We start from the raw sequence: 144,179 nt of genomic DNA on the forward strand, positions 1-144,179 counted from the left end.
CTTCTCTGGGTTTCTCTTTTCATGGTTAAACTCAAATATGCAAAAAGTTCTTAAATATCAATAAGAATAAGCAGCCAATAGAAAAATAGTCAGAGAACCTCAAATGGAAGTCACACACACATGCTCCGCCGTAAATGACTAGTAGACAAATGAAAACCTAATCAACATTAAGCAGAAAGGACATGTTTTTTGCCTCTTGGAATGAGCAATGTGCTATTCTCAAAGGTATGGAAAGGTATTTTTTCAAATATTGTGACTGGGAGCAATATAGAGAAGGGGCATGAGGGCAATTTTTGCAGAAGAAGGAACAAAGAGGTTGGATTCCAAGCCTGCTGCCTACCTGCTCCAAGACACAGATGTCTGGGAGATGGTTAATCAATCACTCAGGGCATCTCTCAGAAGACAAGAGGTTCCTTTGTGACCATCTCTGTAGTTACTCCCACAGAGAGAAAACACAGGTTGTGCTTTACAGGAGTTAAAAACCAACCTGCCCCTATTCTTCTCGCATCTTACTGAACTTGAAGATAAACTTACCATTGTTCATCTATGCTCTCATCCTCCCCTTGCCAATAATTTTTCCATGGAAACAAACTAAAACACATATAAACCCTGGGGGTGGAGGATGGAGGGAGTCTCTCTTCCACTAGAGATTAGAGACCGCCGCTCTATCTGGGGGTGGGAGGGCTTCGTTTTCTTACTTACTCTCTGCTAAATAAACTTACTTTTACTTTAAACTCTATACCAGCTCATGCTTGAATTCTTTACTACGCGAAGCCAAGGACCTTCCTTTCCTGTAACATCTCTAGTAACCACGAAGGGATTAAAGGACATAACCTCAGTCTTCCTGCGGCCACGGCTCCCCTCTCCGGGGATGGCTGGGACCATTACCGAGCCTCGCAAGTTCAAGTGGCCCCCCTGGCAGCGGCTGTCCCCCTTCTAAGGATTAGGTTGAGGCAAGACCATGGACCAAGCAGGAGCCCCTCCAGTCTCAAAGGGCTCCTTCCTCTCCCTCTCCTTTCACTCTTTATTTATTTTTATTTTTTGGTATTCTTTCCTTCCCCCACCCCCTTTTTTCCCCTTCGAAACTTTCAATCGCCTTCAGATTTCTTACAGTTGGACCGGAGGGGACCTGCCGGAGGTGTCTCTCCTGCCTATAAAGAAAGCCTAACGGACCGAGCAGCAAACAGACTCATTGAAAATTCCGCACGGCTGACGGGTGACTCCCTCTCCTTCGGGATTTCAATCCCCACCCCCACCCCGCCCCCGAACATCCTCTGTCTCGCCCTCACACAGGCCAATCTCAGGACGCCGAGACTGCGCAGAAAATTTCGGAGGCTGAAAGGACAGTTGAGTCCCTCTAGAGACCCTCTCCGGGAGCGCGGGGGATTTAGGGTCCTGGTGGCACCTCGTCCTTGGAGCGTCGCCCCGCTGCGAGTGGCCAGGTTTTACAGTCTGGATTCTGTGGTTTGCTTTCTGTTGTATCCACTCCGTACTTTCTGGAAGACGTGCTGTTAACAGAGCCGCCCCTGCAGACTTTGTAGAGACTTGGGTCATTATTGTCCTTGTTCAGCTGCAATGAGGAGGCGCCCCTTATCACTTTCCCCCACTCAGGACTTTGCGGGTCCCGGAGTCCCGTGAGGTGCCTTCTCCGTCATTGCCTGGGAAGACACCAAAGGGACCTGCTCCTTAGAGAAATTTTGGTCCTTTATTATTATCGCTATATTGGTCGACTTTGCTCACATCCTACTCTCCACCTCTCTGTTCTACTTTTTTTTCTTCCACCAAGTTGTAAAAATTGTCCTCCTGGAAATAGATCAATCCCCTAGACGTAGATCAATACCCAGCCTAGATAAGGTTTCCCAGGCCTGGAAGTTCAGACAGTTCTCTCGGAGGCTCCTCACTCTCACCTGACCAGGGATACCTCTGTAGATTCGAGAAGTGTCACTTGATTTTTCTCTGTCACTGAACCGTGGGCTAGCACCATTTTAGTTGTCCTGTCCCTTTCTGAGCTCCCTTTCCACAGATTTCATCTGCCCATTTGAGAAGAGGCTCTTTGGGACCAGAGATGATTCAATAACTTTTTAAGTGCTAAGAATAGGAGTGTTCACCCTTCTCCGGGTCCACTTATAATTGGACACCAACTCTATGTTCAGGAACTTGGCAAAAGGAACTCTTACAAGATTTTTCTAACTCTCAGTAACTTTCAAAGTCTTTACAGATAGCAGAAATGGAAACACAGGCACTACTGCCTGAGGCTGAGGTAACTGAAGGTGGGGGGAAGCACTTTTAAAAACACAAGTGGCTAATCTCACAAGCCAGACCCCACCCCTTTTCCCCAGCCTCTTTAAAACTGCCAAGGGCAAATGAAAAATCTGAAGTCCTCTCAACAATTATTGGTAGTTCTGGTTATGTGTATGATCTCTGGTATCTGTGTTTGTGTTTTATATATGATATGGTGCTTTTGCCTCCAGATGATATTACCAGTTTATAATATTTAATTGGCTTAAACAAAATTAAGTACTTATATAAATTTTTTACAAATAATAAATAGTAAAAACTGACCCAAATACTTTCCAGGATCACATGATCTAAGAAAATATTTGATACTAAGGCTGGCTTAACTTTTGGTTAAATAGACATGTCTTTAAAGTTATTAACATTAAATATGGTATTTTTTTGTTTTACCTGGGTTTACCAAAAAAATAGCTGGGGTAATAACTGACTTTAAAATCTCATGGAGTTATTAAAATATAATTAACAAATATAACTAAAATAAAGGTTAATAAATTTTTTCAGTAATAATTATGGTATAATTGCTTAAATGTGGTTTCCCAAATTCTTTTGGTAACTTTAAACCTTCGAGTTTCACTAAGTTAAATGATAAAAATTATTAAATAGCTAGAGATTTCAAAATAACATAAAATACTGAAACATTATTAGATAAGTGTGAGTTCACCTAATTTGGCTTCTTAGTACAGAAAAGCTAAAAGATAAATTAAGATCTGTCTTATGCTTTATTAAAAATGTTTCTTAAAAAATTATAAATATATGGCCAACAAAAGTCTATGTTTCTATGTATTCATATGAATACAAATTTATATATTCATAAATTTGCCAGTAAAAATACTAATTGCTTACTTTTCAGTTGTCAGTAGAAATTAAGGTTCTAAGGGTTATGAATTCTAATTAATATGAAAGGAAATCATGTGTTTCAGTGAAGGAAGGTATAAGGTATGGAGATACATTTTTGAAGGAATTGAAAAAATGTAGTTTATCATCAAGTTGATTATTTCTGAATGAGTAAGAAGAGACGAACTAAGAAAGTTGTACGTTTGTGAGGAAAAAAATTACATATGGTTAAACTAAACAAGATTAAAGTAAATATAATTAAGTAAATAAACTTGAATTTCAAAAGTAAGCTAATGCAAAATTAGAATTGGCTTTTCTGTCTCATAAATAAGACAAAGTTTCTTAGACTAGTGGTCTGCTACTGACATTGTGAAAAAGTTTTCTGCCTAAAAAACAAAGATTATGTGTCATCAAAATATTTTTTTGTTGTTGAACTAAGGATATAAAAAGAAACCACAGTGAGACTGGTAGGAGGAACAGAGACGCGAAATGAGCTGTCCTCAAACCTCTGTATGGTGTTTGAGAATCAGGAGAGATATCTCAGCCACGGAGGCTCCTTCCAGAGGAGCCAGGGACCCCACCCCCAACCAGACTCCCCAGCCTGCAGTATTGGTACAAGGAAGAGGAGACCCCACAACATCTGGCTGTGATAAATAGTGGGGATTCCAACCATCCGGATGGGACGGAAGGCAGCAGGAAACCCAGACGTCCTCTTTAACGGCCCGCACACAGATACATTCACTTGCAGACACTCACCTTGGGCTCCAGCCGAAGGACAGTGACTCGGGGTGTGTCAGAGGCATATGGAGGTGGAGGGGTAGACTGAGGTGTGTGGCTTCAGTAGGAGGACTGGAGGACAGTCAGCATTTTCCCGGTGAGAGGTCCTTCTCCCATGCAGCTGGCAGGTTGGCGTCATCTTTCCTATAATAAGCCCAGCCCCAGAAGCCAAACCTGAATCTGATTGGCCTGGTGAGCTATGCTGCTCCACCCTGCTGACTCAGCTGGGACCCAACCTTCCCCAACTCTTGCACAGCTGGAGGCACTTTCTCTGCAAGCAGCCAGCCTCACCTGCATTGCACTATTTCCTGGAAAACTATCAGAGTCCACAGGCCCCAGGCCAGTAGCAACTGGCCTCCGTGTACTCTGAGACTTTTGCTGAGTAGCTCCAGGCTCAGCACTGGCACCAAAACATAATCTACGTTAACCTGGTGACCACAACTCTTCCCACTATAGTGACTACCTGAGACTCTGCCTCACCCAACTTGCATACCACACGAGGCTTTATCAGTCACTGAACTTTCAGGGAACCAGCAATTGACAGCATGCCTTGGGGTGTCCTGGTGTCTTTGCAGAGCTACCCCAGGCCTGGTACTGGTGGCAGCCATCCTCGGTTCACAGCATGGCCTCTCCTATATGCCTCCAGTTTTAGCACAGGCAGCAAACAACCATAGATCACTTTGTAGCTCCTACCATCTAGTCCCCGGCCAGTCACAGGCAGTAGGTGACCTGAGCCCTTCACAAGAGGCCCTAGAGCAAACATACTTGAAGGTTGGCTTCAGACCACAGCAGAACACCAACCAATTAGCTCTGCACATGACACACACAAAGGGTGGTCTCAACAGGCACAAGAGCCCCCTGGGGTGAATACCACTGAGGGGGGTAAGCCTCCCACACAGCAGCCTGTAAGCTGCGGATGTGGCCAAACCCCACAGCCAATCAATCTGAAGGCCAATCCTACCCACCGATGTGCCAAGAGCCATCAAGACTCAACTGTATCAGGAGGGCACACACAACCCACACAAGGGACACCCTGGAGCACCCGGAGCCGGTGGCCAGGGAAACTCTGTCATGGCTCCACAGGTCACCTACTACATAAGGCAACCAGCCAAGACTGGGAGACATAGCAGATCTACATAATACATAGAAACAAACACAGAGAGGCAGCCAAAATGGGGAGACAAAGAAATATGTCTCAAATGAAAAATAGGAGAAAAGCCCAGAAAAAGAACTAAACAAAATGGAGGGAAGCAACCTACCAGATACAGAGTTCAAAACAATGGTTATAAGGATGCTCTGAAGGGACATGGGGACTCCCCAGTCTCCAAGTCGATATTGGCAGAAAGGAAAAGTGACTGATGATGGGGCCTGAGGCCCCCATGGCTCCAAGTGACGAAATCTCCATCACCACCAAAGAGCCTCGAGTGATTTTGAAATGGCAGGTTAAATTCTTACTTGACACGGGAGCCACTTACTCTGTTCTAACCCGGTTTACTGGGCCTCTATCATCCAAACTTGTCTAATTACTGGGGTTGATGGCAAGCCTAAGACAAAGAGGTTCACGACCCCCATTATTTGTACTTTAAGAGATTATATATTCACCCACGGCTATTAAATTACAGGACATCTCTATCTAGTCCACCTCTTCAGAATTAAACCAACTTCTTACTATATACAAGAGATCGCAAATTCCAGGTATAGCAGTGAACCTAGTGGACCTCACATATGTCTTATGTAGCCCTAGAGTAGCCCTAGCCTACTCTTACGCTGACAAGACTTGTGGACTCAGATTCTTAAGGTTTCAAGGAATAACAGCCACTAATTATGTCACCGAGACATTATGCAAATGAGCTATAGGCTTATTACTAGCAGAAATATGGACAATTGGTCTCGCTGCCATTGGGGTGGATTTGTCTACCATGAAGCCACCCTTAAAAAATTTAACACAGGTCTTAGAAAACCTAGCGAAAAACACTGGAAAGGCTCTTAAGGAACCCAAGACCTCATTAGATTCCCTGGCTAATGTCGTTATGAACAACAGGCTAACCTTAAACTGTCTTCTAGCAGAACAAGGAAGGATCTATACAGTCATCAACGGGACTTGCTGAACATATATTAACACATCAGGGCAGGTCGAATTAAAGATCCAAAAGATTTACAACCAAGCCTCTTGGTTATACTGCTATAACCAAGGGATTTGGTCAGTGGTTAAAATTGCTCTCCCCAGCCTCACCTGGTTTTCAGCTTTTTCAGACCCCTAGTAGCTTTAGTTTTACTGTTAATATTTGGCCCCTGTCTTTTAATCTTTTTAACAAATTTGTATCTTTCAGGCTACAACAATTTCATATGAAGATAATGGTCTTGCAACACTTCCAACCTGTTCCAGTCGCAAACCAAAACCCACATCCTCAGCCACTGGGGCTCCTAGAACAAGCTTCCGAAGATTTTTATTCCTAGCAGACAGGGACGACTGCCCTTTCTCAGCCTCGATGAAGTTACAGAAGATGGATCTTCATCCATCAACAACCCCTTAAGAGTAAGGCAATAAAATCTCTGAGGGGGGAAATAACATAGGATGGGGGCGTGAGGGATGTTTTTACAGAAGAAGGAACGAGGAGGTTGGAGTTCAAGCCTGCTGCCCATGTGCTGCCAGACACAGAACTCAGGCCAATGTTAATCAGTCACACAGCAATCTCTCTGGAAGGCCAGAGATTCCATTGTGACCATCTCTGTAGTTATGCCCACGGAAAGAAAGCACAGGCTGTGCTTTTCAAGAGTTAAAACCAACCTGCTCCTATTCTTCTTGCGTCTTACTGAAGTTATAGATAAACTTACCATTGTTCTTCTATCCTCCTTCCTCCCTTTACCAGTAATTTTTCCATGGAAACAAACAAACAAAAACACATATAAACCCTGGGGGATGAGGGATGGAGGGAGTCTCTCTTCCACTAGCGATTAGAGACCGCCACTCTATCTATGGGGGGCCTTTGCTATCTTACCTACTCTCTGCTAAATAAATGTACTTTTACTTTAACCTCTACACCAGCTCCTATTTGAATTCTTTCCTACAGGAAGCCAAGGGCCCTCCTTCCCTGTAACAGGAGAGTAACCAACACAGACTTTCTGGAAAGCAGTTCAGCAACTGCCAGGAAAATGTTAAGTATAGTTATGCTTTCACACAGCGATTCTACTTACAGGCTCTTATCTGAAGGAGAAATGAACCACGCACTGAATGTATGCACCAGAGCACTCGCCTCTGTTACTTGTAATGTTAAAAATGTGGAAACCAAATGTCAATCACATAAGATTGAGTTATGCAAAATGATGGCACATACATTGTCTTCTGCGTGCAGCCGTTAAAAATGATGCAGACCTTAGACACCGTGCCTAAGTGGTTACTGAAGAAAAACACAATGTGGAACATTATATATAATATGATGCCATTTACATGAAAGTATATTCATATATCTGCAGATATGCTCATATGTAGAGAAGACCAGAAGAATGTTTACACACTGTTAACAGTAGTTGTCTCTGGGTTCTGGCATTGCAATTGACTCACTTGTCTTTGCACTTTCTGTATCATTGGGTTTGTTTGTTTGTCTGTGTTTATTTTTACAATAAGTATGTACCATTTTCATTAAAACAAAAGGTCTCTTTTTACAAAATGATGCTAGTTTCATCAAACACATATATCAAAAACAGAATAAAAAGATGCCTTTTCTGCTTTTGGAACTGATCATCGGAATCATCATGAACTATTCAAGCTCTGTCTCTAGTTTCCTTCTTATAAAAGGTCCATCTCATCACCCTGACCCTGTCACTCTGAACTGTATGATTGCCAGGTCTCGACAGGTGTTCAGTCAGCTCCTACCAAAGACATTGATGATGTTAGTGTTCAGTTAGCAGCACACAGTTCAGTTAGCAGGACACGAAACTCAGGCCACTCTGGCCCGTCTCGCTGAACGATGGATTTCTGCTAGCGTTCACCAGACTCTAGGACACACAGTGGTCATGTGGCTTTTTGGATGAGTGGCAGTTGCTTCACAAATTTACAAAGCTGTGACTCCCATAATGTGGACGACAAACAAGTCAATGCTGAGCCTCTGAAGCCTAGATGTCTGTTTGCATCTTTCTTCCCATGTGTGTGTACATCCTCTCAAAGTGGATGTGGTGGGATTATTCTCAGTCCTACTCCAAATGTGATCTGTGGATCAACGCCAATCCAGAGCTCACAAACCGGCAACACAATAAGCAGATATTTAAGAGAAAGCATTTAGAGACCTTTATATCAATTTGAAAGAGCAATTTTGAGCTGTTGAATCAAAAAAATAAAAGGATTAGGTCTTACATGTTCTATGCTTTTTTATGCTTAATTTCTCTGCTTAATTTCATTTTTCTAGTAATTGTTTTTATTGCATGTTATAAAAGACTCAGTCCATGATGGATTAGAAATTTTTAAATCTCTAATTTTTAAAAATGGCCCTTCACCTCACTTTGAGGAGAGTTGGCTTATATAACTAATATACTGCAGTACGGATGTTGTCAGTGTATTAAGTTTCCCATTGCTGCCATAACAAGTCACCATCAATTTAGCAGCTCAAAACAACACAAATTTATTATCTCACAGTTCTGTAGGTCAGAACTCCCAGTGAGCTCGTCTGGTTTCTCTGATCAGAGTCTCACAAAATCAAAATGAAGGTGTCAGCCAGCTTTGCTTTCATCAGGGGCTCTGGGAAGAATGTGCCGCAGTTGCGTTCCAATGCTAGCAATACCCAGTTCCTTGTGGCTGTACGATTGAGACCCATCTCCTTGCTGGCTGGCCGCTGAGGGCTGCCCTCAGCTAAAGGTTTCTCTCTGGTCTTTGCACATGGACTCCCACTTCTCAGAAGCAGTTAACAGTGCACCAGATTCTTCTCACACTCGGAATGTCTCACCTTCTCCTTCAGCTGTATCTCTCTTGCCTCTAGAGACTGTTCTCTGCTTTTAAGGGATCATGTGTTTTGACTGAGCCTTGTTACCCCCTGAATATTTATATCTCCCCCCCCCCCCCCAAATTCATATGCTGAAACCTAATGCCCAATGTGACAGTATTTGGAGGTGAGGCTCTTGGGAGGTGATAGATCATGAGCACAGTCCTCATGAATGAGATTAGTGCTCTTTATGAGACCAAGCGAGCGCCCTCCCCCTCCTACCATGTGAGGACACAGCGGAAAGGGGTCGCCTATGAACCAGGAAGTGGGCTCTCACTAGACGCTGAATCTGCCCGTGCCTTGATCTTAGACTTCCCAGCCTCTGTAACTGGGAGAAGTAAATTTCTGTTGTTTATAAGGCTGTGATGCTTTGTTATAGAAGCCTAAATGGACTAAGACAGGCCTAGAGGGACAACCCAGGATAACCTCCCTATGTTCGGGTGCACAGTTTTAAACACATCTGTAAAGTCCCTTTGCCATGTAATGTTACATATGCACAGGTTCCAGGGACGAGGGTGTGGACATCTGTGAAGGGGCCTTATTCTGCTGACCACAGACAGAGTACCGTGAAGTCCAAGAGTCCTCACATATTTGCTTCTTCATGTAGGGAACTAAAGGCTAAAGCCAAAGGAGTGAAGGCGATGATGGAACGACAATGGAGGGCAAATCAAACCATAAGCTGACTGACTGGATCCTGGGAAGGTGGGCCCTTCCCGTCTCATTTTTCCAGGATGGCTGCTTACTGAGTAAGACACACCATCAGTGAGGACATCAAGTGAAGCAAGGCAAGTGTGGGTGGCATGCATGGCAGGGCTTCCTCTCCACTAAACATGAAGGGCAGGCAATATACAGAAAAACAATGGACACACAAGATTTGAAGAAATGAAAAATAGAAAGAAGCTGTTTACTTGTGAAGAAACAAGTTGTCCATGGTCTTATCTCCTTCTGAGGCAAAGTCATGAATAACAAAGGTCCTTAAATATCTTCAGAGTGGAAGAAAAAGACATTGACAGAGCTAGCTTTGTGATAGGAGAACAAAGACTCCAAAGGATTCAATGCTGAGGTAGTGGGTCAAAGCCTGGCACTCAACGACCCATGGCTTTATTATCTCAAGCCACTTCTGTGTCATCATGTGCACTCTATCTCCCAGTTTTCTCCTCTTCAGGTTGTTACTTTGGACACCAACTTTTAAATCATTATTATTTTATCACTTCACTTTCACCTCTTTATTTTAAATCAAACTTTAAGCAAAAATTGATTTACCAACCTCTTGTATTTTGTCATTTTATATTGCAAACCTCTAGATCTTATTTGTTTTTGTTTTTTTAACAGCTACACGATAAATTACATAAATCTGAAAATTGATTTTTCCACAGGACTTTTCTTACCCCTTTATATTGCAACAGGACCAAAGAGCATGATTCGAATTACAGGCCTGCACGTCTGCCCCATGGCCTGCTAACATTTACATCCATAATTTTAAAGTTTCTTTAAATAGAATTATTTTGCCAGACAGAAACAACTCACCAAAATATTAACAGTGTCAATGTCCTGCTGGGATTGAGTATTGTTTTCTTTTTTGTTTTTTTGCTTGTTTTCTCCCTCAATGTGTAGATTTAAAAAATTCCATCTGTTACAAGTACCAGTATCTATCACGCTTACTATCCTAGCTTCTGCGACTGTAAAGTTGATATAATAGTCAAAATTAGTTCCAATCATCCCCCCTTTATCTGCAGGGGACATGTTCCAAGTCACACAGTGGCTGGCTGAAATGGTGGACAATATACCAAAACCTAGTATCAATGTTTTTTATACATACATACCTGTGGTAAAGTTTAATTTATAAATTAGGTACAATATACTGTAATAAGTTATGTAAATGTGGTCTCTCTCTCTCCAGTAATGCTTATATTTTTCAATCCAAACCTATTCCTGAATCTGTGTAACCATGCCTTACTTCAATAAATGGCTTGGTGTCTCATTTTGACCCCTGCTGAAGTTTTCATGTAGGTTCCATGTTTTTCAGCACAACACACTGCCATCAACTGGAACACATTTGCTGTTCATGTTCCACCCACAAATGTAATGCCTTTTCTATCTTAACCAGGCACTTATCACACACTGTGCCTGTAACTTTTGCAGTTTATGTGACACCAAAACTAGCACAAATTTTTCTTCAATTTCACTAAGATTCGTTCTTACCATAGATATTAGCAAACTCAGCATAAGTTTTTTTTCATTCCTTATTAAATACAGAACTTTTACCTTTTTACTTAAAAGAAGCATTTGACGGCTTCTCTGTGGCACATCCGAATTGCCAGCATCACTACTCTTGTGCTTTGGGGCCATCAAGTAAAATGAGTGTTACTTGAATACAAGCCCTGTGATGCTGTGACAGTCGATCTGATAACTGAAGTGGCTACTAAGTGACCAAAGGGCAGATAGCAATGGGCAAGTGACCAGCGTGGATACGCTAGACAAAGGGATAATTCATATCCTGGGTAGGACTAAATGGAACAAGAGATTTTATCACGCTACTCAGAATGGCTTGCAATGGAAAGTTTATGAATTATTTCTGGAATTTGCCATTTAATATTTCAGACCGTACTTGTCTGTGGGTAACTGAAACGGTGGAAAGTGAAACCTCAAATGGGGGTGGGGGCTACTGTATATTCTATGTGGAAACTGGAGTTTATATGAATCTACTGAACTATAACTTGGAGAACTCAAATGTTCATGCGCCTTCTTCACAGAAATCAGGTAGGGCTGTCTGGAAAAAGCATCAGGCCTGTATAAAAAATATTCATGGGTATATGTGTGCTTGAGGGATGAGGTGGGAGGGTGTATTAAGTAGCTGCCATCCAGTTGTTTGAACTCGCCATTCTTCACAAAACTGTGACCCTCCTCTGCCAAACCACTGTAATCATTCTAACCATTCAATCCTGTTTCATTTCCACTGGATACTTTTTAGTCCTCATGTTACTTCTCACATAATTGATCCTGTTAGTCCCTCCAACCTTGAAACATTCTCTCCTTGCCCAATAGTCACACGCCGCTGCTTAACATTTTGGTCACGGACAGACCACACATACAATGGTGTTCCCATGAGACGATAATGGAGCTGAAAAACTCCTATCGCTTATTGACATCAAAGCCATTCTATTGTCATAATACAACGCCATTACGCACTCTCGTATTTGTGGTGAAGCTGGTGTAAACAAACCTACTGCACTGCCAGTCATAGAAAAGTATAGCACATACAATTATGTACAGTACATACTTAATAATGACTGTCACTGGTTTATGTATTTACTATACTATACTTTTTATTATTTTAACTGTACTCTTTCTACTTATAAAGTTACTTGTGAAACAGTATGCCATGTTACGCCAGCAGCAGTTTCATATATCTTGTGTTTATTGCAGCTTTTGGTTGTATCATTTTCTCCTGAGCTTGACTTAGTTTTATGTTATTTTATAAATTTAGTGTAGCCTAAGTGTACAGTGTTTATAAAGTCTACAGTACTGTCCCCTAGACCTTCACATTCACTCACTGACTCACCCAGAGCAACGTCCAGTCGCGCAAGCTCCATGTATGATAAGTGCCTTATGCAGGTGCCCCATTTTTAAATCTTTTATATCATCCTTTTACCATACCTTTTCTGTGTTTAGATGCACAGTACTTACCATTGTGTTACTATTGCCTACAGTATCCAGTACAGTAACATGGTGCACAGGCGTGGAGCCTAGGAGCAATAGGCTGTATGATAAAGGCTAGGTGTGTGGTAGGCTGTGCCATGTAGCTTTGTGTGAGTGCGTGCAGTGATGTTTGCATTGTGACAGAATCGCCTAATGACACGTTTCTCAGAATGTACTCTATCATTAAGTGACCCATGACTCTATTATGCACGAACAGGTAACTAAAACACTAATATTACCAATAGTCTGTGTTATACCCTTTCTGAAATACCAAGCACTGTTTTTAATTCCTGACTAAACCCGAACTAATAAAAATGCCAATCTTTTCGGAGTCAATCATTTTCTGACATTCTTTGGAATGAATTTTTTTTTAATTAAAAGCTAAAGGCTTGGACTTTTAATTATAACTACCACAATTTTAAATGGTTTAATGGCTTTGATTTAATCTTTAACATAAGCAGGGAAGATAGGTAAGTAGGTAGGTAAGCAGGCAGGTAGACAGATGATCAACAGACAATGATATATGTATGGTTTAAATATGTATTTTATATGTTCTCTCTATATATAATAATTTCTCTGTCTGTCTCTCTCTCCCCCCACTAAATAATTCTACTGAGGATGAGAAAGGAGCTAAGGAAACTGACGTACACTACAATTGAGAAACTGGCCCACACTCACATAGCTAGTATGTGGTGGAGCCAAGATTCAAGCCAGACAGTCTCCTTGCACATTCTGTACTCACAACCACTGAGCTGTGCTGCCTCTCATCGTATACACATCTGCTCACACTTGAAGAACATCAAAATAAGTAGAAGTTCTCAAATTCATTAATGGTTACATAGTCTACTGCTTGGCTCATATTTCCTTCATGGTATTTCCACTGTTAATATCAACTGTTCTATGCAGTGAACAAAAGGTCAAGACACACACACACACACACACACACACACACACACACACAGACACACACACACGGACGATGTGTTCTCTTTGGAGAAGGTACAAGACGGCACACACCTAAACAGTAGAATTCAAGTGAAATATCTGTAGGCAGCCTTGTAATATACATTGTCATGCCCCAGTACATGGTCTATACATCAGTTCCTAGAGGTATTTGGTGCAATGATGAACACACCACCTTCTACTGTGTTTACTGAAAAAGAAAAAAAAAACATTAATCCAAATCGCATTGGGAGATTTTTATTAACTTAAGTTGACATTGTTCATTTTGTCTGCCAAGTCCTTAGGAAACATATTCCTTTATTGGATACAAACCTATATAGGTTCTTCTCAACAGCACAGGATCATGAGGACTTGCAATTATCAGTGTTTTGTAATGATTAAAACAATCTTCAAATAATTAACAAGTTACTTCACTGAAATACTTAAAAGAATATTCTGGGGAGTGTTTGAAAGCTCTGTTTATAAATAGTGATTGATATATTTAGTTAGGTAGTTGGTGTTGAAGATAAACACTTCTTATATAAAACATTGTTTTAATACATTGCTCTGCTAACGAGGCTAGTTATTAGATATATTTCTAACACTAAAAAGAATAAAGCTTTATCTTCATATTTGTCTTATTCATGGGACATATCAATGAAGAGTGTTGTATCCAACAATACTAAGCTGTCATATTGCAAGTGACATTCTGTAGAAGTGAAAAAGAAGGCTGCAACAAAAAACACTGGATAACTGCATTACACGTTCTTTATACAAACAATCCACTCTCAACAGTAGAATTAAATGCAGACCAAATGCTTTGAAAAGTTCTGATGCCTAGATGGTGATTACAATCTTCACACACTAAAGAGAAAATGAACAATAATAATACAGAACACAGTATTTTTTAACGATTATAGCGCATTTAACACCTTCAGCCATCCACTGGGTTCTCAGATCAAATTGGCAGCTGAAATTTCACATCCACCTGGGCTTGCTTGGCTAAGCTCACTATTTCTGAGAGCTTTACAACCTGAAAGGAAAAAGAAACCATCTTTGTCTCTATTTTCACAAAAACATAAATCAGAACTATTGGTCAATGTGAAATTAATGCACATTCAATCTTTTTCATTTAAAACATCAGGGCTATTCTGACATCATTATACATCTCTTCACACTCTTATAAGCATTTGCCACTCAAATCTGACACACTTCATAACCCACACTCCAATACCTTCAATAATATAAAATCTGAAGGTACTGAATATATGCATATATATATATATATATATATATATCATATATGTATAAGCCTCTCTTTTATTGCCTAAATTTTAACTATCGTAAAGACAGAAACAGTGAATATCTTAGCTGGATGTTACACAATGCAAACCACATCTAAATAAGTTTGTTTATTAAAGTATACAATCTTAACTTACAATACTGGGATAGGAGTTTGGGTCTAGCAGTTAGTATTCTACTTTCTATCAGTAAGTTAACAATCAACTTGAATTCCAATGTTCTCTCTATAATCTGTCTGAGAATATCCAGTTGGTACCATACAAAACATCATACAATTAAATGTGTCTAAAACCAAACAACAAATTCAGCTTCTCTTCTCCCTAGTAGAGTAGTTAAGAGAAGGTTTTAAAGTTAGGAACTTTGGGTTCAAATCCCACTCTGATACTTGTGGTCCTGAATAAGTTAATTTACCTAGTCTCTGTTTCTTCATCTACAAAAATAAGATTATATCATCAAACTCATATTAAATGAGATAATAGTTGAAAAGCTTAGCATTGCAAGCACAATAAATACTTAATAAATGGTAGCAGCTGCTAATATCATTGTATCATTAATACTGTCATGACTTCCATAATTTCCTAGTCAATACAAAAAACACTACAGTAACAACTTAAATCAACTGTTCACTTTTATCTTTCATGGTCTATTTGATCAAGGTCCTATTGATTCTTCTCCTTTCTTTCCATGTCCACCAAGCTTTCCCTAATTCAGGTTCTTATTGCAAACAATCATAATTGCAGAGAAAAATCATAACCTTCACCTCACCTCACATCTAATTATTGCCCTAGCCAGGCCACTACTATACCTCCCTTTTCCCTTCAACAATTTATTCCATATCTCAAAGTCAAAACAGGCTTTCTGGAATACTTCCTCCCTACCATTTCCTTGTTCAAAATCTTAATTTAAACTCAGGATTGAGTATAAGATCCTCTATCTCCGAATTTTATTTACTAATAGGTACTTTCCCAGAGTATGTCCCAAAGAAGGATGTAAAATTATTCTTATGAAATGATATCATATTAACTCAACAAATCTCAAAAGCCTATTGTTATTGATTAAACCATATAGCCCCAAAGAGTATTCAATGAAAATATCTATAAACGTAGGTGAGAAAGAATCCAAAGTTCTCATTTAGAAATATCTCTATACCTACTACGGAGTGTACTCCAAGATACAATGATAATTAAAAGAAATGAGGTAAAATATATGTGACAAGCATATAATGTGGGAAGGTGGACAGATGTGTGTGTGTATACACACATACATACATGTTATTTATACATGCATACATACATATATATTTGCTTGTTTTTTAAAAAAAGTGGAAGGATGAACCAATAACTTCTTAAAAAAAAAAAAGCTGGTTTCCTATGGGGAAGGAAGAAACAGGAATAGGTATAAAAGTTAGACTCTCTGAATATACTTTGTTTTATAGTTATGACTTTGGAGCCATGTATTTATATAATATAAAACAAAACATTTTTAAATAAAAAGCAATTCCTTGAAAAATTAAATGACATATCAAGCTGGGATAAAACATACAGAGAACAATTTTATGTGAATTTTAAAATCTAGTAAGTTATGATACTACATCACATGACAGAAAGAACTGCACATACAAATCTTAAACTGCTTTCAGTAATCATATTGTTGGTATTATTACTGTGTAACTGTCATGTCTGCTCTGAGGGACAAAGTAAATGAGTATTTATATATATGTTAATATAGCATGTGAGAAAGGAGAGAGATATGAAATAAGAAAAGACTTGTACTACTGCATTCGCATTGGAAATAGTAGTACGTAGTACGTACTCATGTATTTATCTCTTTAAAAAATACATACTTTCCTAGATTTGCCACTTAAAAAGCCTAGAAACAATGAACAACCCATCAGTCCTAAGCCCTTAGAGCTCAAATTGTGGTCTCTAAACATCATTTGGCTGATTCCAGTCCAGAGCCAGAAATGTAGAGATGAGCCTAGAACGGCTCATCATACCAGAAGATCTATCACAAGGCCTGTGAGAAGGACTCAGGAGTCAACAAGAAGAGGTTCCCACTGACCAAAAATGGGATTAATCTGAGCATCAATAAAATTTACTGAAATGGACCGAACCACATCAAATATGTTTAAATCCACTGAGTTCAAATTAGCACGCGCGTGCACACACACACACACACACACACCCCCTCTAAAAATAAAAAATAAGAAACAAGCCATTTTGCAGGACAAAATGGAATAAACTCATTATTTTGAAAACTCATCAATAAAAGCAAAGAATCAAGTAATTATCTTGCTTTCCCTATGCAAAATTTACTTCACAATAATAAATAGTTGACATAAGGGAGGTTGCACTTTTTATAAGTATTCCATATAATAAAGAATGACAGAATTAGAGTATCACCACTTTGTATAAACAAAATATTGGATCTAAGCTGTAACTGTCAATGACTGCCAGTATCACAAAAAGAGAAATAATCTGACATTATATACTTCCTTATGAAATTACTCAACACCAACTATAAAATATTCTTGCTCCCTGCTCCCAAATATCAAACACATATATGATCAAGCCAATCAACTGAACTACCAGTTTACAGGAAATACTGTGCCTGAGGACATCCAGGGATACAATCATTAACATCTAGACTATGGAAACACTGAAAAAGCGTAGCTTTTTCAACAAATAAACTCCAGAAAAAGTTAAAAAAAAAAAAAGTAACATACTAACCAATTGCAACGGATAGATTTATTTTGATCCTAATTCTAACAAAGAACCTAGACAAAATATACTTGAGAGAATCAGGGAAATTTCAAAACTGACTAGATTATTTTTTATAACATATAATTAAAATAATTATAGTACCACTATTGCACCTGAAACAAGTAACAATACTTCTTTTATATAATTGTCAATACCCTTATCTTTTATAGATACATGATGACAGGTATGAAATGAGATAATGTCTGGGGTTTGCTTCAAAATAATCATGGACAAGGAAGGAAGTGGGTAAGAATACAGATGAGACAAGACTGGGCATGAGCTGACAATTGTTTAAGATGGGTGATAAGGTAGATGGTGTTCAATACTCCTAGTATTGAGCAGAAACAGTCACTATTAGCAGTAACAGCTGGTTCATTTTAGAATCTAAGTGTTTATAAATCCTTCATACACTTTGCAAATTTGTCCTTAGATTAACAGCCTGTTTACCATTTTAGCAGCTTCATCCAAGTCATCACAAGCAAGAATTTTAAGTCCACTGTCCGTTATCAGAGCCTTAGCATCATCAACTCGTGTACCTGGAAATGAGTTATGCAAATACAAAGATGTTTTACATATCTACACAAAATCATTACAAATGTCTGTCACCATACACAAATGTGATATTTCCACATAAGAGTACTTCTATAATTTAATATAATACATGTTCTAAACCAAAGAAAATACTGTAAAAACTTAGGAGTTACCTGGGGAAATACTGTGCCTTACCCTATCAACGGTAATTCAGGCAAGTCAGAATTCAAGACAAAGCACAACAAATAAACAATGTATCATATCATACCAAGCAAAATTATGAACAATTTTGTTCCAATGTTAGCAATTTTTTTAAACCTAGGTTGTCAAAATTTCCTATTATATAATACTTTCATTTAAAAGATAAAGCTAAGTGAAAATTACATTTTAAAATAACTGAACTCCTTGGAATTATAAACTTTTAAGCAATTAGAGTTCATGGAACAACTGCAAGCCAGATGTTACACTCACCTTGTAACCGTACCACAATAGGTATTTTAATTTCCAAATCCTTGACTGCCATGACTATACCCTGTGCAATAACATCACACCGCATGATTCCTCCAAAAATGTTGACCAGAATAGCCAGTACCTGTGAATAAAATGTTTTTAGTAGATTAAAATTTTAAAGGAATCAGTGAGCATGTGTCCTTCCTTCCCAAGAAAATACTAGGATGTGTACCTCATGATAAAAATTAATTCCTCGGAAACATTTTCAGACCAAACAGTAATACCCTCTGTGGCTCGTCACTGACGTCTGTGCAGTCCACCACACACCGGTCTCATGTTCCCCTCCTTGGGGAATTCCAGTGCCTGGCTCATACTCTCTTCTCTCCTGCCCCATATGAAAAAGACCTCCAGTTTCCACTTACTTTTTCCTTTATTAAACATAGCCATTCACCAACATGACTATCCCAGGTCACGTTGTGAGACAATGTCACATGCAAGATCTCCATCCAACTCAGGGCTCATGAACTATCATCTCTTCTTCATTATCCCCACCAACACAATCAACTTTCACACAAACCAGGCCCTCAGACTCACTCAGCTTCTGTACGCCCACTCCTAGCTACACATTACATCCAACCTCAGGGTCTGTTTGGGGCAGCATTCCTTTATCATCACACCGATAATTTGAATTCTATCTTTTCTTCTATCCTTTACCAAAAAAACATATATTTTTTATTTTTGATAAAGAGGCTTAGTTCATTCCGCTATCCCAGAGCTTCTCAACCAGTGAAATACAAAGGAGTTATAGACACCAAGACATTGTTCCCCTCAACCTTCAGGGCAGTTAGGAAAGTTATGGGAATAGCTGGCACCTCTGGGCCAGTGGCCTGACTACCAGCAACCTTCTCCATCTTCCTCCTACGTCCCACTGAAATACCATTTTCTGTGAATGCCATGACATGAGAAAAGATTGAGACACACTGAACTATACTATGCATTCCTTATCTTTACCACTATTATTTCCAGAAATTATAATGGACTAGAATTCATAGGGGACTCCGGCACTCTCAGTCTCCCTCTCTCCCACCTCATTCTGGAGAGCTGCAATACGCACACGGCATCATCTAACATCCTAGCCTTAAAGTTACAGGATCTCTACCATATCACTGTTACCGCTAGTCCATTTCAACTAATTACTACCAAGGAAAAATCCTTGACTTGACCAGAAAGAGTGTCTCTAAAATACCAAATGTGTAAATCCCACTCTCTGCTCTACCTCCTCTCCTTTCACCTTTAACACCTTCTATCTCTAACTCCATCAAACTCAATCTTTCCCTCTTAAAAACCTCTAGTCCCTGACCCCTTTCCAATTTCCCAGTCTGTCAGCTCTCTATCAACCTGACTTTCCTCACCAGAGCCTGGAACTTCTGGCTGAGCAATTCAGTGATACTGTCGTGTGCACCCTCAATTCTCTCCAACCCAGTCTAGCTACTCTGCCGTCCCAATTCAAATCATGCATTCTTGGATGCTTCCAGCCTATTAGTGTATCCACTCCAACTTCAAGAAAAAGCAAGACAGTAAAAACAAACAGCAAAAACCACCTTTAAATACTAGCATAACCTGAAGAGCAGGTTATAATCATTCGTCAGCAATCCTTTCCTTAACAGTCTGCCTCATACCTTTCCTCTCTTCATGCGCCTCCTATCCCACTTCAACTTTTAGCTCATGATCTTCCTCTCTCCAGCAACACCTCCAGCCAGCTAGAACGAGCTCACCTTCTTGGTCTTCTGAACAAACAAGCAAGCGAACACACACTGCACGGCTCTCCTCAACCCTACCTCCATTGAGCCGCTAGCACTATGTCCTTCTGTGCCTCACAAAACACACCCCGAAGCGTACTCTCTCCTGACGTCTCCACTCCCTCAATTCCCAGTCACAACTCAGTCTGTCACAACCTGGCCTCCGCCTGGCCCCTAGAGTCCCCAATCCTCTCCTTCAGTACTTCTGCCTGATTGCTCCTGCAGCACCGACACTGCTGCCCATCCCCTTAATTCTCAAAACTCTTCACCCTGGCCTTGCCTTGTGCCACCGCTCTCTCCTGATCTGGAACTACCCCCATCAGTTTGTTCTCTCTTTCATTATTTTATCTCTCCTTCTTTATTCGCTCCTTCAACACTGTGAGGGGAGAGGGAGGTGAAGAGCCAGGTTCCATTCTTGATTTCCTCATCTCACTCATATGGGTCATCTCACCAACTCCTAACACGTCAACTTCTCTCAATATACTGAGGACTCTCAAATATACATCCAACCATTACAGAAGTATAATGTCTTTATAACTGTCAACAAGACAGTCACCACAATGCAAATTTAACACATTTATTCAGAAATACGTATTACTCTCCTTTGCCTCTGATGGCACAAAGGCACCACTACTCAATGATTCTCCCCACCCAAAAGTCCTAACCAACCACCGGCTGGTTAACCTAACTAACCCCTCTCCATGCCACCCCCACCCAAAAAAGAAGAAAAATGAATTTAATGATTCTATCGCAGACATGCCTCTAATTAGTTTTCTTTGCTTTATTCTTACTGACAGTCAGGCACCTCTTCATCTTTTTGAACAATCAGGTATAACAACCAAATTTATCTCTCGTCCCAGTGCCTCCCTACTCTCCATCTCACCTCTACTAGCAGGGTTACCTTCGTTCAAAAACATAAAAAGGTATAGATATACATTTTTGTGTATGTGCTGGAGTCGGGGGGTTAAATTCCAAACTCTTTACTATAGATACAGGGATCTTCACAATATGGGCTCCGTCTGTAGACATGAGCTCCTGTCCTCCGTCCCAAGAACTCTACGTTCTCACATGTAAGCATCTCACCATTCCTTGAACTTAATGGGCCCTCTCTGGACTCCATGCCTTTAAGTATTTTCTTCCCCTTGCCTGATTCATTCATTTCTCAAGACAGCTCATGGTAACATCTGTTCAGTGAAGGCCACCCTGATTCTCCCAGGGCCAGGCTGTCTTATGTTCATCCACAGCACTACATTCAGACTATAAACGCCGTGAGGGAAGGGACCAAGTATTTCCAAATCTAAGTGCAGTGTCCAGTACAAAGTGACATTATATGTAACAGCTGCATCAGTGCTATCCACACTGGCGCCCTGGGCTCCTGGCCTGTTTCCAACTCGAAGGCCCTTCAAGTCAGTCCCTAACACTGGGATTCATCATATGCTTTTCTGCATTCTTGGACCTAGGCCCTGAAAGCCATGCTTAAAAATACAACCAGAATTCTAGTTCACCTTAGTAGGTACTCAACAGTTAGATAATGACATAATGCTCTGCTTTTAGAGGTTATGCCAAAAGAAGCTATAGAAATATAGCTTCCAATAAAATGTTTACTTTTTCAAAAATAATAAGGGAAATAAAGCACATTTGTGTCTCATTTTAGTTTAATGCTCTTTATAAAATTCAATACGGTAAGTAAGTCTATAGGCTCAAAGAGAAAGAAGAATAAAATATTTTTAAAACAATTCTAAAGTCTAACAACAAATACAAATGTATACTGCCAGTATCACCAGTGATGAATAACTATTAATGAGCTGTGCACGCACTGAGCATTACGCCAGTCCCGGGAGAGGCAACAATAAGGAAGACACTATCCCACCGATGAGGAATTCTCAATCTAAATTCATAAGACTAGTTTCAGGGAGGCGACCACCTTAATCCATAAGCCTTACATAATTGGCCACAGAGTAGATATGCTCCTTAAAAAGTGTTTGTGATTGATAATATGTATGTCTTTGGGATAATGATGCTTCACATCCCTTATATTTTGATAATCACTTATAAAGTCATTACTTCTATATTATGGCATATCTACACATGACAGATTATATAAACATTAAAATCAGTGTTTTAGAAGAATACCTTAGTGAATACAAAAAGTACTCAAAGTATGTTAGCAAAAAAAAAAGACTCAAAATATGTACATTAAAAGCTACATATATAAATGGGCAAACTATATGGTATGTGAATTATATCTAGAAAGATATATATATATATATATATATATATACAGTGTGTGTGTGTGTGTGTGTGTGTGTGTGTGTGCGTGCATGTGAAATATATGAACATGAATAAGTCTTGAAGAAAACATAAATCAATAGGAATAAAAGTTATCTCTGGATAAAACTAAAGATGATTTTCTTCTTTTTAGCTTTACAAACTACACAGATTTCTGGGCTTTTGTGGTCAACTAATATCTTCATGAATTTTTCCATAAGAATGTGCTTCCATGCCAAATCACTACCATTTATAATATTACCTAACACCATCTAATATTTCATCATTTTGTTTTCTAAATCACAATGGAAAACTTTTTTCTGTAGTTAACTTTTATTGCATTGATTTCAGCAAATGTTTCCAAACTAATGAGGGCTTTTAATTGTAACACTCAACTAGTATAACAATCACATCTACTAATTAATCAAGTTACTTCTCATCATCCAAATTCTGCAACAGGAGACCTGCCCTTACCTTTTTATCTGAAGTGATCAGCTTAAATGCTTCTGTTACTTGATGAACTGTGGCACCACCACCAACATCAAGAAAGTTGGCTGGAGTCCCTCCATGAAGTTTTATTATATCCATTGTGGCCATAGCCAAACCAGCACCATTTACTATCAAGAGGGGAAAATGATTTGTATAAGCAAAAGACACAATGAAAACAAATTAAACTTAGCCAATGCAGCTCTAACATAAAACACATGGTACCTAGACAGCCTATATTCCCGTCTAGGCCAATGTAGTTGATATCTGCCTTAGCTGCATCTTTGTCCCTTTCATCTTCCTGGGTCCAGTCCTGTAGGTCAAAGATTTTCTTCTGGCGATAAGCTGAATTAGAATCAAAATTGATCTTTGCATCCATACACAGCACTTTGAAGATGAAAAAAAGAAAGAGACCTTAATTTCATGACAGATACAATAAACTATCCAACATTCAAACATTCTTTACTTTAGGAGAAAAACACATTTTGTTACTTTATTGACAATATTTCAATTTATGTTTACAATGGATTCAAACTGTTTCTGGAAAAACAGTATTTGGGAATTGAAACTGTCCACCCAAGTTACTGGTTCTACATCTATCCTAGGCAATAAAGAGAAAATAAAACCATCAAAAACATTTTTAATTGCCCAGAATTAACTGTCTATGATCCTGGCTAAACCCTTCACTTCCGCCCTCTATTCTATTCCCTCTCACCTACTCAAAGACATTGCTCCAGCAATTCTCTCTTTCCTGCATTATAAATCCCCTCCTTCTACTGGCTAAATCAAGGTTACTTGCAAAAATACTGTTCTTTCCTCCACCTTAATAAAAAGAAAGGAGAAAACTATTTTAGCCCCTACATCCCCCTATTCTTCTTTCTATACAGCAAAACTCATGGAAAGAGTTGTCTGTTTAAACTAGGGATCAGAAAACTGTGGCCCATGGGCCAGATTTGACCTGTGCCTATTTTTGTACGGCACAGGCCGTGAGCTAAGAATGGGTTTTACACTTTTAATAGGTTGTGAAGAATAAAGAATGGGAAAGGATTGCGGGGAGGGGGAGGGAGAGAGAAAGAAGAGGAGGGAGGGGAAAAAAGCAGCAGCAACTGAGACCATATGCAGCCCTCAAAGCCTAAAATACTTATCTGCCAACCCCTGTGCTTATTAAATTTTTCTCCTGCCTTCCTTTCTTAAATCCACTCTAATCAGGCTTTTACTTCTAGTACTCTAACAAAACAGCTCTTATGAAGGTCACCTCTCCAACTTTTGTCTTTCAGTTCTACCGATTCATTGCTCAATCTAACTACGACATTCTCCCTGCTGTTCCTAAACAGACAGAAGGCAGAAAAAAACAGCAATTTCAGCTGCTGCCCAACACAAGACACATGGTTTGGAGGTCAGGTAAGTTAACTACTAATAACAACAAAAACCAACATTCTTTCAAAGGAAGATAACAGAATTCAGAATCTCTATACCATATCTTCCCAAAATGTCCAGTATACAATTAAAAATTACTAGATCTGTAAAGAAACAGGAAAATATGACCACTAGGAGAGAGAAAAAAGAATCAAGAGTAACCAACCCAAGATGACCCAAATTTGGAATTATCAGTGGACTGTAAAACAGCTATTTTAAATATGTTTAAAGATCTAAAGGAAAATATGATCATAATGTAATACTCGATAGGTAATCTCAGCAGAAAATAAAAGTATAAAATGAGCCACACAGAAAAACTAGAAATAAAAAGTACAATATCTGAAATGAAAAATTCACTGGGTGGGCTTAACAACAGAACAGAGCCTGAAGATAGATAGGCTAAGTTAAGAACCTGAAGATAGATAAAAAGAAGTTACCCAATCTCAACAAGATTTAAAAAAACAAAACCTCAGTGACCTATTGGACAGTATCAAGTCATCTAACAGTATGTGAAATTGGAAGGAGAATGGGAGGAGAATGGGGCAGAAAAAAATACTTGAAGTGATAAAAAAAAAAAAAAAAAAAAAACAAACATGTCAAGCCAGATTTCTATATCCGGTGGAAATATATTTAAAAAGACAAAATAAAGACATTTTCAGACAAACAGAAGCAAAATTCATCACTAGCAGATCTACATCAAGAGAGGACGTTCTTCAGGCTCAGGGGACATAACATTTGGAAACTTGGATCTACAGCAGTGGCCTCAACCAGGGGCAGTTTGTCCCACAGGGGACATTTGGCAATGCCTGGAGGCATTTCTGGTTGTCACAACTAGCAGTTGCTACTATCATCTGAGTGTTATTGGGTAAACTGCCAAATATCCTACAATGCACAGAACAGCATGCCCCCATAAGAAAAATGATCTGGCCCCAACATGTCAACAGTGACAAGGTTAAGAAACCTTGATCTACAGAAAGGGAAAGAATACGAGAAATATATGAGCAAATAATGAGAACAAGGTCTCTAAATGATGGCTAAGAGAATTACAAATATGGAAAGGGGTAGAACTAGAATGAACTCTGTGGTACTGGAGTGAAATTAGAGGTACCTGTATAAATTCAGAGATTTTAAAAAATAGACATAGACATAAACATATGTGTATTTTTATGTACACACACACACACTTTATGTCTCTTTTTTTCTAGGCTCCGTGTATTGAAAAGGCTTGGAAGCAATGACACACCAGTAGCAACAAGCACAGGTAGCATGCATATCTTGGTTTCTAAATACCATTTTCCATTAAAGGAACCAGGGTTCCTTAGTACAAAAGCTGACTCCAGAGTAAAAGACAATCCTGGAACACCGTCTTGCACAAAAAGTAAAAAAGTGCTCAAAGAACACTTACTTGACACATTAAAAGGGACATATCAAAAGGACAAAGGGGAAAACTTATGATCATGCAAAACCTGTACACAGATGTTCATAGCAGCTTCATCAGTAATAGCAAAATACTGAAACAACCAATGTCCTTCAAAGGATAAATGGTTGAATGAATTCTGGTACATCAAAACAATGGAATACAACTCAGCAATAAAAATGAATAAACTATTGGTACATGCAAGAACTTGAATGGAATTCAAAAGCATTTTGCCTAGTAAAAAAGCCAATCTCAAAATACAACACACTGTATGATTCCATTTATATAACATTTTCTAAATGATAAAATGATGGAGAACAAACTAGTGGCTTCCAGGGCATAAGGACAGGGTAGGGAAGAATAGTGTGAAGGGTGTGCATGAAAAGAACTACAGGAGAAATTTCTTTTGTAGTGATGAAATAGTTCTGTATCCTGATTGAGGGGGCGGTTACACAAACCTATGTATGGGATTAAATTAAATAAATTTATACATACACATATCTATACATACACACAGGGACACAAATGATTTCAGGCTTTTTAAAAATGGTGAAAACTGAATAAGGTAGTTAATCTAGTTTACAGTAATCTCCTTCTTGGATATATACAGCGAAGTAAGATGTCACCATTGGGTGAAGCTAGGTGAAGAGAAAATGAGATTCTTCATGCTTTTTTTTTTTACAACTTCCTATGATCTATATTTATTTCAAAATTAGAAGTTTAAAAAAAAAAAAAAAGAGGCCAAGGAGCCACTTTGAAAGTGCCTCTACTGGCCAAATCTGGAATAATCTGAGCAACAAAACAATGGTAAAAAAATACGGATTATAACTCATGAAATAAAATAAGTATCCATGAGTCCATTCTGCTACAAACAAATAAATGAATAAATGAATGGGGAAGAAGGGAAAGCTCTTCTTTACAATACAATGCCAACTAGTAAATATAGACGGGATGATGGGGTTAGAAAATCATCAGTAGATGCCAAAACTAACGGGTAACAGAGTTTGATGAGGAACATAATCTCAAAATATTTTCCCACAAATTACCTAATAATTACAAAGGGAAAAATAGTGATTCTATAAGCAAGAAATCTGATGGACACTACCTTAACCAAGAGATCCACGTTAACCTGATCAGTATCAGAATAAACCAATATAATGTGCCTCCTGATAAAATGCACCATGAAGGAAAAACACCAGGAAGAAACATCAGACACAGAAACCCAAACTGAAGAACATTCTACAAAATAAATGACCCCTACTCTATGAAAACAAATATATGTGTGTGTGCCTAGGTCAAGAAACAAGGCAAAAGTGAGGCACTGTTTGAGGTCAAACAGAAATGATAACTAAATTCAATGTGTGACCCTGGACTAGAATCCTGGACTAGAAGAAGAGGGGAAAAGAATAAAGGACATTACCGGGATTCCTGTCTACACTTGAGTAAGTACTGTGGATTAGATGATTACATTTTATCAATGTCAACTATCCTGGTTTTGATCAATGTACTGTGGTTATATAAAAGAATGTTTTTAGAAACTGAACTATTTAGGGGTAAAAAAAAAAGTACAATGTCTCCAACTTACTCTCAAATGGTTCTAAAAATATGTTTTTACATATGCACACATATACAGAGAAAAAGAGGATGACACAGCAAATAAGGCAATACGCAAATGAGTGATGATTCTGAGTAAAGGATATATGGGAGTTCCTTGTACTATTTTATTTCTGTATCAAAAGTTGGGGGGACCCACACAATACCATATTCACAATAAGCAGTGATTCAGCCAGCAAAACATCACCCATCATATAAAACTACTGCTGTTGAATAGAAAAAAAATATTGGCAATTATTATCCTTTGCTCTTGCACTTTTCATGTTCCAAATTCTCGGATAGTTATATTTAAGTTATATCTTAACTAAGGAACAACTGACCACCTTTGATAATTCTTCCTCCCAAAGAGTACTACATACCTTGCAGTTTGTTCAGTTCTAAATATTTTCTCGTTTCCATTACGTTTTCTTCATTAACTCATAAATTACTTTCTCTAAATGTTAAAAAACATGACATGATAATTTTATTGCTTTCTGCTTAAACACTATTACTTATGTTATTAACTCTTGAATATTTGTTGAAACTTTTAAATTTGTGGCTCAGTAGTTCATTTTTTAATTGGTATCTGTAAAAAAAGTTTTTCTAAATGTATGGTACAGGGCTGTATATATATCCATGATGTTAAAAAAAAAAAAAAAGTGCTGTTAAAAGAAAAAAAAATGAGGAACATGTAAGCAAAGGCATTAGTCCTTACTAGGTCTCTGGGGTATAGGCTCTAAAAGATAAGACACATTCACTCAGCAGCTAGCTGAGGGTGATTCTCCAATGCAAACAGACTTGGGGTGAAATCCGTAGGACACAGATTTCTTAGGACTGAGTTCTATAACAGTCAGTAGAAACAGCCACTGAAATGCCTGCTAATAAGCAAGGGTGGATGTAGTATCAGTAAATAGAACCCACACCCAATTCATACTGGAGTGCCAAAATCGTGGTGCTCAAAGGGGTTAAATTTTTTAAGAGCTTACACATTGGTCAATTAGTCTCCCACTCCCCCTAGAAATCACAAATGCACTGTGCCAAAATCGTTTTCTCAGAGATTTCTCCCAATTGATTTTAAGTCCACAGGTAATACAATCAGGACAAAATGGCATCCTGGTGAGGTTAATATCAGTCCACTCTCCTTCACTCAGTTTCTGCCACGACTTTTGATAAAACTAAGGACAAGGTTCTGGGAACATAATTGCGCCTGGTTCCTAACAGTGGAATGGTTTGGTTTTGTTGTTGTTGTTGTTGTTGTTGTTTTTCCCTCCAAAAATTGGTAACTGAAGTATTATTAATGCTGTTATAAATTTGAATGTATTATTAACTTTGTGTACTCCTTTAAAAGTGAGGTACAAAAGAGACCTGAAATTCAAACAATATGCAACTTCTGAGACCATGAAGAAACTCTACCCATTCCTATGAGACAGTCCAAACTGCCATGGCTGAGATAATCCAAACTTTATCTACAAATCATAAGCTGTCTAGATAATATTGTCAAAATATTCAAGAAATTAAGAAAAACATTAATTTCTTTGCACTTCTAACTCAGAGAGATTTGACTTGGGACTTCAGTACTCTAGGCCTTTGAACTTTATCACATTTGGACTTTAAGTTCCAGGTGTGTCTTTATGCAGTTTACAATTAGAGTATTTTATGGTATCTTAATGTCATAATTTAATTATCCTGAAGAACCTTTAATATTCCAATAGACAACATGACTGAGAATAATCTTGATGTCAGAAACAGAAAGAATGAACTTTCAAAATTGAGCTGACACTAGTGTATTTTTTTGACCCATTTTAGAAACTTCTGGGGGCAAAAATCCAAACTACCTATAGGTGTTTCTGGACTATCCACAAAACAATAGTTGGGATCAAGATGGTAGCCTCGAAGTCAGAGCTACCCAAACAGAGAGCTAATCTCTCCTCCCTCAAGAGCTCCAAGTCCACTCTTGTTGCTCAATAGGTCAAGAAAACACTGAGGAACGTTAGGGAGATCAAATCATCACAACTAGCCACGTGTCTCTGGGCAAGCCACTTTATCTCTTGGTAACTCAGTTTTCTAACCTATAAAATAACAACAGCAGTATCTACCTCACTTAACATTATAAACATTAAATGGATTAAAGGGATTCATATTTGTAAAGTGCTTACAATAGTGCCTAGCAAACAGTATTTACTATGTTTTTGTTAAATAAAGGGGGGAAATATATACATTTGAAAGAAATTTACTACAGGAAACCAAAAGTATACTCAAAATGTCTCTTTTGAGTGGTCAAAATTCAGAACTATGTATTATCAAAGAAGAAACCGAAAATAAACCAAAACCTGGGAGACAAGCTGAAATACAGTTGAGATATTTTTAAAAGACTAAGAAAAATATATACGACAACAGAATTAAAGTCTACAAATGAAGAATAAAATCAATAAATAATCTGTATTCCAGCTATAAACAATAAGAATATATAATAGCAGAAAGGATCCCATTTAAAAATAGCCACCAAAAATATATTTCCACAAATAAATCTAAGAAGAAATATAATATCTACATAAGGAAAATAAGTCTTATTTAAAAAGATATAAATCAAGACTTGTAAAAGTGAAAAAATAATGTATTTCTAGTTGGAAAAACTGGCTACCAGCAAGATGTTAAGCTCTCCCCCAACAATTTATAAGATTAATGCAAACCCAGTAAAATTCCAGTATGATTTTTTCTAACAAAATGATTTTAAAGGTTGCCTAGCAATAGGAGTTAGTAATTTGACATCAAAGTACCAAAAGCAGAACCAAAGTTTTCAGGGAGTTTGTGAACCTCTAGACGGCATACATAATAGCACATGTGCACATGCTCACCCAGGAACACCAGACCTGTTTCCTTGGATGAGGGTACTCGATTTCGTGAAATTTTCACGGCATTCTTAAAATGCCCTTGGCCCACAAAGGGTTCAGTAATACAAATCTTAAGAAATAAATAGGTAAGAACTGCCTCTCTAAAAAAAAGTAGTTTTAAATGAGCATATGAGGGAAGAGTTGTCCATTATTAAAACTTAAAATTATTGATACAAAAACAATCAGATCCATAGAATTAGACATTTAAATAAGATAAGATGAGGTATCAAAAATCAGTAGAAAAGGATGTTTTATTTAATGATTTTAGGAAAACTGACTATTTGGAAAAAAGAAGTAAAGCTAAAGTAAAATCTTGATTAATCAAAGACTTAAAAGTAAAAAGCAAAATAATAAAGAATAGAACACATTGCAGATAGATATTTACTGATCTTATATAATGGCAGTAAAGGTCCCATTCAAAATTGCAACCAAACAAAGATTTATTCTACAAACGAATCTCAGAAGAAATATAATCTCCACATAAAGAAAATAATCTTATTTTTTTCTTAAGAGAAAAAAATATCTCTCAGCATAAAAGCAACTGAAGTCAAAATAAGACCTGAATACATGAAAAACTGAAAAGCTTCACTATGTATGTCCAAAAAAATCAAACCAAATTAAACAATAGACAAACTTGGAAAATATTTGTATCAAATGTCAGAAAAGAGATTAACATCTTTAATATACAAAGAGTCCATACACATGGAGAGACCGCAGGATATATTAGGTGAATAAGAAAAATGCCAAAGGTATATAGTATGCTATCTTTTCTATAAAGGGTAGTTAAGACCTATGTTTTTATTTGGTTTTATTTGCAAAAGAGACAGTAGAAAAAAAAAAACACAAACTAAAAGTCAGGAGAGAGGAACGAGAGTGAATATGAATATGGAGAAAGCAAAATGTCAAGATAAACGAGTGAGACTGGTGGAAACACATACTTTGTTATTTTGTTCTGATTTTTGAACCATGTAAATAAGTTTTCAGAAAATAAACGGAGACTTCATCAAATTAATAAGAAAAACTATCCATATTTCCCTTTGGGTACTGCATAATGGCCACCTGAAGATAACAGGTCCTAATAAACAGAACCTGTGAATGTTACCCTATATGGTAACATTTTCACAGATGTGATTAAAATAAGAATCTTGAAAGGAGATTATCCTAGATTATCTGAGGGTGCTCCAAATGACATCACAAATATCTTTACAAAAGAGAGGCAGAGGGAGACGACATACACAAGGAAGAGGAGGAGGCAATGTGACCACTGAGACAGAGATTGGAATGAAGTGGCCACAAATGAAGGAACGACACAAGTATGAAAAGGCAAGGAATGGATTCTTCCCTAGAGCCTCTGGAGGGAGTGGAACTGCTGACACCTTGAATTCATGTGATACTCGTTTTGGACTTCTGGCTTCCAAAACTGTGAGAGAATTATCTGTTGTTTTATGCCCTTTAGTTTGTAGTAATTTCTTACAGTAGCCATATGAAACACACAGGTACCAAAGGATATAAACAGAGAATTCTGTTTACTGAGGAAAACATGCCTGATAAATATGAAAAATTGTCAACATGACTAGTAATCAAAGGACTGAAAAATAAAATACCATTTCCTGATTATCAATTTAATATAGATTAAGCCCAATGTTAACAATCAATTCTGGTACAAGTAGGCAATGAAATGGACACTAAATGTTAGAATATCTTCTCTAGATGACTATCTGGCAAAATATATCTCAAAATGTTACTATTCTGACCCATTCATCAAAACGTATGTTAAAAAATACTATTACTTTTCGATTCAAAAATTCTACTTCTGAATATTTGATCAAAATGGAGGCGTGAGGTGAGCCTTTGTAAAGCTCCCCTGGAATTTACAACTAATCGAACAACAATAACTCCACAAAGGACTCCCTGCACAGCAGACAGGCAAGACCAAGAGGCCCACTACTGAATTCAACTAAAGGTGGGTGAATCGCAAGGGCGGGGTAGGAGGGAAGGGAGAAGTGCTGAGATGGAGCCGCAGGGGAGCAGGACGCAGACCTAGCTCAGTGCTCCGAGCTCACTGCATCCCGGAACTACCGCAGCTGCGGGAGAGGGAAGAGCTCGGACTGCTAGGGCTCCGCTTATGGCCCACAGGGCTGAGGGGGCAGCATATAACACGGCTGAGCCCAACACTCACAGCAGAGACCTCGGAGAAAAGACTGAGGGAAGAAGGCTGAAAATGGTGGTTTAAGCCCTCACTGCTGAGCAGAGAACTGAAGCCTTCGGCACTGAGACTAGCCCCCCCCCCCCCCGAGCTCGCCCCGCCCCCAACTGCCCAGTGCTAGAAACAGCAGTGTCAGATCAAAAGAACAGAATATTTGCTGTTCTGAGAACTGTGGACCGCAGACACAGATTTGCAGCCCAACTAGTTCCAACAAAGGGGAGGGAGCTGTGGAAGCAGGACCGGCTGTGGTGGTAGTCGCCGCCATTGCTTTGGGCCACCTCTCACAACTCACCCTGCCCCTGGCTCCACCTATCTGGGCAGATCCCTGCAGGAGTAAACAGAACTGCTGAAACATATGGGCTCTGAATCTGCTGCAGGAAGAGCTTTGGAACTTCAAAAGCTTTCCGCATATCCACACGGACACTGCGCCCTGTGACCCAGGCGAACTATTAACAGAGGAGAAGCCCATCTCCCAGGGAATCTCCCCATTGTGTGAGAAGCTGGAATAGTGCAGAGAAAACATAGCACTATCGTGTGAGAAAGGAAAAAAAGGCTGCAGTTGGAGAGAAAATCAAACATTCTACCAACAAGTACTGGAAAACAAAAGAAAGACCTCTTCCTATCAACCTGTTGCAGAAGCCACTCCTGTAGATGTCTAGGAAGAGAAATAATAAATCAGTAATTGCCATGAATAACCAAGGCAACAAGACAGCTCAGAAAGAAAGTGAAAAGTCTCCAGAAACGGAACTTAAAGATATGGAAATATGGGACTTAAATGACAGAGAATTCAAGATTGCAGTTCTGAAAAAACTCAACAAGATGCAAGAAAACACAGAAAGGCAGTTTAATGAACTCAGAAACACAATCAAAGAACAACATGAGCATTTTATGAAAGAGATTGAAATTTGAAAAAAGGACCAAATAGAATTTCTGGAGATTAAAAACTCAATAGAAGAAATTAAGAATGAAATAACCAGATTAGGTAGTAGAGTTGACCAGATGGAGGAAAGAATCAGTGACATCGAAGATAGAAATCTGGAAATTACACAGATGTAAGAAGAAAGGACTTGAGACTTAAAAGAAATGAAAGAACTCTAAAAGAACTTTCTAACTCCATCAGAAAGAGCAATATAAGAATAATGGGCATATCAGAAGGAGAAGAAAGAAAGAAGGGAACAGAGAATACATTCAAACAAATTGTTGATGAGAACTTCCCAAACTTGTGGACAGAACTGGATCCTCGAATCCAAGAAGCAAATAGAACACCTAATTACCTCAATCCCAAAAGGCCTTCTCCAAGGCACATTGTATTGAAGCTGTCTAAAATCAATGACAAAGAAAGAATCCTCAAGGCAGCCAGGGAAAAGAAGACAGTAACCTACAAAGGAAAGCCCATTAGATTATCATCAGATTTTTCAGCAGAAACTCTACAAGCCAGGAGGGAGTGGAACCAAATATTCAAACTATTGAAAGAGAGAAATCATGAGCCAAGAATAATATATTCCAGCAAAGATATCCTTTAGATATGAAGGAGGAATAAAGACCTTTCCAGACATACAGAAGCTGAGGGAATTTTCTAATACACGACCTGCACTACAAGAAATACTAAAGGAAGCTATTCGACCACCATCAACAGGGACAATTTGTGGCAACCAAAACATAAAAAGGGGGAGAGTAAAGACCTGAACAGGAATATGGGAATGGAGAAAGTAAGTGCGCTGAAGAAAAAGGAATACTCTAAATATCAAACTTTATTTTACATAAACTTAAGGGTAACCACTCAAAAAAAAATCCAGAACTGAAATATATACTGTAATAAAAGAAGAAACAGAAGGAAACATCATAGAATACCACCACACAGAAATAACAGACAACAACAAAAAGGCAAAGAAACAATGGAGACACAGCCTTACCAGAAAACTAAAGATAGAATGACAGGAAATCCTCACATATCAATAATCACCCTAAATGTAAATGGACTGAACTCACCAATAAAAAGGCACAGAGTAGCAGATTGGATCAAAAAACTAAACCCAACCATATGCTGTCTCCAAGAGACACATCTCAGCTACAAGGACAAGCATAGACTCAAAGTGAAAGGGTGGAAATTGACATTCCAAGCAAATGGTACCCAGAGAAAATCAGGTGTAGCCATAATGATATCAGATGAAACAGACTTCAGGGTGAAAAAGATAACAAGAGACAAAGATGGACATTTCATAATGGTAAAGGGGACTATAAAACAAGAAGACATAACAGTCATCAATATTTATGCCCACAATCAAGGAGCACCGAAATGTACCAAGTAACTACTAACAGAACTAAAGGGAGAAAGTGACCAAAACACAATTATACTAGGGGACTTAAATACATCATTGACAGCTTTGGATAGATCATCCAAACAGAAAATAAATAACGAAATAGCAGCCCTAAATGACACACTAGATGAAATGGACATAATTGACATATATAGAGCACTTCATCCTAAAGCATCAGACTATACATTCTTTTCTAGTGTACATGGAACATTCTCAAGGATAGACCATATATTGGGACATAAAATCAGCCTCAGCAAATTTAAGAAGACTGAAATCATACCAAGCATATTTTCTCATCACAAGGCTTTGAAATTGGATATCAACTGCAAAAAGAAAGCAGGAAAAAACACAAATACATGGAAACCAAACAACATACTTTTAAAGAATGGCTGGGTCAAAGAAGAAATTAGAGGAGAGATCAAAAGATACATAGAAACAAATGACAATGAAAACACATCCTACCAAAATTTTGGGATGCAGCGAAAGCAGTTTTAAGAGGGAAATTTATATCATTATAGGCCTAGCTCAAGAAACAAGAAAACTCCCAAATAAATAACCTCATATTACACCTTAAAGAACTAGAAAAAGAAGAACAAGTGAAACTCAAGGTCAGCCGAAGAAAGGAAATAACAAAAATCAGAGCAGAACTAAATGAAATAGAGAACAAAAGGACAATAGAAAAATTTAACGTGACAACGAGCTGGTTCTTTGAAAAGTTTAACAAAATTGACAAACCCTTGGCTAGACTCACTAAGATAAAAAGAGAGAAGACACTAATTAACAAAATCAGAAATGAAAAAGGGGAAGTTATCACGGACACCACAGAAATACAAAGGATCATCCAAGAATACTATGAAGGACTATATGCCACCAAATTCAATAACCTAGAAGAAATGGACAAGTTCTTAGAAACATATAGCCTTCCAAGGCTGAACCATGAAGAACTGGAAAATCTAAACAGACTGATCACCAGTAACAAAATTGAATCAGTCATCCAAAACATTCCCAAAAGCAAAAGTCCGGGACCAGATGGCTTCACTAGTGAATTCTACCAAACCTTCAAAGAGGATCTAATACAAATCCTGCTCAAACTCTTCCAAAAAATTGAAGAAGAGACAGTACTCCCTAACTCATTTTATGAGGCCAACATTACCCTGATACAAAAACCTGGTAAGGACAACACAAAAAAGAAAACAACAGACCAATATCTCTGATGAAAACAGATGCAAAAATCCTAAACAAAATTCTAGCAAATCGAATATAACAATGCATTAAAAAGATTATTTATCACAATCAAGTGGGGTTCATCCCCAGGGCACAAGGATGGTTCAACATCCGCAAATCCATCAATGTGATACATCACATAAACAAAATAAAGGACAAAAATCATATGATTATATCAATTGATGCAGAAAAAGCGTTTGACAAGATATAACATCCATTTATGATGAAAACACTTAATAAAATAGGTATAGAAGGAAAATACCTTAACATAATAAAGGCCCTCTATGACAAGCCCTCAGCTAATCTCATAATTAATGGTGAAAAACTGAAGCCCTTTGCTCTCGTTCAGGAACATGACAGGGCTGTCCCCTATTACCTCTGCTTTTCAACATAGTGTTGGAAGTCCTTGCCAGAGCAATCAGGCAAGAGAAAGAAATAAAAGGCATCCAAATTGGGAATGAAGAAGTTAAATTATCACTCTTTGCAGATGACATGGTGCTATATATAGAAAACCCTAAAGACTCCACCAAAAAGCTATTAGAAACAATCAACGAATACAGTAAAGTTGCTGGCTACAAAATCAATGTACAAAAGTCCATTGCATTCCTATATACTAACAATGAAATCTCAGAAAAAGAAATACAAAAAGCAATTCCTTTTGCAATTGCAGCAAAAAGAATAAAATACCTAGGAATAAACTTAATCAAGGATGTGAAGGACCTATATGCTGAAAACTATAAGACATTTTTGAAAGAAATTGAAGAAGACACAAAGAAATGGAAAGACGTTCTGTGCTCATGGATTGGAAGAATCAACATAGTTAAAATGGCCATATTACCCAAAGCAATATACAGATTTAATGCAATCCCCATCAAAATCCCAATGGCATTTTTTTAAAGAAATAGAACAAAAAATCATCAGATTTGTTTGGAACCACAAAAGACCCCAAATAGCCAAAGCACTCTTAAGGGAAAAGAACAATACTGGAGGTATCACAATCCCTGACTTTAGCTTGTACTACAGGGCTACAATAATCAAAACAGCATGGTATTGGCAGAAAAACAGACACATAGACCAATGGAATAGAATTGAGAACCCTGAAATAAAACCACATAAATATGGACAGATAATTTTTGACAAAGAAGCTAAAAACATACAATGGAGGAAAGCCAGCCTCTTCGATAAATGGTGCTGGGAGAACTGGATAGCCACATGCAAAAAAATGAAACTGGACTGCTATCTGTCACCATGTACCAAAATTAATTCAAAATGGATCAAAGACTTAAGCATAAGACCTGACACAATAAACTGCATAGAAGAAAACATAGGTACTAAACTTATGGACCTTGGGTTCAAAGAGCATTTTATGAATTTGACTCCAAAGGCAATGGAAGTAAAAGCTAAAATAAACGAATGGGACTATATGAAACTTAAAAGCTTCTGCACAGCAAAAGAAACCATCGACAAAATAAAGAGGCAACCAACTGAATGGGAGAAGATTTTTGCAAACAGTGCCTCCGATAAGGGGCTAATATCCAAAATATACAAGGAACTCATGAAACTCAACAACGAAAAAACAAACAACCCAACGAAAAATGGGCAGAGGATCTGAAGAGACATTTCTCCAAAGAGGACATACAAATGGCAAATAGACATATGAAAAAATGATCAACATCACTAATCATGAGAGAAATGCAAATAAAAACCACAATGAGATATCACCTCACCCCAGTCAGAATGGCTATCATCAACAAGACAAATAGTAAGAAGTGTTGGAGCGGCTGTGGAGAAAAAGGAACCCTCATACACTGTTGGTGGGAATGCAGACTGGTACAGCCGCTATGGAAGGCAGTGTGGACGTTCCTCAAAAAATTACGAATAGAATTACCACATGACCCAGTAATCCCTCTCCTGGGTATCTACCAAAAAAAATCTGAAAACATTTATACATAAAGACACGTGTGCTCCAATGTCCATTGCAGCTTTGTTTACGGTGGCCAAGACACGGAAACAACCAAAATGTCCTTCGATAGATGAACGGATAAAGAAGTTGTGGTATATATACACAATGGAATACTATTCAGCGATAAGAAAAGATGATATAGGAACATTTGTGACAACATGGATGGATCTTGAGAGTATAATGCTAAGCGAAATAAGTCAGACAGAAAAAGCAGAGAACCATATGATTTCACCAATATGTGGTATATTAACCAAAAACAACAAAAGAACAAGACACACAAATGAGAAACAAAAACTCATAGACACAGACAATAGTTTAGTGGTTACCAGAGGGTAAAGGGTTTGCGGGGTGGGAGATGAGGGTAAGGGGGATCAAATATATGGTGATGGACGGAGAACTGACTCTGGGTGGTGAACACACAATGGGATTTATAGATGATGTAATACAGAATTGTACACCTGAAATCTATGTAATTGTACTAACAATTGTCACCCCAATAAATTTAAAGAAAAAAAAAAATTCTACTTCTGAGAATCTGTATGAGAGATACTCATTTCTATTAAAGATTTATATACAAGCAAAATACAAAGATACAAAAATTGTATCTTTGAAAAATATTTGACATGAAAAAATTCTATATACAGTAGTTTTAAGGTTAAAAAGGGAAAGATACAAATTGAATAGACAGTATGATTCCAATTACAAACAAGAAGTGATCTTTTTTGAAATGAACTATGCATGTAAAATATTAAAAGGGTGTTGGATAATGAGGTTATAGGATTTCTTTTCTCCAACCTATACTTCTTGGCATTTTGCAAATTTTCCATAATACATGTACAATGCACTTAATCAGAAAAACAAAACAAAAACTCCTTCAAAACATATAAAAATGCATAAAAAAAAGAAAAACTGAATAACAAAGAAAAAGTTAGTTGTTAAATTAAAAGAACAAAGACATTCCCTTCGCGATAGAAGATAGCTGTAGAATTTTACAACTGGAAAGAATTCAAGACTCTTGCTTTCAATGTTATTATGTAACATAATAAAAAAAATACAAGAAATATCTGTTTTATACAGATAATTCTCCTTCAACGAACATTTCATTTTTAAAATGTGCTTCAGCCTTCATTCTTTAAGAAAAGGTATTTTCAGTTATACAAACTACCTGTATTATCATGAGAATTTCCTCATTCTTCTTTATACAACCATAAAAATGACTAACCAAAAAATGGTTTCCATCATAAAGAATATAACTAGAAGTAAAAAAGTAAAAAATGACCTACAAATACTTAAGATTAGAATGTCCAGAGACCTGAAACAAAATCAAATAAATTACAGCAATAGAAGCAGTTAATACAAAATATTAAGAAAAACTTAAGACTACAATAAAGCAACTTACATTTTTAAAAGAAATTTATATGGAAGGCATGATAATTCAGATTCTGATTTACCATTTAAACATACGCAAAAGAAAAGCTGTCAAAGTGACAGGCTCACCTTACTTCTCTAGCGGCTAAACATAATAAAAGGATGTATCAGAGTATATCCTTTGTACAATAAAGACCTATGATGTTTCTAAAGTCTAAAACTTGTGGAGGTTAAGATGGCTAATTCCCCAAAGCTAGAGCTATCCACTTACTACCACACTGGACACTCGAACCCAGCACTGACCCACAGAACGTTCTGAAATGATGGAGATGTGCTTTCCAATATGGTACCCACATGTGGCTACTGAGCACTTGAAATGTGACAAATGTGATCGAGGAATATTTTAATCTTATATCGTTTTTAATTAAATTTAATTGCCACATAGAGATGATGGCTACCATGGGGGAAATGCAGCTTTAACCCATGTACCTAAATATATATTTAAGGTGTTTGTTTTAATGGGTCTGTTTCATATTTGTTTACATTCATTCTATATATTAGAAAACAAGCTTCTACATAAGAATGAGTTCACTTCCTTATACATAAACAGTGTTCCATAAAAGAAGATACTTTACCAGCTCCATCTGAATCCTCTACCATTGGATTTATTTCTACCATGGTTGCGTCATATTTCAGAAAAAGGTTGTAAAGCTTGACCATGTTGTCTGCTGCAGAATCCACAACAGTAGATGGAAATCCCATCTTCTGTGCAAGCTGAAAGCAATTTGTCTCTTTATTAGAGGTATGTCACATATAGCCAATTAACATTAAATTACTATAAATAAAAAACCTTATAGTTTATTATTTAAATAAGCATGAATCATTTGCAGTCAAAAGTCAAACAGTAATCACTGAAATAGCAGCTATTATTACTAAATGGTTAAACAAAACTTTTTATTCAAAATCCTCACAAGGCAGGTTGTTCACCCATTTTACAACTGAGAAAGAGATTCAGAAAGGTCATGTGATTTGCCATTCACCTAGATTCTAGTTCCAGTGTTTATTCCATAGCCTCCATACAGCCTCTAAGCCTCATGACCAACCTAAACTGAAAGAGGCTTATATTTTATTAGAACTACATATAAAAGGTGATTGACAATCCCAAGGGCCCAAACAATGGCCAACATATTAAATCATCCTATTTCACCTTTTAGGTAATTTATGAAGAGTGTCTATTAAGCAATGAGGACATATCCAGTCAAAGTATTATCTCACTCATTCAAAAATCTGGGTACCTAATATACACTAGACCCCCAAAATATAGGTTTCAAGTTTCTAATCTAGTAAAGGAGTTTACAGTCTTGAGCGGAGATTTCTAACTAGATATACCTGAAAAGCTTTTAAAAAAATTTACATACCAAGGTCCCAACCCAGAAGTTCTGGCTCACAAGTTTTATGGTGGACCACGGATTCAGAATTTTTAAAGTTCCATAAGCAATTCTGAACCACTGGTACAGAAGCTACATGTCTGTATGTTTACGCAAACTGCTGCCACTGCTCAGGAATACTACAGAGTTGGTTTTTCCTCTTCCAAGTGCTATCACAGGCTGTAATACATTTGACTTTCAATTATAGAAAATCTTAAAGTCTTTGAGGGTAAATGTGATTTTTGCAAAAAGTTAAGTGCCAATAAATAAAGTTAATGATCAAGATAAGAAATATCATTTTTAGTTAAGACTTATTTCAAATAAAGAATAATGAGAAATAAACTACTATTTAATTTTTAGTAGGTCACAATGCACTGTTTCAGATTTAAACATTTGAGAATTCCAAAAGAATTCTGCCAACCCAGTATGACATTAATTTGCCAAGCACTGTGCTAGGTAATATTTCTGTTCATCACTCAAAAACGTATAATCTTAGCAGATTATTCCTTCAAGTAGTCTTGTAAATCAAGTGTCTTCTTTTTCTGTAAATCAAGTGTCTTCTGTTTCATCTAAATTTAACTCTCCAGTCATAACTCTCACATAACTACCTAATGAATCAAATCTCTGTCCCTTTTAAACATTCATACCATTCACTTGCCTGAATGACTTGCTTCAAGCTTTATTGGGGAAATTTCTCTATCTCCTTTAAAACCTTTGTGCCAGTCAAAATTCCTGCTCTACTGTACTTCAATGCCATAAGCTTATTTTGACATAGTTTCCCATTAACAGATGTAAATGTCATTCAAGCTTTAATATTCAAACTTTGTTTTTAAGATGAGTCACTTGTTTTTTTATATCCAAACTAAACAGTTTAATTCAACAGAGTACTATAAACATTGTCAAGCAAATCTCACAGGCCATACATAGTATTAAACTTCATGCTTCGGTTTGTTTTCTTGGTGGGGGAGGGGGAATGAAGGGAAAGAAGAAGCACACAAGAAAAACAATACAGAAAACTAGGGAAATTGTAGGCAAAATTGACCATGTATGTGCATATACTGAGAAAAAGTCCATAGCTTTCATCAGATTCTTAAAAGTATCCATAAACCTCGCCCAAAATAAAATCACTGATCTATTGGGGATACATAAGACAGTATCCCTACCATTCCATACAATTTTCAGGAAAAAAAAGGGAGATAGGAACATGTTAAATGCCACCATCGCTATGTAAAATCCAGACTAGTTTCTTCAAAAAAATGAAAGAAAAAAGATGGAGAGAGTGAGGGAAAGGAAACCTGTAAATCAGAAAATGACCTAGGAAACATATTAACCAATGGCAATGAAGGACCTTATATGGCTCCCCACTCAAACAAATTGTAAAAGGGAAAAACAAATAAAATAAAACCTAGAGACAATTAGGCAATTTGAATTGACTGGGGAAGTAATGATAACTAAGAAATTACTGTTAGTTATACTAGGTATGGCAATGGTATAGTGACTATTTTAAAAGAATCCTTAGCTTCTTTTCATATGGAAATATTTATGGAGGATATAAAGAAAAATACTGTAGAGACTTCTAAAAGTTTCCATTTCTAACAAGATATCAACATGCCTTCACATTCAAACAATTTTTTTAAAACCTTGTACAAAGTTAATTCTCTTTCTTTAAGTATTATCATTACCCAAACAAAAGTGAGAAAATGTTTGGAATACTACATACCCGTACAGCTTGTTCCTTTTTGATGCCTTCTATAATATCAATAGGTTCTTTAACTATGGCTTCAGGAGACTCAGCAGCAACATCTTCAATGTTGACGCCACCTTGAGAACTTCCTATTAATACAGGACCCTAAGAGGAAAGGAAACAGCCAAAACATCTAAATTTTATTTTGGACCCGTCAATAAAATTGTAAAACCTATTTGTGCACAACACCGAACATCCATCTATCACTCCCCACTCCTATTTTTTAAATTCCTTGAGAATTTACCTTAGCATCTCCGGTACAGTACCCCCTTATAATAAATGTGCAACTGAAATAATGGAAAAGAAGTGAAAAGGAAGAGAAAAACAATGACTCGCTGTGAGGGGAAAAAGATTTAAAATATATGCTAAATTTATACCAAATAATATAAACATGTGTATGTGAAATAGAACCTACGCATTTTTTGAAAGAACTGAAAGGACATTAAAGTACTGTTTAAAGAACTTTAAAATTCATGACAGATTACTGATATTTAAAAGGGAAGGTCTAATGTACAAAAGTTCCCAATTTTATAAGCTCCAGGTGTACTACAAGTCAGTAAAAAAAAAAAAAAAAAGCTGCCTACCTTAAAGAATAGCTCTTGCTATTATCATGAATAATACCAGAAGATAAGATATAAATACTAAATCATTAAGTCAACTTTTAAGTCCTTTAAAATCAATCAAGAAAAAATCCTAGGGCAAAATTATCTAATAGATTTTTTTAATTTATGCACAAAACTAGAAATAATCTTAATGTGCAAAAATAAGGAAATGGTAAAAACATATTACTAAAGATTAATGACATACGAAAATGACCTCAATAGTGTTATGCAGGGAAAAATGATATAAAACCCTAGATTCTATTCTCAAGCTCATTTTTTAATCTAAAGTGTGTTTAAATGTGCACCCACCCACTATTCACATAAACAGAAAAATGGCAAATAAAACATTAAAAGATAATACTTTTGTCATTTTATGTCAGTATTTTCCAAAAAAAAAAAAAAAAAAAAAATTTACAATGAATATACTATTCTTAATCCAGAAAAAACAGTGTGACTTTCACGAAGAAAGAAAAACACTAATTATACTTTTCTATCCCAGCACCTAGTATTTTAGTAATAAACTCATTTTAAGGTATAATGTAAAGGAAAGGAATAGTATTTTATTCATTACTATTTGGAGACCTAAACAGTTCTTCAAATCTTCAAAAGAAGGCAATAGCCAAAGGAGGAAAAAAATCTATGACTTTTTAAGAGATTTAACTGCTATTTAGGTGAAAAAAAAAGATTTAAAAAAAATTACCAGCCTCCTAGGAGAAAAACAGGATGGCTGGGAAACATAGGGGTGAGTGCATCTTTGCATTATTTCCTGTGTATCTTTGTACCTTTTAAATTTTACACTGTGATTAGATTTCAAAATACATGTGTAAAAAAAAAATTGGCTGTCCTTTGTCCCCTGTGTCTGGGAGGCAACCTCTAAACCAGGGGTGTCAAAACTGCCGCCGCGGGCCAACTGCGGTCCGCAATCCATTGTTAATTGGCCCGCAGCAAATTCCAAAAATATATTTAGTTTACTTAAATAAACCAGGTGAGGCAATACGTACTTCACGTCAAGTGAGTGGCCCGGCTGTTTGTGTATTTTACCGCATATAGCCCTTAGTGAAAAACGTTGAAAAAAGTTTGGACACCCCTGCTCTAAACCATCCACTACATCTGAGAGTTTATGCTAATGAGGTGACTCACAGTGGGTGGGCCCATAGATAGTTAACAGAAAGAAGACGACTCAGGTCGGTGCTGGTCAGACAAGAAAGACCAACAATGTAATGAGAAGGTTAGAGCTTTGAGCCAAATTATCAGCCCATCCTTCTGGGAAGGAAGGGGTCCTGGATGTTAAGTTCAACTGAATGGTCAATGATTTAATCAATTGTGCATACTTAATAAAACCACTCCAAACATCTCTGGACATCAGGGTCAGCAAGATGGAAGAACAGGAAGCCCCTGTTCTACTTCGCTGTCCCACAGAAACCCTACTTTTACAACAATATATGATCCAAAAAGCCTTTATGAGATTGCCAGAAATCAGTTAGGAAGTTGTAGCACCTCAGGCAAGTTCAATTGCAACAAAACAGGTAAAAGAAAGCTGTTCATTTCATCCAAGTCAGCTCACACACCCCCACCCCACCCCACCCAAGGTGACCCAGCTCAAGATCAGGAGAAACAGCCCGATATTGGGCTTCTCTCTTGAGAGGGAAAGAGAAAACTAGAATGTGCATCCAACATTCCTGCTTTTCTGGGGGCTGTCAAAGGAACTGGTTTCAGTCTCACCTGACCTGGAGGGTTGACTGTAAACCTGTATACTCAATGTACGAGCAGCCACTGAGAACGAGAAAGCTCAGCAGCTTGTCACAGCACCAGTAACACTGCAGAGAGAGGCCAACACAGCTCACCAAAGTTGGGAAAAGGCACCCAGCTCATAGATTTTTAACAACTCACGGAAACAGAAAAAGAACAAACTAAAGTTAGCAGAAGCAAGGAAATAATAAAGATTAAAATAGAAATAAATGAAATAGAAGACAGACAATAGAAAAAAATTAACAAAACTAAGAATTGGTTTGTTGAAAAGATCAACAAAACTGACAAAACCTTAGACTAAGAAAAACAGAAAAGACACAACAAAAATCAGAAATGAAAGAGGAGACATTACAACTAATGCCACAGAAATAAAAAGGATCGTAAGAGACTACTATGAACAATTATACACCAACAAACTGGGTAACCTAGAAGAAATGGATAAATTCCTGGAAACAGTCTACCAAGACTGAATCATGAAGAAAGAAAATATCTGAAACAGAGCTATAACAAAGTAGAAGATTGAATCAGTAATCAAAACCTCCCAACAAAGAAAAGCCCAGGACTAGATGGCTTCACCTAGGAATTCTACCAAGTACTCAAACAAAACTAACACCAACCCTTCTCAAACTTTTCCAAAAAGTTGAAGAGGAGGGAACACTTCCAAACTCATTCTTTGAGGCCACCATTACCCTGATACCAAAATCAAATACATTATAAGAAAATTACTGACCAATATCCCTGATGACTATTGATGCAAAAACTCTCCACAAAATACTTGCCAACCAAATTCAATAACACATTAAAACGATTATGCATTATTATCAAATGAGATTTAGTCCTGTAATGCAAGGATGGTTCAACACACAAAAATCATGTAAAGCACCACATTAGCAGAATCAAGGTCAAAAACCACATAATCATCTCAATTGATGCAGAAAAAGCATTTGAAACAATTCAACACCATTTCATAAGAACACTCAGCAAACTAGGAATAGAAGGAATTACTTCAACATAACAGAGGCTATGTATAAAAAGCCCACAAAGAACACCATACTCAACAGTGAGCAACTGAAAGTTTGCCTTACCAGATCGGGAATAAGGATGTCCACTGTTGCCACTTTATTCAACACAGTACTGAAAGTCCTAGCCAGAGCAACCAGGGAAGAAAAAAATTAATAAATAATCCAAATAGGAAAGGAAGAAGTAAAATTACTGGTGTGCAGATAACATGATCTTGCATAGAGAAAACCCGAAAGAACCTCAAAAAAAGAAAAAGAAAAACTATTTAAAAAAACTAATAAATGAGTTCAACAAAGTTACAGGATACAAAATCAATACACAAATATGTATTGCTTTCTGCAGACTAACAATGAATAATCCAAAAAGGATATTAAGAAAATGATTCCATTTACAATAGCATCAAAAAGAATAAAATACTACGAACAAGCTTAACAAAAAAAATGAAAGATTTGTACACTGAAAACTATAAGACATTGCTAAATGAAACTGAAGAAGACACAAATAAATAGACATCCTGTGCTGATGGATTGAAAGATTTAATTTTATTAAAATGTCCAATACTACCCAAAGTGATCTACAGACTCAATGCAATCTGTATAATCCTAATGGCATTTTTTCCCCCCAAATACAGTCTTTTTCCATTTTCCATTTTTTACAGAAATAGAAAAAAAAAAAAAAAGAAAAAAAAACTCTAAAATTCACATGGACTCTCCATAGGACCCCAAATAGCCAAAATAACCTTGAGAACAAGAAACCGAAGCTAGAGGCCTCATACTTCCTGATTCCAAAACATATTCCAAAACAAGAAATCAAAACAGCATGGTTCTGGTATAAAAAGACATACAGACCGATGGAACAAAATAGAGAAGCCAGGAATAAACCGTCATGTATATGGTCAAATGGTCTTAGACAAAGATGTCAAAGTCCACACAATGGGGAAAGGACAGTCTCCTCAACGAATCATGTTGGGGAAATTGGATATCCATATGCAAAATAATGAAGTTGGACCCTCACCTTATACCATATTAAAAAATGAACTCAAAATGGATTACAGACCTAAATATGAGACCTGAAACTATAAACCTCCTAAAATAAAACATAGAGGAAAAGCTTCATGACAGATTTGGCAATAATTTCTTGGATGAGACAACAAAGCACAGGCAACAAAAGCAAAACTAGACAAATGGGACTACAACAAACTTAAAAACTTCTACAGAGCAGAAGAAAAAGTCAACAGAGTGAAAAGGCAACCTACAAAGTAGGAGAAAATATTTGTGAACCATACATCTATCTGATGAGATTAATATTCAGAATACTCGTATAAAGAACTACAACTCAACAACAAAAACCAAACAATCTAACATAAAAATGGGCAAAGGACTTAAACAGACATTTCTCCAAAGGAGCTATGTCTTAGCTTAGGATGCTACAGCAAAATACCACGGACTGTGTGGCTTAACCAACAGAAATTTACTTCTCACAGTTCATGCCTCACACCCATACTAATTTCCTTATCAAATGATTGCATGGCACACCTTTCATATTCTGTTCCAAACAGCTGTCTCATTTTTTGCAATACTGTAGTCCTCCCTTATCGGCACAGAATACATGTCAAGACCCCCAATGGATGCCTGAACCGCAGATAGTACTGAATCCTACACATACATACTGGGTTTTTCCCTATACATACACACTTTTCACTTAAAGGAAGCACTCTACAACTTCTCTTTCACACATCCAAATTGCCAACATCAATTCTCTTGTACTTTGAAGCCACTTATAAGTAAACTAGGGGTTACTTGAACACAAGCATTATGATACCTCAACAGTCAATCTGATAACTGAGATGGCTACTCAGTGACTATCAGCAGGTAGCAACCAAGGGACGAGTCACATCCCCTGCAGGAAGGAGTGGGACAGCATGAGATTTCATCACGCTACTCAGAAAGGCACAATTTAAAACTTATTAATTATTTCTAGAATTCTCCATATAATATTTTTAGAATGTGGACGAACACGGGTAACTGACACCATGGATATGGATGGTGACCTACTGCATAGACAAGCTGAGAAATTTCCAAATCTTAAAGCTCTGATTCCTTTTTGCTTTAACAATTCCTTCTTCAATTCATTTCTCTCTTCTTAAATTTTACTAAAAGCAATCAGGAGGAACCAGCGTTGCTCCTTCAATACTTTAGTTAGAAATCTCCTCAGCTAAATAGTCAATGTTATCACTCCCAAGTTCTCTACTCTCCATAAAACACTAGAACATGAACACAATTTAGTCAAGTTCTTTGCCACTTTATAATAAGGATCACCTTTTTTCCATCGTCCAATAACATGTTTTTCATGAACTTCCATAGTTGGCAATATTCTGCATATTGTCACATATCAATATACCAGGAGGGTGACACATCCCTGAGGCCAATGAAAACTGTATGTTTGGAACCCTCCGAGACCTTGCTCTATGCGTCTCTCCATTTGGCTGGTTCTGACTTGTATCCATTGGCTATAATAAAATTGCAATCATAAGTATAGCACTTTCCTAAGTTCTGTGTCTTTCTAGCAAATTATGAAACCTGAGTGGGTACTAGAAACCCGCAAATTTGTAGCCAGCTGGAGAGAAGTGAGGGTGACCTGGGGACCCCCAAACTCGAGGCTGGTGTCTGAAGTTAAGGACAGTCACGTAGAGGACTTGCCCTTAAGCTGTGAAGTTTGGCCCAACTCTGGGGACTTCGTGTCAAAACTCACTGTAAAAGACACACAAAATTTTTTTACACTTGATCTTAGCCAAAAGGCCGAGAAGCGATACAAAATTTTTTTTTAATAAAAGAACTCATTGTGTCTTCTGAGACTAAAGAAGAGAACAGTAAAAAACAAGAGAAATGTTTGAAATCATAGTCTAGTTTTCAGTTCATCTATGAACTCCAAATGAAAAGGTATTCTTCATTTCCTCTCTAGCAAGGCAGTTCATAATTATAAGCTTTTACAACGATCTAAAGAGAGGGGGAAAATCTCAGATTTAAGAAAAGCCTGTTCAACTAATGTCACGCTACTGAAGTAATGTATGATCTATAGATAACCCTAAAATATAATCTTATTCAACAGGCAGAAACCAACACAACTTTAAAACATTTGAACATTTTATTTTAGTTTTATTTTCCTTTTCTTTTTATATCTACTGATAAGAGAAATGAAGAGCCACATAGCAGGCAACACTACTGAGGAGAAAAAAGATAATATAAATTCTTACTAAAGTAATGATTGGCTGTAAGTTAGAGAAAAAGGCTATAAAAAAAAATACATATGAAATAATTATTTTAAAAAGTGAATAGTCTCTTTTTGTACTAATTCCCTGACCAATTAGAAAGAAACCCCAAAATTTGTAGCCAGCTGGTCAGAAGAAAGCTTACATGGGTAAATAGAGATCAGTTAAAATAATGACAACAGTTTTACATTTTGTCACAACTGATGAATGAATGGCTGTTTCTGTTTAAATGATTTGGTTTTAACTTTTAAATTTTAGTAATAAACTTTCAGAACAACTTAACTTATAGCAAATAGCTATAATTTCAAATAAATTACTAATGCTATTTTTACCTTCTTAACATACATTTTTCTTCTCTTATTGGTCTTGCAAAAGGTTTTGCCTTAAAATAAATTTGAATTTAAAATTATATGACAAAGAGGCCATTAAATAAAATAAAGATCTCTTCTTAAAAAGTAAAAATATGAAAAATAAAATATGGAATTCTTGTAGCACATTTTACATCTATTCCAGGCAAAGTAAAAAACTGACATAGTATACCACTCATTTATAGTAGATTGCAATGTTTTACGAGAAAAATGAAGTAGCCAAGGTGATCTGTTCAATTAGATTTGTCTCAGCCCAAAAGTACCCAACAGGCACTCGGCAAACATTAAGAAATCTGATTTTTAAAAAGTGCCAAAACAGAGAATAGGTACTTAATTTTTTTGACACACCAGCCCTATGGTAGATACACCTGCCTAGGTTTCCTGATGTGATACACACTAAAGAAGCTTATGATTCAGCTCCTAAAAAAAGATAAGCAACAAAAGCTATTTTTAGTAATCAGTTAATGCTTATGCATAATACTTTAATTCAACCAAAAATGATCTTTTCTTTTAATAAATAGTTGAATTTTTGTTGTTGTTGTTTTCTCTATTAAGGGACCTGTCCATAGGGACAGGACCTGTCCAAAACAGTCCCTTATATCCCAAAAAGTAACACCAACCAACTCCACATTGGTCCAGTCTAATAGCATCAAAAAATATTATGTTTTTGGCCAAATGGTATTACTAGTACTATCAAATTTTCAGTTTGAATTATTACAACTATGTACTACTTTTGCAAACGAAATAAAAACATTTTTTCCTTAATGAGATTCAAAGAGTTCTCTGACTATTCAAGTTCTTAAAATGAACTCAAATTCCACCTTTTCCCTAACGCTCTAACATATCTTTAATAAAATATATTTAGTGCGTTATAACCATGTTTTTAATAACACATATTCAGTTTGCTACGTTTACTCCAATCAAGATGAGCTACACTTAATGAGCAACAGTATGGGACTCATATCTCAAAATGTTCAGGCACATACACCTTGTTTCTGACTAAAACAGAAAGTAGAAACATAATAACGAACAAAATAATAGATGTTAATATAGTAACATCAACGAAAAGCCAAATGTAGTGAAAATAAGTGAATTTGTAAAAATATAATTTTTGCAAATGTGTGTAATATGTCAGGTTATTGTCATGGGATTTCTAAAGTAACTTACAAAACTAAATTCTATCATATAGAGAAGCTTATAGAGGTAAAAACATCACAAATAAGACAATGCTTTTTATCTTATATCCTGAGTGGATTTTTACTACCACCTAGTGTTGTATCTTAAGAAATACTTCTTATAAAAATTAAAAGTTACAAAGACACTTTGAAATATCATTCAAACATTACCAGATGATTAACTGTAGGGGGAGAAATCATAAAACAGAAAATAGCTATATTTTTAAAAAGCTATTGTATATAAGAAAACTATTTCCATGACCTTTAAAATTTTTCTTACATTACTATTTGTGTAATTAGTAATGTGCTACATCAAATCCTCATCAGGGCTTCCAAATATACCCAGCTTACTTCAGAAGACAAGCTAGTTATCACACAGACTCAGCTCATAAAACTTAACCAATGCACTCAAAGTGAAATAATTATAGCATAAAGTGATTACCAATGCTCTCTCTCAGCACCAGGTCTAGGAAAAGATTTTCTCTTCAACTGATGCTTTAAGTTCACTGCTAACATTTTAGATTCCCTTAAGAGGAGAGCAGAGCTAGGGTATGCTCCTTAGAATTTGCTATCGGAGGTCACCTTTCACCTTACCAAGTAGCAAATCAAACAAACCCAAAACTATTAAAAATACCAACAGTTTGAAAAAAAAAAAAGACAAAGCCAGGGATACACATTCTCTTATTGGGTTCAGAGACTTTCCTTTTGGTCAGAATATTTTACTCTGCTAGAAATTATTTTTTCAGTCTATGGAATCTAGAGATGAATCAGGGATGATTTAAGCTGCACTTAGCAAATTAACAATTTGGAAATTCTATGGATTTTGTATCAGCGGGGTTTTGCCTATAGCTTTTTTTACCACAATATTATACATTAAATTTTATTGCATTAACCAGGCTGGGTTTTTTAAAATGACACAAAAATATTGTGCTCATGACGTATACAAAAAAATATTGTGCTCACGACGTATACAAATTACAGATCATGCCTTTTTAATCCTTCCCATACAAATAGAAATAATAATCACCTTTTGAAACAGAATGTAATAAAATCATCCTAAATATACCATGTCTACAATTACTCACTTGAAATGACCTTTCCATTGTTATTGCAAAGTAGTATTCTCTCCTGGGATATCTTCGCTCACAAACCAATACTTGATTGCAAATTCTGCCCTTTTCTCCTGTTTGCTTCGTAAACAACTTTTTCCCAATCATTTGTGAGGAAACAGCTTTTGCTTCTTCTGGACTGAAATAAGAAAAAGAACTCAAATTCTTTTCTCCTCCAAGTGACAAAAACAAAAGCACACGATAGCCAAAATCTTATCTCATCTAATATTTAAATCTTAGTATTTTCATCAATTCACTAATGAGGGAAATCTTTTACAATGTATGTTTTTAATTTAATAATGATGATTTTTTTCTTTAAAATACATGACTTACGAGAAAACTATCTTTACTCCTCCTTTGAGGCCACTTTCAAATGTTCCTTTTCCTCTACCACCAGCTAAAACCTGTGCCTTTATCACAACATCTTTTGAACCTAGAAGAAAAACACTTCTATTAGATAAGCATAGAGAAGCATGCAAGACACAATACTTTGCTATTTAAGCATAAATTTTAAATGCTATTATTATATAAATGTAGTCAAGTCTTATTTATCTACAATGTCAAAATATGATTTTCTAGATTAGAACATTTAAAACATTCGCCATCTAAAGATACACAACATAAAAAAAATTAGCCATGCATATTAAACCATTTTTTAGAGCTTACTGAAAATAATTTTACCTTTCCTTGACACTTTAAACATCTGGTACTTTGGAAGGTATTACAATATCGAGACTCAAATGTTTTCCTAACATTTCCCTCCTTTTCTAGGCCCATATAAACTTGCCATCCTGTGAAAATTTGAGATATCAATGCTACTTTGAGCAGAAATATACCCTAACTTCAGGGGAAAGTGCCAGTACTGACACCGACTTAACACTGTTTCACTAACAGAAAGCCCTGTTAATATACATTCTTGAGCTGTACTGATGTGAGGAGTACTAGCAGGAGTTAAGGTATGTTTATCAAAAGATGCCAGAATGTTATGCTTATAAATCTTTAAAATATTTGTTCTGATACTCTGAATATTTCTTCTTTAACTGGTAGACTGATCTCCCTTCCTCCCCTTTCTAACTTGAAGAAAATCGGCAAACTAGCTGTTTAACCTAGGTACTAATCACTCTTTCTCTAGGACGATACCTCTTAGAGGGGCACTGTCTCCCAGAGAGGCAGCATTTCAGAGCCTCCTCATTTTGCTTCTCATAGCATTTTACCCATATCAGTAGTGCAACACCAGTATTACGTTACGGCATAAAAACGAACCTTTGAGGTCAGGGTTAAGGGGCATTGTCTTATTCGTTGTATCCCTAGCACAAAGCAGTCCGTGGGATATAACCACCACTCCATGAATGTGTATTTGAACAGGCTGACGATGGGAACTCCACTGTTGGGGAAGTCATCCCTGAATGTACATAGCAGGCAAAATAAGGGGATTCCCACCTAATCAAGGAGGCAGCAAATGCAGTTTGTGATCAAATATGAAAAGACCTGAAGTTTATCATTACAAAAGAATGTTTAGAAAATTAATGATGTAAATTGAGTCTACATTGAAAATGTAGACACTTAAGTCAGAAGATGGCCCTATCAAGGTAGTATTTTAATAAAACCCCTTTTCTCACACCCCACATTCATCCAGTCAGGAAACGTATGGTTCTATCTTCAAAATGTATCCAGGATCTTGATCATTCCTCATCGTCTCCAGTTTGGACGCTGGTCCCAGCCACCATTGTATCTCACCTCGATTACCCTTGTCCTTGACAGAATATTCTCAGACCAGCAGCCAAAGGGATTACCTCACTCCTCTACTTAAAACCTTACACTGAACGCCCTTGCACTCAGAGTAAGGACCGCAGTCCCTACAGAGGCCTACGACAAGGCCCTGACAAGCCCTCCTTCACCTCCTGTGCCCTCCGCACTGCTCACTCCACTCCGGCTACACCAGTCTGTGCTGCTCCAGGGACAGCTCCTGCCGTCAGGCCATGGCTCGAATACTCCCATCTGCCTGGAATAGTCTCCATCCAGGTAGCCATTTGGGAAAGGTCCTCATTCCCTTCAAGTTTTTCTTTAAACCTCACATTGTCCACGAGGCTTACCCTGATCACCCTACCTAATACCTCAACCGTGACCGACCCCCTTGCTCTACTATTTTTTCCATAGAAGTCAATATTTTCAAACATAATATATAACTTCTCGTGTTTACTGTTTATTGTTTTGCTCCCACACTAGAATACAGGCTCCAGAGGGTAGAATCTCTGTTATATTCATTGATGTTTACAAACTCCTGGGAGGGTTTACAAACTCCTAGCACATATTTTCTGAATGTTGAATAAAAGGGCATTTAAAAATGTAGAGAATTCTGACTGATTTTCCCCTAGAATCTCTGTTATGTTCACTGATTTTTACAAACTCCCGAGAGGGTTCCTAGCACATAATATTTTCTGAATCATGAAAAAGAAAAAAGACATTTAAAAACGAAGAGAATTCTTATTGATTTTCCCTGCTCTTGAAAAAACAGAACTGGAAATATTGGGCCCTGCAATTAGAGCTGATTACAAGTGACTCGGTTACACAAGCTAGACCCTTTTCAATTTGCCAAAGTTCCCACCATTCCCAAGTGGTAACACTTAATATTAAATGAAGATTAGAGGAAACTGAGAAATATCCTTAAAACGAACAAAAATTTTCTTATTGAGAAGTCAAAAGGTAGCCTAAGGGATGGACTATGGCAAATTAGTTTGTGCCCAAACCAAAAGCAGCAGCCACTAGTCATTTTACCTGTCTCTGGTTACCTGCCAAGTCATGGGTTTCCAGTACTTCAGAAATACCCATTATATCCAAAGAGGATAACTGTAATTCAGTGTAAATGTAATGTAAAAATGTCAGTAGTTAAACAGGTGCTTTGCTGGGCTAAATTCAAACATTCCTATTCATTAAACTGGTAAATTCACACATGACCTATTAAATAAGAATAACAAAGTTCTACTTTTTCAAAAAACATTTTATAAGACAGAAGAATCTTCCCTCAAAGTATCAATTTCCTTTCTTTAGGCATATGAACTTCTTAGGGCCAGAGATGATGCTTCAAAAGTTCCCTCTAAAAAAGCCCTTCACAACAACAAAAAAAGCCAAAGTAATAATAATAATAATTATTATTATATACAGGCTCCATCAAGATGGGGAAGAGAATTAGAAGATAAGTGTGAGGACAACTAATTGTAAAAAAATTTTTATTCAATTCCATTGTTTCATTCCAACAGTTACATCTACGTACAGGATACTGTGCTGGAGCTGTAGATAAATCAATGAGCAAGAGACTTATCCTGCCCTCACGGAGCTTACAGTCTTACTAGATTTGACCCTTTGCTCCAGATAAGATCTTCTATGGATCCCAAAATTATCATTAAAATATAGTCACCATCCCTCCTGGCTTTAGTCATTCACAAATGTTTAAGTATTCCTTGTATACAGTCACACAATAGAACATTGAAAAGCAGAAAAAAGAAGGTGAAGTCCTGTTGTATACCCTTAGAAAGCTCCCTCCAGGCTGACAATCATTAATCAGTACCCTTTGCATGCTTATTCAACCAGACAGAAACTCCACCTTAATTATACTAGAATCCAAACCATATTTCTACAATCAGTAGGAAAATTATGAGAACTCTGCCCAATGCCTTACTGAAAGCCTATCTCCCGGAACCAGTAAGAGATGGCAATGGGCTCATAGAACTGACCTCAAATTATAATTACTTCATTTCTCCGTGCTTAACAACCATCCCTTTGATAACCCATTCCAGAAACTCCTATGTGATCTTCAAGCTTCCTTTGATGGAATCATATAGTCTTTAAATCTAATTAGAATTAGATTTCCTTCCAACCTTTCTTTCATCCCTAACTTTATTCACAACACATAAAACTTGCCTCCAGAACCATGCTTCCCAACATTTTTCACATCATGACACACAGAAAATGACAGAATTTGTAGGGCATACTGGGGGGAGAGGCCAGGGCTATTTCAGAAGTCACCAGCTATAGGGCTCAGTGGCCCCAGACCCCATGCTAACTCAGCTTCTCTTGCCACCCACAGGACTGAGGGGAAGCAACAGTTTGTCACACCCGCAATGCATTTACTCTAGTATATTGGCAGGTAAGTTAAGAGTTTTTAAGAATGTGAATTAGCATTTTATTAATTTTGCAGTAATTCAAGAAGCAAAAATCACCCTGAGGTAGCCAAAATCAGCATTGGGAATTGCTAGCTAGATGGACAGAACCAGGTGTTTTCTAAGGCACCTCATACCACACCTTGTGCAATTACATCCCATAATCAATATCTTCTGATATTAATGATTTGTTTCAAGAGACAGAATTATCAATGTCTTCATAGTAGTTACTAGATACATCTTTTAAAAAGTAACATTTCTTATCCTCTAGATTTAAAGGTCCTCATTAGTCACTAATTCCGCTGTCATACTGTAATCATCATTTGCAGTGTTCTTTAGTAAGAACTCACTTTCTAGATGAACAAGATGCCTTCTGTCCCAAGGGGCTGCCTACCTGCTCCTTAGTGCTTGTTAAGACCTGGATCCAGAGAACTTGCCAGTAATACTTACAGTATATCTTAAACGTAACTATTCTTTTTCCACAGCTAAGACTCATTAAGTATTTTTATAAGGAGTAAAGAAACCAGAAGATTGGCATCCGAACAAATCCTACTCATTTTATGAAAGTTTCCACAAATTATTTTTTCTAACAAAACAATGAAATTAGATTAAATGAGTAAATATATGGAAAACTAAAGAAAACTAATTATAATAATTTGGAAATAGAAAAAGAAATAGCTTTTACTGATTTCATTATATATAAATCAGGCCCTATTAACTTTGGTATGGAAAACATTTTTAGCCTTCAGCATTATTACAAATGAAAGATTTGGTAAACAAACAAACACAAAAAGCACCATTTAAGAGATTATACTGACAAAAATTAAAAAAGAAAGTCAAAGGGTTGGAAATTCATCCTTAAGGACATATGGATAGAATAAAATAAACTTATTCTCAATATACTTTCTCAATTACATTTCCAAGTTTTCCTTCTTACTTAGCTGGGTCTTTAGAAATTAACATTTAGGTCATATATAAAAGATTGAATCTCAAGACGGTAGTTATTAAAAAGTAGCCTTTGTAAGAAATACTACAGAAATTCAAAGCACAATCATGAGTTTTCTTTAAGCCTTGAACCTAAGAGCCTCATATATGTTGTTTCAAAGGTAAAAATGAAACACACCTTTTATCACGTACAAGTTCAAACTATAAGTCACCACCAAATTCACCAAAATTAGTATGAACTTATGCAAGACTTTTGCTAAATAAAAAGTTTGTTTGTAATCTGAATAGAAAGAATTTTTTCTCTGATTAACAACAACAAAAAACTGTAAGTGAAAAATCACGCTTCCTAGTCAAGGAAATCAGGACCACCACCACCACATTCAAAAACATAGTTTATAATACACAACAATTTTCTGAAATTGTACGTGACCTCACTTGAAAGAAAATCCATTCTAGAAACAAATAAGTACAAATCTAGATTAAATTCTAAATTTTTTAAAAAGTTTTAAATATTTCATATCTTTCTTGAAAAATTAATAAAAGCAAAGTCTTAAGCAAAGCAGATTTAAAGCCATATTATTCAAAGGTACATACAAGAGAAATTAACTGTGCTAACCTACAAAAAAATTGGTGGGATTTTAAATACTGTTAAAAAGAAAATGCATTACATAGCTAGTACAGTACTCATTACTATGTTCTCATATTAAATCCTTAAAAATGTAAACTGAAGCATGTTTTTTAATTTATTTTATAATTAAGAGATTAATTTAAATTCGAATTAACAAAAGCTATTAAGTTTTCTATTACCAATAAAAAAACACCTACTAATAAACATAGGCAACTACTTAATTCATTTAACAAATATTAGTATTTACTTCTAAGAGTTTGGGAGATACCAGTGAACAAAATCAGACAAAGAAACCCTGCTCTCGTGAAGTTTATATTTTAGTGCTCAACTTCTTTTTTCCCCCCCTTTGGCTCCATTTTCCATGTCAAAAAAGGGGTGAGGGGAAAATACAGGACTTCTCTTTTACAACCACATAAACAGCTAAGATTGTCTTTCACCAATCACTCCACTGTATTCCAACTAAAACTACAACTTCGGCTTCCTAATGCCAATATAAGTGATTCTAAGTTACCAGGCACTATGGGAGCTCATAATAGTCTCATAATTTTAGAATGTCAATAATCATAAAGTTCTGCCTTCTCTTAAAGTTTGTATCTTTTCAGAGTTCCCATGTCAAGGTAGCTGGCCTGAGTTTTTTTAATTTAGTACCTAATTTTTTGGCAATTGCATAAGCTTCATCTGGTGACTTCGCCACGTGTCCTTTGGGAACGGCAACTCCAGCTTCTTGCAATAATTCCATACTCATGTATTCATGTAGGGAGAGATTCCTTTGCTGTTGCTGCTGTACTTGGAGTCCATGGTTGTTAAACAATCCAGAACTTCCCAGAACCTAAAGAAATTGGGGACATATTTACATGTGAGAGTGATCTGGCAGTTATTCTTGTTAAAAACACCTTCTCAAAATAATTTGTTTATATAGAGTACTTGGTTCTTCATAACTGTAATAAACCTGTTTATTAAATCATCAAAATATAATACAGTACCTAAACTACAACATAGTCTAACAGCTAATCTATCAGCTAAATTATCAAATGCTACCCTTGTAGTTTTAACTATTTCCTCATCATTTTTAGTCCCCTCTTTCACTTGACTTTTACCACCATACCTCTAATGATCTATAGAGCACTTTTACCTCAGCCAAATTCAGTAGGTCTAAAACCAATCTTCTCTTTCCCAACAAACCAAAAACCCTTCCCAACTTTCTTCTCTCCACCATTCCCCCAGTACCTAACAAATTGCCTGGTACTAGATATGTGATAATTGAATGACTCAGTACCATTACTCTTTCACACACTCAAGGCTCAAAACCCTGGCTTCATCTATAGTGGTGTCTGGTGTGCTGTCCAGATCCTCCCTTCAGGACCAAGGGATTCACAGCCTCAGCTGCTGGGCATGTTGGCTGCTGACAGCTCTCAGCTGAGTCCTCTCCTTGGAGCTTCTGTGCCCAAAGTCACACCTCCTTCCCACTGTCAGCCTGCATCCAATCACTGGTCAAAGGGGGTCAAGAGAGGGCTGTAACAACCGAGCACCTCACCAGGTCTCTTGACAGTTCACGACCATCCTAACTGCAGATCTCCCACTGGAACAGCAGCGCAACTGCACTACATTCTACTTCTCCCTCTATTAAGTCCTTCTTCCTTCTCTCTCCTCCAGGGGTTGACGCAGAGATCACTTTCCAGTAGGCTTCCTCCATGAAACTCTCCATATCATAGCTTACACATATCATCTCAGAAAACGTATCTGCAACATCATCTTGAATGCATTCCTTCTAAATAATTCCCTTAACTGGTACAGCAATCTCCCCTTATCCATGGTTTTGCTTTCCGCAGTTTCAGTTAGAAACTAAATAAGTGGTCAAGCTCGGTCTGAAAATATTAAATGGAAAATTCCAGAAATAAACAATTCAAGTTTTAAATTGGGCACCATTCAGAACAGCATGATGAAATCTCACATAGTCCCGCTGCATACAGCCCCGGAAATGAATCATCCCTTTGTACAGCATATCCACGCTGTATAAGCTACCTGCCCGTTAGTCACTTAGTAGCCATTTCTGTTATCAGATCAACTATCATGGTACCACAGTGCTTGTATTCAAGTAACTCTTATTTTCCTTAATGGCTCCAAAGCCACTCACACAGCTGCTATTACAGTACATCATTATAATTGTTCTATTTTATTACTGTTGTTATTAATCTCTTACTGTGCCTAACTGATAAATTAAACTTTATCATAGGTATGCACATGTAGGAAAAAATATATATATGAGGGTACAGTACTATCCGTGGTTTCAGGCATCCACTGAGGGTCTTGCAACACATCCCCCATGGATAAGGGGAGACTACTGCATATTTTTATGTTTTCTTTCAAATACCTATATTTACAAATAACTAGTAGTACCTATAAGGTACTGCTGATAGGTTTTATATCACTTGAAAGGTTTTTTTAACATCTGAAGTATTTTGATGATCCTTTCCTTTGCACCACTGGATGCTGTAACTTGAAGTATCATCAGCTTTGAATTACGTTGGTAATACAAATGCCTGTATAATCACAAGCATCCCCACATTTAGCTATTTATCTTTCTCGATATTATCACTTAGAAGATTCCTACTGCCGAAAGGCCACCAATTCCTGGCCAAATCCCTACATCACCACCCATCCAGTAACACACCTCGTTTAAATAATACGAACTCAAACATAGGAAAATGTCATTAATGGGAAGTATGAGTCACAACGACCAAGAAAATGTCTTATTTAATCTACTTGTAACATTAACTATTTTTATCAAATATACGCTGGATGAAAGAGACAGAAAACTAAAAGAGGGTCTGAGAACCAAACAAAATGTTTAGGAGAATTTGCTAAATTCAATGTGTGATCTTGTAAAAGTTTCCTAAGACCCTGTACCTCTGTGTCCTCATCTACAAAAGCAAGGGGATAGACTAAGGTCATTCCAAACTCTAAAGCTATATTACTTAATGTGAAGGTATTAGAGATGTTACAAGACAATATATTGGACCGCTCCATATGAAGAGACAAAGACTTATAAAGGAATTTCCAAAAGGATAAAGATTATGATTAGGATGAAAACACATTCACCTCACTTTCTAAAAACTAGACAGCACCTTTTAAAACTCACAAGAAGGAAATTCAAGGACAAAAAAAAATCACTTGTCCTATTAGGAAGCAAACTCATGGAATTCACTACCTGTAGGTTGAAAGCATGAATAACTTCTAAAAGAAAAATAACGGTCAAAATAAATTCACTTATGGCATGTCTGAGGAGTTATTTCAGAACATAACCTAAAAGTCTGGAACTGACTTCCGAAGCCAATTATGCCCTTCTACAAATTTCATGGTATCAACGTTGAAAAGAATAGGCCAATTCTTATATTCTGGGGGGGAAAAAAACACTGTACAGCAGATTCAAGCACACAGACTTTGGAGCCAGACAGTTCTGGAATTAAACCTCAGGTTAATTCCCCAGTCCCAAGGGGTGGGCGGAGGCTTCCATGGCCCCTCTTTCGAGAGAGGGAAAAATGCCCTTCAGACGTACTTTCCTGTGCCTCGGGAGCTGTAGTAGATGGGACGACTTCGCAAGATGGGCAGTACCCGCTCACTGGGCTTTTCTGGGATGGGGCAGGGAAATTTCTTCCCTCCCCCCTGTAGGAGGACCTGCTTCCTGACCTAACCCAAATTACCTGTTCTCTTGGCCAGTTTCTTCATCAACGATGCCGACATTAATGACTCCCTTACCGTGTTGCTGCGGAGCCCAATGCAAGACTACATGTAAACCACTTAGCATATAACGCTGGCACACGGTAAACACTCAATCAACAGACAAAACCTGTGGCCCCTGTAGTGTAGTCTATCCAAAAATGAAGTCATCCAAAAGACTATTTTCTTACTTCCCCAATTGGCAAGCTTGTAAACCTCATATTATTACCACCATTAACAGAACAGAACACAACTACTTGGGGGAGGGAAGAAACCTCCCTGCCTCATCCCAGAAAAGCCCAGTCAGCAAGTACTGCTCCTCTGGCGAAGTCGTCTCATCTACTACAGCTCCCAAGGAACACGAAAGTACATGTGAAGGGCATTTTCCCCCCTCTCGAAAGATGGGCCGCGGAAGCCTCCGCCCACCCCGTGGGACTGAGGAATGGCAGAAGCAACTGCCCTGGACCCCGCCACCCCCACTCAGAGCCCACCCCGGCTCCCCGCCGCCCCCTCGGAAACACGGTGAGCAGGTGCAGGCGGGTCGCCGGGGCTCCTCACGGACCGAGGCCCTGAGCAAAGCGGCACAACACGGGCCAGCTCGCAGTGGCGGGCAGCACTCCCGGGCGAGCTGCCCGCAGGCCTGGCGGGACCCCTATGTCACCCAATGTCACCGATTGAGAAGTGACCCCAAGCCGGGCCTCTGATCCCTTCACACTTCGCCCACAGGAGCCAAATCTCCCGCATCTCCTTTTCTCCTACCGACCCTCGAAGCAAGAGCGGGCTGGACCCCAATACCTGGGCAGCGGCCCGCAGCGCCGTCCGGGGCGGGTGGCTCCTAAGGGTGGCAGCGGCCAACAGCCGACTGTAGAATATGGAAGCAGCCATTTCTGAATCCAACCCCGACCCCTCGGCGCCGCGCGCGCAGGCGCAGCGATGGCAGGCGTCGCGTTACGCAGCGGCTCCCGTCTCGCTCTCCGACCTTGGCCCACACATCGGGGCGGGGCCTCGGGTTAACTCCTTGTTGCCGGGCGCCTCGCCCAGTGGACAGGCAGAAACTGCCCTGCTAAGAAGCTAGGCTGGGCTAAGCAGTCATAACGCAAACTTTGACCTTTGGACTGGGCACCGCAGACTCAATATCCGACGTGCGGCCAGAAAGCACCTGAACATTCCCTAGTGAAATGCAGTGGAAGCGCTGCCACTTGTGTCATCTTAACTTCTCTGAACCTCCGCTGCTTCATCTGTAAGATGGGGTGCCTTCAAAATATAAGTACTGAATGTCTGCTTGAGCCAAACACTGAGTTAAGTCCTTAGAATACAACAGTAAATAAAACAGAGCGATTCTGGCGCTCAAAGGGAGGAGTCTACCACTAGTTATCAATCCAGAGGGCACCCCAGAATCACTTGGGAAGCTTTTTTTTAAAATACCTTCACCAGACCCCATCTGAGGAGCTCGATTTCTTAAGTTGTGCAGATGAATCAGATTCACACAGTATGCATTGAAAACCCGGAGATGACGTCTGCTCCATCAAAGAACTGACCTGGGCAATGACCGCACCTATTCTGCCCAGGACATCGAGCTTCAAAATGTGTCCAAGAGATTTCAGTGAGCAAGATCTTCACCTAGGAACAGGTGGGAGTTGCTCAGAAGCATTAGCCAGGTTCTCGTACCTACTTAAGATGCACAGTGATCCGATTCATAGAACAGCACTGTATAAAGAAAAAATCTAATACAAGCAGCTTATCGACTTAGGGAATGGAAAGGTTTTTTTGTTGTTGTTTTGGGTTTTTGCAGCCCCCCAAATCTCAGTTTTTAAAGGCAGGACTTTCTTAAGAACTTTTTTGTTCCATTGGAACACATGGGGGACTAACCTCAAGGCTCCGTTCATCACTAATAGATATTCTGTACCGTTAGAACCAGAGAGAGGGGAAAACAGAATTTGGTAGCTCAGATCTCTCTTGCTCCACCCTTCTACTGCTCATCATAGCCAATCAAATAGTCTGGATAATGTGTCCAAAAAGCCAGGGCTGTGACCTGCCACTTTCTATTAGGAACACATACCCCATCAGCTATGAATAGGGCACACTTATTTTCAAGCCTGCTCATTTTAACTGACAGCAAACACAGTAGTTGAGTTACCAGTACAACCAACCATCTGAGTCCGAGGCCAATTTTTAAAAGGCACATAGGTAAATCCAGAATAAGTCCAGGTACTAAAATAAGATGTAAGGCTATAGCCCTGCTAGGAGCCTAACTGGGTTAACTTTGCTTCAAGTTCAGGTCACATCTCTACTGCTATGTCCTCTGTGATACTGTTTTAAAAACAGGAACAACAGCAGCAGAAATATGATCGGAGCGCAAGTGAGCAAGAGAACATGCTGGTGGTCCATGGGGCCCATCTCCTTTGGAGGCCCAAGCAAGGGGGGAGGTGCACGCCTCCCACAGCACTTGTTAAGTGCAGAGCCACTGTACCTCTTGACACCTCATTGGAGACTTGAGTAAGGTAAAATGATGGTAGGCCACCTACCTGCTAAGTGTTTCATCATTATGCAATCAGCCTTAAAAAATGAAATTGCTTTACAAAAAAACTACTTTTTTCACTGCCAAAAAAATTGCAGTCCTTATCCACAAGGCTCTTAGAAACTAGTAGTGGGCAGTAAAGGATAACAGAATGTGTTAAGTAGAATAGACACTGAAGTTTGGGAGGCAGGTAAGAGGGAGAGTAGGGTGAGGAAGAGGAAAAAGAAAGAATTGTTCCTCCGGTGCAATGGCATTCGTATCCTTGACCTCTAGTCTCCCACATTGTCTATCTCTGCCTTCTACTAGGAGATTAAAGGAGAGGTGGTAGGCGGGTAAAGAAATTTCCTGAGGGGAAGAAGACTAATTTTTTCACAGTCCTTTAAAATCATTCAAGTTTTTATTCCGCCCACATTCTAACGCTCCTGGAGAAGATAAAGAGAGGGGTATAGAAGCTAGACACTCTCTGGTGGTTCCTTGAGGAGGGTCCATGTTCTGTGTACTCACCAAGACCACTGTGTCCAGGATGAAGGGTAATTCCACCCCCAAAGAGATTTGGGGATCTAAAACAAGGAGCATTGGAGGGAGACCCCAAATCCCTTGAGCTCAGGTGTGGTAGAGGTGTGGAAACCTCTGGCAGGCTGGTGCTCTCCAACACATAGAGCTGAATCATATTCCCAGGATTTGTACCCACCCCAGCAGAGCTGGGAAAGCCTGCAAAGGCTTCCAGAACCCTTGAGAGTTACATAGACAAGCGCGGACAGCCAGCAGATGGGAGCAAGGAGGGATAGACCTGTGAAGAGCAATGATCCGGAGTGTTTGGGAAGAGGGATGTGTCAAAGGATGCCAGCTTAGTTAGATGAAAGCATCAAGGACTAGATGTTCCCTGCTGAGCTATCGCTGCATATAACCCCTGGATCAAAGGATAAGGGAAGCAAATAAATCCTGATTTAACAATGGTTAAGTTTCTGGCACTTGATGTAATAATAGAATTCAAGTTCAGATGTAGCAAAATAGTCATAGTTCTCATACAGATGAACATATGGAATGAACTTGGTATCACTGTACCACTGGTTCTCAAACTTGGCTGAACACTAGAATCACCTGGAAAGCTTGTAAAAATATCTTTGCATGGGTCCCACCACGAAAGAGTCTAATTCAATTGTCTGGGGTGAGACCTAGAGTGGTATTTTGTAAAAGTTCCCCTAGTGTTTTTGAAAAGCACCCGAAGATGACAACCACTCCTGGCTTGCTCTTTCTGCTATCCTGTCTGTCTCACAGGAGGGGAGGGGCTAAGTAAGGGAGGAGGCAGCCACCATAGATAGGCATTGGATTTAAAGTCAATACTCCTGAATTTGAATTCTAGCTCTGCCACTGACTAGTTGTCTGGTCTTGAGCAAGTAATTTATCCTCCCTGAGTTTCAGGCTCCACATTTGTTAAAAATGGGTGTATTAGTTTCTGGTAGCTGTTGTAACAAATTGCCACAAACTTGGTGACTTTAAAAATCTCAGTTCTGGAGGCCATAAATCAGAAATCATTACCACCTGACTAAATTCAAGGTGTCAATAGGGCCGCACTCCCTCTGGAGGCCTTAGGAGATAATCTGTTCCTTTTCCAGTTTATAGTGGTTACTGGTACTCCGTAGCCTATGGCCACTTCATTCCAATCTCTGCTTCCTTCTCTTCTATCTATGTCAAATCTATTCTCTGATAAGGATACAAGTACATTTAGAGCCCACCATAATCCAGGATAATCTCCTCATCTCAAGATGCTTAGTTTAATCTACAAAGTCCTTTTTGCCATGCAAAGTAACCTTCATGGTTTTGCCATATAAGGTTCCAGGTATTAGGACCTGAATATCTTTCAGGGGGCCATTATGGAGCCTACCACAACAAAGCTAATAATGAATGCCCTGACCATCTGATGGGGTTGTAGTTAGGAACAAGTAAAACAAGCATGTGCAAGCACCTGAAAATGTTCTGCAAATGCAACTATAGTCGTTATTACCACATTCCATGACTCAGCTTTTAAAACCCAGATGACATGTGCTGTACTCCTGGCAGCCCTAGCAGCTTCCCATATGCTCTCCCAGAACATTTCCCTTGAGGCAGAACCAGGACCACCCTAAGTTTATACAGGCCCTTATGAGAATTAGAAAAGGAAGTGACTCTATCCTCAGGACACTTTACTTCTCTCTGTTGGAGAACTGACAAAATATATTCTGCCATCTCTCAAAAACTTGTAAGGAGAATTGAGCAAATAAATAAATATGTTAAGGATAGTGGGAGCTAGATTTCTATCAAAGAACGGAATTAAAAGATGAAAAAAGAGAATATTAGAATTTTCTCTTAATTGGAATTAAGTATTGGTATAAACTCATGGTTTTCAATATACAGAAATAGATATAGAAATAAATATCAATATTCTATTAGTTATGTTTCTCCAGAGAAGCAGACAGAATAGGATGTATACATAGAGAGAGATATTAATTTTATGGCATTAGCTCATGCAATTATGAAGGTTCGCAAATCTAAAGTCTGCAGGGTGAGCCGTCAGGCTGGAAACCCAGGGAAGAGCTGTTCAAGTCCAAAGTCCATCAGAATGGAGAATTCCCTCTTTCTTGGGGCAGGTCAGTCTTTTGTTCTAGTCAGGCCTTCAACGGATTGAGTGAGGCCCATCCCCATTACAGAGGGCAATCTGCCTTACTCAAAGTCCACTAATTTCAATGTAACTCATACAAAAACACTCTCATAAAAACATCCAAAATATTGTTTGGCCAAATACCTGGGCACCTTGGCCCAGCCAACTTCACACAAAAAATTAACCATCACAAATATAAATATGTACGTTTGTGCTCTCTGCCCACTGAGAAAGCCTGGGAGCAGCAGTCCCCAATAACAATAAGCACACCTAGTGTCCAGATCTAATTACCCTTCTCCACTGAAAGGAACTAGATATTCTTGGCGAAATTACTGGTTATAGGATTGAGCATGGAAAGTATAAGATGAGCTTAGAATGTTTTGTTGAGCCAAAAAGTATGGATGTGCTCAAAAATTATGGGAATGTGTCAAAAATATAGAGAAACCAAATAGCCATTGACCAATTATATGACAATTTGAGCAACAACAAAAATAATAGCGGGGAATATGGCATACATGTACTGTTTCCTATTCTTCCTACTTAGTACAACTAAAATCTCTAATCATTATATATAAAACAATCATAAGAAGACACAAATAGGAGAAGAAAAGAAGTCAGACCAGTTAGGGACCACTGGAATCAAGTAAGAGCATGGTGGTAATTCCCTGGGTTTTCTTTTTGCCTTAAATATCCCAAATTGGGTGCTAAAGAAGCTAGCAAACCATAAATGCTAATGGGTGAAGACAAAAAAAAAAAAAAAAGCCCCCTCTACAGCTAAAAGACTAGGAAAGTTACAGCCTAGGAAGACAGAAAACATTTCAGACAATAACCATTTTACTCTAGTCAAATGCCACAGGTAAAACTGTGGCCCCACCTTCACCATGCCAGCAAAGTCTGAGTGGAGCATCAAAAATTCCACACTTACAAGGTGTAGGTACTCCAACACCCCACTAAGGGTGGTGCCAGAGAAGAACACTGAGAATCTTATTCCCACTGATTGATAATGAGCCCTCCCCCTCAGTGTTACTGGAGACCACATGGGGAGGCTGGACTTCTGCCCCAACCCAAAAGTTATGAGGCACTTCTCCCCTTCCCCAGTGGGGTGGTGTCAGAAGAGGTCTAATGGAAACTCAATACTTTCACCATTGTAGAGTGGTAACAAAACCACCCCTACTGTGGTGTCAGTGGAAACCAGAACTCCACCCTTACCCAGCAGTAATAAGGAGCTCCCTGACCTTGGGGGTCAGTGAAGTCCAACGGAAGAACCTGAACTGTGACTTAGTCGTGAAGACAGCATACGATGCCAAAAATTCTGAAGAAGATAAAAAGGGAATCCCTCTCCTATGCAACCCCCAACACACACAGACACACACACACATACACATACATACACACACACACACACACACACACACACACACACACACACAAACAGTAAAGGGCAGAAGTCACAGCAAGCAGAGCACCTTTTGGAGGAAAGGGGGCATCTTTCCTCCACCCCCACCCTGATATAATGAGGGCATGGTGTTAGGAGGAGGCTGAAACTGAAAACAGCGTGCAGTGATGTGTTGGGAGAAGGGATTCTTTGTGAGGACCTGAGTGTGTTTGTCACAAATGCACACATCTGAAAGCAGCTCAGCTCACCAGGATGGCTGTTTCTCATGTTTTTTTGACTGCAGGAAAATGAAATCTTCCAGGGGACCTCCTTCCATATTTACCTTTCTCTTCTGTTAAGTTATCCCAGTACTCTAAAGAGCAAAAAGTAATTTTTTTAAGATGCAGAGTATGGGAGGGCTGGCAATGGTAAAATGTTTTCCCACTACCTAGCCATGTAACCTTAGGGCAGACAAATAACCACTTTATGCTTCCAATTCTTATCTGTAATATGAGAGAATAGAGATCCTCCGGGGTCTCTTCCGGTGCTAAAGTGCTACTATTCTGTCAACCCCCATAAATTATCCTCTTTTCCCCCAACAACCAACACAGGACAAACTAAAGTTGTTTCGCTAAATCCCAGGTTTTCCAAATTGCTAGCTCTCATTTGTTTCCTTAACAAATTTAGCAAATTTAGAAAAGCTACATCAAAGTATTATTACATATTACAACTGATCGTTTTTTTCCTGACCAGTTCGCCCTGTGTTCTGGCAGAGAAAAAAAGTGTTCCATTCCTGAGAGACATTGCCCAGGGAGAGTGGCATATTGGAATGTAGTAGTTGCATATAGAAAATGATTTTTCTTTCCTATGCAAACATGATGGTGCCAACTGAAAACAGAGCATACTGCCCTTCTGTCGTGGTGATGCTAGTCTCTATGACACCTTGAGGTCTTCAATGGTTGAGGTATGAATTTGCAAGATCGCTGGCCAGGTTTAGGTATTCGATTCATGGCTATGCAGCAAGGCTATACTAGACACTCATTTATCCATCCATCCATCCATCCATCCATCCATCCATCCATCCATCCATTCATTCATTGTATTCAATGCCCACCAAAGCAGTGTAATGCTGTAGTGAAGACATGAGCTACAAAGCCAGACAACTTAGACTATAATCTCAACCCTACCACTTAAAATCCATGTTACACTGGGCAAATTATTTAACTTGCCCAGTGTCTTCATTGTGCCTCAGTGTCTTCATTGGCAAACTAAGGGTGATTGCTAAATGACCCACTTTGAAGCGTTGTTTTGAGCCTCAAATGACTTCACGAATATTTAGCATTTAGAACAGTGCCTGGAAGATAGTTCTAAAAATTTATTACTTATTATCATTGTCATTATTCTTATTTGCTAGGTACTAAGTTTCCAAATAAATAAGCCACTTAGGAATTACATGGTTATGTTTAGAATATAGAATGCAAGAACAAGGATTTTTGTCTTTTTCATCACCCATGACCTTTAACAGTCAATTACTTATTTTGGACACTCAAAAAATGTTCACTAAATAAGTCAATGAATGAATTAATTAAATTAATCTAAAGCTAGTCAGGAAGTCAGCCAGGCATATGGATAATTTCCAAATTGTTGATTTGAATGCAAATATCGATTTTTTTGGTTTAAAAATTATATCTTGAAACTAATAGGTAAAGAAAACTTTTTGTTTTATATCTTGTGTTTTTATTACTGGAGAAAGAATTTTATAAAGTTTATTCTGATAAATATCAGAACATTTCATCATGTCATTACAAAACCTTGAGTGCATACATTATAACCAAAGTGTTTGTATGTGAACCAGGTATTGTGAAAATTTTTAAGAAGTAACTTGCTGCCATCTTAAATATTGCAAAGAGATTGTTCATAGAATTTATGCATCAAATAAAACAGAAGTATCATTTCTATAGCAAATCTATAGAGGAAAGCTTATGCCTGAATTGACTGAGCATCTTCTGTGTTATTTTTTTGAGGTTGTATCTTACTTGATAAATGAATTAATTTGTTTCCTGAATAGTTAATGTGAGTAGGCATTTGAAAATAAATCCATTCAAACTTTAAAGTTTAACTATTATAGATTTACCTGTAGAACGCTCACATATTTAAATCATAAATTGTAAAAGTGCTTTATGTTGTAATTATAAATATGATAGGTAATTAATTCACCAAAAGGAAAACAGGCAAACAACAATAACGAAAAAGGACAAAATGAGGTTTAACACTCACTGGAGTAATGGGATATCAAAACTGTGCCTAAACCCTAGTTATAAATGAGCCTTTAAATTTTTCCTTTGTGAGGGTCAAATATATGGTGATGGAAAGAGAACTGACTCTGGGTGGTGAACATACAATGCAATCATATATAGATGATATATTATAGAAATGTACACTTAAAACTTATATAATTTTACTAACTAATGTCACCCCAATAAATGTAATAAAAAAAGTTTGGGACGGCAGGTTAGATCAGTTGGTTAGAGCTCAGTGCTCTTAACAACAAGGTTGCCAGTTTGATCCCCACATGGGCCACTTGTGAGCTGTGCCTTCCACAACTAGATTGAAACAACTACTTGACTTGGAGCTGATGGGTCCTGGAAAAACACACTTAAAATAATTTTTTTTAAGTTAAAAAAATAGATAAAAAAGTTTAATTCTAAAAAAAAAAAATATGCCTTTGTTTAGCAAAGTTCATCTAAAATAATTCCATAAGACAGTTCCAGCTGACTTTATGATTTGAAATCCATCGCGTTAATGTGGAGGATGGCTTCCCTTGGGCTACAGGCCATGGTCACTGGCTGTTGTACTCTTTGGCCCATAGCACCCTAAGTGAAGGATACACAAGTGAAAAAGGATCCAGTGTCAACTCTATCTTCTATGAATAGTAACAGTGTCAGCTGGTGTGAGCTGTAACTCCTTGGCCCAGGTCCTGGTAAGCATTAATAATTCCAAATGAGTAAGGTTACATATGCAAAGCAGGCTACCCCAACAAATCCCAAACTTTTTGGTCTCAGGATGTTTTTACTCTTAAAAGTTGTCAAGGATCCCAAAGAGCTCTTGTTTATGTGGCTATATCTATCAATATTTACCATCTTAATTTTAATTTAACCCAGGAAATTTATTTAGTTACATTAAAAGTAACTATAATAACCTATTACATGTTAACATAATAATATACTTTTATGAAAAACATTATTTCCAAAACAAAAATCACTAGTGAGAAGAGTAACACTGTTTTATGCTTTTGTAAATCTGTTTCATGTCTAACTTGATAGAAGACAGCAATACTGTCATACCTGCTCCTGCATTCAGTCTGTTGCAATATGTGTTTTGGTTGAAGTATGTGAAGAAAATATGTGCAGATATGTAGTTAGGAAAGAGGGGAGTATTTTATTAGCCTTTTCAGATAATTATGGATATTTGTCTTTGGTACTATACCAAAACTCGACCAGTGGTAGTTTCTTAAAGATTTGCTGCAATGTGGAATCTGAAACCATATCAATATCAATGAACTTTTCATCCTCTTACTTTGCAATACATTGGTCTATTGTGAATGTGGGATGAATCATTACCCGTGCAAGATTTTGTCCTGGCACGTGTTGATCATTTGAAAAAAGGTTGGTTCACTGAGTTGTGTATCAATTCCAAATGTTGGCATATTTACTATGAAACATTTTTACAATGACATTTGTTAATATTACCACTTATTTCATCAGAAAAACCTTTCAGTACTGAGGAGCTGTCCAGCTCAGGGTGGCAGATAAGGTTTCCAAAATTCTCATTTCCGCTGGAAAGTGCCAGTTGTATCGTTTTATCAACAAATAGTGTCAATTGTTTACCTTGAAACGACAGGGTCACTTTGTTCATTTTTGAGACAATGTCTACCAAATACCCAAGTCAGAAAACCACAGTTTGTCTATCAGTTCTTTGAAGTGAAAATGGTGACACATGAAAAACAAAGCAGCTAGTTCAGCTGGCATCTCGATCACACAATTGTTTTCCTCAAGACTACTATCCTTCTATTGCAGCACAAAGTACTTTATGAACACATCTCATTTCATCACACAGAGTATTAAAAAGACATATACTTGTGGGTTGAGTTTTGCTAAAATTAATACTGCTTCATCAAGAACATTCTTAAGTAAAATTGGCTTGTGCTCTGTGTGTGTGTGTGTGTGTGTGTGTGTGTGTGTGTGTAGGCGGGTATTGCGGTGAAGAATTCAATGACTAGTTTGGTGCCATAGCATTGATTCTTTCTAAGTTCTAGCAGTTTCACCCACCATTGCTTTTGATCATAAGTGCAGATATCTACACAAGGTAAAAACAAAAACAAAGTCTTCATATTATTATGAAAATAGTCTTGGCCTCACAGATCCCCTGAAAGGGTTTTGTGATCCCAGAAGTCTGTTGACCAAATTTGAGAACCGCTAGACTAAATGCTGCAGAAAGAAAGAAACTAGTCAAGCCATAAGTGATGATGACTGAAAAATAAGAATTTGTTTTTACTCGTATGTAGTAATTTATAATATAATTTCTCAAGCATCACCTTATTTGACCCTCATAATGCCCCCGTGAGGTGGCAGGTAAAGCTGGTATTCTTTTTCACACATAAAAGAAACATCCTTTGAACTAAGTGAAATGACATGCTCATCATCTTAGTGGACAAGTGATGGAGTTAGCATCAAAACCAGACTTTCTAACTCAAGGGCAGAATTTTTCCCACAAGACCACATTTTGTCTCTGCCCTACCATGGAAGAGAGATCTGCTTCTCACTTTCTTCCTTAATATGTTTGTAGCCTGTCCTCTATTGAGCCCCACCCCCAACCCTCACCTTGTGCTGAATTTAACAGGAACCTTCACGTAGTGGACAGCATAAGGAACTATAACAAATGGCCCAGAAAGGAGTTGAAAGTTTGGGAGATTTTCTCCACAGGAAATGAAGTGACAACAGCCACCGGGAAGATGGGAAATGGTAAACAGAGGGCATCTCAGCAGACTGCTTGATGCTATTCTGTATAGGCCATGGTGATGCCTTAGGAGCTGATAGAGCAACTGCTTGTAAGCAACGTGTATCCCTAGACGACTCCAGGCATTGGCGCTACCCCACCAACATAGACGTCTTATGTCAGGACTGTTATGTGGAGAGAAACAAACTTCTTTGTTCTTTAAGCCACCTCACTGTTACAACAGCTTAGTTTTGCCCTGATTTAATATGCCTTCATTCCTTCAAAATTTTAGCTCCTTGTTCACTCTTCCTCTCCCCAATCCTAATCCAGGGAAAATTCTTCATGATTTTAATACCCATAGAGGTGATCCTTCCACCCCTCTACTTTTCATTGAAAGTACATTTAACAAGATCACCTTTGACCTCCACATTTTTATATCAACTGGTCACTTCTCAGTACTCTGTTCACTGGACCTCAGTACTCCAGTGAACAGAGTACTGAAAAGTGACCCTTTGATTTATCAGTAGTATCTGATCAGTCTCTTTGAAACACCTTTCGCATTTGGTTTCTGGAACACTACACTCCCCTGGCTTTCCTCCCATTTCTCTGGCATCTGCTTTGTTGGTTTCTTCACATCTCCCCAACCAAAACTCAGGTTTTGTACGATTTCCTTTTTCTAAACACACTCATGCCCTTGGTGATGTCATTCGGTCTCTTATCAATAAGCTCAATATGCTCATCAGCCCACATCTATTTCTCCAACCCAGCTCTTTCTTGTCCAGAATGCTAAACTCATAGAATCAGCACCAGTTCAGTACTCATTCGGCATCTCCACTTCCATGTATAGTAGACATTTCAAACTTACCATGTCCAAAACTTAACTCCTGAATTACCTTTCCAAACCTGCTTCTCCTGAAAGTCAATGTCAGCTCTATCTTTCCAGTTGCTCACATCCCATACTTTCTTGTATCTCCAATCCATCAGAAAATTCTGTTGACTCTACCTTCAAAATATATCTAGAATCGAACCATTTCTTAGTCATTCCATGAATGTCACTGTTGTCCAAGCCACCATCATCACACCTGCGTTATTTCAACAATGGCCTCCCAGCGACTTCTTGCTCCTAGCAGCCAAAGGGGTACTGTTAAAACATAAGTTAAATTGTGTCACTCCTATGCATCTTAGAGTAAAAGCCAAAGTTCTTCCCAGTGGCCTGCAAAGCCATGAATCCAGACCTGATAACTAGGAAGACTTCATCTCCTATTACTCTCTCTTGCTTTTTCCACTTCAAGCACATAGGCCTCTGTGCTCTTCCTGGAACATATCAGGCATGTTTTTTGCAATCAATCCTTCTGCCTAGAATGCCCTTCTCCCATATGCTACCTGACTCACTCTCTCACCTTCAAGAAAAACATAAGACAAAAAAACAAGCAGTGGAAAGACAACATGGGGTCAGGAATAGCACTGAAAGTATGTTGGCAATAATCATCCATACTAACAATGGGCCACAAACCACACTTAGGAACCACACTTTCCTGTTCTTCCCCCCATTGATTTGATTTTAGTGATGGTCTACCACGAGCAGGATGCTCTGTGGCTCGCTGATTTAATCCTCATGCTAGTTGGCCCATTTTACAGGTGACCTGTGCATATGACCTGCCGAGGGTATACGGGGCAACTGAGACTAAGATTCTTTGGGCCTTCACTCAATCCTTTACAGAACCTCAGTGGCCCAGGCACAGCGAGATTCTACACTGAGGTAAACAAGTGTGCAAACGTGCTCAGCATCCTGTCCATGGCAGATTCCGTGTGAACTTCAGGGTGAAGGAAGGCTCATAAGGCATAACCTGGTCTGAAAGGAGTTTGCAACCCAGTGGGGAAGGAGCCAAGAGATTTTAAAAATACTATAGAAGGAGTCCCCAAGTATGAGATCAGCAACTGCCACAGACACCATGTATAGTGATTGCAAGAGTTCAAGAACCGCTCACCATATCCTTAGGGGTAGGGCAGAACTGATTAGGTGGTTGTGTTGATAGTCAAGCAGTGGCCCCCAAAACGTAAGGATTCATGGGCTGACATCAATCTTGGCAAGATCTCTAACAGTTCCTGCAAAACTCCAAAATATTCCTGTCCTGTTAAACATCTTTAGTGGCATAAATAAATCACAAGCCATGTTTATCAATAAAAAATAAAAATAAATATCAAAAAAACAGTTGTAGGCAACTGGTTAGTTACATAATTTGATACTTAGATATATAAACAGGATATTGCTAAGAGCCTGTTTGCTTTTTTTTTCTTGTTTTTTAAATATTGTTTTCAATTACAGTTGACATACAAAGGTCTGACAATTATGTTTGCAAACTTGTTACAACGCTGTTGCTAACCTTTTCTGATATCAGAGGGATGATTCATTATGAATTTGTACCAACTGGAGAGTTAACCAAGTTTGCTATGCGGAAGTGCTGAAAAGGCAGCATGAAAAAGTTAGACGACCTGAACTTTTCACCAATTCATGGCTCTTGCATCACGACAACACACCAGCTCACAGGGCACTGTCTGAGAGGGAGTTTGTAGCCAGTACCTCCTCCCTGATCTGGTACCCAATGACTTCTTTCTTTACCTGAAGATAAAGAAAATATTGAAAGGAAGACATTTTGATGACATTCAGGACATCAAGTGTAATACGACAACAGCTCTGATGGCCATTCCAGAAACAGAGTTCCAAAATTGCTTTGAAGGGTGGACTAGGTGCTGGTGTCAGTGCATAACTTCCCAAGGGGAGTCCTTCATAGGTGACCATAGTGATATTCAGCAATGAGGTATGCAGCACTTTTTCTAGGATGAGTTTGCAAACTTAATTGTCAGACCTCGTATAATATTATATTAGTTTCAGGTTTATATTGGTTTCTCCACATTTCCCCAATCAAAACTCAGGTTTTGTACCATTTCCTTTTTCTAAATACACTCATGCCCTTGGTGATTGCATTCGGTCTCTTAATTTTATCAATAAGCTCAATCAACATAGTGATTAGATATTTATATAACATGATCACCCCTATAAGTCTAATATCTGACACCATACATAGTTATTACAATATTATTGACTACATTTTCCATTCTCACCTTACAACCCTGTGACTGTTTTCTCACATATTTTTTCTTTCTTTCATCTCTCTCTCTCTCCTTTCCTTTCACACACACATACACAAACACACACACACACACACACACACACACACACCATAAAATCTACAATTTAAGTGTACAGTTCAGTGGCATTAAGTACATTCACATTGTTGTTCAACTGTCACCACTACCCATCACTAGAATTTTTTCATCTTCTCTAACTTACAGTATGTACCTATTAAATGCTAAATCTCCATTTTCTCCTCCCCCAAGTCGCTGGAAACCATCTATTTGTTTCTGTGATTTTGACAGCTCTAGGTTCCTCATACGAGTGGAATCATACAGTATTTCTCCTTTTGTGTCTGACTTATTTCATTTGGCACAATATCCTCAAGGTTCATCCATGTTGTAGCGTCAAAATTTCATTCCTTTTTAAGGCTGAATAATATTCCATTGTATGTATATGCCAAATTTTGTTTATTCATCCATCCGTGCCTGGGGAAAAACTGCAAGGATTCTTATGACTTAACTTGGCAAATCACAGATCATTATTCCTATTACATTCTATTGGTCAAGAAAGTCACTAAGGCTAATCCAGATTCAAAGGAAGGGATACTAAATTCCACTTCTCAATGGAAGGAGGAGCAAAGAATTTGACTAATATTATCTGTAATCTACCAGAGGCTGATATCTGTCTGATATATTCATTTTTGGAGGGGATTAGCATTTTAATAAGAGAAATGCAAAAGAGACCAATATACTTGTAATAGTCAGTTCCTAACATTCAAAATACGATTATGATGTAAGGCCATATGCTTGCACATCAGATCTTTATGTTTTCTTTAAGAATATGGACTAGGGCTAGACCATAAATTATAGATTTTAAAGAATGGAGGGTAGCAATCTTTTTCTCCCTGTCCCTTAGGGATAGTTGTAAATAGAGAGGGAAAGAGTAAGCGAAATGTCAGTTTTTCTTCTCTGTGATCTTCAGCCTGGAGGAGGAATGTTCACTAGATGAGTGAGGGCAATGTTGAAGGCAGAGGAGGATCCTTTTGTCCTGTCCCAGCCTTGTCACACTTCCCATTTGTGGCTCTGAGAGGGCGGTTGCCTTGAAGAGTCCCCTGAATCAAAACACACTTGGTATTATAATATGGTACGGTCAGGCAGAGGGGGCTCTTCGCCACCCTTGGTTCCTGTGTGTGGACTCCAGATTTCTGACCTGCCTGGTCCCTGGGTACCACATGGATTCAAGGAAACTTGTCTTCTTACAATGTGGCACAAGCCACACACATCAACCTCCTACTTCTGGAGATCTTAAGTAAAAAATAAGAAGGAAAAAGCTGACTGAGAAGCCAGCCATTTGAACCAAGACAGACTAAACATAATGTAAAAGGATTGAACTGTTTTGAACCAGATTGAATGTTTAATGAATTCTTTACAGACCTATATCCCAACTAGTAAGAGTTTTGTGAAGAAAATAGGAATTAAAAAAAAAAAGGAAGAAAGAATAAAAGAAAAAGAGAGAAAGCAAGAGAAGGAAGGAAAGAAAGAAGGGGGGAAAGAAAAAGAAGAAAGTTAAGAAATATTCTTTTTTTTTTTCACATCTTAATTGGAGTGAGTTCAATTTTTGATTCTGCTACAGTATATACTATATCATACTAAATAAAACCACAAGGTGGGTTCTTGAGTTTCAAACAGCTTCAAACATCAAACACAGGGACAGTCCGGAAAGAAAGAGGAAAAGAAACTGGGAGAGTTCAAACCAGACTTGGGTATGGGATAAGCACAGGGCTGCCCAGGGCAGGGTGGGGCAAAGGACAGGATCCAGTTAGTTACAGCAGCTCTTACCCCCATCAGGGTCCTGAGAAGGAGTTATGGGTGAAGACAAACTGGATCTACCCTAACTATATCATTCCATCTTATAACCTAACTGTATTAGTTTTTTTAGAAAAATAAAAGGAAGGCCTACTTCATAATTCATTTCTAGGAATATTCTCCACTTTATTGTAAATTGTGAAGAAATATCAGACAATCTTCAGGGGAAAAGCTGACTTTCTAATAATAAGTAGAAGAAGTATGGAAAATAAATTAGATAGGCTGTCACTAAGGATGTTTGGGAGTCTGACAAAATAGCCAGTTTGGGGGAGTTAGCACCCTCCAGGCTGAGTATACAATATTTTTGTGTGGACTGGAGGCAGGAGAATGGTGCTGACCTGGAATGGGGCAGGGGAGGGGCCCCCCGTGTCTGGGTACCCTTCCTTTCAGCTAGGAAGAAGTGGCAATACGAAGTCCTGTCAGGTTCTGATGCTGCAATAACTACTGGTATAACCTGTTCCACTACATGGGAACCCTGCGAAAGGGAATTTTGATGTGTGGATTCTCTTATTAGAGTTTGTAACGTCTAAGTGGGTTGATTTACACTACTGTAGAATTCATACACATCAGCTTGGTGCCTTTTTTTTCCTTGCATAACCATTTATTTCACATGAATCATGCCATCTTTTTACAGTACAAAGATTTGGGGAAAGACTATTTTCTGGTTTGCTTAAATATATTGAAACTATTTTGTTTTACTGATATGAGGAGAGAAGCTTTCACTTAAGTATTCATTTATTGGGCACTTATGTGTTAATTGCTGTTCTGACTCCATGGGACACTGAGATCAAAGACATTCTCCTTGAACTCAATGCTTCTCTGGGCTCTTCCTTCTCCCCAACTCAGGCTCAACACCTCTGAGGAACCTGCTTGCTCTGGCTCCAGCCTAAGGCTAGCTTCCGGGGAAATATCACACTCCACAAAGATACGCCATCCAAAAGGATGACTTTTTTTTTTTTGGATGATAACTTTTGATATTAAGTAAAGCAGTTGTTTAGCTCTGCACTGTCTTGAAGCTCTTCACTGCTGAATTGCATCTTGACTTTTTCTTTCCTCAAGTCCATGTTGCACTTTTTTTTATTTTGCTTTTAGTCAGACTTATTGAGGTTTACTATACGTATAATTCTCCCATTTTACTGTACAGTGCTGAGTTTTGACAAACACGTCATCCAGTTACTGCCATCACAATTAAGAGGGAGAGCAGTTTCTTCACCCCCCCAAAATTCCTCATGTCCTTTTGTAGTCAACCTCCTCATACCACCAGCCCCAGGCAAATACTGACCTATTTTTGGTGTCTATAGTTTTGCCTATTCCAGAATGTTATATAAATGGAATCATAGCAGATAGCATTTTATATCTGATTTCTTTCACTAGCACAATGAAATTGATATTCATCCATGTCGTTGAGTGTATTTCCATCTTATGGATATACTGCAGTTGATTTATCCATATACCAGTTGAAGAATATTTGAGTTTTTCATTTTAGATGACTATGAACAAAGCCACTATAACATTTGCATACAGGTCCTTGAACATAAGTTTTCATTTATCTTGGGTCACTATCTTAGGATTGCTGAGTTGTATGATAAGCAAATGCTTAATATTATACACAACAGTAAACTGTTTTCCGAAGTGGTTGTACCATTTTGCATTCCTACCAATGTATGGGAGTTCTAACTGCTCTGTATCTTCACCAGCACTTGGTATTGCCAGTGTTTGTGGAGTTTTAAAAAAATCTTATTCATGTTAATAGATGTTAAGTACCCCAGTGTATTTTAATTTTTCATTTTCCTAATGACTCATGATGTTGAGCATCTTTTCATGTGCTTATCTCTTTTTAGTGAAATGTCTGTTCAATTATTTTGCCATTTAATGAATAGTTTGCTTTATTATTGGGTTTTGAGAATTCTTTACATATTCTAGATCCAAGTTCTTTATCAGAAATATGCCTTGCAAATATTTTCTCCCAAGTCTGTAGTGTGTCTTTTAATTTTCTTAGTTTCTGTCTTGGTCAATTTGGGCTGCTCTAACAAAATACCATTGACTGGGTGGCTCAAACAACAGGCATTTATTTCTCACAGTTCTAGAGGCTGCAAGTCTGAGATCAGGTGCCAGCAGTTCCTGGTGAGAGCCCTCTTTCTGGCTTGTAGATGGCCACTTTTTCTCTCTGTTCTCATATATTGGGAGACAGAGAGAGAGATCAAGCTCTCTGGTCTCTTCTTACAAAGGCACTAACCCTATCATGAGGATCCCACCTTCATCACCTCATCTAATTACTTCCCAAAGGTCCCATTTTGATTGGGATTTCAGATAATCTATATAAATCAATTTGAAGAGAATTGACATCTTAACAATATAGTCTTCTGCTCCTTGATCATGGCATTTCTATTATTCAAATCTTCTTTAACTCCCTCAGTAACATTTGTTACAGGTCTTGCACATCTTTTGCTTAATTTATCCCTAAGTATTTTATATTTTATATTTTACATGATAGTTCTTAAATTTGATTTCTGATTCTTCATTGTTAATATAAAAATGATTTTGTGTATTGACCTTTAATACTGTGAACTTGCTAAACTCACTTATTTGTTCTAATAGATTTTTGTAGATTCCTTAGGATTGTCTGTGAATAAAGATAGTTACTTCTTCCTTTCCAATTTAACTATCTTTTATTGACTTTTCTTGATTTTATTGGTTGCACCAACTAGAACTTCCAGAAATATGACTAAAAGTGCTGAGAATGAATATCCTTGCTTCTCGCAAGTCTTAGTCTTTCACCATTGTATTAGTCTGCTAGGGCTGCCATAACAGAGCACCAAAGATTGGGGGGGCTTAAACAACAGAAATTTATTTTCTGAAATCAAGGTGTCAGCAGGTTGGTTTTTTCCTGAGGCCTCTCTTCTTGGCTTGCAGACAGCTGTCTTCTCCCTGTGTCTTCACATGGTCTTCCTTGTATGTGTCCTAATCTCCTCCTCTTTAAGGACACCAGTCATACTGGATTAGGACCCACCCTAACAACCTCTTTTTAATTTAATTAACTCTTTACAGACCTTTCTACAAAAACAATCTCATTATGAAGTATGAATGGTTAGGATTTCAACATATGAATTTGGAGCAGGGCATGATTCAGCCCATAACAATAATTAATATGGTGTCAGCCGTAGGTTTTCATAAATGCCCTTTATCAGATTGTTAAAATTCCCTTTTATTTCTAGTTTGCTTAAAGTTTTTGTTTAAATCATGGATGAGTGCTGAATTTTGTCAATTTTTTTTCTGCATCTATTATGATGATTGTATGTGTTTCCTTTTTCCATCTGTTAATACGGTGAATTACACTGATTGATTTATTTTTCCAATTTTAAGCCGACTTTGTATATATGGGAACAACCTATTCAGTTATGAGATATCCTTTTTATATGTCGCCAATATTTGTGAAAATATTACAAAATATCTTTGTGCTGCACCACACACTGAAGATGTATTTGTAAGTAGGAGAGATGCTATAGAAAAGTTTAATCAAAATTCATTTACTATAAAATTCAGAATAAATATATTCTTTCAAAATACCTAGGCAAATATCAAAATTAACAGTTCAAAGAATTGAAAGTGGTTGGAAGCAGGACTAGAGGGTAAGGTTCTTCTTGTTGCCATTTTTGTACCATTTGAACTTTTTAATTATGTGCACATTACTTCTGCAGAAGTAAAATAATTTGTTAACCGAAAGAAAAAAAAAAGTAAATGCTCCCCATGCAGATACGTTACTTGTATTTAGTTTCAATTACAACTCTGATTCAGCTGTGTCAGCTGTGTCGGTACATGGTGTGCAAACAACTGGAACAGTGACTGTTTTTTCTCCTGAATAGGTAACTAACTCCCAAAATAATTTACTTTTTACCCATGATTTATGAATTCTGTTATTTATGTTAGAATATTCCTACTCTATCTGTCCTTGCCCTGGTACCACACTGATTTGAAAATGAGTTTACTGCGGTGGAGAAAAAGGAGTAGGATGTACAAAGACACAAGCTTATAAAAGCTGGTGGCTAGTAAATGTGTGGTTCGGAGGAATCTGAGTAAAGACTGTTGCAACCGCAACAATAAGGTGCATTAGTAAAAACGAAGCCCTTCACACCTATTCCTCCGTGAGCAAGCGCGAGGCTTCACAAGCTGAAACCCCTTGGTGAGACGGAGACACCGCGCCCAAGGATAAGCCAGCAGAGGGCGAGGGGCTCGCGCGCTTTTATTTCTGGCGCCTGCGCAAGCACAGGAAGCGACGGTGATTCCCTCGGGGCGGGGCGAACGTCACTTACAGCGGTGGCCCCCACGATCACCTCGCGCTACGATGGCCAGCGCGGAGGCGCGCGCGCGGCGGCCCGGAGTCGGGGTAGGAGTAGTGGTGACTAGCTGCAGGCATCCTCGTTGTGTCCTCCTGGGGAAGAGGAAAGGGTCATTTGGAGCTGGCAGTTTCCAACTTCCTGGGGGTCACTTGGAATTCGGGTGAGCAGCCCCGTGATCAACCCGAGGAAGGAGGAACGTGCACAGAAGGACGGGCTCGCGTCCTCCGTCCGTGCGTCCGTGCGTAAGAGCGCCGACGCTGCGTCGTTTGCCGCGCGTTCCTCCGTTTCTCCCCCTCGGGCCGCTGCGCCCCGCAGGAGCCGGCCGGCAGGGGGCGCTGAGCTGCGTGAGGGTGGAAGGAGGATCTCCTCACTGGGTTGGGAGCTACAGCGATGCTCCAGCTCCGCGCCGGCTTTGCTGCGGCTGCGGGTTGGTTGTGAGATGGGCTTTTCTTAGTGCTCACACAGAAGAGACAGAAAGGGTGTGTTTATAAACCTCAAGCAACCCAGTGTTGTCAGTTAAGACATTTGCACGGTTTCCCGGTGATTTAAATGTTCGCAAATTTACTAGTTCCTGCCCACGTAGATTTAGTTGCGTTCTAAGGAAGCAAATGGGCTATTAACATTCTGAGCCCCAGTTTTCCATCTTTAAAATGGGGAAGTAGGAGAAGTACTCTTGAAAGTCCCTCTCTGCTTTCCTTCTGTGATTTGATGATATGTCAGACTGACAAAGTTGGACAGTTAAGAGGCAGCTCTAAACAGGGTGAAGAAAACCTGAGATTGTGCTAAAAGGTGGATTCTGAAGTGAGAATAAGGTTCAAGTCTACAGCAGATACACAGCATTGAAAGCATTCAGATCCAGTGCTTGTTTTTCCTTTACCCATCACTCCGCTTGTTTTTGTCTTATCTTTAGCACTCTTCCCGACGCCCCAACAAACACACAGACAACCCTTGTTTTCTATACTATTTCATTACAAAGGAAATCTCAGACATCCTATCATACCACCCCTAAATAGTTAAGTATGTCTCTGTAATACACTTTGAAAAACAACCACAATACTATTTTCACATGTAACAAAATAATTCTTTAATCATACCCAGTCTTTGCTGTTTCCCCCAGTTGTCTTGAAAATGTCTTTTTACTGCTTGTACCAATCGGTATCAAAGGAAGGGCACATGTTGCATGTGGTTAATACATTTTTTAAATCTCTCAATCTTAACAGTGACTCCACTCTCCCCCTTCCCCCCACGCTATGTTGAAGACTATGCGTCCACCTATTTCTTACAAAGTGGTAGTTACCAGTAGAGGCTCAGTACTACTGCCTTTTAATCAGACTTCCTTCTTTATGAACTATGGAATTCTTATCTTTTAGCACATGGAAATTTTTAAACGGTCTTCAGAATTTTAAAAAGCATCAAGAAGTTTATTGTTTTCAGATAATTAAGCCATCAGTTAAAAATAAATTTCTGGATTAAAAAGCAAATGGCAGGCCAGCCCGGTGGCTCAGGTGGTTGGAACAACATGCTCCTAATGCCGAGGTCGCGGAGGTCACATGAGCCAGTGAGCTGCACCCTCTACAGCTAATATTCTGAACAACAGCTCTTCCTGGAGCTGGGCTGCTGTGAGCAGCCGAAGGTTGGCGTGAGCTGCCGCAGGCTGCCGAGTGCTGTCGCTGGCTGCTGTGTGTTGCCGTGAGCGGCCCACTGATGATCGACGACCGACTGCCTCAGCACAGCATGGGCCAGGGAGCTGTGTCCTACACAACTAGACTGAGAAACAACAGCTTGAACTGGAGTGGGGAGGGAGGAAGGCGGAAGAAGGGTGGGGGGAAGCCAATGGCCTAGACAGACACACCATATTGTACTTTGTCAATTGTTGGTGGGCAGTTAGCCAAACTTAGATCACAAACTAAGTACTAGTTAGAATGTATAATTGCTAGCGAGAACTATCTTAACAATAGAGTAAGAAAATGTTGGAATCTTGACTCAGTGACAAAAAGCCAACATGAACTTTAGTGAGCTTTTTACTAAGTACTAGATATTAAGCTAAGCTCTTCACATGTCTGCTTTTACTTATCTTTATATAACTGATACACTGAGTGGGCTAAATCTGACGGAAAACAAACAGGAATTGGCTTTATTTTCTCCTTCTGTTGTCTTGAAACATGATTTGTCTCCCTTCTCTGCTGCTCCATGACTTTTCCTGCAAATTCTATTATTTTCCTGTCTTTTGATTTTAAAAATAAATCACATTTTGGTCATTATGATCCACTTCCAAGCATTTATCTTTCTCCTGTGGTGGGGAAGGGAGGTTGGGCCATTGTTTTTCTCTTTCTCCACCTCCTCTGTTTCTGGTTTCCTTTCTTTTCCCATGTGTTGGTGAAGGAGGGGAAGGGGCAATCCTTTTACAGGACTGGTTCTGCTGTGGTCCGTCCATTGGTGCCCTCTGGGTGTGGTATTCATATATACTCTCTTTCTTTGTGGTATGTTTGTTGGTTATCTGGAAGTCCTTCAAGGATTTCTACACTGCATAGTTCCCTGACATAGGTGGCTGACATTGTGACACTGACCCCCCACTGTTAGCTCTAGCATTTAGCACACCACCCTACATTTTCTTTCTGCTGGAATCCCCAGCAGTCTGTTACAGCATCTGCTTGGCCCAAAGGAAATTCACAATGGGAATAATGCTTTCACTGCTGCCCTTTTTCCTTGCTCAACCATTGTGGGCTGCTCTACCCAGTCTCCTTCCTTCCCACAGTGGGAATAAGCACCAACCTCTGCATTCACATGCATCCCTACACACCAAGCGACACATTTCAGACTCACTCAAGAGCTCTTACCCTCCTACCACCTCTACTCTGATGCATTGGGGAAATGCCTGTGAGTTTCCACAACTCACCATGCACGTCTTCCGCAGGTAACTCCTTCTTGGGAGTCACACCCAGTCTCTAGGACTAATTCTCCTGGAGTACCCCTCACTGGCTTGGGGGCAGAATTGGCGCCTCATTAGGAGGAAGGGAAACATTCCTACCAGGCTGAAAACTCACAACATTCCTCCCTATCAAAGATCTGTCTTTCTATGTAGACTGGGTGGGGTAAGGGTCAAAAGACTGGTCTGGCCTTCCTTAGCAAACCCTAGAGTTCACATGGCATCTGTTTGCTCTTTTTGTCCTCTTTGTAATTTAGAGGTGTGTACTGCCTATTGTGCTCAATTATGAGGCTTAAACCCAAATTCTGAGAATACAGGAAAAGACATAGTCCAGCTCTTGATACATTACAACAACCCCATGAGAAATTAACATTATTCTCTTTCTACTTATCCAAGGTGGAAAGTAATGGACTTCGAATTCAAACTAGGTCTAGTTGACTCCAAACCCTATGCTCTTAACTAAATTATTAAATTGCCTCCTGGTTACAAACTGCTACCAGTCATGTGAATTACTGCTGAATTGGCTAAATGTTCATTTTGTTGTCGTCGTTCAATATGGAATCCTTTTTTCTTCAGATAATTAGATATAGGATATGCGGAATGTCAAAGGCAGGGTTTGATTTATTGTTTTAAAGCATGAACCCATTACAGTTCTTTTTGCTTTACACTAGAAGTTGCTAGCCAAGTATTTCTGGCAAAAAAAAATTACATAAATAGAACTGAATATAATAGTGTGTTTCTGTTTTCCAGTGAAAGCTGGGAGGAATGTGCTCAAAGGGAAACCTGGGAAGAAGCAGCACTTCACCTGAAAAATGTTCGTTTTGCCTCGGTTGTGAATTCTTTCGTTGAGAAAGAGAATTACCATTATGTCACTATATTAATGAAAGGAGAGGTGGATGTGACTCAAGATTCAGAACCAAAGAATTTAGAGCCTGAAAAAAATGAAAGTAAGAGAATTATTTACAATCATGGTTTTTTTTTGCTTGTTTTTTTTTTGTTTTGTTTTTTTTTTGTTTTTTTTTTTTTGAGGAGAGCATATCATCTGAAGGAATATTACATTGTGTTGCCAGGTGAGCAGAATTAGATTCTCTTCAGATAGAACTTAAGTAAATATACTTAAATCCTGGAGTCGCAAGGACATAGCAGGAAAGAGCACTGGCTGTGCAGCCAGACTAATGGCTTTGCATTCTGATTCTTCCACTTAGAGCTTTGTGACCTTGGGCAAGTTATCATCATCTCTAGGCCTCTTTTCTCATCTATGATAATAGTAACTGCCTCAGATGATTGTTGTAAGGGGAAAATAAGTTAATACATATAAAGAACCCAATGAACACAGTAAGTATTCAGTAAATGTTTTCCTATTGGTGTTTAATTTTATTACAAACTATGATTTTTAGCAAAACATTAAACTGCCTTCCTCAGTTTTCTCACCTGTGCAAGAGAGGTAGTAACTTTCATAGAGAATGATTAACCTGACGAAACAGTTGGATTGAGTGCTTTGAAAGCTTTAATAGCGATAACTGGTATTTATTATTTACTGCATGTTAAGCATTGTTCTAAGGGTTTTGCATGTATCATCTGCCTTCAAATTTCATAAAACTCCATGAGAAAAGGATCTAACGAGAAAAATATCAAACTTACTGAATATATCATTTGCCATATGAAATCTTGAAATCTTATTCAAGAACTCTCATGTACTGGAACTCCCCTCTAAACATTTAATTTCTTTTCTAATGTGGAAGAATCTTTTCATTTAACAAATACTCATTGAGTACTGTGTGCCGGACACTGTTTGAGGCAGGCCCTGAAGAAACAGTGGTATGTAAAGCAAGTCCCTGTCCTCCTGGACTTTACATTTTAGTGGGTGCAAAGGCAGCAAAGTAGCAGATGTTTTACAATAGTAATGATAAGGAATAAGAAGAAAAATAAAGCTGTGTAAGGGTAGTGGTGTGTGTGTGCTGACAGGGTGGTCAGGAAGGGCCTCTGAGAAGGGGATATGTATGCAGAGGCCTGAGGAAGTGATATTTGTAGAATGACTAAGTCATGTCTAAAATGTTTTACAGATTGATTTGATTGAATGAACAGACAGGCATGTCCTACCCAAAAGCCTATTCAGTCATATAAAATGTTTTATAAAATAAGTAACTTCTTGGAATCACCTAAAATGAACTAGCAAAATCTGAGCTATATTTACTCACAACAGTTCTGACACCAAATGTATGGGGTTATTCCCCGTATCAACCAATTCAACTCTCCAAACATCAATTGGCTGTCCTATAATTCAATTCAATTCTAACACTGTCTACCCAAAGTTAGGGTGGGATCCCAAAAGTTAAAGAGCTCATTTTCACAGACTGCCACCACTTCAGAGGCCACCAGGAAGTCCTGGCCTCCTATAATTTTGACCACAGGAATTTAAATCGGGGGTTCCCACAACCCCCTTCTCAGGTTCAATAATTTGATAATATGGCCCACAGAACTCAGGAAAATACTTTACTGACATTACCAGTTTATTGTAACGGATATAGCTCAGGAATAGCCAAATGGAAGAGATGCAAAGGTCAAGGTATGGGGAAGGGGTATGGAGCTTTCATGCCCTCCCCAAGCAGGCAGGCCACCCTCTCAGTACCTTGATGTGTTCACCATCTCAAAACCTCTCCAAGTTGTGTAGGGTTTTTATGGAGGTTCCATTCCATAAGAACCTATGATTGATTAAATCATTGTCCATTGGTGATTAATCTCCATCTAATTAATCTCAATCCCCCGGTCCCTCCGCTTAGGTGGGGCCTGGGGGTGGAGCTTAAAGTTCCAACCCTGTAATCATGCCTTGGTCTTTCTGGTGTCCAGCCCCCATCCTGAATCTATCTAGGGGCTCCCAGCCACTATTCATCTCATTAGCATAGACTCAGGTATGGTTGAAAAGGGGCATATATGGATAACAAAAGATGCTCCTCTCGTCTCTATCACTCAGGAAATTATAAAGGTTTTACGCACTTTGTGCCAGGAAAAAGGAATGAAGATATATATATAATCACACTATCACACAAGAAACACCCCAAAAGTATCCAAAGGCCTTTAATTGGCCTAGGATACTATTAAAATTATTCATGCCTAAAGAAGTAGAAGGCAGGAAACATAGGTAAGAAATGTGCCAGGTTCTTTGGAGGTGTTCTGTACAACTCCCTCCTAGCTCTCACATCCCTAATTATCCCAGATAAAGGAACAGGAGGAACAGGAGAGGGGAGAGCCCGGGACAATAACAGTGGAAACAAAAATCAATAGTCTTGACATTCTGAAGCTGTGGGAAGAAGCATTCGATTAATTGTCCTTTTAGTATCAAATTGACATTTAAATGTGCATATTTCTATTTTAGTACTTTTTGTAGGGCTCAATTTACTTTTTTAGGAAGCAAAATATAGTACATACAACTGATATTTTTAAAACTAGTTTTGAGGTGTAATTTATTCCAGTAATAGCACATATTATTAAGATAGGGTACTCAACTTGAATGAACATTTCCTTATTTTTATCTTTTCTATGGGCAAAATATCTTGAGATTAGAAGAGTCAAACCTGATTAAATAGTTGTTTTTCTGCTTAGTATCCTTCATGAGAAGCAGATACCGAAAGCACTCCTTGGTAGAGAAGATGCTGAGGAGACAGCTTTTATGGAAGAAGTCTCATTCACCCAGGGGGCCACTTGCCATCTTCTGTCCTCCTTCCGCCCAGTCTGGCCTCTGCAGAATTTGAGTTGCCGAACCCTGGTTCAAATCGTAACTTCTCATCTGGTTCTTCTGAGTTGCAGACTTGTATTTCTAGTTGCTTTCTAGACAGCTTCCCCTAATACTCAGAGGGCACCTCAAATTCAGCTCAACAATTTAACTTCACATCATACCTTTTTTCCTTTAATAAACTTTGAATCCATAAAGAACAGGTATTTTGGCTCATTCATCTTTGACTCTTCCAAACCTGACACTGCCTGGCTCATAATCAGGGTTAGAATATGTTGAAGGAACAAGAGAATGAATCTATTAATACAAGCAAACCTCTTCCTGTGAGGTTCTCTAATATGGTATCTAGATTGGCTTACTTTTTAAAGAACTTCTACAAGATTATTCTACTTTATGAAGTTCTATATTAGTTTTTGTTACTATATCATTGTATTGGTTTTTTCTACTAGAATATAGTAGTTTGGGTAGTTTTTAATGCTTTGTGATGTTTTTTATTCATTTATATCTTTCTGAGTTTGTCCACCTTCATTTTGCTAACTTTCTGACATGCTAGTAATCTCAAACCAAGCGGTATGATTTTACAAGGCCCAATGTTACTAGCAACAAATCAGATTTGATCAGAAATACCTGTTCCTCTCTCTATCCCTTAGTAATAATATAGCAGAAACTATTTTCATTTTTTCCCCCAGTTGAGCGCTCTTGCTGATAACCAGCTGCAGCCTGGCCAAGGTGTAATGCTTGGTGGGTCTTTGTTTTATTTCTACTGGAAAGATACAGTCTCTGTCCCATCTATATCAGATCCTGGATGTGGATGTCCTGCTTCAGTTTACCAGTCACTCAGCTTTCCTTCAACCATCTGATTATCATTCAGAGGGTCATCCAGACACTTCCTTTTCTAGGAGACAAAATAAACTTTACAGATAGCTCTCTTAAGACAGTTAATTCAGCATCTTGCAGCACTTTTTTTTTGGCAGGATCTATCTATCTATCTATCTATCTATCTATCTATCTATCTATCTATCTATCTATCTATCTATCTTTCTATCTATCTATCTATCTATCTATCTATCTATCTATCTATGTATCTATCTATGTATCTATCTATCTATCTATGTATCTATCTGTTTCCCCCCAAAATAAGACCTAGCCAGACAATCAGCTCTAATGTGTCTCTTGGAGCAAAAATTATAGTAAGACCGGGTCTTATAGTAAAATAAGACCAGGTCTTATATTAATTTTTGCTCCAAAAGACGCTTTAGAGCTGATTGTCCAGCTAGGTCTTATTTTCGGAGAAACATGGTATCTGTCATATCTCTCTCTCTCTCCCCTGCCCCTCCCCTTTCTCTCTCAGGGTGTGGTCAGGGTTGCTAGTTAGTCCTTCCTGAACTTGTTCCAATTTCATGGATTCTACTTTCATGTTATTTACATTTAAATCACCAAAGAAAATACCATTCCCTAGTGTATTTTTCTAGGATTTCAAGTATTTTATAATAGACACTGTTAAATCTTTCTTGTTTCAATAGATTTCTTTTAAAAACTAACTCCTTCTGGATTTATCTTTCTAAGATATACCATGGCACAGAGTATTTTTTATTCTCTACAAAGCTGCCATTACTTTTTAAGAGATGGAAGAGATTTAAGAGATGCTTTTTAAGCATAGAAATTGTGTAATGTACCTTATTTTATGGATGAGGAAACTGTTTTATGTTAATGTAATGTAACCTGTAGTATATAAAGTTCTGTGCAATTTGTTTAGCTAAATAATTAAATGAAAATGGAATCATACAAAATCTGAGTTTTACCACAGTGTGGCCCTTGTAAACTTGGCTTCATGTTCAAATAACGACATGTTTTAAATGATCACCATTATTTTAAGATCTTCATTCTAAATGCAAATTGTTTGTATAGCCAAGCTAATGCACAGAAGCATCACTAGTGCACTTTCTTTTATCAGTAGCAAATTCTTTTTAAATCTTAACCCATTTCTTCCAAGTATAGGTTAACTTGCCAAAATAAATATCCTTTGCTTCCTTTCAACTAAAAAAATTGACTTGGTATCTTCCTTTTCTAGGTTGGGAGTGGGTTCCTTGGGAAGAATTTCCTCCACTGGACCAGCTTTTCTGGCCACTGAGTTGTTTAAAGGAACAAGGCTACAATCCATTTCAAGAAGATTTGGATCATCTGGTAGGATACAAAGGAAGTCATGTCTGGATGAAGAGGAAGATTCCCTGAGTTGTTTTTTTTAAACACCAAAAAAAGGTCTAGAGAATGAAAAACATCTACATTTCAGAACAACTCCATTTTATCCAAAAAGTTCCATATCATCACCAGTTTATTTTCAGTCTCTTAATATACTTACCACCCTTTCAGCCAGTATTTGTGAAAATTTTTCTGGGATTTTTGACATGAGTTGTATTCCAGACTCAGAAAATGTGCTAAGTGGTGCTGTTGTGGTTTATATGCTTCCCATAGTTCTCTATGATAGTTACAGTGTAGTTTGTCATTACCAGCTTGCATGGAGTAGAATGCAGAATTTGCCTTAGTGTTTCAGTTCAAATAGAGACCCTAATTCAAATGCTAACACTGTATGCCTACAGTAGAATATATCAGGTTTGTTGATTTTCCTCTTCTGTTTTATCTAAAACAAAAACTTTTTGGTACTATATATTGATAGTCCTTGAAACTAGAGTGAACAAGACAGGTTCTTAGAGGATATTTCATTTCCTAGGCTTCTGATTGGGAACCTAAACCAAGAGAAGTGAGGCAAACCTTCTAGGATCTGTATTCTGTATTCTATCATTAACTGGACATCTGATTTTGAAATTCTCACTTAATCTCTGTGAGATCCAGCATCCTTATATGTAAAATGAGATTACACTAGAGCAGTGGTTCTCAAAGTGTGGTCTGGGTTAAGTCCTTGAGACCTTTTGAGGATACTCAAGATCAAAGCTGTTTCTGTAATTCTAAGACAGGATTTGCCTTTTTCAGTCTCATTCTTTCATGAGTTTTCCCCACGCTACATGATATGTGATATATCAGACTGAATGCCAAAGTACAGATATGAGAATCCAGCTCTTCCATTAAACCAGACATTAATTTGCAAAAATGTAAAACAATGCCACTCTTATTTTTCTTTTGCTTTAGTAAAATAATGATTTTTCATAAAAGTTATTTATGTTAACATGTGATGGGTTTTTGTTATTTGTCAATGAATATAAAATTCTTAAAATTTCTTGGTTTTAATTGTTAATATGATAAATATCAATAGATAAAATGCTACAAAAAGAAAAACTCCTTGGGATGCCCAGTAATTTTTAAGAGTATAAAGGGGTTCAAAACAAAAAGTTGAAGAGCTGCTGGATTAGACCATAAGTTCACATCCTTTTCTTTCAAGCCCACTTCTGTAAAATTCCATGCTTCTCCAGGAAGTAGTTACATTTGAATTTTGTCCTTTCAAGACACTCAGGTACTATTGTAGTACATGCTACAAAAGATTTCCAATAACTAGGTATCATTTTTTAAGTTCTTAAAACTTAAAAAGTTGTTTGCTTTTTCAAAATTGCATATGTACATTGTAAAATTTACCATTTATAAATCTCATTTTCTATTAATTTTATTTTTACATCCTTTTTTGATTTTAGAATGTTTGAAGAGCTCAACTATAATAAGTGTATATTCCTTGAACTTCAGATACATTGATGTATTTCACAGTTTTTTTCCTTCTATTTGATTACTTCATATCCATTAGTGGCTTGCTCATTATTTTCACTCCCTTCTTCAATTGACTTAAACCATGTCCCTGGCTTCTTCCTACATGGTAGACATTTGAGGCTTGATAAGAAACCAGGCAAGACTTATGGATGAAACTCTTCCACAGGTTTATCTCCAATGTACTTGATTGGGAATCCATTTTATAGCTTTACCTATCACAAACTTGTAGTTTTACCATATCTTCTACTCTAAATTTTTAGTAGACAGACTGAGGAATTTGTGAGGTTTTTTTATTTGGTTTTTGTTTTTCTGTCTTAATTCACCCAACTATACATGAAGGTTTATTTCAATGGAAAGAAAAAACCAACCCGTCTTATTTATAGAAAAAGTAAACAGATAAGTTTCATATCAGAAGGGATTGCATTTACCTCAGCATCTAATATTCTCAGTTGGCATACAGCAATCATTCAGTAAATATTTCTCTAAGTGAGTGAGTGAATGGAGCAGGATTGAGAACTCTTCAGAAAACAGTTAGTTCTTAGATGGTTTGAGAGTTCCCTTTAATAGCAAAAACTAATGCTTACTACTAACAATATTTTCATAAAATTAAATGTCACCTAGAGTTCCTGACTCTGCTAGGATACGTCTGAAATATCTCTTCATCTATTTGCTAAATCAAGCCCTGAGGTGTCCTCTATCGGCAAGTCTCCAGTACTGACTCTGCCGACATTCTAGCAAAAGCCATCCCAGCGGAACATGACGTGAATTCAGCCTCCCTTAGATCCACTTGGAAGAGACACTTTGTTATCCATACTACCAGCTTTCCAAAGAAGCCAAATACTTTCAGATGAAATGTTCCTTCTTTGAGGCACCAAGGATCACGTTGACCCAGGATTATGGAGGAGAACTCAGGGAGTCATCCCTATAGGAGAAAACAGTTTTCTTCTGACATAAAATCACATATTGACACTACCTCTCTATTTTATTTTAAATTATTAAATTATTTATGTTGTACATAGAAATCAGTGCTGCACTTGAGCAGTGTTTACAAAAAATGCAAATTAAAGATAATATATCTTGACTAAAAGGGGTCTACGAAGCTTTCCATTTTATGGACTTTCAGAAACTAAACATAGAAGTTCATACTCAAGGTCCTCCATAAACATTTAATTTTGCATCTACTGTGTACCAAGTACTGTGATAGATATTTAATAATATTTATACTATAACTTAAATCTATCACACTTCCTAATCCTAAATTTCCATTCTAGCTTTCCATGCATTTTTATGTTTAAAATGTTTAAGTATTTGGCTTTTTGAATAATATTACTCAATAGCATTATATGTGACGACGTATCACTCCTCATCTTATTTTTCAGAACAATTTATGGGCAAAGGAACAAAACAGCAAGCAAGCTAAGCTTGTCACCAGCTTCAGTTTGACCTGTTACTCCTGTCTGCTATTCTTTTTCCTTTGCAGATTCACTTTCCACCTATTGTGTGATGACTCCGCAAACAACCTTACCTACAGCTCAGACCTTTTTTTCTAAACTCCAGACCCAGTCACACACCTTTCATCGCTACCTGAGATTTTCCATGTCCTGACTTGGTATGTTCCCAACTGAATTTCCTCTCAGGGAGTAACTTTACCATCTGTTGAGTTGCTCAAATTAGATTCCCTTTCCCCACATGCAGCAGTCACTGTCTTGCCCACTGTGTTTCTATCACATTTCTTGAATCCATCCAGCATCATTGTCCCCACTGCCTCTCCCATAGCCCAGCTCTTATCTTTTCTATAGACTTTTGCTGGGGCTTTACCCCTCAACTGACTGATTGAGGTCAAATACACATAACAGAAAACTTACCACCTTAACCCTCTTGACATTACTCGTAGGGTGAGTTTTCAAAACAAAAATTTGGTCATGTCTCTGCAAACTTCTTTTGAAGGTTCCCCATCACCTGTAGGATAAAATCCTTAATTTGACATACAAGTTCTTTCATAGTTTCCCTAGACTTACGTTGCCATCACACTCTCATCACTTTCTCACACCCTACACTCAGGCATGTTTCCTTGTGCTTCCTCAAGTGTACCCTGCTGTTTTCGACCTCCTTGCCAGTGTGCCTGCAGCTCCTTCTGAACTGAATGTCACTCACACCCTCAATCTGCCTTAACAAAGCCTGACCAGTTTTTCACACCTCAATGCAAGGGTTCCTTCCTCTGTGATGCCTTCCGGACTCAACCAAGCAGACTTTGACATACCGTGTTTCCCCAAAAATAAGACCTAGCTGGACAATCAGCTCTAACGAATTTTTTAGAGCAAAAATTAATGTTAAGACCCGGTATTATATTAATTTTATATTATATATTGTTATATATTAAAGACCCAGTCTTATATTATAGTAAAATAAGGTCGGGTCTTATATTAATTTTTGCTCCAAAAGATACATTAGAGCTGATTGTGCGGCTAGGTCTTATTTTTGGGGAAACATGGTACTACTATACCTTACACAATTTCTACTGTGTTCTGAGTTCATTGGTGGCTTTTGAATTAGTAAGGCTCTAGGCTTAAGTAATATGTGACACAAGTTGAGTTCTTCTAAAGTCACCCTCTTTTATCTTCTTGAATAACTTGATTTAAATTCCTATTGGGTTAAATTCACTTCCAATGTATTTGTGAAGCAATAGATTCTGCAGATAAAATCCTCCCAAATCAGCCTCCTCCTTAAAAATGGCTGAAAATAGGCTCTCACCTATATTGCATAGTTTACATAAAAACTATTTGTAAGAATGATGAGGAAGTATTTTCATATTTTGGAGATCAAGTGGGATTCTCTGAGGACATTCACTGTGGCCGAGCACAGCCTTTGATTATTTGAGGTCTTGGGCTCGGTTCATCTACAGTAAGGCTGTCAGTGCTTGGGTATTGTACCACACATCATGTTGTAGTCTGTGGATTGCTTATCTCCCCCATAGAATTATATTAACTAATGTCACTCCAATAAATTGAATAAAAATATATTTTGAATATTAAAAAAAGAAAAGAAAGTAAGCTCCTTTAGGCTAGAGACTGTGTCTTTCTGTTATCTACCTAGCATCCAAAGTGGTGACTGGTAATGCTAAGTATCTAATGTGTACAGGTTGAATGAAAAATTCAACTATTTGTTGAAAGGAGAAGCTACAAGTCATACTGCAAACAAATGGATCCAGGAAAAGTGTGAAGAATCTGAACCATTCGTGTAATCGATACACCATAGTCCATCTTCTGGTAATGATTATTCACATCTCTCTCACAGGCTTACTCTTATCCCCGAACCCTAAAGTCACATCAACAGGCTCTTAGCCCACGACCCCTTGATCCACATAAGGTACAGTTAGTGTGCTTCTTGATTTAGAGACCTATGAACAAGAAGACATCCTTCCCAACACACAGTAGGTATATGCATATACCTACTCAAATATGATCTAAAATAATGGTCAAACAAGAGATAAGATCATTGTGATAAAAACTCCCATTCCCAAAGAGGAAGAATACGAGGACAATTATGTTCACAAACTCATCCTAGAAAACATGCTATGTACCTCATTGCTGAATATCACTATGGTAACCTTTGAAATACTCCCCTTGGGAAGCTATGCACCAATGCCAGTGCCTAGTCCACTCTTCAAAGCAATTTTGGAACTCTTCTTCTGGAATGGCCATCAGAGCTGTCGTCATATTACCCTTGATGTCCTAAAAGTCATCAAAATGTGTTCCTTTCAATATTTCCTTTATCTTCGGGTAAATAAATAAGTCATTGGGGACCAGATCAGGTGAGTAAGGAGCTTGCTCCAATACAGTTATTTGTTTACTGGCTAAGAACTCCCTCACAGACAGTACCGTGTAAGCTGGTGCATTGTTGTGATGCAAGAGCCACGAATTGTTGGCAAAAAGTTCAGGTCGTCTAACTTTTTCACGCAGCCTTATCAGCACTTCCAAATAGTAAACTTGGTTAAACTGTTTATCCAGTTGGTACAAAGTCATAATGAATAATCCTTCTCATGTCAAAAAAGGTTAGCAACATCATTTTGATCTTGATTTGGACTGATGGAACTTTTTTGGTCATGGAGAATTGGCTGACTTCCATTGTGCCCTTTGCTGCTTTGTTTCAGGGTCGTATTGGTACACCCATGTTTCATCAACAGTGATAATGTGGCCCAAAACATCATCTCGCCTCTCCAAAAGGTTTTGGCAAACTTCAACTCTACTTTGCTTTTGTTCATTGGTGAGCTCCTTCAGGACCATTTTCGTACACACCTTTCTCATGCCAGTATTTTCAGTTAAGATTTTCCTGTTTCTCTGTTGATGTTTACTTAGTCTGCTGTGCTTCTCACAGTCAACTGACGATTTTGATGCACAATTCGACAAATTTTTGTACCGTTTTCATCAGTTCTGCTCGTTACTGGTTGCTCTGACTTCTCTTCATCAGTGGCACATTCTCTCCCCTCAGAAAAATGTTTAATCTATTTGTACACCGCTGTTTTATTCATGGCATTATCCCATAAACTTGGACTAACACGTCCCTGATTTCACTTACACTCTTGCCAAGTTTAACAAGAAATTTAGTATTTGTTCATTAATCTAATGCAAGCTCATTCTCGTAAAAGCACACAAAAACACGCCAACAGCAATAATGAACACCACTTAGCAAGACACCGCCACATATTGACATGAACACAGCTGTGAGACACTGATATACCAAGGCTATGAAATTTACTGAGCTGTTTGCACTGTGCTGCCAATGTAAGCGCATGGTCACAAGTTTGCGAACTTAACTGGCAGACCTCGTATATACCTGTCTGCTCTCACAGGTTATGTTAACAACCTGTTCTTTAGATATGTCATCATCTTTCATGGTAGTTACATTAATTCTAACGCTGTCCTTCCCAGCTCAGGACAGAGTTGGCAGCTCAGGGGTGCCCATCTTCAGCTACCCACCCACCGTGAATGAGAGCAGCCTGAGGACCAGCTTTGTGCCCCCCATCTTGGGCTGGACTGCAGCGGTTGGCAGCCTACACCACATTTTCTTTACTTTTATCCATCATGGACACTTGTTTCCATGCCTTCGCTATTGGTAAATAATGCTACAGTGAACATGGGAATGCAGATATCTTCTTGAGTTAGTGTTTTCGTTTTCTTCCAATAAATATGCAGAGGAGGAATTGCTGGATCCCATGGCAACTCCATTTTTAATTTTTTGAGGACACTCTATAGTGCTTTCCATAGTGGCTGTCTGAACACATTCTTTTTTATTCTTTCAGATAGACTTTCTGTTTTGACTTGCTGCACACAATAGCCCCCCCAAAACAGAGTCGGACTTGCTTACTTTGATATATTATAATGTAAGTGGGTCTCAGTACTCTTTTCAGTACTTCAGGATCAAAGAATACATTTTTTAGTGTGGGAAAAGCAGCAATCCAAAAGCACAACATTTCTTTAAAAATTTATGCAAACTTTGGATTTACACTTCATGAGACTCATGTGTTTGACTATAACATTTTTGCCCTATCTTTAACTAATCATATCTTTAACACTCATATGTCTTTATTTGCCTTTGAACTCTTCTGGCCCCTGCCACAACTCTTGGGAGGTATTTTTTCACCTTCATTTGAGAAGTAATAGTTTTGCAGTAAGTGTTGAATTTAGTACTCAGTTCCTTAAATTTTATTTGTCATCCTTAGCACTGTCTGGATTTGTTTTATACATTTGTTTATGTGCTTATTATTTGTCTGTCCCCTGCCCCTCTGCCTCAGAGTCCAGGAAGGCAGGCTCTCGCTGTCTTATTGCTGTATCCTTGGCACCTAGAAGATGCTCAAACATGAGGAAGAAAAGGAAAAGCTGGGGCTGGGGGTGCGGAGATAGCTGTGGGGGCACTGGATCACACTGGGTATGGCAAATATTCCTTCTCACTGACTGACCCTGGAATGGCCTTGGAAACGTTTTCAACACAGTAACCAGCACCAGTTAATGAGTGACGATGCGTAATTGAGACCTATGCCAAATCCAATGCTAATATTTAATTCTATATATTAGAAGGTAAGGCAGCTAAGACACTTAAAAGAGAGGTTTCAGTAAAAGATTTAGGGGAGAGTATGCCTTACTTAAGGGACGTAAGAAGTACCCACTTTGTGCAACAGAGCTCCTATAAATGGCCATAAAGTCAAGTTTCAAAGAAAATAATTTTCCCATATATTCTAATCCGATCTATCATGACCAAAGACTTGGTCTTATCAAAATTGCTAAAAAAAACTAAGTTTAAATGACGATAGAACGAAAGTACTTGCTAATTGAAATTGAATTAATCAAATTCAGTAAAATGATGTTAAGTGTATTATATATATTGGTATACAAGGGACTTCAACATGCAAATATATACCAAATAAATCTAAAATAAAATACAAAATAAAAAACAAATATCTCACTAGGATAAACATTCATTAAACTTGTAGTTAATAGAATTTACACAGGCTCTTAGGTGATGTTAAGGGTGAATTGGGTCCCCCCCCAAATTCCTATGTTGAAACCCTAACCCCCAGTACCTCAGAAAGTGACTGCATTTGGAGATAAGGCCTTTAAAGGGATGATTACGTTAAAAGGAGGCCAGTGGGGTGGGCCCCTAATCCAATATAATTGCTGTCATGAGAACAGGAAATGTGGTCACACAAGAGACACCAAGGCTGCAGGTGCAGAGAAAAGGCCATATGAAGACACAGGAAGGAGGCCATGTGCAAGCCAAGGAGACTTGCTAAACCTCCCAACACTATGGGGACTTCTAGCCTCCAGAACTGTGTGAACATAAATTTGTTGTCTGTTATTTTGTTACAGCAGCCCTAGCAAACTAAACTAACAGGTGGCCTAAATCTCATCTTAAAAATTATAATAGAATAAACATTTGCTATCATGGCTTCCCACGCACTTTCCATACCTGGCATCCTTGAATTAGAGTTTTGGCAGCAGCAAAGCGATCTTTCAGGACCGAGTTCAAACTTTTCCTTTCCTTGGCTTTTAAAACAGGGTATGAAAGGAACTTTTGAAGACAAAATAATCTTTTTTAACCTGAAAATTTTCAAACATACCTGAAGTAGAAAACAGTACAATAAATTTCCATATACCCTATACCCAGATTTAATAAGCACCAAGATTTTGCTGTATTTGCGTCAGCTCCGTCCACACCACTTTCTTTCCCTTGACTGTAGTTATCTTTTTTTAATGAGCCAACTAATATTTTATTATATTGACTGTGTAATGGACACCATGGAACGACAATAATTTATATATATTGGCATGTCACTAAAACTAATTCACATCAATACAAACATAAATTGAACTGAGGTAATTAGAATTCCAAACTAGGATACTCATTTCATGCCATATATTATTTAAGATACCAATGTAAAAAGCATAATTCTGTTCCTGGGAAACTGCAAAAGGTTGGAAGACAAATATTTTTTCTACAGGAATCATGTTTCACTTAAATAACCAAAAGGAAAAAAAAGTTGAAAATAATTGAATTCTTAGTTCCTTGGAAAGATAATAAGATTACTAACGAAAAATACAGTAGCATCTCAGGAACATTTCACTTTTTTGTTTCTTTTTAAAAGGTATATATGTAGATTTTTTTAAAGATTAAAATCTATACCAAAATGTTGATATAATTTCTGGGTAGAATGCTAACAATTTTATCTTCTGTGAGCTTTACTATATTTGCTAAAGGTTCTACAATAGATGCTGTATTACTTTTGTAATCAGGGAAAAAAATATGAAAGGCACAATGTCTAAAATTGATAAATCAAGATATAATTGCATAAGCATGTTATTTAAACACGGAGGTTAACCACCAGAAGTTAAAAGTGGTTAAGAGTTGATTCTTTCTGGGAATTGCAATAAGAGGGAAGATGAAGGCAGACAATGTTTTACATTCTAAAATCTCTGTTATTCTTAAAAGCAGACATTATTATGCCAAGTTTTAAAAACTTATTTAAAAAAAAATACTTCATTCTATATCTTCTAAGAAGAATGGCAGTTTGGGCCTTTGAGAAACCTACCAGTTGAGATTACTAGTTCAATTGTATTTATTAAATCATGTTCATCCACACTCTAGAATTCTACTTAAAAATGTATAAAATGTAACTGGGTTTATAGAAATAATTTCCTACCTACACTGAAGGTAGTTTAAATTAAAAAAAAAACACACAAAAAACACAGAGTACAAACAAAAGTTAGTTCATTTACAAAAATTACAATAACTACAAATATTACAAATTGAGACAATTTCTCCTGTTCCTGTGACAGAAGCTAACAACCTTCACTTTCAATGAGAGGTTTTGTTATTTTGATATGACACACATTCAGTGATCCACTTTTTTTTTTTGCTTTTCTAAATAGTTCCAGGAGGCCTATTAGTGATATATACATGGGTCATTTCCCTCAAATCTTACTTCCAGAACTACTACGTGCAAGTCCAACACAACTGCAACAGAACACAGTCAGACGGCATGAATTGAATAATCTGTTTTTTCTAACAGTAATGTTTGATTATTCTCTAAATAGTCACCAAGTGTTTTAGAACTGAAATCATGATTTTTGGCTTTATAAAGAAAGTCCATTGCGATTTTTAATAGGCTGCACAATCCACTATAGCCAATTGACTATTTTTACAGGTTTGCTATTATTTAAGAAACAGATTTCTACAGTATTCGATTCTGTGTGCTTTTTACCTCATATTTTTTTTAATCAGAGTCACTACTACTGCTCGAGGAGTCTGTTGACATAACTTCTACATCATCTTCATTTTCTTTATTATGCCCCGGAGGTTCCAACAAAAAGTCATTACTGTGATTTGGTGGTAACATATTCATTGCCATATCATTTGACTGCCAGGGATACTGTGGAGCAAGGACATCTGGGGGAAAGAAAGAAGCACATATAAGACATTCCTGTAATTAATTTACTTCTAAGTGACTGTTCTCTTCATGCACATAATTTGAAATAAATATTGTTAAGGCTAGAAATCAAAATACACATTTGGCCAGATTAATAAAGATCAAATTTATCAAGGAAAAGTGTGATGTTTTAGTAACTACAACCTATTTTATTTGTAAAAAATCATACTTCACCATAAATAACTATTCATATAGTCAGCTGACATAATTTTTCTTTTGCAAGACATTCACAATCACAAATATTTCCTAATCTATACATAGTATATGTACAAATAATATATTAGATCATATATGTTACTTTCTATATATTTTATATTATAAGTAACTAATGTATATTATACTATACTACACATTACAAGTTTAAACTGCCTTTAGACTTCAAATCCACTCTTCAGCCTGGACCCTGAAAACATTTGTCTTTTGCCAGCAGCCACAGTGCTAATAAGCTCGGTCAGTAGAGGGCACTGGAGGGACTCTACCAAAGAACAGGCTTCTCCTCCTGGGTCTGGTGTCTTACTTCTTACTCCTGTGGTGCCTGACCAGTGTGCAGGACATCACGTGAGGCTCACCCTCCAGCCAGTTTCAGTGACATCCCAGGGGACGGTTTCCCAGTAAGTTTTGCCATTACCTCAACAGGTGGCTTTCCAGCAAGTCTCCCAGAAACCTAGTGGGTAATTTCCTGCTTGCCAGCTCATCTAACTTCTGTGACACCTCATCTAACTGTGGCTATAGCTGTGGTATATTCACAGCTATACCTCTCCTGCTGAAGGTGCCATGAAATGAACAGAAGCCTTGGGATGGGGGTGGGAGGAGTCTCTTCTCCACTGGTTCCTTCCCTTGGGTACTCTGCCTTGGTCCCAGATGTAGTAGCTGCTCCCTGTATCTGTTCTTCTTCTATTTGTAAAAAAACAGTTCTCTTTATCCAATAGTAGTTTAGTACCTTGTTACTATACTAGTTAATAATTCTTTACATTTTCCTTGTTCAGATTGCTGGTGTGGTTTCTGTCTCCTGACCAGACAGACCCTACTGGCACATGACACAATACAATCACAAAGAGAAAAATAAGGAGATACCCAGGGAAACTAATGCAGTGAGTTCCCAGTTTGTACTTTAGGTAACAAACAAAAATGATGCTTACAAAGCATTTTTTGTAACACAGAGACATCCTTACAATGATATGTTAAGCAAAAAAGAATCTAGATCATGTTTTTAACAATGTAAATATTAGGTGCAAAAGTAATTGCAGTTTAAAACGTTAAAAACTGCAAAAATCACAATTACTTTTGCACCAACCTAAGAATACAGAGGAAAAAAAATCAAATAGGTAAAATATTAAATGTGATAGCTCAAAGCAGTAATTTTTTGTCCTTGTTTAACTTTTTAAATGTTCTACCAAATCAAAACAAGTCACCTACATGAGATAAAATATGGGGAACATAGAATAAATATATGCAAAACTTGAGGAAGACTGAAGCTTACCGTTAACCAGGTCTCCCCAAAATGCTATTTTATAAAGTTAGTAAAAGCCTATAATAAGCTTTGTTATTCATTTTGATAACTTGGGAGTTTTTCAAGAGTGTGTTCACTTTATAATCTTTAAACTGTACATATGTATGTTTCATTCTGTTTATACAGCATTTTTCACAATTTAGAAAAAGCTATGTTTAGAGCAGTAACAATAAGAGAGGCCCAATGCCTGAGGAAAACAGCACATTAACAAATGAGACAGAGAAGTCAATTCATTATAATTTCATAACCTGCATCTAGAACAGTCTTTAAACTACAGTTAAGTGAAGAGCAGGGCAAATTGGCAGAAAACCTAGCTATTAAAATGAGTTGGAGGCTGGCCCGGTGGCTCAGGCAGTTAGAGCTCCTAACTCCGAAGGCTGCTGGTTCGATTCCCACATGGGCCAGTGGACTCTCAACCACAAGGCTGCCGGTTCAACTCCTTCGACTCCCGCAAAGGATGGTGGGCTCTGCCCCCTGCAACTAAGATTGAACACGGCAACTTGAGCTGAGCTGCCGCTGAGCTCCCGGATGGCTCAGTTGGTTGGAGTGCATCCTCTCAACCACAAGGTTGCCAGTTGGACTTCTGCAAGAGATGGTGGGCTGCACCCCCTGCAACTAGCAACGGCAACTGGACCTGGAGCTGAGCTGCGCCCTCCACAACTAAGTCTGAAAGGACAACAACTTGAAGCTGAACGAAACCCTCCACAACTAAGATTGAAAGGACAACAACTTGACTTGGAAAGAAGTCCTGGAAGTACACACTGTTCCCCAATAAAGTCCTGTTCCCCTTCCCCAATAAAAATCTTAAAAAAAATAAAGTGAGTTGGGTCTGGTACCTCAAACTTTTTCAATAGCCAAAACCTTGGTCTCTTTGAAAGCATTCTTTTAATTTCCATTACCTGGCAATCTGCCTGCTGCAAGTGCATCCCCAGGTAAATGACCATTCACACCATTGGTGGAAGGATTATTCATCTGACCCAATAATCCACTTCTCATCTCTAAATCAGTTGGGTAAGGTCTCCGGGGGTCCCCTAAAACAAAACAGAAAACAGACTGCTTTTAATCCAATCACATATAAAATAAGCATCAGTGCGTTCTCTGAAGTATTGATTTTCCTTGGTTGGTTCACTTTGAAAAACTAAAGCTACATTTTCAATTTTGGAATATGAAGGTCCTCTTATCAATTGTTATTAAGAGGATAATATATTAAATTTAAAAATACATGCATTTTTACTTCTTCTCTAAATCTTCACAATATACTATTCTCTATATGAAAAAAAAAAGTGTCATCTTAGCAAACACTCCAAATGACATATTAAGAAAATTATCTCGATTCTTCTAACTAACTTGCATCTTCTAGTATTAAAATAACAATGATACATACTCTGAGAGAGAGTAGATCAAGACACACTTTCTTTATGATAGAAAGACTGAATGCTTACTGGAAGGACTGCCTAAATTAAAACCTTTTTCTAACCAACCTCTTCATCTTGTCACTTAAAGACTAAATGTTTAACTTTCCAGTGGAATATCAAGAGCCATTAATCTTTATTTCCAATCATACTAAATAGCAGTTTGGGGTTGATAAAAACCTGGCCATACCTGGACCAACTTTTTTGTATTTCTCTCCAACTCCAGATTACTTACTCACCCCACACACTGTAGTTACTGTTAGTGTTTTTAGTATGGCAAAATACCACTACCAGGAATTACTGAAGTTGAGATAAATAACCATCTCCCATTCCTTCCCAAAAGACTGCTGTTCTACCTTAGTGGTTCTGTCTTATAAATCATTTATCCATTGTCAATATAGCAGAGACCTGTTGCTTCCTTTGCTGTTTCTTATTACTCAGCTCTTTCCAGTCCTGTGTTTCCTGTTGGGCGCTCAGCACTTCATCTTTATCACCTAAGAGTTGGGACTGTCTGTTTCCCAGGCTGGAATTTTTGTGTAAATCCTAATGACTCTAAAAAGTTGGCTTCTGGCTAGTCTGGGTTTTATGGGCATATAAAGCTATATCATCACATATTATCTTATACTTTAAAAAAGGAAACACAGTTCCTAGTGGCAGTGGCTTTGTAGAAAACCAAACCGATAAAATCTATGACCTATATTCTCACTTATAAAACCAAAAAGATGTAAAAATATGTAGCAGATGTTTCTAAGGATAAATACATTCAATATTTAAATCTTTTTTCTTACTTTTGTGTACAGTCACCTAAGAATTTTCAAAACCACATATATCTAGTTAAAAAGAGAAGTATTTTTACCTGGAACCCAGGTCAGTGGGGCACACACAGCATTACTAGCACTAATCCTGTGTGCGTACTTAATTATTTCTTCAGAGGAGATAGCACCTGAGAGAGTCAAGAGGAGAGCGTAATACTTTAGTAAACATAGATGTTTATAAATGCATACATCATAGTCACAAACAATACTTAAATTTTAAGTTATCTGAAATAGGATAATCTGAGTTACCTACCTTCCCTAAACATGTCTGCATGTATATTACAAACTTAAATCAGACATTTCCAAACTAAAGAACAGATATTCAGAAAAATCAGCTGACAAATTTAAAGTACCAAATTTGGGAGACTAGCATCATTATGCTCAATAACCTCAATTATTAATTTCCATTAAATACTATTACTGTTCTGAAAGCAACACTGGACACAAATAAAATAGAGAAAACAGAGTATTTCGTCTCCCAGTGACATCCAAGCTATTAAATCAGAGCAGCAGTTCACACTACACGACTCAGCTGTTAGCATAATGTGACCCTAAGGTCATAAGTAGACCTAACTAGAAAGATGTCCACAATACATTCATGAGGTGAAAAAAAGTAAGCTGTTAAGTATTATGTATTCACCACCTGATTTTTGTTTTACAATATATGTACACATATGTATTTGTATTACTCTCGTTATGTGTATTTATAGATCTAAAAAAAAATCTGGAAGGGCAGACACCAAACATAAGTAGTGATTATTTGAAACAGGAAAAGAAGCGGAAAGTTAGACAAGTCTGAGATCACTAAATGTCAATTCTTAAAAGGAAGTAACCAGAGTTTTCATTACAATTCTGACATTTAGTATACAAACTAAAAGAACCAAAGAGATCCAAAATGGAAGCGTCTTAGAGAGAAGCAGGGAGGGGACAGGAAGGCCTCCTGGGCATCTGCACCACCATATAGGTGTACATCCCAAAGCCGTAACTAGTTCTGACTTCACCATGGTCTTAGTCCCACTACAGCTGACCAATAGACGTTTTCTTTCATTCTCTATCATTTCAAGACCCAATTCAAACCCCACTTGCTACTAGCTCATCATTCTCTTCCCTTCTCCAAATAATTTATAAACCCACTGTCTTTATTGCACATTCAGTTACATGGCTATAACTTGCCTTGTATTATTGCTTCCTATAATCATTTGAAAGGGAAGGTGATACCTCCCTAACAATTCCTAGCACAGTGCTAGAACACAGCAGACACTTTACAATGAAAATTTATTGGAATCTCTCAACAGCAGTAAATGATTACTAGGAATACTCTCTCATTAGTTTCTTGAAACCAAAGTTGGGTTTTTCAGAAAGTCAGTGTTCCCACAGTACTAACCTTTTCTTGCTTTCTCTATTGATTTCAGTTTTTCTTTTGCTTGGTAAACAGCTGTTGCCTAAAGAACATTAAAAAGAGAAATATGGTTTATTAACTATGTCAAGGATAGTTTTGGGCTGAATTCACATCATTTCTCCCATAGGAACAATATGCAATTTGGAAATCCCCACAATTTATTTGTAATATTCTGAAATAGCACTGGGTATCATTTACATTACAGTTACATTCAATGAAACAAATATATTCATGAATCAGTCTCCACTCACACATTAGTTGTTAGAAACAACATACAAATTGGACTGTTTACTAACTTTTCTTTATGCCTTCTATTATAAACATGCAAAAGAGATCCAGACCACGAACCACCCCCAAAGTATCCTATTCTTGCATCTAGTTCAAGCATAAAATACCTAAAACTTTTTTTCTAGTTTACAAGATACACTCTTGGACTGATACTCTTACTCATTTATTCATCACCACTGCCTCCATGCTTGGTGACTGTTATATGAGAACACCCCTCCCCCGGTCCCCACAAAGGTACTGAAGAGTAAAATGAGGTTAACCTAGTATATGCATCCTCAACTAGAACACAGTGGTTAAGAGTATGGCATCAGAGAGATTTAGGTTCCATCTCTACTTTTTATCCTCTTTGGGCAAGGTAGTTATTCATTTAAAATCTTGGCTTCTTCATCTTTAAAGTGAAAACAGTGGTACTGACCTCATGTAATTGTTATAAAGACTGAGATAATGCAAGTGAAGGGGAAAGCACAGGGCCTGGTGCACAAGTGTTCGATAAATGTCAGCTGCTATTATCTGTATCATAAAACTCAGTCTTTCCATAGTCCTTATGTTCAGTCTTTAGCTCAATAATTGTATTTTTAGGAACCTAATCTAAAGAATATAATGTGAGATGCAGAAAGAAAAGGCTTTTCTGAAAGGATATTCATCAAAGCATTATTTATAACAAAGTTAAAAAAATAAACGAGGAGGACATAATTATATAAAAAATGCTTAAGTTTTTGTCCCCCCCCCCCACTTTTCTTCCGCCTTCCGCCTCGCCCCGACCCCCACTCCAGTTCAAGCCGTTGTTTCTCAGTCTAGTTGTGTAGGACACAGCACCCTGGCCCATGCTGGTATTATGAGCCTTGCGCTTCCCCCCAGCTGAGGCAGTCGGTCACCAGTTGTCGGTCGGCCACTCACAGCAGCTCACGGCAGCTCTCACCGGCTGCTGGCCGCTCACGCTGACCACCGGCCACTCATGGCAGCACACCGGTGACCTTGGTGTTAGGAGTACGGTGCTCCAACCACCTGAGCCACCGGGCTGGCCCAAAATATGCTTAAGTTTTAACAAATAGTAATGGGAAGTCAGTTAAGACCCTGCTAATGATAATAAGGTAAAAACCGAATACACCTGAGACTGAAAGGCTATACACCAAACTGAATAGTGGCAATCTTTGAGCAGCGGCACTAAAGGCAATTTTCTCCTCTCCTTTCTACTTTCTGCATTTTCTGAATATCTTTTGATAAGCAAGTATTACTTTCAATTTTCCTAATGCAAAATAGATTTTTATTACATATTCTTTAAAAAAGTATTTAGTTCAGGTCATTTCTTTAGTAGGAGTGGTTAATTTAACCTGAACTGCTCAGCCTTCTATATATTAGGAGCCCATTTTGACACAATTTTGAAGAGATTTATCAGGGATAAGGATGCCAGCTGTGTCTGGTCCATATGAGAATCAAACTCAGCTGTTTCTGCAATACCACCATAGAACAATTACATTAGTTCGTATTTAGTGAAATAACTGGGCAATAATAGCAAGTGAATTGTCTCCTTTAAATGGCAGACAACAACAAGAAAAGGAAAAACTAGAGTCCATGACATCTATCCTAACTGCACTTAGTTTAGGATGGAAGATTAATATAATTTGAATCAATTTATAAAATTGGAACATATTTTTATTCATTTTGAAATATTTTTAAAACTGAAGTAAAGATTTAGACTATTAAAAACTAAAACTTGTATCATGACATGATAAAAGTAAAGCTTCCCATTCCTGTAATGCTATCCTATGAAATCTTGCAATGATAAAACGTGGTTCAACAGTAACGCAGACTATCTGAACACAGTAAGTACAAAGAAAATGACAATGGCCTTTCACTTAACCAAACTGACAAGGTGTCATTTTTAGACTTGGAAAGTTAAGTTTTTTGCCACTTCAAAATACCGGTAATAGACTTATTTTTCAAAAATATATTAAATAAACAATATCCTTTTTAAAGACCCAGCATGCCAACTTACCAGTATTTGTTCTGCTTCCTTTAGCTGTTTTTGCAGCTGCTGAATATCACTGTCTCTCTTCTCTACTTCTTTTTCTAAAACTTGCATTTCATGATGGATTTTTCCCTGATTAAGTGCCAATTTCATTAGTTCTTGAAACTCCCCATCTCTGTGAATTAACAACTCCAGGACCTGACAGATAATCGTTGATTAAAGCAGACAATAGAATATTAAAAAGCTACATTCCAATGAAACAAAGCATCCATATGTGAATTGGCTAGGCTATAAAATTTTAACACCTTTAAAATATTATTTTTAATCCTTATTAAAAATAAACATAGCCTATCGATGATTATTTTGGAAAAGAGATTAGTATCAAGATTTTCCTCTTTTTGTAATTATATACTATTCTTTCACGTAAAACAAAACTAGTCTTTCAGAACTAGCAACGTGCCAAGAGGAACAAATTTATTCATTTCTCAGGGAATAAAAAATTTTAAGGTTTATCCTTTAAAATATAATGTAATGGAGGTTCCCTAAATTTTGGTATTTAAGATGATTTTAGTCGGCATCAAGAACTTAAAAAAACCTTTAAAACACATTTGTGCTAATATTAGAAAAATGTAACTGTCCCATTAAACCTGTGATTTTATGCATAGAACTTAGGATGAAGATGGTTTTAAAAAGAGTGATTTCAACAAATAGTAAATAGATGGTATGCAGATATGGCAAAAACTATGAAGGTTAAAAAGCAGAAATTACAAAGTCTAGGTTTAAAACTCTAGTCAGTCTCTCATTTATTAGCAGTGTGACAAGCAAAAGTTACCTGACCTTTTGGAGCCTGTTTTCTCATTCGGAAAAGAGATATAATAACAGCACCTTATCACATAGGCTGTTACGAGGCTTTACTATATAATATATGCTAAGTACACACAGAAGAGCTCAATAAAGGTTAGTTATCCACATCACCCCCCATAACTAAAGAATTAAGTTGCAATCTTATCTAAATACCCTTACTCCATAGTGCTAGTAGGGAACAATATTGCCGAAAGGAAATGGCAATCAAAATTCAGAATCGGTTTAAAAAATACTATCAAAAATTTGTTAAACATTAAAAAATACAGATATGCCTCAAGTTCCTTTTGATATGAAGTTCCTCTCGCTTTTATAGGACTTCGGATACAAAAGACAAAAGACTGAGCTGCATCCTGTACTGAGCATTTATTTTAAATAACAATAGAAAGTGTTTTCTGTAAAAAGTGTATTCTATTTAATAGCTCTATAATCCCCATTCTTTTCAAGGCACCGGAAGAGACAGCTAGGTTGCCATTTCCATGAAAACTACATTTTAAAAAAATTATTAATCAACGTAAGTAGTACACATTAGTTCCATGTGTACACAACTTTCAAGTTTATACCAGTTTGACCTATTTTGTATACTACCAGAGGTAGTAAAGATTCTCTTTAGATTTTATTGTTGAGTAGAGAAAAATTTTTCAACTTAAGTGAGAAGACCTAGGTTCCACTCATCCATTAACCTTTAGCTCATTCGTCCCCCTGGAACTCAATCTCACAGGAGATTAATTGAAGATCTCACAGGAGATTTAATCTCACAGGATTAAATTGAAGACCATTAAAGGGCTCTCCTAACTCTAGAATTCTTTGTGTATGAAAATATAAATAGTCAAATAAAATGGTGGCTAGAAAGTTTTCAAATGGGCATACCCCTCTAATATTCAACAGTTTCAATGAAAATTATACAGGAATTCACAGTACTAAGTACAAGATACAATTCAGTGAATTGCTAACTCTTAAAAAGCATAAGAAAGGTTAGTGTTGGTTACGGAGGTCTTAATTATGGGGTTCTGAATAATCTGGGTGACTTGTACTAAGTGCCTAGGAAATAAAGTCAAAACTCACATTTCACTTTTTGCTCATTTTGTATAAATTTCTAATTAATGCTATGAGTTATTTATTAACAAAGCACCTGAGACTGGGGTTCTTTGATTAACACATTTGTCGCTAGGCTCTTTCTTTTTCAAAAAACAAAACAAAAACACAACTCTACTATCCCTAAAATTAGCAGGTGTTTTTTAACTTGCAGACATATCTGGTTCCCCCCCTCTCCCTTGAGGGGATTAATCCTTGAAGAAAACAAGTTCTCTTTAGAGTACATCAGATTTTTCTGCCCCCAAAACATATCCTAAGACACAATTAAGATAATGACCGGGTAGAGGGTGGGGAGAAGAGATCTATTAGAGACTGTCTCCTTTTCTGTCTTTTATCTTTAAAAAGGTTAATTCTTCCTATTTTCTCTTAAAAAGATATTTTTGTGTGGGGGAAAAAAAAAACCCATAGTATAAAATTTACCCTTTAAAAAAAGTTTCTAATCAGAAAAAAAAAATCTGTCCACTGTAGAAAATTGGGAAGCACAAAAAAGTTTAAAGAAAATAAAAACTACCTGTAAACTCAACATCCAAAAATAACTAACCTTTATTAACAGGTGTATGCTCTTTTATTTCCATTCTTTTTCAAGTTGCATTAGGGGAACCAATCCTACAACAAATGCCTAGTTTATGAGAGCACTGACCTTTTTGATTCCAAATATTGTTTTAACCTCCACTTAATGTGGCTTTATTGGTTAATTCAAAAGACAAAAATAAATAAATGTGTAGCTGTAACTAGAACTGTAAGGGAAAACAATACTGCTATGCCCTTAGACAACTATTTGCTTCTTTAGCACATCGTTACCTTATATAAATGATACAAAGTAAATACCAACTTAAAAGTTTCAATTAATAAATTAAAAAGATCGAATCTTCTGTTGTCACAAAAAATAAATATAAATAGGAAATTATGGTTTGGGTTGGTTTTGACTTCAAAAAGAAGCCACTGACCTGGTTTTCCTCCTCAGCCTGTAACAACTTTTGGTTTCTCGAAATTGCCAGCATTTCTATAAGCTCCCTAAAAAAGAAAACAAAAAGAAGTAAATAAAATAAAAAACTTTTCAAAGTGAATACACAACAGGCTTTCTTAACTGATTTCTACGTGACTTTCTGGATTCCTTAGCATCCGCAGCACTGAGTACCCATGGCCACTGCCCTAAGTCCACTCCAACTGTGGACTTCAGCTCTCACCAGCTGCACACTACACACTCACCAAGACTCAGCTGTGTTGGTTACCAAACCTTTTATTCAAGGTTTGTTACCAAACCTTGTTGTTATTATATACTGTAATTATATAAATTGATACCCATTACATAAATACCAATGAAATATGATTGTAAACAGAAAGAGCTGTTTCTATAAAAATTGAAGCTAAATGCTTGGAAACACTCAACAGAGGTCTGCAAAGGACAACTGTAAAGAACCAGGAAAGTCAAAAACCCAGCAGAGTCTGCCCTAAGAGTACTTGATGAGAAACTAAGTTCTCATTTCACTTGAAAGGACCCAAACTAGAAATTGCAGCCAATGCATTATGGGTGGTTTATGTATGAAAAACTCCTACATCAGGGGTCTGTCTGCAGGCCAAATCCAGCACATCTGCAGTTTTTCTAAATAAGACTTCCTTATTTAGAAAGGAAGACAGTCATGCCTCTTTATTTACCTACTGTCTATGGCTGCTTTCCCACTACCATGGCAGAGCTGAGTAGTTGCAGCAGAGAAGTTGTAGACTGCAAAACCAAAAATATTTAGTCTGGCCCTTCATAGAAAAAGTTCTCTGTCTCGTCTTATATGAAAAAAGTAGTGAAAACATAAATTTATATGTTTTAAGGTAAAATAAAACAAGAAATGGATGTATCATTTTTTAATGACTTTCTACTTTAATTAAAAAACTTTTTTAAATTAACCAAACAGGTATCAGGTAAGAGGGATTCTTACATATAATAGAATCCTATCTATTTGGGAAGCTCATTTACTAAACATGCCAATCCTATACGAAAACTATTATATAGATTAGGAAAAAGTGGTTAGCAGGTAATATTTATATATTAGTCCCAAACTTGTTGACAGATGAGATTTTTCAGCAATTATGCAGGAAGTAACAGCTTCACAATTTGCTACGTGACACTATTAGTCAGTCCCAGTGTTGGCACCTTCCCTCTGGCTGCCAGGCTATTTTTACCTTCCTATTTCTAACTTCCTTCCTGCTAGCCTCATATTATTTTTCTGGATGGTACCAACCGGACCCAAAATTCCCCATAGCATTGTGCATGAATTAATTAGCTAAATAATGAAAAAAGTGGATACAGGAATGGAAAGTCTTCATTCACTCGTTCATCAAATATTTCTTGTGTGCCTATTATGTGTCAGGCACTTTCTACATGTGTGGGTTATACAAATGAACAATGGCACTTAAATTCTAACACAGGTGACAAGAATAACAAACAAAATACAAAAATAAAGCCAGAGTTAAGGGTTAGGAAGAAAATGTATTTTCTCTTTCTTATGACTTTATTACTAACATTTTCTTTTCTCTAGCTTACTTTAAGAATATAGTACATAATACATACACAAAATACGTGTTAATTGACTATCGGTAAGGCTTCTGGTCAATAGCAGGCTACCAGTAGTTAAGTGTTGGGTGAGTCAAAAGTTATAAGCATGGGAGGCCCCGGTGGCTCAGGCAGTTAGAACACCATGCTCCTAACACCAAGGTCTCGCTGGTTCGATTCCCACATGGGCCGGTGAGCTGCACCCTCTACAGCTAAGATTGTGAACAACAGCTCTCCCTGGAGCTGGGCTGCTGTGGGCAGCTGGAGGTTGGCATAAACTGCCGTGGGCTGCCGTGAGCTGCTGTGAGCGGCCAACCAACGACTGGTGACCGACTGCCTAAGCCGGGGTGGGGGGAGCGCAATCTCATAATACCAACTGGGCCAGGGAGCTGTGTCCTACACAACTAGACTGAGAAACAACAGCTTGAACCGGAGTAGGGGGGAGGTGGAAACGGGGGGAGGTGGAAACGGGGGTGGGGGGGGTGGGGGGGGTGGGGGGGTGGAAACGGGGGGGGGGAGGGGGGAGAAAGTTATAAGCGAATTTTCGACTGCATGGGGAATGGGTGCCTCTAACCCTTGGCTTGTTCAAGGGTCAACTGTACCGCACTTCAGGTAAATTAGAGGTAAACAGAATTAATAGACTGGTGTGGAAATCTCAAGATTCCTATCAACAGGGTTTCTGTGGGGCAATGAGTTCTGAGTTATTATACGAACAGGTTAAGAAAAACTTTTTGACTACAATCTATCTATACGTTTTCATTTTTAAAATTCCTCCAAAGACTACCTTATTCTGTCACGTTTTTCAAAGTAATAAATATACTGAAAGGCTATATAATTAGGTTAACAGTAAAAATTATATTCCAAATTTCAAAGCTACTATTTTGAAAAGTCAGAGGTTACATTTCACACAGAAACTCAAAAAAGAAATCAATTTACTGGGCTCCAGAGCAGAAGGGTGAGACACTGAATATACTCAATGAATACGCTAAGGCAAAGATTTGAAATTCTAAGACTAAGAAGTACTCAGAACAAAAAGCAGCAGTCACTACTTCCCAAAGGGGGTGTCACATCTTCATAAAGTCAACATATTTACAGAAAAATTAATCACTACCATCCATTCCATATGCTTGGTCAAAATGAACAAATAATAAGAAGCATTTTAACTCAATTTCATACTTGACAGTATCATCAAGATTCCTTTGCAAAGATGTTAGAAGCCAGTCAAGTATTAATTAGACTTGGCCCTCAGGTGAGCAGTCTCCCAAAATAAGATATAGCTCAACGGACCATTTCAAACAGAACACGATCCAGAATTTAAGGAAGTGGAAAAATTACCTCAAACAGGAGCAACAGCGGTATTTTCCAATTAATCATTAGTTGCTCTGAATCTAATGGAACACAAATTTACATCAGAATTACATGGCTGCCTATTCAAGGTACTTCAAAGTACTCAGAGACCCAGTTTGGATGACCAGTGATTCTAAAAGCACCAGTTACAATAGGCTGAATGCATTGTTTTGCAAACGACAGTTGGTCCTATTTAGAAAAGCAGTGGGCTAGTCAGTGTGTATGGGATGTTAACTTGGTGTTTAAGAACTTAAAAAGAATAAGTCCTGAACGTGAACTAAATGAAGCTTCACTAGCTGTCCCAAAGAGTCATGTTACACAGAGCAGAGACATGAATAATTGAACTAAAAACTTATCGTGAAAACTCTGTCTTGTTAGTGTCTTTTTACTAAGAAATCATGCTGGTATTCATTGACAGGATTAACTGAAAAAGGAAACTGACAAGGTTTCTGACAGGAACTACAAAACCAACAAAAACAGGAGAAAATAGCACTTACATTAATCTGTATAAACATTTACACAGAGGCAACACATTAAGACAGCTGCCTTATGCCTCTGAGTTTCTTGTTCACTGTATTGACTGCTGGTTGCCTGTAGATTCCATGTACTCTATTTGTAGTCACGCAGCATTTGAGTCTAATAGTCTAAACAGTGGATTAAACACATAAACTATTTAACTTCTGGTGTGTCTTTTTATTACATCACTTAATATCATGCTGACCTACTAATCTGGTAAGGCATGCCACAGCAAGGACTAAATTCACAGCAGATAAAATGCTGACCATTAGTAGGGTCAGGTAACATAATATATAAGATTTATTCTAAAGCTGTCCAAGAGTGTTGGCTACAGAAAAGATGACACTTAAACTGGATTCTGAAGGATGAATGAATGATTCACCAAGTTGGAGGTGGAGTGGGAATGGCACTAAAGACGAGGAAGTATGATAACTTTAGAATAGAAAGCATGCAGAGGCTGGAGTGAAGGGTAGGAAGGTCGGAGGGATGTGGATCTAAATGAGAACAAGAGGATGGATTAATTAAGAGGAAATGGAGAAAGGCTTTATCCCACACTACGCTAAAGAGTTTGGACTTTATCTCATTGGGCAATGGGAACCTACCAAATATTTTAAAGCAGAAAAGTAATTCGAGATGCCTCTTTAAAAGACAGCCCTGTTCTTGGGCAAAATAGAATGATACCGTGAAGAAGACGCACGTAGGCAACGCATTATGAAACAGTTAAGAATAGGATGTAAAACCGTGTGAATGAGAACAAGAGGTCAAATCTCAGCAACATTTTAGGAGGAAGAACCCAAACAATTTTAACATCCAAGTGAATGTGAGGGAATTAAGGAAGCCTCCAACTTGACAGGCTATCATGAAAAATGACAGAGTACAGAGAATAACATCCAATTTCATCTCATGCCTCTGCCATACACACTGCACTCCAGCCCTCCCAAGCCTGCAATTGCACCACGTCGTGTGTGCTCAGGTTCCCAGGCCTTTGCTACCTGCTGCCTAGTGCACCTGGTGAACTCGTTCTTCCAAGGCAGTCCTTTCTCCAGGAAGCCTACCCTGATCACAACCAGGCCAGGCGCCTAGTCCCCCTGCTCTATGATAGGAGCCCGCGGCGCAAGCCTCTGATAAAAACAGGTTCCGCGCCAGTCATCTGTTTACACATCTGTCCCCCTTTACAGTGAGTGGGGTCCTTCTCACGGACATCTAGTCCCCCGCTCACTGCCGTGTCCCTGCCCTTGACACCCGGTGGTAGTAGCTTTTTAAATGTTTGTAGAGTGTATGTGGTCGAAGGGGCTCACACCAGGCGATCTCTACGGTCTGCTACGGTTCTGGCAGTCTCGGGGTTCCAGGGCCACTGTCATTAAAACGTCCGCTGACGGGGGAGGGGGGATGCCGTCTTGAAGCCCCGGAGGGCTGCGGACGCCACGTCCACGACAACCTTGCGCGGTCTTTGGGAGTGAGCGCGGGGGTCGCCCTCCCCGCGGAGTCCCTGAAACTAGCGCCAACCCAGGCAGGTCCTCAGGCGACGACATTACCTCGACAAGACCTCCAGATCTTCCAGCGCAGACAGCAGTCGCTCCCGCGTGCTGTTACCTCCCGCCGTTCCCGAGCTGCCTCCCGGCCGCTCCTTCTCCTTCTCGCCGCTCGAAGACGCCGCCATGCTCCTCACGGGCACGCAGCCTGCGTCTGCGCAGCTGTGCACTGGTGAGGAGAGGCGGGTTCAGGAGGCGGAAGGAAGCGTCACCGAGGAGGGGCAGAGAGGCCCGGTCACAGCGCCGCCTAGGGGCCTGGAGGTTCACTGCGGACGCCTGCGCCATCTGCTGGGCCAGAGAGGGTTTCTGCGCTCCAACCCTAACTGGCAGGCTGGTCAGGTTCTACTGCACCTTCCGTTCTGCAAGTCGGAATGGGAAGCTTCTGCTCAACGGATTTTAAGCGTTTGAAGGAATTACGTAATGGCCTTGTATCAGCTTCTTCGTGAAATGGGCGGGGTCTCATCAGTATTAACCTCTCTTTAGTTTTCATTTCCTTAACACTAGTCCCACCCTACTGTTTGGCCTCTCGGGAGCTGTAAGCACCTTAGCACAGGAACCATAATCCATCTTTTTATTTTCCCCTGCAGTTTTTCTTTATTGTGGTAAAATACAGGTAACAAAATTTACAATGTTAATTGTGTATAAGTGTACATGTCAGTGATATTAAGTACATTCATATTGTTGTGCTACCATCACCACCGTCCATCTCCAGAACTCTTTTCATCTTGCAAAACTGAAACCCTGTATTCATTAAACAACTCCCCATTCCTCCATACCCCTAGTGCCTGGCAAATACCATTCTACTTTCTTTCTCTGTGATTTTGACTGCTCTAGGTATCCCATATAAATGGAATCATACAGTATTTGTTTTTTCATGACTGGCTTATTTCACTGAGCTTAATGTACTCAAGGTTCATCCACATTGTAGCATATGTCAGACTTCCCTTCCTTTTTAAGGATAAATAATATTCCATTGTATATATACACCACATTTTGCTCTGTTGCTGGACATTTGAGTTGCTTCCACATTTTCATAATCCATCTTTATAATCATGTATCTCCCAACAAAATGTGTTGCTCATTGCTCAAGGTGACTGTTGAACTGAATGAATCAACACAATATGTAAGTGGTAGTTAATGAAAATAATTTAAATAATTGGTGTAGCACAAATTCCAAATCAGAACGCAGTGTCAAAGCCAAAAATGTACCTTAGCCCACTTTTCTGGGAGAGAACAATGTAGTAGGGGACTTTCCTACCAGGAAAACCCAAAGCTATAACAGTATTGGGAATGGGAGTTCTGCATCGGGTCAACTTGCAGTTAGAAAAGATGAGATGGGGAGAGATCAGCTACAGACAACAGCTGGGAATGAGGCAGGAGTACCGGTGGTCCCCTCATTCTAGCATCTTATCCTCTAATCTGTCCTTCTGCTGGGTACCCAGAGCTGAGGATCCCCTCAGGGACTCATGTTAAATAAATTCATTCATAGCAACTGCTATACAATCCAGAATGCTGATTTATTCACTTACAATGAGCATGATTTTACTCATAGACAAACCTACACAGAAAGCCAAATTATCACCAAAGTGTTGCTTATAAACTTGGATCAGAACGAGTGAAGATAGATTAAAAAAAAGAATTAATGCAATCATCAAGATTTGCATCTTCATAGGGTAGGGATATTTGTTAAAGAGATTGGAATATTTGTGTTCATAGGTCAGGGTGCCTCCTCCCCGAGACAATGCAAAAGACTAATGGACACTTGTTTTTTAACCATCCCCCACTTCTTCTCCTAACACCTTCTATTAATACAGTCTCAGGCAATGGAATAAATTAGATTTAAGCTTTCTTAGTCACAGTTGTATTTTAAGCATGCCTCTCAGTAGCTCTAGTCAATAATATCTTATGTTACTTTTCCAAGGGGCTAAACTCCTGCCGTCTATGTGGGATTTGTTTACTCAACTCTCACAGGTTCACCTTGGGCCATAATTCTGGCAGGAGGAGAGGAGGCTTATATTAATGTAGCTTCCACATAAAAATTCTGGGACGACTCTAATCAATTTAAAATGACCAATTATAGTCGCTACCTTACAGGCATTGAGGGGGTCAATGTACGGACACTATATGTGTTTTGTGAACGCTAGACCTCAAAGTTATTGCAAATTTATATGCACGTTGAATATTGTCTATAGACTGACAAAGTAATAGCATATCCTAAGATAAATTCTTCTGCAAACTGCAGATCTAGATGTGATGAATAAAACGTGAATTATTTATAATATAGTAATTAAATATGAATATTTTATATATTTTATTGTTATTATAATAACCAAATTTATGGTAACTTTGAGTGTATTTTCTCAGTCTATAGCATCAAAAGGATAAGTACTACCTTCTTGTGAAATTTTATGTATTTAACCTGCTAGGCACAGTTCTTTCTAAGCACTTTAAAAAAAATGAACTCGTTTAATTTTCATAACTCTCCCAGAGGTAGGTATTGTTATTATCTCTATGTTACAGATAATGAAGCTCAGAGGCTGAGACGTTAAGAGACTTTCCCAAGGTCCCACAGCTAGTAGGTGGCAAAACAGGGATTTAAACCCAGGGTCTCTCTCCAAGGTCTATGCTCTTAGCTACTGGTTATCCTGTATCTTTTAAAGAAGGAAGTGTCTTCATGTACTGGAAAAAAGGTTGGGAACCTCTGGTCTAAAATATAAGCACTGTGAAATGCACAGTTTAGAATTCTGTGTGAAAAGCTACAAATGTTTGGTGTGGAGGTTTGAATGTGCAGCAAGAAACTCTACTAGGCCTGTTCCTAAGAGTCAGGAGAAGAGGTGGCTGCATATACTATGTCTTTTTTTTTTAAGTTATTTTTTTATTCTAATCAATACAGCACTCAAAAGATAACAAAAATGTTCTCATTCTCCATCTCCCCAACCCCATATCCTGTCACATCATTTTCCATAGCAGCAAGCACATGCAACATTTTCAATTATTTCTTCTTTGCTTTGCTTCCATATTTTTACATAATATGCATATATTCTGTATGTCTATTGAACACTTTTAGAGATTTATTTCTGTCCCCGTATGATGAACAAAGATCTTATCTCTCTTACATATCCCATTCCCTTCCTCTATCCTCTCCATAGATAAAATCCATTTTTTTTGTTAAATCAATAATCAATGCTTACATTATTGTACTAGTATTTACACATAACTATGTAATTGTCATTTGTTTGAGATGCCTAACCGACAGCCCTGTAGAGATTTTAAAAATAAAATGGAATGGAACAGAAAATTTCTAAAACATCAAAGTGCATTACACTGCTTTGTAGAAATTTGTTCAGTTATATATTTATGCATGTGCATACTGAGACAAATATGAAACATACTTTTTACTGTGCATTAAAATAATCTGCAAGCATCAGAAAGTAGGAAGGATATAAACCCTAACTCTTAGAAAAACAACACCTTTTACATGAAGGGCCCCAAAGTCAGAGTCTGTATAACTTGTATTCTGGGGGCAGAAAGTTAAAGTAAACCTGTATAAATAAAGTGTTGCATTGAGATGACTATCTGGGATGCCTTACATAGATGGATAGAGTTAGGGGCTAAATTGTATGCCTTCAAAATATTAACTGTGAAGTGCTAACCCTCAGGACTTCAGAATGTGACTGTATTTGGAGGTAGGGCCTTCAAAGAAGTGATTAAGTTAATAATAGCCTTAGGGTGGGCTCTGATCCAATCCCACTGATATCATTATGAAAAGAGATTTGGACAGAAGATTTGAACACACTGAGACCAGGAATGTGTGCACACAGAGAAAATACCATGTGAGGATGCAGTGAGAAGGTGACCATCTGCAAGCCAAGGAGAAAAGGCTCGGAAGAAACCAAACCAACACCTTGATTTTTGGCTTACAGCCTCTAGGACTGTGAGAAAATAAAGGTCTGTTGTTTAAACCACCCAGTCTCTGTTTTTTTATGTCAGCCCTAGCAAAGTAATATGGAGGGGTTGTAAGTCAAAGGGTATTTGGAGATTTCTAAAATTGTCTGGCATAAACCTTTGACTTCCTTGCCTCTGTCTTGATTTGTCCTACTCTCTTGGCAAGATGACACCCTGGGCTGAATGCAGCTTGCTTACTACATACCACATGCCTGTACAAATGCAACTGAAAATGGCTGCAGAAAAACACAAGCAGGTCAACTGGTTATACTTGAAATTCGTAACTCCGAACCCCAAACCTACAGTGGGCCCTTGACGCTACTGGAAAAACTGTGTGTCCTTGTTCAGACCCTCTCCACATCGTTGACACAATTTCACACCATTTCCTTTCTCCAAACCCCTAACACCTCCTAACCACTCCTAACCACTCTCAACTTAAGATCTTGCTTTCTAATTCACTGAGAAAAGAGGAGAAATCAGAAGAGAGGACCCGTACAGATTGCCACCACCATGTTTGTACACCCATCAGCATTGCACCCACAGTTCTGCCAGCTACTGCACATGAACTTCACCTGGGCAGAGTACGTTCTCCCACAGTTCCATTCCCTTGCAAAGACACTGACCAGCAGTTCACCCCATCTCCCAGCTTATCAAATTTTCATCTTCTACTCATCATTCTCATCATCACGCCTGCTGCTATTTTTCTAATTTAAAAAACCCAAGCCCCATTTTACTCACCAACAACTGCTCTACTTCTTTGCTGCCTTCTGCGGCAAAACACTTTCAAAGAATTACCTAAATATTTTGTTTCCAATTCTATTTCTTCCTTATACTGTTTTCAATTAGTTTTTCATTCTCACTTCCCCACCAAAACTCAGCTCATAAAGGTCATCAAAAACCTCCGTGCTGCTCACTGCTCCCCGTGTTTGGTCTCTCAGTGGCCCTGGACACGTCAATCACCTCCTTCTCCTTGATAACACTTTCTTCACTTGCTTTTTAGGATGCCAGACTCTCTTCACTTTTCTCTTCCCTCACTGGTTGGTCTCTTTTAATCTGTCTGGCTGGTTCCTCTTCTCAACCGTGACCTCTAAACAAAAGAGTGTTTTAGGGCCACTTCTTTGTCCCCATCTCTATCTACACTCACTTTTGATCATTCATACAGTCCAGTGGGTTTAAATATAATCTGTAAACTGACTCCCAAATTTATTATTTCCTACCCAGACCTGTCCTCTGAATTCAGGCTTATAAAGTCAACTCCTTCCCCAAGAATGTAAGCCCCATGAGGTGAGATTTTCTTGTCTCTTTTGCTCACTGGTATAGCCCAGTGCCAGAACACTGTCTGACAGAGTGGGCACCAATAACTATGATTGGATTTATTGTTGATGGAGGTGCTGCAACCTCCTAAGACTCTGAAAACAACTACTAGATACTTTCACTTAGGTGTCTAAAGGACGTAAGCAAATTCCTGTTCTACATCCCTCACTCACCCACACCACACTTCCTGCAGCCTCCCTCAACTCAGCTGATGGCAACTTCTTCAATTTCACTGTTCAGGCAAAAAAACACCACACACACACAAAAAAACATGGGGTTATCCTTGACTCCTCTCCTGGTTTCTCATACATCACGTCGAATCCATCGAGAAATCAAGATAGTTCTGCCTCTCGGCCAGAACACTTGTTCATTTCTCAGTTTTCCTCTTCTAATTAATTGCAGGTTCGCACCTCCATCATCTCTCACCTGCATTTTCTGAAATTGCCATCTAACTGATCTGTCTGCCTCTCCCCTGACATCTATAGACTATTCTCAACACAGCAGTCAGAGTGATCACCTTTAAAACTCAAGTTAGACTACGTTATTCGTCTAATCAAAGGTCTGCATGGCTCCCCATTCCACTCAGAGTACAAACCAAACACAATGAGGGGTGGCCGGTTAGCTTAGTTGGTAAGAGCGTGGTGCTAATAACACCATGAGCGCCGGTTCATTCCCTGCATAGGCCACTGTGAGCTGTGTTCTCCTTAAACAAAAAAACCCCAAACACAGTGAGCTATGAGGCCTGCCATAATCTGACCTGGTATTACTTCTCTGACCTTCCTTTCTTTAATTCCCTTTGTTCACTCTGCTCCAGCCATTCTGGTTCTGAAGCACATCAGGACAATCCTGTCTAAGGGCCCCTCACACGGGCTACTCTGTCTGCCTTTATCTGTCAGCCCCAGATAGTCGCATGACTTGTCTCTCACATCCTGCACGTCCTACTCCTTTCTCAAGGAGGCTCACCCTGGCCACCCTATTTACCACTGCAATCTGACCCCCACATTCCACTGCCTTTACTCTGCTCATTGTTTCTTCATAGCACTTATCATTTTCTAACATTCTAGGTAATTTAGTTGGTATGTGTTTTGCTAATTGTCTCCCCCTGAGTCCAGAATTTTTTGTCTTTTTGCTCACTGGAATAGCTCAGTGCTAAAACACTGACACAGAGTGGGAACCAATAACTGTGATTGGATTTGTCACTGATGGAGGTACTGAAATCACCTAAAACACTGAAAACAAACTGTAGATATCTAAAGTTTTCCCTCTAAATGGCAAAACCTTATTTCAGTACTTTCTCTCCATATTCTCCTTGAGGAGTCTCAAAAGTAATGCAAAATATTTATAACATTTGCAACCAAAAATGGAATATTTTGCAGCTGTGGGAGAGGACTAAACTTTCTTCTATCCTCAAGGTTCTTTTGGCTGGTCTAATAATCAAATAGACATGAAGCAAATTAACAAGAGAAAAATAACCAAATTTAATACATATGTGTACATACGTATGGGAATCCTACATACTTGAGATCCCACATGCATTAGAGGTTCAGAGACTGAAAGGGAACATACGTATCTAAGACATTCTGAGCTAGGGATGAGATAAGTTGCCTTGGGGGTTTCAAAGAGTTTTTGCAGAATGATAAGCACATGTTTAGTAAAGAGATGTTTGTCCTGCCCTACAGACAGGTCAAAAGAGGTTATCTCTGATAAACTCCCACTATGAGCAAGGCCCCTAATTCAACTTCTAGGTAGTCAAGGGAGAGGCAGAAATTTCTCCTGAGCCTACAATTAAAGTTGCCCTTAATTCAAAACAATCTGCATACCACAGAAGCACATCTTGAGGTGAATATCTCTGAACCACCACATAACATTGTGGTGGGCACTGTACCTTGTGAAGCCACTTTCCCCAACCAGTTCCCAAAGTAAGTTTGAAGGTACATGTTCAGGGTCAAATCCACCAGGGCTGTAGGCTGAGTCAAACTCAGGCATTTTTCTCCTAGTAGTCAGGCAATGAGAAAAGAGAAACCGGCCCACTGCATTCATTAACTCTCTTCTTCGAGAAGCAAAAACCTTGAGACTGTACCTCAATGTACAGGCCTCAGAGTTCCCCAAGCTTAGCTAAAAATAACGCTTAATTCAGGATCAAGTTCTGATGCTGCGATATCAAGAATCACCATTTATGGTTTCTAATAGCATGAATCACCTTTCAAAAAGCTACTGGTGGGGATGGGGAATGTTCCCAGCAGTTTCTCACCTTTAGGGCAGCAACTTCAATTTTTAAATCAATGACAAAGCCTCAAAATGTGTCATTTTAAACTGCTTTTAATAAGCCACGTTATCTCTGGTAAATCCAGCTGAGCCTGCTCTATATCTAGAGGAGTTTCACACTCTGAATACGGTCCTTTATTTCTTTCACCTTCCTGTCCTAGTTACACTGTGAAGCCTTCATCAAAAGGACCCTATCCTCCTCATTCCAAAAATACAAACCACAAAAATCTCTCACTATCAAAATTGCTTAATGTTAATTGAAGTCATTTACCCTGTGGAAAGTGTGGCATTTGTCTGTAACTCCCTACATTCTTGTGCCTTGAGAATAGAAAACAGTTTAGGTTAAACATTGCATACTCTTTAAATATTTGTGGTGTGGTTTCAATGGAAAAGGTTTCCTGGAATTAAAAGACCTTCTAAAAATAAACTCTCATCTTCTCCCTGAAATTCTTTAGGCATCATTGAAAATGTACCACTTCTTAGTAACTCGAAAGTTGGGCATTATTATTGTCCTCCTTTGAAAGATTATTTTTCAACATATATTTATGTCCACATCCCAGAACCTGTGACTATGACCTTATCTGTAGAAAAGGTCTTTAGAGAATTCATTCAGAATCTCAAGATAAGGAGATTTTGGATTATCCGAGTGGGTCCTAAATCTAATGACAAGTGTCTTTATATGAGACCCATAGAGGAGAGGCACAGAGAAAAGAGGAGAGGGCCATACGAAGACAGAGAAAGAGATTGGAGTGATGCATCTACAGCCCAAGGAACGTCTGCAGTCACCAGAAACTGGGAGAGGCAAGGAAGGATACTTCCGTAGCGCCCTCAAGGGAACACAGCTCTGCTGATGATTTTGTCCTTCTGGCCTCCAGAACTGTGAGGGAATACATTTCTGTTGTTTTCAGGTACCTGGTTTGTGCCAACTTATTACAGTAACCCTAAGAAATTAATACAAGATGGAAGAAGTCTGAATGAGTAGACATTATGAATTACATTCTCAGGAATTACAAGTTTCTTTTTTTTCTCATACGTAAAACATATTGCTAAGTGTTTCTTGGATGCCTAAAGAGTAATAAACTAAATGCATTTATATTAGCAGACTTAATTTGTACATCATGAGATAAAACAATTAAAAACATTTTGTTCTAATAAGTAGAGGCCCAGATTATAGAATAAGAGTTGAAAAGGATCTCAGAGGTCATCTGGTCTAGCCTGACCCCAGCTGGTTGATTAAACCCTTTCTGGAAGAGGGAAACTGGCTTCCTCACATGTCAGCAAATTCCATTTATATTCAGCCCAAATGTGCCTCAGGATCGCTTTCACACATTGGTCCCAAACTCTGTCTCCTGAGGTCATAAGCAAAACACTGAATCTGTCTTTCATAGAAGACTATCAAATTTTTTCTTTTCTCTCTTTCTTTCTTTTTTTCTTCCTTCCTTCCTTCCTTCCTTCCTTCCTTCCTTCCTTCCTTCCTTCCCTCCCTCCCTCCCTCCCTCCCTCCCTCCCTCCCTCCCTCTCTCTCTCTCTCTCTCTCTCTCTCTCTCTCTTCTTTCTCACTCCTTCCCTGCCTCCCTCTCTTCCTCCTTTCTTTCCTTCCTTCCTTCCTTCCTTTTTTCCTTTAGTTTGTGCTCAATGTAAACTATATTTATAGAATTCACAAAGAAAAAATAGTTATATCTCCAAACATATATTTCAAAAGTCTCAGTCTTAGATTTCAAAATAAACCTGAATAATTCATTTTTCAAAACAGGGACAAGTACTATGCTGGATGTTTATACATAACTATATTTTCCAGTTTTATTGAGATATAATTGACATGTCATATTGTATAAGTCTAAGGTATACAACGTGATGATTTATGTATGTAAATATTATGAAACTATTACCACAATACGTTTAGTTAACATCTGTCACCCAACTGTGATTTGTTAGTTTTTTTCTTATTATAAAATTAATTATAAAAAAATAAAAAAGAAATACATGTTCATCTTTAAATAGCTAGAAAATATGAAGAAAAGAAAATCATCTGTTATCCCACCATTAAGAGACACACATTGCTAACATTTTGCTATATTTCCCTTCCGACTTTTTTTTAAAACATAATTCCTTAGTAAAACCTCACTTAAAAGGGTTTCCAGATCTTTTGTCACTTGATCATCATCTCTTTCACACTTTCTAGTTGGTCCTTCATAAAACGTGGCAACTCACAGTGAAGATGATGCTCCAGGTCCAGTCTGTCTAGGGCTGAATAAAACAGGACTTTTCTTATGCTCTTGAGAATCACTGTGGTAAAGTTAAAAGACCGGGGCTTTGTCAAGTCCTGATTCCATTGACTTATGGTCTCTGCATTTCAGGTTCTCCACCTATAAAATGGGGATAATCATGCTCGTTTGAAAGTTTGTTGGAAGGCATAAAGGAAGGGTGTAAAGTGCTTGCTACATAATATGTGAAAATATTATAATAATAGCAAGTGTCTATTGAGCCAGGCACCTTTTAATGCTCTGTAGGTACAGTTACTATCCCTGTTTACAAACGATGTCAAGGCCCAGGAAGGCTGGGCAATCGAGCTCACCACACACGTCATGGGAGGTGGCAGTGCCCAGCCGTCTGAATTCAGAGTCTGTGCTCTTCACCATTACACCGTGTCCTATGGCAACTAACGTTGTAACTGCCGTGCTTCTCCCAATGCATCCTAGTATTACAGTAACTTTTTTGGAAGTCATGTGATTTTGCTGAATCAATTTAAGTTTGCCATTTATTTAAAAAAATTTTCACTGAAAGTAACCAAGATGTCTTTTAACAGATTAGATAGCAATAGAATAAATAAACATTCATATGTACATATAATGGAATGCTATTCATCATTAAAAAGAAATGAGCTATTGAGCCATGAAATGACATGGAAGAATCTTAAATGCATATTGCTAAGTGAAAGAAGCCAGTCTGAAAAGGCAACATACTATATGGTTCCATTTATATTACATTCTGTAAAAGGTAAAACTATAGAGATATTAAACAGATCAGAGAAATGGGAGGTGGGAAAGGTTGAACAGGTGAAGCACATAAGATATGTCAGGGTGGTGAAATTAATCTATATGATATTGTAATAGTGGATATATGACACTATGCATTTTTAAAAGCCGATAGAACTTCACAGCACAAAGAGTGAACTTTAATGTATGCAAATTTTAAAAAATCATTTAGGAGGTTGGGAGATCCCAGGATAGAATGCAGAAGAATCTAACTATATTGTAAATATATGAAGCAACCTCACTGAAGGGGGTGAGTACAAAGGTGCTGATATAAGTCACTTTCATGTGTAAGACTAAAAGAAAAATAAATGGAACATAAACACTGTAGTCTAGTTAATATAAAGTTTTTTCTCAAGAGAGTACAGGTTAACGATTCTGAAACCACTATATACGAACACTGGAATTGAACAATTAAGTAAATAGATGGCAGATATGAGAGCCAGGTTTCTTACAGTGGAGTAGAAGGTTACAGACAAACAAGGGCAGAAGGCTAGAATGATCCATATGGTAATGGATTAGAGGTGAACACATCAGTATGAACTCATGTTTACTTAATAGAGATACAGATTACAAATAGGTTACAAATAGAAATGTGTGTGTGTGTGTTTTGTGTGTGTGTATGCTAACTAGAGTATACACACATGTATTTCCTTGATCTGTCACTTAGAAGGCCTAGAAGTGATGACCCTTTCCCCCTAGTAGTAATAAGCACACCTAGGGTCTAGATCTTGTTTTTTGGTTTCAAATACCATTCTTCATTTAAAGAAACTAGGACTCTGGAGAAATGGGTGGTTCTAACACTGGGACAGGAAATATACAAGATGAGCTTGGGACATCTTGTAGTGCCAGAAAGTAAGGAAGTGCTAAAAAAGGAAAGGAAAGGAAAAAGAAAAGAAAAAAACCCCACAATGATGAGGGTATATCAAAGAGCCACCGGAACTAACAAAGAGTTCTCAATGGTGAAAGCTGGAACAATTTGAGTAACAAAATAAGTAACATATATTGGATTATAACCTAAAATGTAAAATAAATATCTATACTGATGTAAATAAATGGTTGGATAAATAAATCAGTTGGGGAGAATAGGCAACTCTCTCATGAAGAATTCCAATTAACTTGTGTAGTTAATCCACCCTCAAGGAGGTGGTGCATAACTCCCCATTCCTTAAGTGTATACAGCTCTTTGTAACTTGCTTCCAAAGAGAACTGTATGGAAAGTGGTAAGAGGAGTAATCTTACAGTGGAGAAATCTGACAAACACAACCTCAGCCAGGTGATCAAGGTCAACATCAATGGCGATAAGTCATGTTGATAGTACCGTGTTTCCCCGAAAATAAGATCTAACTGGAAACTAAGCCCTAGCATGATTTATCAGGATGCTTGTAATATAAAATAAGCCCTACAGTATTTCCCCGAAAATAAGACTGGGTATTATATTAATTTTTGTTCCAAAAGATGCATTAGGGCTTATTTTATATTACGAACATCCTGAAAAATCATGCTACAGCTTATTTTTCAGTTAGGGGAAACACGGTACATACCCTTGATATAATGAGATCAGAATGGCACTTTATCTCAGTGATCTTCCTCCAAAATCATAATTTCATCAGACAAATTCCAATTGAAGGAAAGTCTACAAAACAACTGACTTCTCAAAAATATGAAGGTCATCAAAACCAGGGAAATTCTGAGGAACTATCACAGTCAAGGGTAACCTAAAGAGACATGACAGTTAAATGTAAGGTGGAATCCTGGATGTATCCTAGAACAGAAAAAGAACATTAGGTAAAAACTAAGAAAATATGAATAAACTATAAACTTTAGTTAATAATAATGTATCAAGGGCTGGCCCGATGGCTCAGGTGGTTAGAGCTCCATGCTCCTAACTCCGAAGGCTGCCAGTTTGATTCCCACATGGGCCAGTGGGCTCTCAACCACAAGGTGGCCAGTTCAACTCCTCGCATCCTGCAAGGGATGGTGGGCAGCGCCCCCTGCAACTAAGATTGAACACGGCACCTTAGGCTGAGCTGCCGCTGAGCTCCTGTCTGGCTTAGTTGGTTGGAGCGTGTCCTCTCAACCACAAGGTTGCCGGTTGGACTCCCACAAGGGATAGTGGGCTGCGCCCCCTGCAACTAGCAACGGCAACTGGACCTGGAGCTGAGCTGCGCCCTCCACAACTAAGATGGAAAGGACAACAACTTGACTTGGAAAAAAGGCCGGAAAGTACACACTGTTCCCCAATAAAGTCCTGTTCCCCTTCCCCAATAAAAAAAATCTAAAAAAAGAAATAAATAAAAAAAAATAAAAAAAAATAAAATAAAAATCATAATGTATCAAAATTGGCTAATTAACTGTGACAAATGTACCACACTAATATAAGATAATGATAACAGAGGAAACTACTGTGGATTGTATGGGAATTCTCTCAATTTTCCTGTAAATCTAAAACTATTCTAAAATAAAATTTTATTTAAAAATTTTTTGATGTTTTCAGATGAGCTACTATGTTTAAGTGTTCAACAGTATTTACAATATTTTGACTTGGGTAATTTTTACTCAGGGCAGAACCCAGTAGTATATCATGGTTCTAATTCCCTTCCTATACAGCTTTTAGTTTTTCCAGTAGTTTCTATTTTTTTTCTTCTTATAATCTCTTACAATAATTTCTCATTCATTTTTCTAAAAGTTCCATCATGTCAGGTAGTTCTTTTGTACCCCCTTTTTTCCTGGAAGCTTTGCCTCCCAGAACCTTCTGGAGCCAGTGAAGGCCATTTTAATCTGTTAATTTAATGGTTCAGGCATATGGTCTTCTGGTGCTCTACCCCAATTTAACGGTAAAATTTAAGGTAGCTGGAAGACTGAATGAATTACATAGACTCTAAATGTCCTTTCTTGCTTTTCTCAACTTGTGTTTGTCATGTGAAACTGATATCATTCCAATCCAAAATAAAGATAAGTGCTATTTCAGTTAACCCCAGTAGTCTTCATGTCTTCAAGAACATTCTTGGCCTCAGCAGCCATAAATCAATAAATCAGTGCTGCTGGGGTATGGACAATTAACCAGATAAATATTCACCTAATTATATCATCACCTAGTTCACATCTTCATTTGAGGCATAAGGAATCAATGATAGACTTTGACAGATACATGAGCTTCAAGTACAATAATTTTTTTTTCTCCATCTAACATCCCTAAACAACCACCACAAAAAAAGGTTTAAGGACAAAGGAATATTGTTTGCACAGTATAATACCTGTTTTGCATAGAATAATATATGCTTAAATTTGTCCTCATGAATATCAGCCACATTTTTTTAATTTCATAGAACCAGTACCTACCACAGTAAATGTTCACTAATTGTACTAAAATTGTTTTGAGTTGCCCTAGCATCTTAATGTGAAGGTCATTTTTACATTCATATTAACTTTTGTTTTCTCCCAGATCAAAATATTTGTTTTGGCCACATCAAGGGAGAATTCCCAGAAAAAGTTTCCTTTTGGCTGTTAGTTAGTTCACTTCCTGTCTCTAACTCTGTGGAGACAATTCAGAAAAGATTAATTATAATCTCCATGCCACGGGTTTGTTTTTCGTTTCCTTGCATTTCAAGTCCTGTTCATTTTTGTGTGTTAACCTCTCACACGGTAGGCAGATGCTTGATAAATGTCTACTGATTTGATTTAATTTAGAAAAACATCTTACAAGCTAAACAATACATTTCAGTGGGCAAAATTGGCCTCAGATTGCTTTAACCCTGTGTCTGAATGTTTATCACAGTTCAAAAGTACTTCATGAGCCTGTGTACAGATGAGTCACTGTATCCCCCACCCCAAAGGCACAGAGATTAACACTGAAGTATCAGGAAATGAAGAATCAAATCCACCTCAAAACCTCCAAATCCCCAGTCCATTTAGCCTTCTTGATATAACGACAGCATCGTTATTTCCCATTTTCTCCATTTACTTTCAAATACATCCAAACTCATGTTATCTGATTCCAACCCTGGCCAGTAGATTTTTACCATTAAAGGCATAAGGATGAGTTTACTGCTGTTTGAGTAAAAGCAATGAGGTTAAAGGAGGTTTCTTGGCGCTCGTCAGGGCAGAACAGTGGCTTCTTTGTCTGTTCAGAGTCTCTGGGGCTCGGCCCTTGCCTCTTCTTGGATAACTCATTGCCTTTCAACATGCTGGGCCTCAGCCAAGTCTGGTCCTCCAACTCCCCACGAGTTACTCCCTTGGGGCAGCGCGGAGCCAGCAGGGAGCACAGTGATCCCAGTCTTCAGACTTCAGGCTTCCAGAAAGTGGCCTGCCCATTTTGTGAATCTAACACCTGATATAAAATTTCTAATTACAGACACCAAATTCTCTCTCCTTGGAGAGCTGAAACTGCAAGCCACTCTTTGTTAAGACCTTTTATATTCATTGGAAAGCCCTTGCCAAACATTGGCCACATTTTACTCCCTCCGATCCATGCTTTTTATCTCTTCTGAACCAGACACATAATGCTTCCTTTGCTGGATGACCAGGCAATCCATTTCCAGGTTCACTTGTACACAATGCTCCTGCTGGATCAATGTGCTGTGCAAAGTGCCCCAAAGGTATTTCTCAGGTCCTGGCAGAACCACCGTGACCTTCCTCAACAAAGGCCTTACAATTTCAAAGAGATGTAGATCATCTGATTTCAGCAGCGTCAGTGGTTCTCTGAGTCTTTAGAGACCAAGCCCACAGTGTGTTTGACACCAAATTTCAATGTGAAGTGATGGAATTATGGAACACAAACATCAATGGGCAAGTGACCATGCTTTCTGACAGATGCATATTTAAATCTCTTTGCAAAACTGTATCTTTTTGGCTCGTTTGCATCGTCTCTAAGTCAACTTTATGTTCCCAGCATGAGTCAAGAGCCTGGCATGTCTGCGTCAAGGACAGAAAGGTGAGGAGAAGTCTAGGGATGATAAAGCTCTAATTAATCCTCTTTCTTATTTTGAGAAATACTTGATATACCTGCAGTTTCTGTTTGGCATTCACTCCAAGGACCTTGTTAGCCTCCGGGTGGCCCTAGGCAATTGGGAGAAAGAAAGGCTACTGGGGATTGGCTCTGCCCTGGGCTGTCAGGAGAAAGGTTCAAGGTCAGAAGTGGGTGGCAGAGGGATGAGGGATCCTGGAGGAGTCTACTGGGAAAGTAGAAAACACAGAGGCCTCTGTCAGGGATAGTTGGCATACATTTGGCTAGACTGTCTCCTTTTTGCATTTTTCTCAGGAAACAGTAGAGTATTAAAACACTGAACAGGGTTCAGACAGGAAAAAAAAAAAAAAAACCTTTGCCAACTCTGGGCACAAGTTTCCTGTTCATTCTTTCATTTCATTTCATTCATTCAGCATATTTATTAAGCAATGTAAGATTCTGATGATACAGCAGAGGATGATGAGTCAAGCAAGTTGCCTGCCCTCCTAGAGTTTACCTTCTCATGGGGAAACAGTTAAAAAGCAAGCAAATATACCAGTGTCATGCGGGAGACCCTGCTCGCTGCGCCATTTGTCGTGGGGGGCGTCCAGTGGGGTCTCTGGTCCCGCTCCCCACAAGAGAACGCAGGATATGGTGAGGCCAAAAAGGAACACCCACGGAGCCATAGGTAGGGAAGTCATACTACTATATTCTCCATGGTGGCACTATAGTCTCACTGGAGGCTGGATCCACACTGTCTGCAACCCGCCATCCTAACTGCAATCCACACTTGCCAGCCCAGCCACCATCTCCTTGCCAGGCCCCATTTTTCTGCTAGCGTAGCCACAGCAGTTATATTAGTGGCCAATGGCTCACTGGTTACAGCTGACGGCCAACTAGCCACAGCTGATGGCCATTCAATCACAGTTGATGGCATTTACTACCTGAGCCAGCACCTTTCCAGGTGAGGCTGAGAGCCTGGAAACTGCTCTCTGGGACTCTGTCCACACAACCAGATAATTTTAGTTTATGAAAAATGTTATGAAGGGGTGGGGACCATTTTACATAGGGTGACCAGGGAAGGCCTCTCTGAAGTGGGGTGATATTTTAGCTAAGAACCAAAGGATGAAAAGGAGGACCTCATTATGCAATAATCTAGGGAAAAGAGTACCCAACAGAATGAATAGCAAGTGCAAAGGCCCTGAGATAGGAAACACCTGGGAGTGTGTGAGGACCAGAGGAAGCTGGAGCACAGTGAATGAGACAGAGTGGATAGGATGAACTGACCGTGTCAAACAGGGGCTCCGATCTTGTGAGATCTTGCAAGTCATAGCAAGAAGTTGGTGTTTTAGTTTTATTACAATGGGAGTGGAGAAGGCAGTCAGTAGGTTGCTTTGGGTTGAGCTTTGTGGGATTCCTACAACCTGGTAAACTCATTGAATATTCAGGGTCACAAAGAGAGATCAGATTTTGGATAACTGCGCTAAATATTTCAACCATGTTGCCTATCAGGACCATAACCCATACTAAGGGAAGCTGCTGGTCTCAGAGACCTGCTTAAGACATATCTATTAGAATTAAGGTACAACCACATATGATGAGCTGTCCCTACTCCCAATATCTAATAGCATCAGTGACTGATGGTGGGGCCTTTACCATTTATTAAATGTTTATTTAGTGCCTGATATATATATATATATATATATATATATATATATATATATATATATATATATATATATACACACTAGGGATGCAAGGGTGAATAAGACAGATGCATTCCTTGCTATCATGGAGCTCACATTCTACCTAGGAAGACTGACAATCAAACAGGCAAAACATAAACTGTTTTGATATGATAGGGAAAGTGCAGTACTAGGGAAGTGTATAGCACCATAGTCAAGTGACCTGGTCAAGGAGACCTTCTGGAAGAAGTGATCTTTAAGCTGAGAGCTGAAAATTAAGTTGGAGGCCAGTAGCAGAGGTAGAGGAAGAGTTTTCCACATGGAAGGAACAGCATATAACCAGAGGTGAGAGAGCATGTGGTATATTTTAAGCAACTTAAATATTTTCAATATAATGAGAGGCAGAGCACAAGACTGAGAAGTGAGAAAAAAGGCTGGAGATGCACCCAGGGACGCCGTCGTGAGGCTACATCATGAAGAGTTTGTAAGGGTGTTAAAGTATCTGTACTTCATCAGGAAGGCAATGGGAAATCTCTGAAGCGTATGAAAAACGGATTGGGAATGAGGGAAGATGGTGCTAGGAAAAGTTACAGTACGAATTCAGGAGACAGATGATAATGATTTGACCAAAATAGTAGCCATGGAGATAGAGCAAAATTGACTGATTATAGATACATTTATCCACGGCTTTTAAAAAGTAGCCTGGTGTCAACTCTTTCACTCTCTCTAAGGAAATTAAGACAAAACTTAGAGAATGAAATTGAAGCAGAGAAACTGAAGAGGACATGATAGGCTGTGTAAGCCAAATTTATAAAGGAGCAAACCCCAAGAATATGTAAATGCTATGAGGAAGAGGAAAGATCTGAAGAGTACAAGGAAATAAAAGAGTAGTAAGAAGAAAGAGAAGGCCATGTGGCCCATGAGAGAAGGAGGGAAGCAAGTGCCATGTTTCCCCGAAAATAAGACCTAGCCCGAAAATCAGCTCTAATGTGTCTTTTGGAGCAAAAATTAATATGACTCAGTATTATATTATATTATATTATATTAGACCCGGCCTTATATTAATTTTTGCTCCAAAAGACACATTAGAGCTGATTGTCCAGCTAGGTCTCATTTTCAGGGAAACATGATGGCAGTCTTTAGGGCCAGCCCAGGTTCTGGCACTTCCTAGGTTCAGTTCCCATAAGGTTCAGCTTCACCATGTGTTCTACTCACAAATTCCCATGATCTGTGTCTTCTTTATTGCTCCACACTGGGAGCCTTTCTCCCTCCACACACAAGCTAGTTTGATTGAGTTTTGTTTCTTGAAAGTTAAAGAATCTGAATAAAACAGTAATTATGTTATACAAACTAACACTTCAAAAAGCTAATCAATTGAAACAATGCAAATCGATGCAGTTGTAATGAGAAATACAACTTCTGAGTGATCACAAATGTCTATGTCTGTGGATCAACTACTTTTCAATACAGTAAAACCAGCTACAATCAAAATGTGACTTGGAGAGAGAGCATAGATTCAGAACAAAAAGTATTGAATGGCCATGATGTCTGATGGACCCATCTCTCTCGAACTCGTTCTCCAGGGGGTGGTGCTAAATCACAAGAAACCACTTCTGAGGCAAGAGTACAAACCTGGAGGCAAAAGAACTTGGCTAAGAAGCACTCCAGTATGTTCAGGAGAAGTGAGGTCAAACAGCAAGGGGGTGAAAGGCTGATGGAAAACCATGATGATCCATCATGTTGGATATCCGGAGGATGGGGTAGAATGTGATAAAGTTTAAAGAGGGGTGGCAGTTGGAAGTTCAATTTGTTTGGGTACAGCACAAGAGAATCGAGCAACCTATATTTCAGGCTTTGTGTGGGGGCAAAAAAGGATGAAGGTCCATGTTCTTAAGGACTTACAGTGCAGTGAGAAACACAGACACATACACAGATTACATAATGTGGTAAGAAGACAGGTAAGCACAGGAGCTATGGATTTAGAGTGTTTAGATCAATTTGAAGGCTTCAAGATGTAACAGCTGAGCTCAGATATAAAGGCTGATTCATAGTTGTGCAGGGGATTTCAGGAAGAGCAAAATTTTAGGTGTATGGTATTTGGAATTATGGCAATTGTTAGGCCTACTGCACATCTTGTTATTTATTGCACTATTACAAAGCACTTCTTTTATATCACAAATTTATTTTTAAAACATTTTTAATCATGCAGGCCTTACCTACATAGAAGGAACCCACCCCCATTTTAAGATCCTTATCTCCACAAGCCCTAATTATTTCTGTTTTTTTTAATTATTAGTTTCAGGTGTATAAAACAATGTAACAGACATTTACACCCCTCACAAAGTAGTAACCCCCTCCCTCAATCTACTACCCCTCTGAATTGGTATATAGCTGTACTCCACTTCCTATGACTATATACTATATATATAACTGACATTCAATATTATTCAGCTTCAGCTTCAGGTGTACAATGCAGTGGTCAGGCACCTACACCGTCGATCAAGTGGTCTCCATAATAAGACAATTGCCCATCTGACACCCTACAAAATCTTTACAACATTATTGATTATATTCCCCTGGACTTGGTTTTGTAAGTCACTGAAAGATTTTTAGCAAAAGAGTAACACAAACATATGACTAATGGATTGGAGAGAAGTCCAAGAGACAGAAGGAGGAAAACCAATTAAGGAGATATTACAGTGCAAGAAAGCAGTAATGTGGGTCTGAAACAAGATAGGAGTAGTGAGGAATGTGTCGTGCGGGGGACCCTGCTCGCTGCGCCATTTGTCGTGTAAGAGACCCTGCTCGCCTCCCGCATGACAAATGGCGCAGCGAGCAGGGTATGGTGCCGGCCAAAGCTCTCCAAAGGACGGTGGAGCGGTTTGTGTGTATGGACACTCAGTCTCAGGAGGACCAGGAGGAGCAGCTGCCGGAGAGCTGGACCCCCGTGGAGGGGTGGGAGGACGTGGACGGTTCTCCCACCAGCACAGGAAAAGCCATGCAGCTGCTACAGAGATGGAGCCCCGTGGAGAGGTGGAAAGATGTGGACGGTTCCCCAACCAGCACAGGCCGGAGAAAGCGAAGGTCGTTGCAGCCCTGTGGGCCGGGGAAGTTCCTGCTCAGGCAGCCCGGATGCAGGACTTATAGTCCCAGGAGGTAACGCTTGCTGAGTCCTCCGTGGGAGATGAGGGTGGGGTCAAGGTCGTCCCTCACCCCAGGACAGCCCTGGAGAAATGACTATGTACTATGGGGAATTGCCTTCCATCCCTAATTTAATGGACCGCTTGACTGTTTGTTTGGGAACTGTTGTTAGTGGAACTGGGGGATATTTGCTTTTGTCTTTTGACCGGCCGCCATTGAGAATATGTAAGCACCTTGATTGTGAGTCGCTGTTGTTCCAGCAGGGTACCCTGAGAGGCACAGAGAGAGTGGCAGTGCCCTGAGAGCCCTGGCTGAGTCCAGGAAGTCTGGCTGAGCCCTGAAGATACCCTGGCTGTGCCCAGGAAGTCGGGCTGTTCCCAGAGAGAGTGGCAGTGCCCTGAGAGCCCTGGCTGAGTCCAGGAAGTCTGGCTGAGCCCTGAAGTTACCCTGGCTGTGCCCAGGAAGTCGGGCTGTTCCCAGAGAGAGTGGCAGTGTCCTGAGAGCCCTGGCTGTGTCCAGGAAGTGTGGCTGTGCCCACAGAGAGTGGCAGTGCCCTGAAAGCCCTGGCTGTGTCCAGGAAGTGTGGCTGTTCCCAGAGAAAGTGGCAGTGCCCTGAGAAATCCTAGCTGTGCCCGGGGAAACTAGTGGTACCCTAAGAAGTCCAGGAAGTCTGGCTGTGCCCAGGAGTACTGGTGGTGCCCTGAGAAACCCTGGCTGTGTCCGGGAAGACAGGTGGTACCCTAAGAAGTCCAGGAAGTCTGGCTGTGCCCAGGAGTACTGGTGGTGCCCTGAGAAACCCTGGCTGTGTCCGGGAAGACAGGTGGTACCCTAAGAAGTCCAGGAAGTCTGGCTGTGCCCAGGAGTACTGGTGGTGCCCTGAGAAACCCTGGCTGTGTCCGGGAAGACAGGTGGTACCCTAAGAAGTCCAGGAAGTCTGGCTGTGCCCAGGAGTACTGGTGGTGCCCTGAGAAACCCTGGCTGTGTCCGGGAAGACAGGTGGTACCCTAAGAAGTCCAGGAAGTCTGGCTGTGCCCAGGAGTACTGGTGGTGCCCTGAGAAACCCTGGCTGTGTCCGGGAAGACAGGTGGTACCCTAAGAAGTCCAGGAAGTCTGGCCGTGCCCAGAAGCACTGGTGGTGCCCTGAGAAACCCTGGCTGTGCCCAGAGAGCCTGGCTGTGTCCAGGATATTGCATTCACCCCCAGGCTCCTCGCACAGGTCCCCTCGCGGAAGACGCTTGTCGCGTAGATTGTGAGGCGAGAGCCTGTAGGGGTGGAGTGTGGGGGCAGAGCCCCAGAGAGTAGTTTCCAGGCTCTCGGCCTCACATAGACAGGTGCTGGCTCAGGTAGTAAATGGCCAACTGTGATTGCATGGCCATCAGCTGTGGCTAGTTGGCCGTCAGCTGTAACCAGTGAGCCATTGGCCACAATATAACTGCTGTGGCTATGCTAGAAGAGAAGAGAGAAGGAGGAGAGAGAAGGGAGAAGAATGGGGGCTAGCAAGAAGATGGCGGCTGGGCTGGCAAACGTGGATGGCGGTTTGCGGACAGTGTGAATCCAGCCTCCGGTGAGAGTATAGTGCCGCCAGAGAGAATATAGTGGTATGACTCCCCTACCTATGGCTCCGTGGGTGTTCCTTTTTGGCCTCACCATATCCTGCGTTCTTGTATGGGGAGCGGGAGCAGAGACCCTGCAGGCCGCCCCGCACGACAAATGGCGCAGCGAGCAGGGTCTCCCGCATGACAGAATGAAAAGAAGTAGACAATTTAAGAAATATTTAGTAGATCAAATAACAAGGACTGGCTGACTGAATTTAAGAGAGAACAAGAGAGGTGGGGGGTTAGAGCAGAGTTAAATGATTAGATTAGGCAGTGTCATGTTGGAGGCAGTGTCATTAACTTAGGTGAGAAATACTGGGGAAAGAACAGGTGTTGGGAGAAAGGAGTTCATTTTTGGCTTATTGGATTTGAGGAACACAGCTGTAGCACAGTTTATGGAAAGAAAGAAAACTATAAACTGCATTACCAGCAAGATTCTTCTTCTTTGTGGAAGAAATTCACAACTAAGGCCATGAAAGGTGAGAGAGTCAGGGTTTCTCTTTTATGTGGTGCCTAGTTGGCGATGGGAGTGCCTTATCAAAAGCATTTGATAGGGAGTGGCCCGATGGCTCAGTTGGTTAGAGCACGAGCTCTTAACAACAAGGTTCCCAGTTCAATTCCCTAATTGGATGGTGGACTGAGCCCCCTGCAACTAGATTGAAAATGGCGACTGGACTTGAAGCGGAGCTGCGCCCTCCACAACTAGACTGAAGGATAACGACTGGACTTGGACCTGATGGGTCCTAGAAAAAACACATTGTTCCCCAATATTCCCCAATAAAAATAAAAAAAATATAAAATAAAAGCACTTGATAGGGTTTAGCTGGGGACAGTTAAGACATGTTTAGGGGTATGCTTAAAATGAGGGCAGTAAATGTCCAATCCATTTGTAAAGACAAGACTAAGGATTACACAAGTGCTACAAATGTCCAGTAGTGCAATAATAAATCAGGAAAAGAAGACAGGACTGTGATTGAAACCAGGTGAGTGGTCTTGCTTTTAACAAGTGGGGAGAGACAGAATTATTTGAAGTGAGGGACAGATCACAAACAAGGGCCCACAGACAGAAATAAACTTTGGGTGGGAGGATCAGAACCCAGAGGGCGTGTCTGTCTGAGGGCAGAGAGGGAGCTCGGGCCTGCAGCCTGGAAAGGGGTTAGAGCTCATCAGGGCAGACAAAGGGCCATATGGCAAAGGTCGTGTCAGTAAGCTACAGTTACTTCATGGGCTCTTATGTAAATTAAAAGCATTAAAATTAATTTTACCCTTGAAATTTTCCTGAGAATTCTTCTATACTGTTTTGGATAATTCATACCAAGACTGATGAGATTCAGGAGAGACATTTATCCAACACAGACACAAAGATAAAGTCTTGCTGTTTGTTCTCACATTTGAGGTTGAGGATTAAAGGATTTGGTTACTTGAGTGGGCTTAGAAAGTGTTGATTACAATGATTTAGAAAGTCCTTCTGGCGTCAAATGGTGATGAAGCATAAGCCGCTCAGAGAGTGTACGGCTCTGAGGGCACGTAGTACAGAGAGCATGGGGACCAAAGAGGCAGAATGACTTTGGCCACTGAGTGGTCGCGAGCAAACAATGTGACCGCTTTCATCTTTGATTATCTAGTCTATGACACAGGAATTGTAATTTCTTCATTCAACAAGTGTCCATCTACTATGGACAAGGTACTGTTCTACCCACCTTATCGAGTTATTTTCAGAATTAAATGGAATAAGTGAAAGTATTTAGTATAGCGTCTAGAATCTATCAGGTGCTGATTATATTTGTTTTTCTATCTGAGAGGATTTGTTTACTGGAACAAGATGAGCATTTGAGCCGTTATTAGGTCAGGTCAACAATGGGCCAAGACACTCAGAGTGGGTGTTATAAATATCAGGGTGTTTTGCAGAAAGAAAAAACATGACAGAATTGGAGATCCAAGAATGAAAAGACATTGAATTTAGCTACACCTTGAAGCAGTAGGATGGATGAAGGACAAAATGTTGCCCTGGGGAAAGTGAAGCAGGTCTAAGTCAAAGTTATTCTGGGAAGTCTATAGAGGGTGCAATGAAATAGCAGGGGTATTCTAAGTTAGGACCCATTGGAAGTATGAATGTCCAACTGGGTCTAGAATATTAAGGAAGAACTACAAGGCAGTCTGCTTCATCAACGTGTTCAGAGTTAAGGTGCGTGACAAAAATAATTGTTCTTCTGAGACATCTTCAACTATAAACACTGCAATGCGCACACTGAAGCCTGAAAGTGAATTCGCAATGCAGAATAAATATTTCTAATTGACTGGCTATGGACCCTGATAATCCAGATATTAGCATTTACCAGTGTTTCAAGTAATTCATTTACAAAAACAAACAGAAGAAAAGCTGACTCAAGCTGAAAAACATGTTTTCTCAAGGTGTTACTTTCACTTCTGAAGGAAGTAGTTGCGTTATCAAAGGGTGCAGCATTTTCACTTCCCTTTTATATATTGAATTTTAGCCCAGATCCTGAAAGACTAATGAAGTAGGTCAGAAGTTACAATAGGATGGGCTATGCCTGATGCCCAGAGAGAAGAAGAAGATCAAGGCATCTTGCATGTGTCCCCTCAGTGCTCACAAAGGTAATAACATTACTTATGGCAATGTGTGATAACTGTAATTGCCTATTTATTATTCAATTTTTCCAATAGACTATAAACTTCTCAAGGACAGCGACTGTGTATTATTAATCATTGTAACCCCAACTGCTTGAAAAACCCCTTATAAGGAGAGGCTCAGTGAATGCTTTATAGTAAGTGGATCACTGAATAGAGGGAAGGATGGATGGATGGATGGATGGATGGGCAAACAAATAAATCCTGGGTTGCTGGCCTTAAAGAAAAAATGCCATAACAATACAGGAAATGGTGCTCAAGTGAAGGGAGCACAAAATAGGCTGATTGATTTGGAGCCAAAAGAGTCACTGAGTAGGGCTCTAACCCCGGAGTCATTGGGAAGAAGAAAATTTGGATCAGTTTTTACCATAGTTTTTCCTAATCCATCCTCCCAGGACTCTGGTCTGTACCTCCAGTAGAGAAAGCTTCTATGGGATAAATAAGGCTACCTTGTGGGGCCCAAGAACAAGTTAAGAGCTCAAGGACTTTCTGAGAAGGACAGAGGCCTGTCTTTCTTGTTCTTGCCCATGGGGTAGTAACCCTGAGAGGCAAAGGCTGCATCTGCCCAAGACAGACTGGATTACAGGTTTCTTGGGCCACTGAACAGTCATCAGGATGACAGCCTCAAAATGGCCACTTCCCATAATGGGTGGACTGTGGGGGAGCAAGGGATGGAGGAGCTTTGGGAGTGGAGTCAGTGTGGGCTTATTTTCAGACTTCAGAGTGGCAGTGGTGAGCTCCAAGGGACCATATTTGGTAGTGAGGAATTTGGTCTGGTCAGAAGCCATAAGGCACCTGTAGCATAAATCCTTCATCCCCCCAGGGCATCTCAGACTGAGACTGACAACGTGGAATAATAATAGAACAGCAATTCATCAATCCCTCCAAGAAATGAGAAATACCCCTCAGTGAAAGTCCCTGCAGATCTGTAAGCAGCCAGGAGAGGGCAGCCTCCAGGGGAAGTTCACTGGTCTACAGAGCAGCTAGGAACTGAAGGAGCTGGGGGCATAGAGAAGACTGTAGTTCCCCTCTCTGAGCAATGCTGACCAAAGGGCCTTTGAGAGGAGGTTGTGCCCCAAGAATCATCATCAGAGAATGTCTTTGCCATTCTACTGATTTGTGGCACTTGGGAATATAGACTCTCAACCAACTGCATGAGAGCCCCCTGCAACTCACTTCTACAAGACCCCCCCCCCCCCAAGTCCATGATTCACATGATGCCTGAAATTTCAAGCTTATAATCCATACATTCGCCAAGATAGGGTCTGTGGAGAGGAAGGGCCAAATTTACTACACAGAAGGAAAGCTGGATTTGTAGATGATTATTCTGTCACAGTTAGGAGGTAGCAGAGCATGGTGTTTAAGAGCCTGTATTTGGGAATCAGATTCCAGGGTTTAAGTCTTGGCTTAGTTTCTTTTTACTGTGAGACCCTGAGCAAGTCTGCAAGAAGGGGCTAATAAGAGCACCTACATCATGGAGTTGTTAAGAAGACTAATGTAAATAATCCAAGTAAACCCTGGTACATAATACTTACTCAATAACAGTTAAGCATCATATGAAATATGATTTGAATAATAAAATTTGAATAATAACACATTTGGTCAACATACCCAAGTTTCCTACTTAATTGTCTATAGAATAGTAGTTTGTTATGGAGTGGTGATTAGAGAGGATGAACTGGGGCACAAATCAAAAACGTATACTATCATACTCTTTTTTTTCTAAGATACTCAAAAGTTTGTTGTTGAACCCCTAAGTTTTTATGGAAGATAGTTTGGAAACCACTGCATTATTAGACCTGCTGTGAACTGAGGACATTTCTACCAATACTGGGCATGGGGTAGCTCCGCAAATAGGGACACCCCGAGGCCTGCTGCCACATGCTAGCTCCCTTCAGGTTCAGTGACTGATAAAACCTCTGTGGTATGCATGTTGGGTGAGGCAGCGTCTCAGGGAATCACTAGAGTGGGAAGAGTTGTGGTTACCAGGTTAAGGTAGACTCTGGTTTGGTGCCAGTGCTGAGCCTGGAGCCTTGGACTCAGTTTTCCAAGGAAGAGTGCAAAGTGCCTCCCATGTTGGGGGAGTTGGGTGGGGAGCAGCGATCCAGTGAATCTGCAGAGTGGAGCACCAGACCAATCAGATGCAGATTTGGCTGTGTGGGGGTGGGCTCAACACAGGAAAGATGGCTCCCACCTGCCCAAGCTGTATGGGAGAAGGACTCCACACAAGGAAAATTGCAACTGTCCTCCAGCCCTCTCTTCAAAGTCACAGACCTTGGTCTGCCCCCTGTATGCCTCCGACTCTCCCCAAGTCACCATCCCTCCGCTGGAGACCAAGGTGAGTGCCTGCGAATGAGTGAGTCTGTGAGGAGGCCATTTAAGAGGACGTCTGGGTTTCCCGCAGCCTTCCACCACACCCAAACGGTTGGAATGCTCACTGTTTTTTTCGGCCAGATGTTGTGGGGGCAACTCCTCCTGTCACCAATACTCTGGGCTGGGGAGCCTGGTGTGAGAGGCTGGGGTCTCCCTCTCTCCTGGGGATAACTTCCATGGCCGAGACATCCCTCTTGATTCTCTACCGCTCCGCAGATGTTTAGGGCCCATTTCCCGTCTCCATCCCTCCTACTAGTCTCGATGTGGCTTCTTTATATCCTTAGTTATAAAACTTCTGTTCAGAAAGTCTTC

The 144,179-nt window shown here is 38.7% G+C and overlaps 3 protein-coding genes, 1 long non-coding RNA gene and 1 pseudogene across 5 annotated transcripts; 1 reads left to right on the forward strand and 4 right to left on the reverse strand.

Annotated features, from left to right (window-relative positions):
* Positions 1-13,762: 13,762 nt before the first annotated feature.
* Positions 13,763-62,375, reverse strand: SUCLA2 (succinate-CoA ligase ADP-forming subunit beta). The gene is made up of 11 exons (XM_019748063.3): positions 62,219-62,375; positions 58,355-58,535; positions 52,310-52,409; positions 51,953-52,115; positions 42,662-42,790; positions 40,150-40,288; positions 23,344-23,505; positions 23,107-23,249; positions 18,587-18,707; positions 18,032-18,120; positions 13,763-14,553 (listed from the first exon to the last, which is right to left on the reverse strand). The coding sequence occupies exons 1-11, from the start codon at positions 62,306-62,308 to the stop codon at positions 14,479-14,481; spliced, it is 1,392 nt and encodes a 463-aa protein (XP_019603622.1). The 5' UTR covers positions 62,309-62,375; the 3' UTR covers positions 13,763-14,478.
* LOC141571453 (U2 spliceosomal RNA) lies at positions 48,694-48,866 on the reverse strand (annotated as a pseudogene).
* Positions 62,376-69,314: 6,939 nt separating the features above from the next.
* LOC141571065 (uncharacterized) lies at positions 69,315-82,397 on the reverse strand. The gene is made up of 2 exons (XR_016019176.1): positions 82,261-82,397; positions 69,315-77,196 (listed from the first exon to the last, which is right to left on the reverse strand). It is a non-coding gene; the product is annotated as an uncharacterized LOC141571065 (long non-coding RNA).
* Positions 82,210-92,128, forward strand: NUDT15 (nudix hydrolase 15). Of its 2 annotated transcripts, XM_088792839.1 has the most exons (5): positions 82,210-82,447; positions 85,964-86,027; positions 86,243-86,283; positions 86,419-86,548; positions 91,015-91,115. In XM_088792839.1, exons 1-4 carry the CDS (start codon positions 82,293-82,295, stop codon positions 86,426-86,428), a joined length of 270 nt encoding a protein of 89 aa, XP_088648965.1. In that variant the 5' UTR covers positions 82,210-82,292; the 3' UTR covers positions 86,429-86,548; positions 91,015-91,115. The 2 variants fall into 2 exon arrangements, with proteins under 2 accessions (XP_088648965.1, XP_019603615.3); XM_019748056.3 differs by lacking the exons at positions 86,243-86,283; positions 86,419-86,548 and having other exon boundaries at positions 82,216-82,447; positions 85,964-86,160; positions 91,015-92,128.
* An 8,771-nt stretch (positions 92,129-100,899) lies between these two features.
* Positions 100,900-117,242, reverse strand: MED4 (mediator complex subunit 4). The gene is made up of 7 exons (XM_019748055.3): positions 116,927-117,242; positions 111,931-111,997; positions 109,055-109,225; positions 106,756-106,813; positions 105,413-105,499; positions 104,044-104,175; positions 100,900-101,594 (listed from the first exon to the last, which is right to left on the reverse strand). The coding sequence occupies exons 1-7, from the start codon at positions 117,049-117,051 to the stop codon at positions 101,422-101,424; spliced, it is 813 nt and encodes a 270-aa protein (XP_019603614.1). The 5' UTR covers positions 117,052-117,242; the 3' UTR covers positions 100,900-101,421.
* Between the last annotated feature and the right edge of the window lie 26,937 nt (positions 117,243-144,179).

The sequence above is a fragment of the Rhinolophus sinicus genome, chromosome 16, assembly GCF_057876585.1.
Source record: "Rhinolophus sinicus isolate RSI-liver-muscle chromosome 16, RSI-T2T, whole genome shotgun sequence".
NCBI classification, from domain to species: Eukaryota; Metazoa; Chordata; class Mammalia; order Chiroptera; family Rhinolophidae; genus Rhinolophus; species Rhinolophus sinicus.

Bases quoted from the DNA above. Each gene is read 5' to 3' on its own strand.
- SUCLA2 (XM_019748063.3), bottom strand. From the start codon at position 62,308: ATGGCTGCTTCCATATTCTACAGTCGGCTGTTGGCCGCTGCCACCCTT. The intron at 52,116-52,309 runs GTAAGTCATGTA...TTCTTATTTCAG, and splicing joins GGAGTAAAGATAGTTTTCTC to TCCAGAAGAAGCAAAAGCTG. The intron at 18,121-18,586 runs GTGAGTGTAACA...ACTCATTTCCAG, and splicing joins TATTGTGGTACGGTTACAAG to GTACACGAGTTGATGATGCT.
- NUDT15 (XM_019748056.3), top strand. From the start codon at position 82,293: ATGGCCAGCGCGGAGGCGCGCGCGCGGCGGCCCGGAGTCGGGGTAGGA. The intron at 82,448-85,963 runs GTGAGCAGCCCC...TCTGTTTTCCAG, and splicing joins GGGGGTCACTTGGAATTCGG to TGAAAGCTGGGAGGAATGTG. The intron at 86,161-91,014 runs GTAAGAGAATTA...TTCCTTTTCTAG, and splicing joins AGAGCCTGAAAAAAATGAAA to GTTGGGAGTGGGTTCCTTGG.
- MED4 (XM_019748055.3), bottom strand. From the start codon at position 117,051: ATGGCGGCGTCTTCGAGCGGCGAGAAGGAGAAGGAGCGGCCGGGAGGC. The intron at 111,998-116,926 runs GTAATGTCGTCG...TTTCTTTTTTAG, and splicing joins GATCTGGAGGTCTTGTCGAG to GGAGCTTATAGAAATGCTGG. The intron at 105,500-106,755 runs GTTAGTACTGTG...TGACTCTCTCAG, and splicing joins AATAGAGAAAGCAAGAAAAG to GTGCTATCTCCTCTGAAGAA.